Source organism: Xenopus laevis, chromosome 1S (assembly GCF_017654675.1).
Source record: "Xenopus laevis strain J_2021 chromosome 1S, Xenopus_laevis_v10.1, whole genome shotgun sequence".
Lineage (NCBI taxonomy): Eukaryota > Metazoa > Chordata > Amphibia > Anura > Pipidae > Xenopus > Xenopus laevis.
The window spans coordinates 157,952,770-158,096,948 of NC_054372.1; the positions used below are offsets into that span (position 1 = coordinate 157,952,770).

Here is a 144,179-nt window from a genome sequence, read left to right on the forward strand (position 1 = left end):
ATGTTGTGCTTATGACGTTATGTCTCTAAATATCAGATTATTAAATGTTCTGTATCTCACCATAACATTTAATATGTAAAATCAAGTATTCTGTAATATTTGCAACAGTTAGAGAACCTTTATGAGACTGAAAGTCTATATTCAGCCTTGGTCTGTAATAGAAAGTGCAGGGAACACAGCTGCTTTGCCATGTGTTTATCAGTGGTCTCACTGGTCACATGAAACTGCTGCAGTAACTCCGCAGTCAGTAAAGAAGTTGGAATCTTTACAGTCATCAAGGGTCTGTCCAGATTTGCATGAGAAGCAAAGCCAATCTGTTTGTTATCACTATTAACACCAAGAGACAGTAACACATGAAAGCTGCCCCACTTGTTTTAATTCTGATTCAGGATGCAAACCAAATGTGCCTTTTTCTCTTTTTATTGCCTCTACTTCTGACTAGCTTTCATCTTTTCCTCTCCTTTTTCAGGTAGTATTTCAGCATGGTAGATTCCTTTCACATGTTCAGAATGTTCTCTACATATAGGGAAATCCTGCTACATTGATGGTACATGGGATTATGTAGAAAAGAATAGAAAATAAATTTGATTAGCGAAGCCCACGGAGAACCCCAAAATCAGTGAAACACTACAGGATCTTTTGAGCAGTTTGGATGGGGGTCCTCTAGCATAAAATAAGATATAGTTCTATATGTGTCTATAGTCATATTTGTTCTCTGCAAAATATATTGGTGCACCAGGTAGGCTGCTGGCTGCTACAAACAAAGTAAGTGCAAGACAATACAATGACTATTTCTAGATTAAAAGGAACATGAATTGGATTAGAAATGAGGTGGGACACTATTTGTGGGTCGGAGATTATGAAAGAGGCAACTATAATGTAGGGGTAATACTACAACTTTGGAAAATGTTGGTGTGTAAGAATTTTGGTTCACAGTGTTAGGAATCTAAAACCTTTAAGTTTCATGTTTATTACAGTTGCTGGACAGCCTCTACGCCTTGTCTCAGTCTGAGGCCAGTGCATGGCATAGCTTGAATTAAAGGCTCCAGTCTCTTTTCACAAAATCTCAGAGACCCTAAGGGTTGTCCAGAGAGAGAGAGAGAATATTTAGACAGACGTTGCAGATGAGAGTTCAGAACAGATCAAGTCCATCTGCGTATTGCCTATTATTCCCATGAACATTCAAGGTCCTTTTAATCCTCAAGAATCTAGAAATGTAACAGATTTATGCTATAACACAATCAGAATGTGACTGGTCAAGATCCAATCTTATATAGAAGATGAGGAGTAGCCCTTCTAGTTTGCACTGCTACGGATGGAGATGGTGAGAACTGAGTAGTTATCATGCTGCTGTTTTTGTTTTTTGCCTAGTCGATTGTGTCAGTAGCCAATCATGAACTACAGCCACCACCTCCCAATTCTACTTTAGAGCTTGCTCCATCAGTATATTGCTGGATTAATAGGACTGCCCCGTAATATGTCTTCAACGCATAAACAATACCCCTTAGTGTTGGGAGAGTTTGTTATTGCAATTTGCGTGTTGACTCTTTTGATGCCTTTTTGATTCTCTATTTGCCTCAACCTGAGACATAATTAATATGAAGTTCTCCTTGCAAATGCACACTTCTTGCAGGTCAGGCACAATATATTAAGGATGTTACATAAATGTTTATATTTTATGCATTTCGAAGAGAATTTCGAAAGCTTGCATTGTTTACTTAAATTTGGCAGTTCATAAACAGCTGTGCATTACTAGAAAACAACTTATTTTTCTGAGCATTGCTTAACATCATATAGCTCTCAACCACTTGTAATAAAATGGAGTTGGTATTTGTATGCCTCCTTATTTTTGTGCCCTCTGTTCTCTTTTAGGGGGGCAGGCTTCAACATACATACTGTACATAATATATACTGTAAGTTTAGCTTTTGAACTAGGCTAGTTTGTAATGTATTTCTAATTATATGACAAGAAGTTGGAATGACAGACCCAACTGCATTGATGAGCTTGAAAAAATGATAATTTGTAAATGAGAATATAGTCCTTAATCTTCTGAGAAGCTTTATACCTAATACTGGGCCCCCAGTCCGATCCTGTATAAATATATGTATATACTGACTGAATGCTGATGCACACCAAGATTTTTTTTAAAAAAATAGCTTACTTTATTCGATCGACGTTTCGGTCCACATCTGGGACCTTTATCAAGATACAACTGATTACAAATGGGTAATGTTTTATAGACTCACCCACCAGTGACCCATCACCAAACCACACCCTTCTTTCAATTGGGTGTGTTAACCCACGTTTGCCCACAGTTTCAGTTGTCATGATACAATCAATTTAGGGAAATAACCTGTGAAGCAAAGATACAAAAAATTAACATCCTACTACTGAAACAATTGTAGCCAATGCAGTGAGTTAATGTAACAATATAAATGTAACAACATAAATAGTGGCCTATAGATATATAAATATTTAAAAGTCAATGGACACCAAAATGATACAAATCAAATACAATTTCAGAGACAGCATAGCCATTTATTACAACGATACACTAGAGGTTACCATAGTTTAACTATACATCCAAAAAAAGGTATAAAGGAACAATACTCGTTCAAACCTCTGGGTGCTACAGGATCAAGTGTTCTGATCCAGGATACCTCTCTTTGTAATAGCAAATAATCAATCACAGTCTCCTCCCCTGTTTGGTTCTGGTATTAAATCAATGCCAAATCTTAGTGGGAAGCCTATGTCCTTCTTTTAAAAAATGCTGTGGCAGAGTTAGATCAGATTTACCAGTTTCAAAAGCCTTTTTAATGGAAGATCTATGATTGGCCATTCTTTCTCGTAACGTATTTTTGGGTCTTACCCACATATGTTAACCCACATGAGCATGTTATAATATAAATTACATGCTTAGATGTACAAGATATACAATGTTTAATATTGATTATTTTAACTGAATGAGGATGTTTAAATGTATCACCAGACATCATAGATCTATAAGTAGTGCATCCAGCACACTTGTAGCAGCCTTTCCTTAATTTACTAAGAATACCACCTTTAGGTTCACAACACTGAACAGGATCAGTTTTCATTAGCAAATCTCTTAGACTGGGACTCCGTTTCTAACCCCACATCGGTTTTTGTACCAGAGATTTTGATAACTTCTTATCACTCTGTAAAGTTGGCCAGTCACTGTCTACAATGGCTTTATCTTTAGATGATCCTGTAGTATACCGTGATGTAACAATAAAGCGACTTTGTCCTTTCGAAGAGGACCAGCACAAATTTGTTTAATACATCACAGTGCCTCCAACGTTTTGGCCTGCATTGGGGCCCGGGGTATTATTGGGTTACAACATCACCCAGCAGTGCATTCTACAGCCTCATTGCCCTCACCATGAACAACTATTTGCACTTCTTCAACTGAAAGTTCTGTTCCTCGAATCTAAGAGGGGTGGAGTCTTGTTTTTTTTTGGGGCCCTTAGGCACTGCCTAAAGTTACACAGTATGTTATTCTCAAAACTCCCCAAATCCTTCTCAATTTAGGAAAACCCAAACAAACTACAGGTAAGGGACCTGTTATCCAGAATGATCGGGACCTGAGGCTTTCTGGATAGCAGATTTTTCTGTAGTTTGAATCTTCATACCATAAGTCTACTAAAAAATCATGAAAACATTAAATAAACCCAATAAGATGGGTTTGCTTCCAATAAGGATGAATTATATCTTAATTTTGATCAAGTACAAGGTACAAAATTGGATTATTTGATTATAATGGAGTCTATGGGAGACAGTCTTTGCGTAATTCTGGATTTCTAGATAATGGGTTGCCAGATATCTGTACCATTTAATGGTTACATAATTTATGCATAACCTTGCATTTATCAACACTGAACCTCATTTGCCAATCTGCTACCTAGTTTTCCAGTTTCTGCAAAGTGGTAGCATCCTGCATGGAATTATATAGTTTTGCTATTAAGTGTTTCAGATAAATACAGGACATTGTCTGTAATTAAACTAATAAAGAGTGAAATAATTGCTTATTTGTATTATGGTATTACTTCAGTAGGCATTACTTGGTATAAGTTGTTCTGCTGTCCCCAACATGCTTGTGTTTACACTAGAATATTTCAACTGAGCCCAATTTCAGTACAATGTATTACACTGTAACACTTACATTCGTAAAACTATTCTGACATGAGCAACTGTGGGACATGAGATTCCAGGGCAGCAATATAGAGAATGCTGGCTGTTGCTGTTCTGGATTGATTAATAACAGCAGGTACATGCAAAATCACAATTTTTCTGACTTTTTTTTGTTCTTACTGGACAACCCTGGTACCATCTGCCATATTGATCTTCAAGCACACCGGGATGGCAGAAGGCTTCATTTATTTGCTTAAAACATATTCATTTCACCTCTATTTTGTGTGTGTTCAGTGATTTAAGGAACATTTATTGGGAGGCAGCTTTGATATCCTTTAAGCAAATCACTTTTAATTCCATAAATTTTTTCTAGAGCTATCAATTACGCCCTATTTCAGTGAATACAGATAACAACGGTCTACTCCTTTCTCTGAACAGCTTAATTTCAACAATCTTTATTTACTTTTCATGGTCAGACTTGAGTTGTTTTGTCTACTTAATCCTTTCATTTAATAGTTTTACAGAAGAGCCAGCTGCACTGGGAACAGTATGTGCTATCACTCTCACAGCTGCCCAACTGCTTAACTAAGATCATTTAGTTCCATTAAAATATTCTCTTTGTGAGATCAATGACTTATATTTTTAAAAACATTTCTGCTTTACTAAATTTAGAAGCGTACCATTGATATTAACATGCCATGACCTTGGTCTTTCAGCGAACCTGCCATGTCACCAGCACCAGCATAACATGAACCTATCTAATCTGTGTTACAATAAGCAGCTTTAATGAGATAAATGATTGGTAGTGCCAAAGTGTTGGGTGTTATAAACAGTGCTACTAAAAATGTGGGTGCTACATGTCCCATTGCCCAAACCAAATATGACTTAAGGAAATCATCACCCCTTGTGGGAAGGATATTATTTATTGCCCCTGCCATAGCCCTTTTACATTGGTTAGTCTGCCTTAAAGCACTTCTTTCTATAATTACTCCTTAATCTCTTTCATCTCTGTGTCAAGTGATCCTCTGGCATTTATATTTTCACACGGTGCTGTCAAATGATTATATATCACTTTGGCATTCCACAAGGCGACAGGGGAATTTAAAGGCACTTTCACTGGTACATTCTTCTGTCTAGTTATCAAGGGTAGATAGTCCAGGCTCTGTGGTAAGTGGGTCCCAGTGAACGCATTACACAAGTCCAGCAGTTTAGGCTCACTAGCTTGAATTTGTGTTACAGGACAAAAAATATAGTAGGACAACTGAACATATAAGTTTTATTTAAAAATAATTCATTTTGAGGGGTTTTTAAATTGTATGTATTGAATGATTATTGCTGGTCAACATTTTGCACTGTTAGACTGGAATCCCTAGAAAGGGCTATTATCTTCAGTACATTAGATAAAGAGTGTCTCACTAAATGGATGGAACAATTTTTACTAACACCAGTTACTTAAGTACGGCTGTTATGGTAAATTCCCATAATATGATAAAAAGTAATTACAATCATGTGAAAAAGTCTGGGAACCCCTCTCAGCCTGCATAATAATTTACTCCAATTTTTAACAAAAAAGATAACAGTGGTATGTCTTTGATTTCCCAGGAACATCTGAATACTGGGGTGTTTTCTGAACAAAGATTTTTAGTGAAGCAGTATTCAGTTGTATGAAATTAAATCAAATGTGAAAAACTGGCTGTGCAAATTTTGCCAATTTGAATGCATGTAACTGCTCAATACTAATTACTGGCTACACCAAATTGGTTGGATTAGCTTGTTAAGCCTTGAACTTCATAGGCAGGTGTGTCCAATCATGAGAAAAGGTATTTAAGGTGGCCAATTGCAAGTTGTACTTCTGTTTGACTCTCCTCTGAAGAGTGACAGCATGGGATCCTCAAAGCAACTCTCAGAAGATCTGAAAACAAAGATTGATCAGTATCATGGTTTAGGAGAAGGCTACAAAAAGCTATCTCAGAGGTTTAAACTGTCAGTTTCAACTGTAAGGAATGTAATCAGGAAATGGAAGGCCACAGGCACAGTTGCTTTGAAACCCAGGTCTGGTAGGCCAAGAAAAATACAGGAGCGGAAAATGCGGAGGATGTGAGAATGGTTACAGACAACCCAAAGATCACCTCCAAAGACCTGCAAGAACATCTTGCTGCAGATGGTGTATCTGTACATCATTCTACAATTCAGCGCAATCTGCACAAAGAACATCTGTATGGCAGGGTGATGAAAAAAAAGCCTATTCTGCGCTCACGCCACAAACAGAGTCGCTTGTCGTATGCAAAAGCTCATTTAGACAAGCCACAGTCATTTTGGAACAAAGTGCTTTGGACTGGTGAGACAAAAATTTTGTTAATTGGTCATAACAAAAAGCACTTTGCATGGCAGAAGAAGAACACCACATTCCAAGAAAAACACCTGCTACCTACTGCTACCTACAGGCCCGTAAAGGCGGCAGGGCTGTTATGTAAATGGGTAAGACAGGCAGAGATTTAGTGAGTAGAGGGGTTAGATAGGCTTGGGGGGGTGGAGGTTGAGTGGGGACAGAGGATTAGGGTGGATCACAGGCAGGGGGAGGAACAATTAAGGAATTACACATTTATTAGCAAGGACATTACTGTTAAATTTTTAATGCTGGCCCTGGCCTTAGATGTCATTTTACTGGCTAGACCAGTGAAATACCAGCCATGTGCCCACCCTATTCTTGTATAGTATGGACGGAAATACCGCCATCCAGAATCCAGACACTCATCAAAGGCTATAGGAGGTGTCTAGAGGCTGTTACATTTGCAAAAGGAGGCTCAACTAAGTATTGATGTAATTTCTCTGTTGGGGTGCCCAAATTTATGCACCTGTCTGATTTTGTTATGATGCATTTTTTCTTTTAATCCAATAAACTTTATGTCTCTGCTGAAATACTAGAGGGCACAAGTGCAAGAACACATAAGGGGCAGCAAATACAAATGGTTTTGCATATAACACTCATGCTTGAGTTCGTCTATGAGACTACATGCAAGAAATAAGCAAATATGAGCCATGTGAACACCCCACCCCAAATAACAGAAATAATGTTTGTATTCATTTCTAAAAATTGCTAGACGGTAAATGCAGCATTTATACTTTAACATACTCCAGACTCTCTCTACAAACTGGCAAACAGGGAATTCCTTTTTTTTAATAACAGGAATAGGAGATAAAATGGAAAACTTGTATAGGAGACTCATATTCATGCATCATGCAGAAGATATAAACATGCATACCTTCTACTATGAGAAACACATTGAACACTTTAAAAACCAATACAAAAATTGTTTACTGTAATGGAGACTGAGATGGAAGTTCCATTATCCGCCCTGCTGAGTCAAACAAGACTGTCAGCACCTTGCTCTCCCCTCCCAGCTCTTCTGTCTACCCCTGTGAGTGCCCCGCACATGTGGAACACATACTTGTTTAAGGGCACATGGACAGCCAAGCACATGTTAGATACATGCAGGGGATGGCAGGATGGAAATCAGTTTAAAGGAACAGTTCAGTGTAAAAATAAAACTGGGTAAATAGATAGGCTGTACAAAATAAAAAATGTTTCTAAAATAGTTAGTTAGCCAAAAATGTAATGTAAAAAGGCTGGAGTGACTGGATGTCTAACATAACAGAACAGAAACCAACTTCCAGCTTTCAGCTCTCTAACTCTGAGTTAGTCAGTGGGGGTCATTTATCAACACTGGGCAAATTTGCCCATGGGCAGTAACCCATGGCGACCAATCAGATTGCTGCATTCATTGTTCTACTTGCAGCTGGCTTTTAAAAAGCTAATCACTGATTGGTTGCTACAGGTAACTGCCCATGGGGCAAATTTGCCCAGTGTTGATAAATGAGCCCCACTGACTTGAAGGGGGGCCACATGGGACATAATTGTTCAGTGAGTTTGCAATTGATCCTCAGCATTCAGCTCAGATTCAAAAGCAACAGTTATTACCCATGTGCCCCCCCTCAAGTCACTGATTGGTTACTGCCTGGTTACCAAAGCAGGAAGTAGTGTTCTGTTCTGTTATGTTAGACATCCAGTCACTCCAGCCTTTATACATTACATTTTTGCCTAACTAACTATATTAGAATTTTTTTTTATTTTGTACAGCCTGTTTTTATTTTTACACTGAATTCCTTTAACCTTTCCACTTCAAGTGGGTTTAAGTTTTACCCTTCCTCTCCAGCCATATAACCATCAGGGGCGGGGCAGAGAGGAGGCGGAGTTGGGATGTAACTGGGATTGATCAGTCCCATAAAGGTGACAGGGCTGTGATGTAAGTGGGTGAGGCAGGCAGAGATTTAGTGAGTAGAGGGGGTTACATAGACTTGGGGGAATGAAGGTTGAGTGGGGACAGAGGATTAGGGCGGATCACAGGCAGGGGGAGGAACAATTAAGGAATTACACATTTATTGGCAAGGACATTACTGTTACATTTTTAATGCTGGCCCTGGCCTTGGATATCATTTTACTGGCTAGACCAGTGAAATACCAGCCATGTGCCCACCCTATTCTTGTATAGTATATAGTTATACAGATAATATAGCCCTCGTCTCTGCCCTTTTGTTAGAGGCATTTGTGCTTAGATTTTGAATACTTTTTTGCTGTCTTAGATATCACTGAAACTAAATCCATCCATTGAAGAACGTTATCCCCTTTTCATCCCAGAAACATAAGGACCACTGCTTTATGTGTTATACAAGTGTATGTTGCCTTTAAAGAGATTTGTATATATATGTATATTTTTATTTATATAGCTCTCCCTCAGGGCAAAGCACTGTACAGCAAAACAATAAATTTGTAGTAACAAACAAGGGGTCACTGCAATAATAAGTAACAATAAGTACATTATTACAAATACAATTTACATAAATATAAAATATAATTATAATACCGGTTAAGTGCTCAGTGTCAAGGAGACAAAAAGAAGGAGGTCCCTGTCCCATAGGGCTTACAGTCTAAATGGGAGGGTAACTTACAGACACAATTTGGAGTGCCATACAATACAATAGCACAAAACAAAGCTCTAAAGTTTATAAACTGCTTGTTGTTAAGGTCAAAACAATGGGGCTTATTTATCAACACTGGGCAAATTTCCCCATGGGCAGTTACCTATAGCAACCAATCAGTGATTAGCTTTTTAAAGCCAGCTGCAAGTAGAACAATGAATGCAGCAATTTGATTAGTTGCCATGGGTTACTGCCCATGGGCAAATCTGCCCAGTGTTGATAAATGACCCCCAAGCTGTGTGTCCCTAGTCTAAATTACCTGTAGTCCTTCATGTAGTGCTTTATTACAAGTCATATGTACAGAGTTACTTATATGTTATTTTATTCTTTAGATTGAGGGTATTTTTATTAAAAAGCTCTGCGGATCTCATTAACTTTGCAGGAATCCTTAAATGGCTGCCATTTTCTTATTCCCACCGCCATCCCTCTGTTCACCCATATTTCTCAGTGTCTACATGTACAAATACTTCTTGTAGTTCTTTGGTGACCGGTATTATTAACTCTGGTGCACCCTCAATTCCCAGAGCCTGGTTGAAAACATCAGCAAGCCCTCTAGCTGGGCCCCTTCATAGTCGTCATGGCATCCAAAAAAGTTAAAAGAAGCAATTGAAATATTTAGCTGTTGTGTTGTTATGTACTATACTGTACTGTGCAATTGTTATGGCGAGGCTAGCAAGCATGTTTCTTGGCTGCCCTCTACTGGACAGAAATGATTAGTTCCATTTCTTGCTGAAACTGTGAGAGGGACGTTTTTTTTTTACTAGTATGTGACATTGGGTAATCATAAACAGAAAATTGTCATTTTAATAAATAAGGGCCCTCCCCTGGGATCTATGATTCACTGTGCACACAAACAAATCATACATGTTAGATCACGTGAGCCAATTAACAGACAATGTTCGGTCTTCTGCTCCCACACTCCTTTCTGTTACAGTTAGCGTTGCAGTATTTCTGGTCAGGTGATCTCCGAGGCAGCACAGAGAATATCATAAAACGGGGGCTCAAGGAAAAAGGTGTAAAAGGGCAATTTGTTAAAAAACTGTTTATATTCCAGTTTGGTAAAATTCTTGAATATATCACTTAATATGATGTAAACTATCTGTTGCTTAAGTGTTTATTTTGAGGGTATAATTTTCCTTTAATATATTACTGATTGACTGACCTACAATATGCTCCAAACAAGACCTCAAATGAGTAAAAGTGATGACCACATAAGGAGGGGAAATGTAAATGGGGATATTATTGAAAAGAGAGGTAATAAATGGAAATGAGCTGTGCATTAATGGAGCATATGGAATGGGAGAGCACTGGGAATAGATATAAAATAAACAAACCTATCATAAGAAGGAAATTAGAATAAAGGACATGTAAAAAAAGACGTATAAAATCATACATAGAAAATACATACCAGACAGCAGAGCTTACCATCTAAAATGGAGAGGGATGTTGGATACTATGAGAAAAGGAATATATGGTGTTTTTCTACAAACTTCTGTTGATGGTGATTTTTAACAATGATGGAAAAACAGATAAAAATTATAGGGTATTCTTAAAGAAGAGTTGGTTCACTTAAAGGAGAACTAAACCCTAAAATAAACGTGGCTAAAATGCCATATTTTATATACTGAACTTACTGCCCCAGCCTAAAGTTTCAGCTTGTCAATAGCAGCAATGATCCAGGACTTCACACTTGCTACAGGGGGGTCACCATCTTGGAAAGTATCTGTGACACTCACATGCTCAGTGGGCTCTGAGCAGCTGTTGAGAAGCTAAGCTTAGGGGTTGTCACAAATTATCAAGCGGAAAATGAGGTTGGCCTGTAATATAAGATGATGCTACAGGGCTGAGTATTAAATTCTGATGCTAATTGCACTGGTTTATGTGCTGCCATGTAGTAATTATCTGTATTAATTACTAATCAGCCTTATATTGTGACATTTATATTCAATGTGTACTGTATATTGTGAGCGGGACACTAAGCTCAGTAAGTGACAGCAGCACAGAGCATGTGCAGGGAATCAGCAGAAAAGAAGTTGGGAAGCTACAGGGGCATCTTTGGAGACACAGGTCTTTACTGCTAAAGGGCTGTGGTTGCCTTGGACTGATACAGAAACCCGCAACATAATGTACAACATTTCTAGCTACTTTTTTAGTTAAGCTTAAGTTCTCCTTTAAAGGCAGATAAATTGTGTGAGCCTATAACTAATTAGGTAAGAGGCCTATGGATCTTTGAGTGAGGAGAATAAAAGTGTGTGAGTTCAGAGGCGGTCCTTAAAGGGATTCTGTCATGATTTTTATGGTGTAGTTTTTTTTCTACACTGTTTACACTGCAAATAATTCACTCTACCATAAAAAATTCCTAACCCAACCAGTATATTTGTTGTAATATTGGTGTGTTTTCAGCCATCTCAGGTCATTTTGCCTGGTCATGTGCTTTCAGAAAGAGCCAGCACTTCAGGATGGAACTGCTTTGAGGCAGGTTATTGTTTCTCCAACTTAATGTAACTGAAGGAGTCGCAGTGGGACATGGATTTTTAATACTGAGTGCTGTTCTTATTTCTATCAGGGTGTCGTTTTTTTTCCGCCAGGCATGGATTTGTGGCGAAATTCCGCATTTCGTCATTTGCAAATTTTTTCTCGAAACTGTCGCCAAAACAAAAAAGCTGCCATAAGAGAAACTCCCATTGGCTTCAATATATTTGAACAAAAAAGTTGCAGAGACAAAAAATTTGCAGAGACTAAATTGTCACTGAGACAAAATAGTCTCCACAAGAAAACGCCCATTGACTTTAATGCATTTGGAGTGAGAAAAAATGGTTGCATGAATATTTCACCATTTTGGGAATTTTTTTTGCAGTTTCTCAAATTTTTCGGCAAAACGGGACAGAGTTGCTCATCACTACCAGGGAGCTGTTATCTTGTTACTTTGCCATTGTTCTGTTGTTATTCTGCTAGGGGTGTGTAATTTATGTGAAACGTTTCTTAAATGTGTATCATAGATAAAATAATCCCTGTGTAAATATTACATTTTATTCTTCCTTTATTTATATGAAATTACATCTCTGCAGCCTGAAGACTCACCCTGGATAAAGAGCTCAAAATATGTTGTGAGCAGCAATAAATGTAAGTGGGATATTACTGCGATTTAGAGGCCTGTTTCTCAGAATTCGAATTTGTGTAATTTTAGAGGTTTTTATGGAGCTTTTATCTATTTTGAATAAACTCACATTTTTTAAAAAAAACCTCAAATGTATATATATCAAAAAAATACAAAAATAAAAAAGCTTGATTGAATGAAATTGTTGAAAAAAACTTGAATACCTTGAATTCACCAAATGAATTGAAGTCTATGGGCAACATTTTTTTCAACCATTGGAGTCTATGGGCGTCTTTATTGCGGTGAAACCTGGCAAAAAATGCTTTTTTTCCTTTTTATGTGTAATAACGATACAGTACATTTTATTTGATTCTGACTAAGCTGCATACATCAAAATCAGACTTAAGATATGACCCAAATGATGGAAAGATCTGTTATCCAGAAATCCCCAGCCTATTTTTTTTAATATAACGTTGAATGGTTTCTAGTGATGGGTGAATTTCTCCCATTTCGATTAGCTGAAAAATTAGCAAAATTCACGAAACGCGAATTTTGATGCCCATGTCAATTTTTTTTGACGCCAGTGAGTTTTCGCAGGAGTTTCACAAATTTATTATTCATCAGCGAAACGCGGAAACGCTAATGGTTTCCAGCCAGAAATTAATATTAAACAGATAGAGGTGATGGTCGAATTTGTTCCGTTTTGGCGAAAAATTTGCAAATCTCCCGCAAAATTTTCGAAACGGCGACAAACTTGCGAAAAATCGTGAAATAGGAAAGTTCCCGAAAAAAAACGTGAAACCCAAACGTTTTCACAAAAAAAACGTAAAATTTGGACGTTTTCACTCAAAAAACTTGAAATTCGAAGGGTTTCACCAAAAAATCGTGAAAATCTGTCATTTTCACGAAAAAAATAGTGAAAATCGGAAATTGACGCCGGTGAACTTTCACCGGCGAATTTTCACAAGAGATTTGCGAATTTATTCGCTGGCAGCGAAACGCTGGAATTCGCCGCAAATTCGTGCTAAGCGAATTTATTCGCCCATCACTAGTGATAGTGTTACTTGGAGATGAAGTGTATGTTTCCAGCTGTCCTCATGGAGACCCATATAAATATACATTTAAAATAGTTGTCCTGTGTATTCTAAGTCTTTATTCAAAGGTCATCTTTGTCTCTGCCTTGCCCAATTAAGGCTGAAGGAGATCTGTTCTGAATTTTCTCAAGATTTCTGTTTGTTCGTATTTTTGCGTTTATACAACAACATCATTCTCTTATTTGTCAGCTCAGTGTTTGCATACATGTAAAACTGGCAGACACCAAAGATTTCCAATTGCTGATTCAATACACAAACATCATCATTATTTATTGACCCATTAGAGTCTGTTTACAATTGCATTCCGTGTTGCTAAAAACAAAATGTTTTCCAGATACAAAACTGTGTTGTTAAAATCAGTGTTAACCTTTGACATTTGATTTTGGATAGGGAGCTATAATTTAAAGGGTATAATAATGAAATCAGTTTAGTAGAAATGATATGGCACTGGAATTTTTATTATTATTATTAGTGCCAATGTATTCTGCAGCATAGCACAGTAAAATGGTTTATACACAGAACATCCTAAAAACATACAACGGTTGACTAATGCAGGAAGTGAAGAGGGCCTGACTCATTAGAGCTTACAATCTAAACGTTTCAAAGAAAGGGTAAAATATGCAACAAAAACAACTAAGAGGGGAAAGGTTGAAGGTATAAAAAGGGTCAAAAGTGTCCATAATACTCTTTCTTCCTCTGTATTTGTATCCAGTTTATGGACAGTGTGCAATGTTTCTAGATCCAGTTGTAATCCATTGGTATCCACATGCCTACCACTTATTAGCATGCCATTCAACATGTGCTAGAATGAGCCAATGTGTACCCAAAATGTACAGGGCTCGCACTGCATCAGTACTAGGCACAAATGAAATGTACAGAATATGGAGTGCTCATGGGTACAAATTTGTGTCAATTACTATACCTGCACTTGGACATACCCCTTAAAGGAGAAGGAAAGGACAGTTTATTGCCAATAGATTAGCCCCAATAGTGCAAGCTAGAACGCTATATTTTTAGGTATTCTGTAGAGAATGAGAAAACAGCTCTAGAAAATCTCTCTGTTAGTTTAGAATAGCAGCTGACATATTAGGTTGGTGTGACATCACTTCCTGCCCTCTCATAGCTCTAGGCTCAGATTACAGCAGGAAGGGGAGGAGGGAGGAAGGAGAAGGGAGAGGGTGAGAGGAGCAAACTGAGCATGCCCAAGCCCTGGAGGTTTAAGCTAAAAGAAGGAAGTCTGATACAGAAGCCCATGTGTACACAATAAAAGGAAAGAAATGCAGTGTTTCTTTTGACAGAGGACTCATTACTTTGAGGGTTTACTGGTGTATTTCAATAGACCTTTCTGATATAGATACTCAGTTTTAACCTTTCTTCTCCTTTAATGCAGTAAATAAGTCCTTGTTATTTTATTATCAAAATGCAAATGGACATATCAAAAAAGTAACATATAAAGGAGGATAAAGTGACACACAAGCAATTAGCCTTGAAATATCACATTAAGCTACTTCAGAATCAAAATAGCAAAGCACTTGTTATAGCCATTGTGAGCTCGGGTAGCGAAACCCTAGGCCCCGGCACAGATTTCAGCACATAAATGGAGACTGACCACCTTAAAGAGTTTGCTGGATTTTATTTGCACAAAACACAAAATCTTCAGCCCACTGGCTTAACATGGGGAATCACATATGCTTCACATCATACTTCATACTTAAAAGCAATTTAAACACTAATTAAACCAAATAAGAATGTTTTGCCTCCACTAAAATGAATTATATTTTAGTTGGGTTGAAGTACAATGTACTGTTGTATTATAATAAAAGGAAACATGTTTTAAAAATTTGGATTATTTGATTAAAATGGAGTCTATGACTAGAGGGCAGCAAATTCGCAAATTGGAATCCAAACTATATAGCTTGGAGTCTGCAGTACACCATAGCCCCAACCCAGCTCTGACGCAAGAAATTTGCGCTTTACGCGCCTCTTTGAAACAACTGGCCATGTCTGATGCGGAAAAAACACTGCTTTGGTCTAAGCGGAAATATTATCAAATGGGTAACAAAGCCCACACTTTGCTAGCTAACCAGTTAAAACGGCGAGCCAAGCAATCCCAAATATTAACGATCTGTTCCGGAAATGGGGTGGCTACTCATAGCCCCACTCAAATTTCGCAAGCCTTCCATTCCTATTACTCTACACTATATAATTTATTTCCGTCATCCTCCCAAGCCACTGATCCCAAATCGCAATATCTCGATCAGTTTTTGGAGGGATGTCGTCTACCCACGCTGACCGATGACGATCTAGAGCAATTAAACAAGGAGATTACAGGGGATGAGGTTCTTGATGTTCTCAAAGCTCTCCCTCTTCACAAATCTCCTGGGCCTGATGGCTTCACTAATACTTATTACAAGGCCTTTCGAGACACTCTTGCTCCTATTCTAGCTGAACTCTTCAACACTTTTCTGCAGGGTAAAGAACCCATTCCTACTTCTATGCTTTCCTCATACATAACGGTGCTCCCCAAGGAGGGCAAGGATCTAACACAGTGCGGCAGCTATAGGCCCATAGCGCTTTTAAACTGTGACTTAAAAATATTTACTAAAATACTGGCGCAGCGCCTAGCCCCACTCTTGCCCAGACTGATAGATTCCGATCAAGTGGGTTTCGTGATGGGACGGCAAGCAGGCGATAACACTCGCAGGGCTATTGATCTTATTGATGTTATCCAATCACGGGGCACTCCGTCTGTTATTCTGAGCCTGGATGCGGAGAAAGCCTTTGACAGGCTGGATTGGATGTATATGACTAGGCTACTTCAACATATGGGCTTTGGTGGACCTTTCCTCCAGGCTATCAGGTCATTGTATACGACTCCCTCTGCCTATTTGAAATTAAATGGCGATGCCGGCATGCCTATCCATATCAGAAATGGTACACGGCAGGGTTGCCCGCTTTCTCCCCTGCTATATGCCCTCAGCATAGAGCCGTTAGCTGCCAGAATTCGGGATCATCCAGACATTGCGGGAATCTCAGTGGGGTCTGACACATATAAGATATCGCTTTTTGCTGATGATGTCCTGCTCACCCTCAGTAATCCTCCTGTCTCCCTACCTAATCTCCACCGCACGTTGCAGGAATATAGTTTAGTAGCAGGATACAAAATCAACTGGGCTAAATCAGAGGCTCTCCTGTTTCATGTTGGTGAACAGGCTAAAAGGGCGCTTCAGGAGACTTTCCATTATAAGTGGCAGACATCACATATAAACTACTTAGGAGTTAAGTTGACACCCCATTATCGCCAGTTATATAGAGCAAATTTCGTGCCCCTGGTAGATCGGATTCGGACAGATATGCTGGATTGGGGGTCTCATAGTATATCTTGGTTTGGGCGCATAGCCGCTGTCAAAATGACAGTGCTCCCTAAACTTCTATACTTGTTTGAAACTTTACCAGTCCACCTCCCTGTTACTAAGTTGGGCCATATTCAGAAATTGTTACTTAAATTCATATGGGGAACAACGAAACCCAGATTGCCGCGTTCAGTGCTCTTAGCGGGGCGGCATCAGGGGGGCCTTGCGGTGCCTGACGTAAGCAAATACTATGAGGCCTCACATCTGCGCCAAACTCTGGCCTGGTTACAACCTCAAGCGCCTACCAAGTGGGCTCGATTGGAAGCCACGTGGACCCTCCCCTACCATATCAGTAACCTGATTTTAACAAACCACCCTAGAGTCCAGTTATCTGCATTGGCCCCGAAGCCTATTGCTTTCACCCTCTCGGTCTGGAACCGTTGCTTAAAGAAATATCGAATTAGCAAACGCCCCTCTGCCCTGCTGTTGCTTTCTGCTAACCCGGACTTCCAACCTGGCCAAGGGCCATCCTATCAGTTAGATTGGGCAGCCCATGCGTTTAATAGGATACATGACTTTGTTAACCCGCTGAAGAAGCAATTGTATACTTATGACGAATTGTTTAGAAAATGTAATTGGAACACAGGGAAAATGCTGGAATATCTCCAGATCAAACATTATATTGCATCTTTGTTTGGGCATCGCCCCCGGATAGAGCTGACTCCATTTGAGCGAATATTGAGTGGCGGCTTCCCTTGCAAGGGGCTGATTTCTCAATTATATAGTCTGCTTAATACCATTCCAGGAGAGCCATTCCCTAAACACACTTATATGCAATACTGGGAAAAAGTATGGGGGAAGGAATGGTCTCCCTCCCAATGGGGGATGATGTGGGAGAATGCACGGAAAATGACGGTGTGCACCCAGCAAAAAGAGAGTATCTATAAAACTATGATGAAGTGGTATTTTACCCCGGACCGCCTCTCTAAAATGTTCGCTCAATGTAGTCCTTTATGCTGGAGGGGCTGCCTACACAAGGGCACTCTATTTCATGTTTTATGGGATTGTCCGAAACTAGCACTTTTCTGGAGGGATATTGTTCAGCTGATACTGAAGGTTTTTAAAAAACCTCTGGTTATTGAGATGCCACACTTGTTATTGGCCCTACCTGTCACTGGGGTCGGCAACGCTGGTCAAAGGTGGGTTAATCAGGTGGCGACGGTGGCACGGTTGGCGATCACCTCCAAATGGAAGTCCTCTACCCTTCCTACTATTCGGGAGGTCATCTCGCGGTTGGATAGTAATAAGAAATTTGAGGAAATGACCTCCCGAATAAGTAACACCTTACATTTATATGATAAAGTCTGGGGTAATTGGAACTACTTCCTCACGACTGCAGATGCTCACTCGTACAAAGTCTGATGATTTCTTGTATCCTTTTTTTTTTTGTGTGTGCAAGGGACTGGATCCCTGGGCTGATTTCGCCTTATACGCTTGAAGGTATCGATTAGGGTTGGCTCTTCTTTTTTGTTAACCCCTCCCCTCCCTTGTTTGCTATTTATGATTTCTCTTTTCACGGATGTGTATTTCATGTACCTGACTTTTGCTAATAATATGCCGTTGTTATTTACCATGACTGTTGGGCATTTCTGGAAATGTATGTACTTTCTGTTTTTTGTTTTCTTTGGAAAATCAATAAAGTGCAAGTTACAAAAAAAAATGGAGTCTATGGGAGATTACCTTCCCATAGTAACAGTTTTCTGAATAATGGGCTTCTGGATAATGGATCTCATACCTGTATAGTGTTTCTTTAACTTGGGTGTGTTTGTGGAAGTCAAATGGACATCAAGTAATACTTGGACAACGTTTCATACTTTGCTACAATGTTCCAAGTTGCACTAATCTCTATTTATTTAACTAAGTAGTATTTATAAATGATTGTGTAAAAGCTTTTCAGAGCATGACATGGAACTGCTGGCCATGGAGGAGAAGCTCTTTGCATATGTTACTGCCTGCACTAAATTCCTGAGCAAAGAGGAAAACTATCAAATCAGATCTAAATATTTATTTCTAACATATACTTTATATTATGCCATATAGCCTTAGCTGTGTTTGTAAACGTTGTGTTTTATGTTCCACATGGATAACTGGAACGGATTACAGAAACATTTTAGCCTCAGTGATCTGAATTGCTTTATCCCTTTGAAATAATAAAATGCATAAAATGAATGCAGTGTAAAGGAGTGCAACAAGATCATCGAGGTTACTTTGCTCCCAGTCATCCCAATGCTTGTGAATACAAGAAAAGCAACCTGAAACTGTTTAGAATTCTTCTTTGATCTGACAAGATGTGCTAGGATTGAGGTAGCCCATCTAGCTCAAGCATTGCCCACACAATGGGGTGGTAGTTTGTTGGTACATTCTGCTTCACAATTATGGTTGCCACCTGTTCCGTTTTCACTCACTCAGTTTAGTTTTTCTTAGGGCTCTTACACACGGGCCTTTGCTTCTGCGCTTTTCAAATGCGCGCTGAGCACAAAAAACGCATATATTGAATTTTGCTGCAGCTAAGCACATTTTTTTCTGTTCCAAATGCAACCGTCTTTTCTATTGATAGCTGAACGTGCATAAAGCACAAGAAAATGCAGCATGCTGCGTCTAAACAAACGCACGCAAACAAAATAAAACGCAATTAAAACTGCATTTTATTGCGTGTCAAACGCATAAAAAACCCACAAAAAAATACCTGTGTGTCTCAAGCGGAATAATAACCTGGCCAATAAATGAAAAACAGTTAAATATGAACATAATCACCATGATTAGTTGGTTTAGTTATCATCAAGTACATTATTATTACAGAAAGAAAAAGAAAAATAGTCAAAATTGCCTTTTAAATTAGCTTTGGTATTTCAGAGCTTTCAGCACAACGGATTTCTGTAGAATAGATCCCATATCTTTAATTAAAGGGTAGTATTTACTCCTCAGGCACATTCTAGATAGAGATCAGGTGGCCACCCAAGTGGTTTTGAACAGGACATCCCAATTTTTCAAAGGATGTCGGATTCAAACCGTTATTATACCTCCCAACATTTGAAAAATAGAAAGAGGGATGAATGTTTTGACTATGCCAATTGTATGGCCACACCCCCTAATTACCATGTCCATTTTTGGGAGTTTTAGGGTCATGTTTTATATGTTATAAAGATTTTGCTAATAAAGGTGAAATTGTCCTTTAAGAGGTGTGGGCTGATAGAGCCTGCCCTCTGTTTGGGGGTAACAGTAGTTTTTTTTTAAAAAAAACAGCGCTAGGACACTCGCACGAGAGGGAGCTTCCAGTGCGAGCGGCCATGTCAGTCAGAGTACATGGGCAAACACGCATGGGATTAATAAACAAGTCGTGGCACTCGCTCATTATGAGAATGCATGTGCCCCAACATGGCTGCTCATACCGGGAGCTCCCTCCTGGTACAGGTGGCCTAGCGCTGGGGGTAATTAAAAAAAAAACTGCTGTTACCCCCTACTGGAGTGTGGGATCTAACAGTCTGCACCTTTGATCGGGGATAATATTTCTGCCCAACAGGTACCCTTTAAGCTGTGAGTCTCAATTTCCCCAAGAGACCTGTTTATCTTAAATAGTGACAATTGTATCTTAGCTTTGTTAAACTTAAATTGTTACAAAGGTATCAGTGTGCAGCTGCTGAGAATCTTGGGCTCTCTGCCAAAAAACTATTTTTTTAATTAATTTCAGAAACTTTGTATATTTTCTGGTGTCACTGCAAGAGATCAAATAGAAGCTCAAAACTTTTAGACTGCGGGCTGAGCTGTCAAAACCGGGGGTGACCTAGTTGGAATGTATGGTTATGCCCGGTTTAAAACATTACAAGAACCAGACTAAAATCCAGTCAATAGCATCTAAGTTATATGAAATAACCCTGACCCCATAACCCCTGCCAGCATCACTTCCCCACCAGCAATGCCAGGTCTGGACTGGGAATCAAAATAGGCCCTGGCTTTCCAAGTCACAGAGGCCCAAATAGTCCTCCACCAGCCCACTAGATGGTGACTGTCTATGGGACCTTACAGCAGCCCCTCTTGCATTTGCCAGAACTCACAGATTGCCAGTCCGGGCCTGCCCAATGCCATCTGCCCCACCCCTTTGTCCAGGTTTAGCCACCGACAAAAAATGGAGGGGTGTGCAGTGTACACTCCATACAGTACCCCACACTTAGGGCTTTTCTGCATATATGCAAAGTGTGTTTAACTTATAAAAGAACGGACAATGAGTTCTTGTTCTCAGCTCTGTATAAAAAAACAAAGCGAGTCCTAAGACATATTCTAGGTTAAGTCTCAGACAAAGTATTTTGGAGGAAAGTAATAAACGTCACATACTGTTCATCATTAGAAATTTACTATATTGCATATTTGAACTGGGCATTTTTTTGCGACTGACCAGAAGGTGGTGTGCATTGGAGTCTAGCGGGGCAATGTGATAAGGGTCACTAACAGAAAAAAATATGTAAAACCTTTCTCCTTTCACTAGCCATTTTCCTGTTGCACCTTGCCCACCTGCAAAGAAATGCATTCTAAAAGTTTGTACCGGTATGTAATGAACCATCTCAGTGAAAAAACTAAGGGGAAGATTCACTAAAGGGCAGTGTGCCTAACACTAGCGACATTTCTCCAGAAATCGCATTCCGCAGGGACATCGCCAATTTACACAGGTGTAGGCGACAATCCGCTAATGAACAAGACTGTCGCTATGCATTCATTCTCACTCTGTCACCAGGTGACTTTCCAGAGTTTCCTTCACCACCTCAGACCAGGCGAACTGATAAAATGAAACTACATCCTCCTCAATCTTATGTCAGTGACATCATATCCTGTCTGCCGGAAATGCATTAAAGTTGTAAAAACGCTGGCTACTTGTCCTTTTTTAAGCGGGATTGCCTGCAAAAGTCCATTTGAGGGGCATGCCACATTTGTTTTAGGGTGGGCTCATGTGTAGGGGCATCTCTTTTGTCTTTATTCAGGTTCCTTGGACATTTGTAATAATACGTGGCTACTGCAAGCATTTGCATCAACATCTCTAATAAAGACGTCCATATGACTTTAATGTACCCGCCCTATTCAAATTGACCTAAGAGTAATAACGAAGTTTTACTAGGCAGAAGCGTTTCACTTTGAAACACTCGCACTGCCGAAGTAATGCAATTGAAAGTGGCGAGTGTTCGGCGCCCAGGACGCAACTTTGCATTTTAGTGAATTAGAATAGTGGTAACCAATTTTCAACTGGCGTTCACTGCTGACAATTCGCCCTTTAGTGAATCTGCCCTTATGTTTGCAACAATAAATACATTGCAGTCATGCCTTGTACCGCGTGCAATGAAAATGTACAGCAAGCTAATAAGCCTTGTAAAATATTTGTTCTTACTGATACAAATTATTTTTACGTCTCCCATTTTTATGCTGTTCCCTTTTTATTTCAGGAGTATTTTATGGCAAATAATAGAATTTCCGGAGCTGTCTGCATACCTGCTGGCAAAAAAGTCAAATTAAGAGGAAGTATATCCACAGACATACAGAGCGGTATACAAATGAACTTGTTTATTAATATTCTAATTATTTAGCCATGAAGCCTGACATACACATGCATTTGCATTAGGAAATTGTTCCATCAGTGCAATCCAAATCTAATGCATTATCCCAAAGGCACACCTAGTGCACAGAGAATTTACAGCCCCTGTGAGGCCATTTCAGCACAGTGTAGCACGACTCAGACTTGGCTACCTGTTTTTTTCGGCTTACAGGATCTCTGGTGGACAAGGAGCCTGTCTGGCAGGAAGGTACGTCCACAAATATCGCATGCAACCAACTGACTCTGGGCACTCTGCCAGGCTGCCTCATTTGAAGAAACAAGATCATAGGAACCCTTTGCTGGGGAGGAAAAAGAAAAAGAAAGGGCATTAGTTTTCATTTTGGTCAAAGTTGGAAAATATTTTCAGGAAATACCTGTTGAGTGCTTGTATTTAACGAATCATTCTGCTGGTACTAGATGTTCTGCTTACTGTCTCAAGAGTGCAATGAGCAAAGTGTTATTCAAGGAATACATTATTATTCTGGGACAGAGCTGATACCATAGTTAGATAAGGAGCCTTTCAGCTGGTAACATATATTTTTTTTTTTTTAATTGTAAATTTAGGGGGTTATTTACTAAAGTCTGGCCGGCTTTTAGGTGCAAAACTTGGGATTTATTAAAGTCCAATGCTGCAAAAAGTTAGAATCTGAAAATCCGCCATCTCAGACCTCCCGAGGTTGTATATAAGTCAATGGGAGAGGTCCCTATCCTATTTGGAAATTACTGTGGTCTGCGGCGGAATAAGCCTAAAAAATCAACTATTTCAGGTAAAAATCTGAAAATTTTTGGCTTTTTGGGAAAAAGCCCGAAAAAAATTGTACTATTAGGGAAAAAAACATATGATTTAGGTTTTCACTCGATTTTAACTAGTTTCCCCCATGATCCGATTATGCTTTTTTACTAATAAATAAGGTCCAATCATGGATTCTAGTTTTAAATAATCAGAAAAATTCTGATTTAATAAATAACCCTACTAAATGACACATAGGGGCACATTTACTTGGCTCGAGTGAAGGATTAGAAGGAAAAAACTTCGAATTTCGAATGTTTTTTTTGGCTACTTCGACCATCGAATTGGCTACTTCAAGCTTCGACTACGACTTTGACTTCGAATCGAACGATTTGAACTAAAAATCGTTCGACTATTCTACCATTCGATAGTCGAAGTACTGTCTCTTTAAAAAAAAGTTCGACCACCTACTTCGCCACCTAAAACCTACCGAGGTACAATGTTAGCCTATGGGGAAGGTCCCCATAGGCTTTCCTAGCTTTTTTTGATTGAAGGAAAATCATTCAATCGATGGATTAAAATCCTTTGAATCGTTCAATTCGAATGATTTTTCCTGCGATCGTTTGAACGAATGAATTGCGGTAAATCCTTTGACTTCAATATCCGAGTCGAAGGATTTTACTTCGATGGTCGAATATCGAGGGTTAATTATCCCTTGATATTCGACCCATAGTAAATGTGCCCCCTCATGTAATCCATTTTCAACATACAGTACCTGCCTTATAATGTTCTTTGTTATTAGGACACTTTATTCTTGTAGTAAAGACCACAATCTATTCTACACAACTTTCCAAATACTCTCATAAAAAATGTCAAGTTCTTTTAAATTATTAGTAAATGTAATTGCATTAAAACACAGTAACTAGTCCCTGCACTGCTGGCCCTGGCTCCTGTTACTTTGCTTCAAGCGTCAGAGCCAGATATTTACAAATTTACAAATAACTTTAAAACCAATAAACACATTTAAATTATGTATACTTGAAAGTTGTTTAACATGACATTTCCTTCATACTACAGAAACTGTTTTTAGGTGGACATGTTATTTTAAGTTAGGCCTTGGACTGAATTTTTAACATCCTTGTAATGTGCATTTTGCATTTTACTTGCTCTTGCAGCTTCAGTTTCATTGTCTCAAAAGTCAGAGACAGCAGAGAAGAGAATCACTAGGTGCAGATACTGATTTCAGTTGCAGTTACATTTTACTAATAACTTGAATTATGTATTATAACTTTAATTTATAATGAGTGAATATTGGAAAGATGCTTGGAATGACATTTTCTTTCATTAGGCCAAATGTTATTTTTGTTAATCCAATTTTCTTCTCCGTGACTGCCAGTCTACCACTAGAGGGTGATGTAATAAAGAATGAAGTCCCTATCAGTTCTTGCCTTGTGGTCTTTTCTCTTGGGAGACTTGGGAATGGAATTCCTTGCAAAGAGAGAAGGGCTGGATGCCGTTCTAATAGAAATGCATAAATAGTTATGATTGTTAAACAATAAGTGGTAATTGATCCAGGGAATGTAGAAATGACGTACACAGGTTTGAGAAATATTTACTGAGATGATCTAATTCAGCCAAACTGAATGGCAGCCACTGTTGGCCTTACTGGTGGGCATGGCTGTTGGCACCAGCTGTGGAACTAGGAGTTACAAGGCCTAACAACAACTGCTCAGAATCTTGACCCTAATATGTATTTATTCAGCTTAATTTGCCTTAATTTAACCAGATTTTATGCTGTTCTTTACAGAGATTGTTAATCATTTACACCATACCCCGTCTCAGGGGTTCTTAGTTCTAAGTACCCTATCATGTTTGCACACCGTAGGGTCAATTTCATATGAGCCAATCAGATTGCCTGCTTGTTTTTGTGGAAAGAAAGCATCATCACAGAATCAGGTAGAACAAATAAGGCTCGATTTACTGACAGTGTGGAGAGGTTGCAAAGTGCAAAAAAAAAGAACCATGTTTTTGCACTTTGCACCCTGCCCTTCCATCAGCACCTGTGTGTGCAGCCTGTTTTTTTATAAGGGCTTTTCCATGGCCAAACTGCTTGCCCCATTATTCCACCCCCTGATGTTACATGACCACTGAACATCACCGCACCATCCCCTGCCGTCACCCATCTGCCCCAATTTCACCCACCTCTGCCCAGAGTTCCCTGAGAGTTGGCAACCCTACCCCTATCCATCCCCAACCTTACCTTCAGCAGGGGTCCAAAGAAAATGACATTTATGTAAAGGATATAATATATAATAGAATAAAAGACTGGCATATTAAAGCCAAAAAAAATATGTTCTATAGAAAGTCAAGAGACTTTGTGCATCCTTGATGGTAGTGCCACATTCACCTACACTGGCCCCGCCAGTTCATTGTTGAGCAGCGATGTAGTCACATTTATGTAAACATGTAGTTGATATATTTACAGTATATATGATATTCAATATTCCCTAAGCCTAAGGAGGGCTAATTGTGTTTTCCTATTTACTATTGCAATTTCATATATCTGTTGTAAAAAAATAAGCACTAAGAAAGAGACATTAAATAGATAGCTTGCCCTAAGTTAAAGTCCCTTGCAACCCTTCAAGTAGTTCTTTGCAGTCTTTGTATTAGATTTCTAGTTGTACTTTTCTAGTTTACCAAACTGAGGTGTACCCTTGGGTCCAATTAGACAGAGGCATTACCTAACAATATATCTATATACCTATATATTTATATCCCAGTCTTTCCCATGATAGCATATAAGCACCACTGTGAGTGTCACCTAAGGATAAAAAATAAAAACTACTGTGGGGTCACTACATTGTTACATATGCTTTCCTACAGCATCATATAAACATAAAGAGCAAACATACATACAACACATTTTACCTAAAATATCTATATATACAGTAGCATCTCTGTGGGGTTTTTTGTATATATTACAAGCAAATAAACAGCTGTTGAAATTTCTGGCCATGTAGGATTTTGATTTTGGATATTCAGGTTTTGTTAAATCAATACATTACAGAATTTGGGTTTTATTTTTTTATCTTACCTCCAATTGGTCTAACTTCAGGCTTTTTAGGTTCAGGCCTTCTCATGTTTTTCGGTAGCTTTTCATTCTCCAGATGCCATTTTTGTAAGCACTGTGGTTCATGGATACTGATTGATTTAGTGCCAAATTCCCGTCCACATATGTAGCACACGATTGTTGGTGGTTGCTTTAAAACTTGTGGCTGCATTTAAAAATTTGTTTTTACAAAATGTTTTTTAACAAAAGAAATAATAGACCCTGCTCAACAGACAACTGGTTCTACATATTTCTAGCTGGCCAGCCTTCCTGGTGCCTGGACCACAGCACTATAATATGGCCCAAATTCTTAAACTATGGTTCCTCATAATATATATGAACTGTAAGAAAAGGAATGTTGAGTATACACAACAAGCTGCTTGAAAATGAATGAAAAAAAAATCACGGACTCAGTGTTAAGTGTATTATTCGTTTACTTCTTTTACAATCCTTTGGTTAGAGGAAAGGAGGTTCCATTTTAAAGAAGGAAAAGTCCAATCGATGGGGAGAGCCAACTGTTAGGGTAACCCCATGGATTGTAATCACTTACCTGATACCCCGAGTCCGTTCTCCTGTTGGCAGAAAACTGCAACAGCTCAGCATACTTGTGAGCCAGCGAGCCCTCTTAGAAAATTAACAGAGGTGAAGTGATTGGATTAGGTAGGATAAAGTATACAGGTGCCCCCGTACTGACAGGCAGAGCAGGAAGCAATAAAGCAGAGTCCTGAAGGGAACCAAGACTAGAGAATACTGTATTTTTCTCAGAATTAGTTTCACATTAAATACTGAAATTATGGGTTGAAGGAGTGTATGATTGTGGCCTTGTTTCTGTTTGGGCTGTTAGACTTTATGATCTGTTTGGTAAATGATTTTTATTCATTTAATAAGTAATGCATAAAAATTGCATGGGCTAAAGATTGTATAATATTTCAGAACAAAAAACTAGACTCATACTAACTGCAGTCATAATAAAGTTGAAAAGAACATTTATCAACATCAACCCAAACTCGTCAGGGGCAGAATTAGTGGTAGGCAGAAGAGGCACATTCCTAGAGTGCAATCGTGGGGGAACGCCAGGCTCTTTTTGTCACCTACTCCTAGGCCAGGCTCTTGTGTTCCCCCTACTGGCTACTCTTAGTAGCCAGTAGTTTTACTAATTGTCACAAGTATCAAATGCACCTACCTGCAGGCACACATTTGAACAAAGTGCCCTCCCTCAAAGTTTTATTTCAAAGCCCCTCTTCATTGTCTTTTTAATACCATGTTTTGCCTAGTACATATAAGGCAACTTGCAGACAGTAAAAATAGACAAGTATAGCAGTAGATAACATTTTATTATCTGAAGATTATCTGAACAGAACAAATAGAAAATCAAGTTTTTTAAATTAAACTGGAAACCTCAGAAAAAAATGAGAACATAGAAAACGAGAAAATTAGAACACAGAATATAGAAAATACAAAGGTTCATGGAAACAGGTAATATTTGTTATCAAATACCTCTTACTGCATGAGGATTGGTGCTAAAATATTTTTGAACTTTTATAAATAACACTAACACAGCTACCCTGATGGCAGACAGAGGAGATAAGATAAGATTGATAAATAGGATATGATATTTAGTAATGAGCGAATTTAGTCGCCAGGCATGGATTTGTGGTGAAGTTCCACATTTTGCCATCTGTGAATTTCATCACGAAACTGTGTCAAAAATTTGCCAAGACAAAATTGTTGCTGAGACAAAAAAGTTTCCATAAACCCTTTTGACTTTCATTTGGAGTGAGAAAAAACTTGAGAAAAATGCCCATTGACTTATGACTAATGCATTTAGAGTGTGGAAAAAAATTTGCATTCGTAAAAAATTGTTGCGTGTAAAAAAAATTGTTACCTATTGACTTCAGTGCTCACAAATTTTTCGTAATTTCACAAATTTTTTAACAGTTTTGAGAATTTTTCAGCAAAGTGAAATGTGACAGATTCGCTCATCACTAATGATAGTGGCAAAAACCTTGAAGAACTAGAACACAAAACAATATGAATTAGTTTGGAATACGATAACAATATCTTATCTAAAACATCTACGGCTTTCTCTAATTCCTTCCTAACTTCTGCCCTTTCTCTAACTACTTTCTCTAACTACTTAAATCATATTATTCATATTAAATGTTAAGAAGCTACTTCGCTCCTACTGACACATTTTCTCTCTGCCTACTTTCCAGTTCAACTATTTCCTTCATTCCTACTGGTGAATAATGATTATACACAGCCACACATGCACACTATGTTCTAGCCTATTGTGCTGCCTGCATTAAAGAAACAGTAACATCAAAAAAATCAAAGTGTTTAATAGAATGAACAGATAATGTAGTGTTGCCCTGCAGTGGTAAAACTGTATATAAACTATAGTTTATATAAACAAGTTGCTGTGTAGCCATCGGGACAGCCATTCAAGCACAGGACACATGGTAGATTACCGATAAGCTTTGTAGAATCTCATTGTACACTACAAGGTTATCTGTTGTGTAACCTGTGCCCCACAGCTACCCAACACCTTGGTTATATAAACCATAGTAGGGTTTCTGAATCAAACGCACCAGTTTTACCAGTGTAGAGCAACAGTACATGATCTTTTTTAATTACTTTAAAACACTTTAATTTGTTGGTGTTACTGTTCCTTTAAGCAGTGCTCTATCAAGTAGGGGTGGAGAGGAGACACATAGGAGCCCCCTCTACTGCCCCCTTCCCATCCCCTAAATTGAAAGTGATTCAGACACTTGAATTAGGAAGCAGCATGAGGCTCAGGGTGCAATGGGGCCTGTCCTTACCTCCTGCTCTATGAATATCTCTTGCCTGTGCCTCCTCAGGGTGCAAGTTCTTCTTGAGTCAGCACTAAGCGGTGCGCCCTTTTATTTTACTTGTATCAGTTCTGCAGAGGGATAAAAATCCCCTGAACAGTTTATTTTCTTAGACACCTAAAAAAACTTAAATGTCTTTATATAAATATTATTACTATTACCATATACTGTAAGCAGCATGCCATTAACAGAGATGAACAAATAGCTTTGCACTAAAAAGCCTTCAGACCTGCATAAATATGTATTTCTGTTTTGGTACCAGTATTCAGAAAAATACAAGACATTTCTTCTCTGTAGAAAAACAGAATTATTTGGAATGTCATGAGTTCTTTACCTTGGCATTTTGTTCGATGGTTCCATTATTTTGCTGTTGTGCACTATCCCTCTTGGTTGTATCCTTTCGGTCTGGGATTACTTTGCAGCCCTTCTGATGGACTGGAAGTCGATCACTTGCAAAAGATCGACCGCAATTTGAACATTTCAGCAACTGATCCTTAAAGCTTTGCCAGGCTGCCTCATTTTGTTCTTCCCGGTTGGTTGCTTTAGATAGGTCAAGCTGAGGTTTCTGAGGAACAGGTCTGCGCTGTGCTTTCGGTAACCTATCGTTTTCTATTTTCCATTTTTCAAGACATTTTGGCTCATGGATAGGAAGAGATTTAGTTCCAAACTCTCTTCCACATATGTAGCAAATTAAGGTTTTGGGCTTTGTTGGGCTAGCTAAATCCTTGGTATTAGAAAACTCACTTTCTGTTTTTATAGTTGTGCTGGATTTTTTGTCATCTGTGGTTTTTAAGGTACCTAGGGTTTTTCCATCTGTTTTGCAACTTCTTTGGTGCACAATAAGTCGGTCGGGAAGAAATGTGCGTCCGCAGTTCGCACATGGTAAAAGCTGAGCTTGGGAACTTTTCCATGCTGCCTCATTTTCAGTGATGGCTGAACCATTGTCAGTAACCTGAGGTTTCACTGGGGCTGCTCTTCTGAGATGCTTTGGTAGACTGTCATTTTCTATTTGCCACTTCTCTAGGCATTTTGGTTCATGTATAGCAATTGATTTTGACCCAAATTCCCTCCCACAAATATAGCACACTTTAAATCCCGGTCTTCTTGCTGGAATTACAGGTCTGTTAAACTTATTCTGTGACATTTGATCAGAGGCTACTCTTTTTGACAATATGGCTGTTTCGGGTCTAATTTTTTTCTTGTTTCTTGCTAATGTGGAATCACTCTTGTCATCAGTTGCTTTAGTGGCCCTGAGTGTTTCTTTGCTATTAAACATTGAGTCACTTGCAGCCTGATTTTAGTTCATATAGAGTTGTTCAGTGGATGAATTTATTGCTTGGAAAGAGTAAAGAGCAGGATTTTCTTGAGTCTTTCTTTTCATTGTCAGCTTTGCCTCATCCCTTTGTCCAGTGCCTGAAATATACAATATTCACAATAAAACAGCTTTTTGCTGATGAAATGCCTTTTTTATTGCTATAAAAGCTGACAGTACAGCTAATGTCATGGACAGAAAGGCAATAACTTTAACACAGAGCTTACGGGCTTATCACAGAAATTTTGCCAAATAACTGTCTGGAATAAAAAAAAAATCCCTACACCTGACCAAGTCCTTCATGTGCTAGATATTTCAAAAGCTCTAAATCTAGAAAACTTGAAAATATAAATACACAGCAGATAAAATGTGAGATGTTTCTTTTATGTGTCAAAATTACTTGCCTAAATTAAATATTGTAACTTGTTTTAACTGAAATATTTCAGTTATGATCTTATATTTATTAAGTTATCATTTCCTGAGGGCTAAATTACACAAGAGTTTTTGTAGGAGCATGTTGTCATCTGATCATCCTACAAGTCAGATGTACAGTAGTCGCATGGGTCGAAAAAAAAAAATCTGACCAACAAAATCTGATGAAAATCTCCCATGTAGTTTAGCCTTAACTTTTGCTTAGACTTTTTAAAGGGCACCTGTTCGGTAAAAATGCTAACCCCAACCAAAGGTGCGGGCTAACAGAGCCTGCATTCTGGTTGGGAATAAGAGTAGTTTTTTTTTAAAAAAATGCCTCCCACCAGCGCTACGCTACCTGCACCAGGAGGGAGCTCCCAGTGCTTACAGCCATGTCCGCTCACTTGCATGCGTATAATGCTCATATGACATAATTCGCATGCACATAACGAGCAATTCGGGGGACCTTTTCAGTATGCATATGCGAGTGACCGGAAGCTCCCTCCTGGTGCGGGTAGCGTATCGCTTGTGGGGGGGCATTTAAAAAAAAAACTACTGTTATCCCCAACCGTAATGTGGGCTCTATTAGCCCGCACCTTTGGTTTGGGATAACATTTTTACCCAACAGGTGCCCTTTAAGTACATGAGCCAGGGGAAGTTTAAATACTAAACAAACATAAAAAGAATATCATCGCCAACATGTTTCATTTTAACTGTCAGTAGTTTTTAACAACATGGCAAGATCCATGATCCTGCATCAAAAAAACTCAGAGTGAAGAAAGTTCAAGGTATGGACATGCAATTTCCTGCATGATGTAGGTCACTTCCGCAGTTGTATCTCCTTGCACCGGGTGACATAAAAATGCACAGAAGACAAAGTCAAAGCTTCAGTACTGATGTAATATCCAGGCACATTGTCACTGTCTGCTTACTAAATATGTATTAAAAACCCTTATGCAGCTCCCTGATTTGTGCTGAATTTGTAAAATATGCAACAAGACTCAGCTCAGTAGACCACAATGGGCCACTCCTGGGTAAAATAAAAATCTATCGTTGCACCATTTAAAGTCGTTTTGCAGTGTGTAGATCCTAAGCAAATGATCACAGAAATTCTGAAGGTAACAGGGTAGGTCAAAATGTAATTTTAATCTTTGTTATACATTTCCATAAAAGGAAAGGGAGATTATGTGACAAGAATATCACCCAAGGAAGGTGCAGTTTCCATTACATGCACTTGTTCCTATGACATTATTTAGAAGAGGCAGGATACAAGTTGAGGCCTCCGTTTGCTTATAATTGGGTAACATTAGAGGGAAGATAGAAAAGCATTTGCAAATTCTCGTTTTGGATTCTTTTTTATTCCGTGTGCAATTTCTGTTTACCAGCTGTAGTAATATTGGCAGTTTGTAAACATATTTTCAAACTGTTCCATAGATGTCAGAATCCAAGACTTTCATACAGTACGTGCAGGATGGAGCTCATGTTTGTGTCTGGCATGACCCGTGAAAGGCTGTGTTCTCTGAGACTTTATGCCAATATACTAATAAACTGCAGCTGGCCTCCTTTGTCAGCCAAGATTTCCAGTTCTTCACTATACAAGCTCCCTCTCTGTCACAGATCTGCTATTTATTAGGGCTCATTTATGAAAGCAGTCGCAATAGTGCTCACATAAAAATGGATGCAAATGTAAGCAATTCATTAATGGTACTTGTGTTCAAAGACACACTGTGCACTACCCTATAGTTGCGCTTGGCACCAGTGCATCAATCCACCTCCTCTTCTGGATGACACACAACTGCACCTAATGCTGTGTGTGGGGGGGCACGTGGAGCTACTTCCACCTTCAAGCTGGCCCTGATTTCAGTGTTCCCTCCGCGGGTGCCATCAGCTGACTTGCACCCAGTGAATCACCTGCAAGTGTCATTATAAAGCGGAAAGTGTCGGAAATTACGCCATCCCTACTTAAAATGTGCACATGTAATTGCATTCTTCTTAAAACATTGAGCACAATTCAGTCCTGAAAAAATGCTGCATTTTGGTTAAAAAAACATGGTAAATTTTGTCCAAAATTGCATTTTGCGCAATGCACGCGGTCATAAATGAGCACTGTTGTATTATATTAAGAAACAGGTTAAGGAAATACTATTATATACTTACTATTGTATACAGTTTATGTTGTGGTTTACACTTTTGTTAAAGTTTTTGGTGTCAGCCTGTCTTTCTGCAGAGTGCACTGATGCTGCCAAAGATTAGTGATGGGCGAATAAAACCGCAGGCGGGAATTCGCAGAGAATTTCTGCATTAAGTTGCTGGCGAATAAATTTGCAAAAATGCGGGGAAAATTCACGGACAAAAAATCCGAAAAATCTAGAATATTTAGAATTTTGCGTGTCAATTGTCGCAGGAGCCGAAATTGACGTGCGTCAAAATAATTTTGATGCCCATTGACTTCAATGCGTTTTGGGAAATTTTGCGGGAAATTCACAAATTTTTAGGCAAAGTGAAATTCGCCAATCAGTACCAAAGATGTACCTGCTTTGGATTTTGAGGGTAAACTACCAAACCTGAAGCTAACTTGGACAAATCTTTAGTAAGAATATTTAATACATGTATGCGATACGTTATCTGGTAGCCCATTATCCAGAAAGTTCAGAATTAAGGGACATCCATCTCACATAGGGGCAAATTCACTAAGATGCGAAGTTGCGGCAGGCGCAACTTCACCGCACTTCACCAGGCGTAGTTTCGCCAGCGCTCCGCAAATTCACTAAAATCCGAAGTTGCGCTCAGGGGTAGCGTACGGTTACGAAGTTGCGCTAGCGTTGATTCGCTATGTAAAGCGAAGTTACGCTAGCGAAGGCTAATTTGCATACGGCGCCAAATTCAAATTTCAATGGAGGAATACGTATCAGCACTACAAATGCCAAGAAAACCTTCAAATCATCAAATAAAAGTTTTCTTTTGCCCTACACATGTGCCCACTGTCTAGGTAAGTTGCCATGAGTCAGGAAATGTAGGGGGGAAGGAGGGGAGCCCCAAAAAAAATTTCGATCTTTTTCAGCCTATCACCCATAATGTAGAAAACACGCCAGCGTTTTTTGGGACTTAGAAAAAATTTAGACTTTTTTTGAAACAATCCCTATCTACTCTATTGCACTTCGCCAGGTCTGAGGTGGCGAAGGAAGTCTAGCGTAAAAGGTAGCGTTCAGTTCACTGCGCAAGTTAGTGAATTTGCGTAGTTACGTCGTTAGCGAAAATTCGTCTGGCGTAAGGGTGCGAAGTAACACTAGCGAAACTACGCCAGCGTTCGTTAGTGAATTTGCGCAGTAACGAAAATGCCAAACGCTAGCGAATTAACGCTAGCGAATTAACGCTAGCGAATTAACGCTAGCGTTCGGCGCTTCGGCGCTTAGTGAATTTGCCCCATAGTCTCTGTTTGAAACATATAATTCTGATTTTTAAAAGTGTTTTCTTTTTCTCTGTAATTATAATAAAACTGTACTTTGTACTTGATTCCAACTGAGGTATAAAGAACTTTTATTGAAGGCAAAACAATACTATTCGGTTTATATAAAGTTTAAATGTTTTTTAGTAGCGAAACTATGGAGATTCAAATTACAAAAAGGTCTGGAGAACCCCAGGTCTCGAGCATTCTGGATAAAGGGCCCCATACCTGTATCTGCAAGAGGACTCCCTATTTACCAGTTACTATTGTTATATTTTGGTAGCCGAGGATGAGTAGAGTATAACAGTACTTTAGTAGCATGACAGGAGTAAATCATAGGTTTGTGTAAAGGTAGACACCAGTGTGTAAGCAATAAGATACACACGGCAGTGCTGTACATGTGTATGTGCTTTGTCATGTTCACAGTCAGGGTCGGACTAAGCCAGTGGGACACCAGTTAAAAACCCGGTGGGCTCTTCCAGCCCAGATTCGCTCCCACCTGCCTGGCGCTCCCTGATCTCTCCATACCCTGACCTATGGAGGAGGGTTGTGGGCAGCTGCTGAGGGAGACCCTGATGATGACCGTCCGTGCCCTGAAGTTGGCATCGGACCCCCCCTCCCAGTCTGACACTGGGTATGGATAACAAACATATCATTAATATACATGTGCGTTAATTCCTGACAAAGAAAGCAAATCTAAATACAGTTTATACACATAAAATAAAAGAACATTTACCTATGTTACCTACCGTGCCATTAGAGGATATGTGCCAGCCGGTGGGAAGGAGGTTGCAGTATCAGGTATAGGTGGTATAGCTCGACGTTTAATAGCAGAGGAATGCTAGAGTTACCAGGTTGCTACAGTTACTATAATGCAGCTGCTATCTCTTTGTCACTTAGCAACACACCAACAAACCTGATGAAATGCGCTCTTTGCTATTCAGCAAACACAAGTCACATTGACTGAAACTATTTACAGAAAAGTCTGGGTGTGGTGAGAGAGAGAGAGAGAGAGAGGACAGTTATTGTCCCTACATGATTCAGTGTCTGGACTCTGCAGTGCATTTATTTAAGCTGTTTCCTGTAACATTGCTAAAGCTTCCAGCAGCACTTTCCCTTATTAAGAGCAAACAAACAAAACAATGTATAGCTTTATATCTTCAAACCATTTGGAAGTGACAACAAGGGGACGTTCCCTTTTTGTTTTAGTGCCTGTCCTGCAGTAAATGGGGCTCATTTACATTAATAGGGAAAAAGTGCTATAAACTAGCTTTCTCAAACTTGGTCTCTCTAGAATGCCACCATTACTGTGCTTAAAAACTAAATTAACAACAAGTTTTGTGCGGGATTGTAAATGGTGTGTAAATTGCACCTGTGACAAAATGTTACATAGGTAGAGTATGGCTGTGTACCAACCCATCAACTTCCCAAAGACATGTGAAAAGGTAGTCTGGTTCATGCCAGGTGTTAGTCTCCTTTGCACTGAGAGGCTCATTATTATCATTGTTATTATTATCAGCGTTGTTCACCTTTGAAATAACTTTTAGTATGATGTATCACTTTTAGTGATATTCTAATTTTGCAATTGGTTTTCATTTTTTATTATTGAAGGTTTTTGAGTTATTTAGCTCTTTATTCAGCAGCTCTTCAATTTGCATCACAAGCAATCTGGTAACTAGTCCAAAAAAAACTAGTCTGGTCCAAATTACCCTAGCAACCATGCATTGATTTGAATAAGAGATTGGAATATGAATAGGAGAGGCCTGATTAAAAGGATCAGTAACAAAAAGTAACAATAACAATACATTTGAAGCCTTACAGAACATTTGTTGTTTTTTTTTTAGAAGGGAGTCAGCTACGCCCATTTGAAAGCTGCAAAGAGTCAGATGAAAAGGCAAATAACTATAAAACTATAAAAAATAAATAATGAAAACCAATTACAATTTTGCTTAGCATTGGCCATTCTATAATATAATAAAAGTTACCTTAAAGGTGAACCACCCCTTTAATAATGTACAAAAAAATCAGCTTCATTACAGGGAAGGACAGGTGCTAATTTTATAGCTTTCATTTTACAGTAGTCTATTTTCCACCATTCCCCCTGTTTTTCTAGATCAGAGGTCTACAACCTTCTTTTACCCGTGAGCCACAATCCAATGTATAAAAAAGTTGGAGAACAACATAAGTATTCAAAATGTTCCTGTGGATGCCAAGTATGGGCTGTAATTGGTTGTTGGTAGCCCCTATATGGGCTGGTAGCCTATAAGTGTCTCTGTTTGACAGTACATGCAATTTAAACTTGCCTCCAAGCCTAGAATTCAAAAATAGGCATTGGCTTTTGGGAACAACAGGCAAGGGGTTGATGAGCAACATGTTGCTTGGGAGCCACTGGTGGGGGGTTTATTGTTCTAGAATCTAGATCATGGCTTTGGAATTGAAAGACTGGAGGACACAGAATTATACTGGCCCAACTATTCTATGGCCTCTATAGACTTTTTTGGCATCAAGATTTTAAGTCATAGAATATATTGGACAAATTGGCCAATATGTGAGAAAAGTTGGACAACATTTTAAATTATCTACCTTCATAATTTAAATCCTTCATTCCTTTTACCAGTTTAGTTGCACTCTCTCCAGCTCATTAACATCCCTCATAAGCACCGGAGCCCAAAACTGTTCTGCATACTCAAGATCAGGCCTTACCAGGGACCTATAAATGATGGTTTTATCACTTGAATTAATGCCCTTTTTTATGGTTCATGGCAGGTGCACCTTAAGCACTTAACATTAATAGAAGCAACTTGCTCACTGACAGTAGGTGCAAAATGATCTGCTTTATTACAGGGAAGAGCGGGTGCTAATTTTATAGCTTTCATATTATAGTAGTTTCTTTTATATCATTCCCTCTATCATTGTAAGTCATGACTGTAGAACTGGAAGACTGGAGGCCAAGGGATTATATTGCGGAAACTATTCTATAGCTTCTATAGACTCCTTTATGGCATCAAGATTTGAAGTTATAGAATATACAGTATGGGACAATTTGGCCTTTACTTGAGAAAAGTTGGACAGCACTTCTTTAGATATCTACTCCTCTGACAATGCCAAACTAGTTTCCAGCAAAAGTAGGAAGCACTGTGATCTTAGATCTAACGGAAAAATTGTGGAATGTACCAGATGGAAGTCAAATGTTAAATTCTGTAATTGTTTACATTTAAAACGACACAATTAAAAATGGGATTTCTAACAGTATTGTTAAGAAGCGGTTAATGCTTAACACAAATGATTTCCATTCCTTACTTACATAGTCATCCGTACAACGTATTCTTTTTCCATGACACAGTTATCCAAACATCTGATCTCTATTATCTCAGGTATAACTTTTCTGAGACGCTGTATAAATTTATATTCCATGTCTGTCTGAAATATTACCATTTTCCTTAAGAAATTCTGGAGAAATATATTACAGAAATAGAACTGTTCTCTTAGAGGGAAGACTTGTCACAACCAGATCTGGTCTATTTCTAACTTTAAAGAAATGCCTTGGGAATAATGTAACTGATTTAAAGGATATTTAAAAATCAAGGCATATTTATGTTAAACTATTTTATGGATCATAAAATTTTACATGTTATGTTCTATTTTTTTTTATCAATGCGTTTAGCAGATGTCATGGCATAAATTATATATATGTTAAACAGAAGCCAATAGCTCACAAGTTTAAATGAGGTTAATGGCAAGCAGCAAACCCCTGTACATCTTCAGAGACCCAGCACATTTTAAATCTTTTGCTACAGATAATAAAACATAAGGTTCTATTTTCAGTATAGTGGCAGATCTGTAAAATCCAGATTTTAGAAATTTTCTTTTTTATACATACCTATAACTTATTACATTATGTATTATGTTATTTATACTGTATGCAGAAAATCTATTGATTATATATTGTATATATATTTAAGGTACAAATACATAAAAAAGTGGCAATTAAATAGATTGCACCCACATCATGTGACTGTGACATCATATCAAATATAGTGAATAAAGTACCCCCTCTTGTAAATTATAAGGATATTATAAGTTACCGAGGAGTTACGTGTCCATATAAAAACAGGTCACGGAACTTCAAGGTAACTTCTAATATCCTCATATTTTCCAACAAGGGGTACTTTATTTATTATAATACACAACTTTCAGTGAGTCATGTGACACTTACCGTTTATAACTGATGACATCAGAACTCACCGTTTATAAGGATATAATTTACAAGATATTTATGGCTTTTGTGTAATATATAGATATATATATATATATATATATATATATATATATATATATATATATATATATATATATATATATATATATATATATAATACACAAAAGCCATGAATAGCCTGTAAATTATATCCTTAGAAACAGCTCTTAGTGATGTCATCAGTTATAAACAGAGCTTAGTTATGTCATTTTTGTCACATGACTCACTAAATTTGTGTATTAGAATAAATAAAGTACCCCTTGTTGGAAAATATGAGGATATTAGATGTAACCTTGTTCCATGACCATGCAGTAGTTAAGTCATCTTCTGGAAGTAGGAATGAGCCTAGGTAGTGTGAGGCCTAGTGGTGTAATAGTATGCTCTAGGGAGTGTAAGTGAGAGAGGTAACTAGCATGGGCAGCTATGGCCCCAACTAGGAGTTAGTGGGCATAGGGTTCCCAGTGGGAATACCGCCAGCCAGGGCTTAAGTGGAGAGGCCGATCTAGAGAATGAGCTGGCCAGGGCCCAAGAGGGGTGCCTGTGAGTGTGTGTCCCCTGGCAGTGTGCTGTTATGGGAAGTGTCATATGAAAAGCTGGGAGATTGAGCCCTGTAAATGTGCTGCTGCTTAATTGAAAACCGAACTACAACTCTTTGCATTGTGTTTCACTGAAGGTTTCCCCCACACATAAGGTTGGTGGTACATCAAGGGTTAACAACAGGTACAGCACAGGAGATGTTTGTGCCTCCGTTAATCTCCTATGTCTCAGACACCAGACTTAAAGGGCATGTATAGTCTAAAATAGAATAAGGCTAGAAATGCTGTATTTTGTATACTAAATATAAACATGAACTTACTGCACCACAAGCCTAATCAAACAAATAATTTATGCTTTCAAAGTTGGCTACAGGGGGTCACCATCTTATAACTTTGTTAAACATCTTTGCAAGACTAAGACTAAGTGCACATGCTCAGTGTGGTCTGGGCTGCTTAGGGATCGTCATAAACAAAGCTGCTTGAGTTCTGCATGGCTGGTAAGTAAGGCGGGGGCTCCCCCTGCTGTTCATAAGTATGATTGTTTCCCTGCTCAGCAGTTAGGGACCGTCTGACAATTCCTATCCACAGCAGTAAATGAAGGGAGAATTTCACTGCATACAGTCAGGTTACTGTCATGGGAAAACATGTTTTTTTTCAAAATGCATAAGTTATTAGTGTTGCTCCAGCAGACTTCTGCACTGAAATCTGACATGGGGCTAGACATATTGTCAGTTTCCCAGCTGCCCCAAGTCATGTGACTTGTGCTCTGATAAACTTTAGTCACTCTTTACTGCTGTACTGCAAGTTGGAGTGATATCATCCCCCTCCCATCCCCCTCCCATCCTAGCCCCCCCCCCAGACAATTCCTATCCACAGTAGTAAATGAAGGGAGAATTTCACTGCATACAGTCAGGTTTCTTATAAAAACGATACACATTTTTTAATTAAAGTATATTGGAGATAGGTTTATTTTTCATTAAAGAAAGTAAAAATGGGATTTTATTTTTTTGGCTTTACACGCCCTTTAAAGGCTGTGATGAGCGAAATTGACCAGTTTTCTTTTGCTGAAAAATGTATGAGATGCATTAGAGTCAACAAAAAGGCAAGCTTACAAGTAGTTAAGGCATTTCTCAAGGCTGGCCACATGGTGTGCCAGGTTTCGCATAGGCTTTCTGCTCCCTTTGATCGACATTTTTTCAGATAATGACAGGCTTTTTTTGGGCAAAACATGGCAAAATTCTACCACAGATTTTTTTTTTTAAAAAAAACACTACTGGCGAAACCTTGATTTCACCACAAAACTGTACTGGATGAAAAAGTTTGTTCATCCCTACTCATTTAACATGAGGCAACATGCAAAGTGCAAAAAAGGAGTGCAAAGTTCTTTGTTTTTTCCACTATATCTCATGGGTTGCACCCTGGAGTGCAGTACTTTCTACTTCTAGAATAGTGAACAAAGAGCTGAACCTTGCCTGACAGCACTGCACTCTGTACCAGATTCTTAATCTGACACCAGATCCAATGTGCAACCTGAACAGTCCATTTCCCAAGGTGCAACTACGTTGATTGCAATATTGTGCCCCCCCTCTTTTAATAGGTTTTTATTTTTCATTTTACTAAAACAAACAAGCTATTTCCCTGTTCATGTGCTGAATATGCGCAATCAATGGCTGAAGATGTAAGTTCTATTTCACTGCAGCTGGAGGTTTGTGTATTTGACTTCCTTACAAAACAACATGATGATTTCAAGCAAACAGATCCAATTGTTTTGTTTTCACTTAACTTGTAAAGCATTTACTACGGAGGAGATTGACATATAAACATATAAAAGGGTGCTTGTATCAAATAAAATCACGTACATTAAGGCAAAAGTACTAAAGAATTATTCTTTACTGTCATAATTTGTATTATTCAGTATTATGACTGGGAATCTAGAAGTTTCAAAAAAACTTCCCCAAAAACATAACGGAATGATTAAAAACAAGTGTACCTGTGCTATGCATAAAATAATAGTACAGGTATGGGACCTATTATCCTATTATCTTTCATAATTTGGATCTCTATGGGGCCTATTTAGTAACATTTGAATTTCTTTTTTTTTTTTCACGAATCTCTAAAAATTTGTGCTTTTCCTATATTTCTTAAGAAATTTAGATTTATTAAGTTAAAAAATCTTGAAAACCTCTGATACAAAGATTCACCAGGTAAAAGTTGCCAATGTCCTATAGAAGTCAGTGCTGTGATGATCCTATTGGACATTTTTTAATTTGGGCTTTTAGGGTCAGGGCACACGCTCAGATTCGGGGAGATTAATCGCCTGGTGACAAATCTCTTCTTCTTCAGGGTGACTAATCCCTGAACTGCCTCCCGCTGTCTAGAATGTAAATTGCCGGCGGGGTGGCACTCGACAACTTCGGGCGACTTCGGAAAATGAAGCGCTCCGAATGCCACCCCGCCGGCGATTTACATTCTAGCCGGCGGGAGGCAGTTCGGGTAGATTAGTCGCCCCGAAGAAGAGGAGATTTTTTGCCTGGCAATTTATCTGCCTGAATTTGAGCGTGTGCCCTGACCCTAAGAGGTTTTCTGATTTTTAATTTTGGCTAGGAATGTACTAAAATATAATTTAAACATGAAATAAACCCAATAAGAATGCTTTGCCTCCAATAAGGATTAATTTTATAAAAATGTATTTTAATTGTAGAAAGTTCTGAGCATGTATGCCCTAGAACCCAGTGATTTCTTATTAATATTCTTACAGTTGTTTGTATTTAAAAACAGTTTATTTTGTGTTTCTCTTTGCTACTTTCTCCACCTAATATATATTTTTCATTATGATAAAGAATGCATTGGTTTATTCCCATGTGCTGCCACACATTTACTATTCTGAGCTTTTAGAATGAAGATTGGTAAGACTGACCTGAAAATGTAAGTTAGCACAACATACAGTAGAGGGAGCCATTGCTTTTATAAAGCAGAGCATCATCTTAGCCTCATGTTGAAAAAAAATGGATATGTTATAGACATTATTTGAAGAACATGATATTATAGTGCCAGATATACAAAGAATATGTTCAATTTTTGGTGATGGATGTGAGGGTGGGCTGTTCATATCATCTGTAGTGCTTACTAGAATTAACTCAACAGAATAATTATATTTTCTAAATAAAGCAATGAATAGACTTAACAGATGATGCTTGAATGTGGTGGAGGCATCAGTATTTAAAGCACTGTCAACTCTGGTTGAACCAAAAAAAAATGACTGACTGAACCTCACCTAAAGTAGACATTTATTAGCCATTTTTTCCCTATCTTCTTTACTCTGCCTTTTTACAAGGAAGCCAGACGTAAACAGGAATAAAGTGTTTGCCCTGGGCCCACAAACATAGAATTGTAGTTCTTCCTAAACAGGGAACTCCCTTCTGCAAACAGAGTGAGGGCACATAGGCAACGGAGTGAAGAAACAACTTGTTTTAGTGGAAAGAGCATTATTGTTCATTATACATAACTATGCTTCCGCGAGATGATTCCCACTGCCACCTGCCTGGGAGAGAAAAAAAAGGTTCTTAAATGGAATCTAAACAAACCACGAGACAGGAATTTGTATGTTGATTTTCTGGGATGCTGGGAGAAAGTGTTTCTTATTTTAGCATCTTGATGTTGCTTTAACATTTATATTTGTTAGTATGACACTGCTAAACTCCCAGTACATAAACTCAAGTGTTTACAGGTAACTGGTGACAATCACTGAAAGATGCTTACTTGATCACCTGGTTATTTTATTTATAGAGTTCCAAAACTTTGGAGCTGGTCTCTCTTAGGAGCCCTAAAACAGTGCCAGGAGGGCCCAGCAACAAGGCAGTATAGGGTGAGATTCCGGGACACAACTGAAAATAAGATGAGATTGCCAATTTAGGGGTCTATTTATCATGCTGTGTAAAAAGTGGAGAAAAACATTACCAGTGATGTTGCTCATAGCAGTCAATCAGATCTTTGCTTTTGTTTGCTAACTATTGAAATAGATTTACTGATTGGTTGCTATGATCAACATCACTGGTAATGTTTTTTTTACACAGCATGATAAATAGATCCCTTATGATAGTAATAGGTGGTTCAAACTTATGTATGTGTTTTAGAGATATTAAAGTAGTATGGCTTATACAATAATTTCATATATATAGATTTTTGATAATAAATAATTTAAAAAAAAAATCCTGTGTGCGCTGCTAACAACCAAGGACATGTGAATATTCGATACTACAGCAGCACCCTGTTAAGAACGGGTTAAAGGTGTGTGAGAGACCCTTTTGGTTCTGTATATATATATATATATATATATATATATATATATATATATATATATATATATATATATATATATATATATATATATATATACAGTATATATATATATATATATATATATATATATATATATATATATATATATATATATATGAATGGGTAAGGGCTAAAAGTCATCTGCACAATCGTAATTTCTGCTATTAGATATCAGTGCTCTGTGATTATAAAAAGCACTGATTTCTGAAATTCTATTATATTTTAATTAGGGTTTTTAGTGAAGATTTGATGATAAATGTTAGTATTTATAATACACAGGATCTAATCTACACTCTACACTTGTGTTGCAGCTTTTATAAACATACTTGGCCTGCAGCCATGAGCTATTTTTTTATAGGCTTAAAGGACATGTAAACCCCTGACACAAAAATTGAATCAGCGAACACCCTCTTTGAAATCTTTAGATAACTGCCACTCTGGTTGTTAAAAGGTTAATAGTAAGTCACTTAGAATTCCTTCTCCTCCACTTTGCCCCCACCCTCAGAAATTTACTTTGGCTGTTGGCTCATGAGCATGCTCAGTTCTTCTCAGTTCAAATTACAAAACTCACCCTCCAGTCTAACAGCCAATGTAGACATTGCATTTCTGGTTCCCATAGAAACTAGCTGTCTGATACTTTTTTTCTCCTAACCATCTCTCCTGAGCTCAGCTTAACCATTACAGTGCTCAACCCAGCAGAACTTTTTGTCAAAGTATTTTGTGCCTGTGTAAACCTGCATTCTGCATTGCATGAACTTTACAGCATAGATGTCCTGTTTGCAGATGTCAGTCTTACCGATGATGTATCAGAGTGAAAATGGCGGACGGGTAAAAGCTGCAATTTGTTTTAGGAAAATGTGATGGCGCTGTTAGAGGTGAAATATGCAGTACAAATGATGGCTTGTGTGGGGAAGATATGCCCAACTTATATATACAGTACATGGTAAGAAAATGTAGGATGTATATGTCCTTTAATGCAGGTGGTATGTAAAGGGCTTTGTTATGGCCTGTGACAGTGAAGAGGTGAAACAGAGCATCTTGCTTGGGCAGATGTCAATTTTCAGAAATAAGAAACAGTAGTATTCTGACATCTTTAGGGAACACCTCACTTTCTATTACTTAAGTATGAGTATCAGAGGGCTTCCAGTAGAGTATTTTGAAAATACATACTGTAGAAAGTAAAACCATAATCGGCCAGGTACTGTATGTGTGGGAATATAGTGAGTAAGCATGTGGCAATGTTATCTTTTATAGTTGAGTATTGCAGTCCATGTATTTAAAGGTAAAGCACACTCTGTTGAAGACAAATGTGCATATTCACTTTAAAATGACCCAAATTACATGTACTGATGCAGAATTCACATATTTGTAAAAGTTAGTGATATATGGTGTACATAGAGATTTCCCCTTGAAGCCTGGCAACCTGCAAACTTTCTAGGAAACCTGTCAATAAGGGTTAGAATGTGTAGGACAGAACATAAGAACCAGATGAATATAACATTCCCCTGCCAACATTCCATTCCCTCACTTAGACACAATCCTTTATTAACATTCCCACAGCATCTTGTTATAAATAACAAACAACACAGCTCATTAGGGACACACATATATCCTATATACTGTAGCTCTCTCTCGCGCGCTCTCTCTCTCTCTCTCTCACTTTCTCTCTCTATATGATTTATACTATTATAGTATGGAATGGCACGTCACAATGGACAGGCCAATTAATTTAAGACCACCAGATGGTGGATTGAAGGTTATCACCTTTTAAAACCCCTTGGTTCATTTTTGTCCTTTACCACAATGGGCTGCTGAGTAGTTCTCCAATAGTATGGAATGATCTCCTCTTATTGGTCAGATGGGCAAGCCTGTTATTTTGGGGTCCGCAGATTGCAGCTACACATTTTGGCTGCTAAGTAGAATGAAATAGGACATAGCACATTCGTATTGTTTAGATGGGAAGGCCTGCTATTAATGGGTAACAGATGCCAGATTGAAACTCACAACCTTAAAAAAAACCCACATTGTTTCCGTATTTAAAATAACAGTATACGACTGTGTGTGGTTACACAGAGTGGAGCAGAGATTGGCCTGAAAAATTGCATTTTGAAGCTGATCTCCACTTCACTTGGCTCTGTGTAGCCTCACACAAGCGGTAGCCGTTCTTTTAAATGTGGTGTTGATTTTAGTGCATCCCCTTCTCGTCACCTTATTAATATTCATTAGGCAGAGAGAAGCTGAGGGAACACCAGGCACGGATTTGTGGAAAGGCCACCAAGGCCCGGGCCTAGGGCAGCAGGATTATAGGGAGCGGCATAATGCTCAACCACGCCCACATTGGTTCGGAAGCTCTGGGGCTGATCATGAGATACAATAGTTTTTTTTAAATTTCCCATGCTCCGATCAACAGTGCTTCCAACCTGATGATGAAAATTTGTGCTTGTGCACAAATGAAGGGGAGGGGACAGGCAGCAGCCCTGGTGGACCCCTCAGTCCGAGGCTGAACAAAACTAGTCCTTATAGATGGTCCATAAAAGGTTTTTGTGCATTTGTTGCTCATATAATTAATATGTTATATCAGCATACATCATATCATGTTTTTTTGGCCACTGCAGGTAAAATGGAGGCTTATGCACATGAGTACCTTGCACCCCATGCGTGGAACAGGCCACTACCTATTTTTGCTTTCCATCCTGTGAAGCACAAGTGCTATTACCAGTAAGAATAGGTCTGGAACATTTAATGACAATCATAGCCTTACGTGTTTCATGTACGTGATTGTATAAGCGTGTAAATAATGTGTAGTAGCTTACAAAACATGTCAGGTTAAATAAGTTTGCAATTTAATGTTCCTGCAATGTTGGTGTGCTTGTTCTTATTTCATACACCAGTAAATGAAACCCACTGGAGCTCATTTATAAACTTTGCACAGGGCAGATTGGTTCACACAATATATTTGCCCTGTACATGGTTACATTTATAAAGCTGAATGTCTATAAGAGCTTTTTAAATATGAAAAAAATTACGAACATTATGTGCACACTCTGCGCGTGAATTACGCCACAACTTTGGTGGCGGAGAAAATATTCGCAAGGAAATTGAGAATTTAAGTTACTGTCAACACTATTTTTGTGCATAAAAACCTCGCACAGTGCGCACTCACGCAAACACCAGTCTCATTTGCAAGCCATTTTTGAAAATGTATTCTCAATGCGAATTCGCAAAAAACAGAAAGACGGGTAAAGCAGTGCAATATTTTAGCATTCAGGAAAAAACATGGGCAATAAAACCATTTGCAAATAAATATGCACTGCGAGAACTTTAGGAAAGACCCCCACTGTGTTATAATAGTGTTCCCTCAACTGAGCAATTTTTTGTATTTTTCTCCTTATAAAAAAGACAATTTCTCTTTTATTGAAGAGCTAAGGATTACGCTTGTAAATCCCCCCAATCACAGCCAAACAATATGATTCTTGGCTTCAGTTGTGTACTTGCTTTGTACACAGACAACTCTGAAACTCAATATTTGTTGTTGTAAACTCTGACCGGAGGGCCTTGCGATGGTACAAAATTTCAATGGTTTAATTATGTTCCAGGAGATTATTGACAGGGAAATCTGACTCATCCTCTGGGAAGGCTCAAATGAAAAAAAAAATATGTTTTGTACGAATTTATTTCTCTAAGACGTCACTGTAACAAAGATTCATTAAGGATTGTATTGCTAAACTGTAGTTCACCCTCACTTGTTGATCTACCGATGACTTGGCACCAACAGTTGGAACTGCCTTTAGCATAGTAATGAAGTCAAACTGTTATTGTGCTTGAGAAAAGCACACACAGGCCCATACTATGCACTTTTCAATTGTACTAAGAACACTAAGGTACACTTCAATGTACTTTATAAAACACCTCATAGAAGGATAAGTCTTCAGAGTGCAAACTTGCATTTATTTTACTTACTGCTTATGACTCCTGCTACTTTCCAAGAACACCAGCAGGTTACCCCCTATTTTAACCCGGTCTGGCAAGTTGCTACTATGGATGGGTGAATTTTTTCGCCTTGTTTCACCGTGGAAATGACGCCCATAGACTTTAATTTTTGACAAAACGGGTGTCAAATTCACCCAAGCCTAGTTGCTACTCTCTGCTACTCCTTGTTGTAGTAATAGTACACACAGACTTGTCACTCAATTCACAAATAGGTTATTAACATCAAGTTTATCTCAACAGATGTTCACAGTACATTGTTTCATAGATTCACTTGTTTATGACATGTGCATAGGCTGGGTGTTGCACATGGTGGTAGTAATCACTACACCAGACCCAGAATGCCAGGCCCCCACAGTGGTGCTCCTTTTAAGTTCTCCCTATTTCTGAACATAAGCGCAGTCTCTACACTGAGGAGTGTCTCCTGAGGACATCATTCCTTTCTGCTTTCTTTGGTGGAGACTATGGTTCCTCTACATATACTGTACATTTACAATAAAACCTTGATTTTAAGTTTTCTTGCATTTTAAATTTTTTATTTGTGGTCCTTTTAGGGTAAGGGCACACGAGCAGATTCGTGGAGATTTAGACGCCAAGCGACTAATCACCTCTTCTTCAGGGTGACAATCTCCCCGATCTGCCTTCCCCTACCTTCGCCAACTATAATGAGAAATCGCCAGCGGGATGGCGCTCGCAGTGATTAGTTTTCTGAAGTCGCCCGAAGCTCCTTCAGGGGCAGATACATTTCTAACGAATGAAGCAACAAAAATGGACAAATTTCGAAATACATGAAAGAAACTCCCTCTCAGACATTTAAATTCATAGTCATAGTACAAAACATGAAATGCAGAGGAGTCAACCTCCTGGGATCTAACTAAGGGTGATTACTGGTTATGTCCAAGTCACGCCCCCGCCACACCCTGGCAATGCCACCAGGGGTATAAATACTGGTGACCAGCGTTGGGCTGGTGTGTCCAGAGCCCACCGAGGCTGCCACCTCAGGGGCCCCAGACCAAAAGAGTGAGCTCCTGCCCCCAGACCCCCATGCCAGCTCTTCATCCTGCCCCATGCCAGCTCCTCGTTGAGAACCCCATGCCCCAATTCCACATCTCTCCCCTTTTACTTTTGGGTCAGTGGGGCCAATGAGGGCAGAGGTCCACTGGATTCTTTCCCAGTGTTCTGCTGGCCCAATTGATCCTGTTGGTGATCCTTAAAAAATTTGGGAAAGTTGAAAGTTCAAGATTTTCACAAAACCAAAATGTATTTTAATATACTTTAATCTGGGAGTATCTGACACTGCAGACCTCAAATTCACAAATTCAGGGCTCTCTATATAAAGTGGCAAAGAAGTATTTTTACTTTTAGAGGCACTTTTATCAAAGGTCGATTTTCAAATTCATGTGAGTTTTTAAAAACTTTCATAAACTCCCAAAAAATTTTACCAATGGAAATTTATTTTAAAAAAATCGAATTTGTTATACTTAGGTGAATAGGATCGACCCCTGAAATATTGAATCGAATTCTATTCGAGTTTTAGCACAAAACAAAAACTGTGGTACCGTGTTAGCCAGTAGCAAAAATAACAAATTAAAAAACAAACAAATACAGAAAGTATTGTAGAAGTGATACCTATATTGGCTAACAATAAAAATACATTGCAAGCTTTCGGAGCCCGACAAAGGGGCCTTGGTGCTCCGAATGCTTGCAATGTATTTTTATTGTTAGCCAATATAGGTATCACTTCTACAATACTTTTTGTATTTGTTTGTTTTTATATTTGTTATTATTCGAGTTCTAAAAAGACTGCAAACAACTCCAAATTGATCCCAGGATTTCTCCCATTGATTAAAACAGCAATTTGGCGGGTTTTAGGTGCCAAATTGTTGAATTTGAGGGCCAGAGTATGATAAATCTCGAAAATCGAATTTTTGAAAAACTCAAATCGAATTTGAACAATTCCCTACTTGAATTTGACAGTTTTGGTCATAAAAAAACCTTGAAAATTCAAATTTCGAATTTTCAATTCAACCCTTTATAAATCTGCCCTTTTGTGTTCCCATCTATGTTTTTTGCATGTGTGTGTGTGTGTAAAGATCAGTGGTTCAATGACCCATACAAATGGATATGTTACCAATGTAAGAAAATATTGCTAAAATCTTATTTACTGTAAATGTTTTCTCAATGACTTCAGCCACATTATCACTGCTTGTTTATACACTGACCAATGTGTTTGCCAAAAAGAGGTATTTCATCCTCCCACAGGAAATAATAGGACTGTGCTGGAGAAGTAATTACAGTGCTATTTTGATTAAGGTGGATTATAAATATGGCTGTCACAATGTTACAGGAACAGAGATGTGCTGGCAAGTGAGAGCTTGCATTGCCCGTAGTTCCATACTAAACTGACCAATGATTGCAGTATATTGCTGCCTTGTGTGCTCCTCCTGTACACCTGAGTAAGGGTTTGGGTAACATGATCTAGAGGAGGGTTTGCAAGTACAGAACATCCAGAACATCAAGGTTACAAAAATAACAGGATTTAACATATTGCATTGAGTGAATTCCACTTATATGGGACACATACGGATCACCAGCACCCCCTTTGACACAGGAGAGATGTAATTTCCTGCTCTCCTTGCACATCTATACCCCAATGATAGCAGAAAAGATTCAGCCAAATATCTAACCAAATGTAGTCCCTAATTTGCATGGTAACTTTTAAATGCCTGTCAAATCCTGAACCATATCCTATATCCTGTGTTGGATTTCACATTTATGCTTCCTTGCATTAATAGTATATTATACACAGAGCTGACACTTGGTCATGTTTTTTTAGGGTATTATGGATACATGGTTTTGGCACAGTATATTTATTGTGTAGCATTACACATACAACTAGCACTATATTTATCCTGCAAGGTCCACTGTATTTATCATGCCATATTTTCTGGGGTATTAAATGTGTAATTGACATGGGGGTGGGTGAAGAGTTGGCATGGGGGTCTGGTTGAGGAACTGCCATGGGTGGCCACATGAGGAGCTGACATGAGAGTCTAGATGAGGAGCTGGCATAAGAATCTAGATGAGGAGCTGGCATGAGAGGCTATATGAGGAGCTGGCATAAGAATCTAGATGAGGAGCTGGCATGAGTGTCTATATGAGGAGCTAACATGAGAGTCTAGATGAGGAGCTGGCATAAGAATCTAGATGAGGAGCTGGCATACGAGTCTAGATGAGGAGCTGGCATGAGAGTCTAAATGAGGAGCTGGCATGAGAGTCTAGATGAGGAGCTGGCATAAGAATCTAGATGAGGAGCTGGCATAAGAGTCTAGATGAGGAGCTGGCACGAGAGTCTAGATGAGGAGCTGGCATGAGAGTCTAGATGTGGAGCTGGCATGAGAGTCTAGATGAGGAGCTGGCATGAGAGTCTATATGAGGAGCTGGCATGAGAGTCTAGATGAGGAGCTGGCATGAGAGTCTAGATGAGGAGCTGGAATGGGAGTCTGGATGAGGAGCTGGAATGAGAGTCTGGATGAGGGGCTGGCATGGGGGTCTAGATGAACCGGTGTGAGAGTCTGGATGAGGGGCTGGCATGGGGGTCTGTGTGAGGAGCTGGAATGGAGCAGAATAAGGAACTTGCACGGGGGTTTGGGTGATGAACTGGCATAAGGGTCTGGGTAAGGGGTTGGCATGGGGGTCTGTGTGAGGAGCTGCAATGAAATGGTTGATGAAATGTCATAGTTGGCTGTGTGAGGGGCTGGCATGGGGCAGAATGAGGAGCTGGCATGGAGCTGGGTGAGGGGCTGGCATTAGGGTTGCCACCATTTCTGAAAAAATATCTGCTTTCCTATAGTTTTTTCTACTCAGTTATCAGTAATAACATTGGCATGATTTATAGCAGGCAGGCGGCAAGTGTGAGTGACATGGGGCAGGAGAGAACAGGAGAGTTTGGGTGATTAGTGGAATGGGATGTGGGTGAGGAGTCGGACATCACTTTGAACAAATTCTTCCTTTTCTTGCGCATCGTTAGGGGATTATATCGCTTTCTCTCACACACGGTTGGGGTCAGTGAGTGAGTGCGGGTGCAGTTCCCTGGCTGTGAGTGTGTTCGGCCCCGGAGTGACCCCGCTGCAGTAAAGGGGTCGGCCCATTATTCCATGGCTCCCCGTGCAACACAGGCGCAACTCAATAGACTCTCAGTACAGACACATTGGGAAGATATGTGGAGCTGCACGTTCTCAATCACATTACGTGAACAAATAACAGTGGGGGCAGCCCGCCAGCAAACTTTGTATAACGTTTTTAAAAACGTGCCAGAAACTTTAAAAACTCCCCCCCCCCTCCTCCCTCCCCCCTAATCACTCCCAGAGTCCCAGCCCAGGCGCAGAGAGATGAGAGTGTCGGGCACCTGAGTGCAGCCCAGTCTGTATCGTGTCACACATAAGCAGCAGCCCCTCAGTCCACATCAGCCGACACTGAGGAAGAAGAAGGAGATGGGCCGCGCGCTGGGGAACGTGTTTGTGTTGCAGCTGGTCCTGTACTTGCAGTGTATTCACTGTCAGCAGCAGAGGAGCCCCCCTGGGCCGAGCTCCATGTGGAGACAGAGACTGCAGTGGCACAATAACGGCAGGGTGTACAGTCTGCTCAGCCACGGCTCCGAGTACCAGCCGGCCAGGCGCAGGGAGCAGGAGGGCAGCGCGCCCCACAGTCCGGTTCTCCTGCTCAGCAGCCGCCACAACAGCAGCGTTTCCCAGGGCAACGGCGCACACCGACCCCAACCTCCCAGACCCGTAACCCCAAGTGCGGAGGCGCAGCAGCAGACTGCGAGCATCAACCCGGCAGCGCGGGAAGCCGTCACCTCTCGCTTGTGGTTCCAGCCGACAAGGCAAAGAAACCCGGGAGATGCCGCCGGGAGACACAGGAACTCAGGTGCCGCGCCAGAGAGGCGTCAGGGCGGACAGCAGTCTCACAGGAGAGTCAACGGCACGGGGCGAGTGGAGGGAATGCAGGGGGACGACCCCTATAACCCCCTCAAGTACTCTGATGATAACCCCTACTACAACTACTATGACACCTATGAGAGGCCCAGAACAAATGAGAGGCAGAGGCCGGGCTATGGCACCAGGTACTTTCAGAATGGTAAGCCCCCCAGCATTCTTTCTGCCCCACAGCATCCCTACTGCCTACAGCATTCCTTCTGCCCCTCAGCATCCTTCTGCCCCACAGCATCCCTTCTGCGCCACATCATTCCTACTGCCCCACAGCATCCCTTCTGTGTCACAGGATTCCTACCACAGCATTCCTTCTATGCCACAGCATTCCTTTTGTGTCACAGCATCCCTGCACCACAGCATCCTACTGCACCACAGCATTCCTACTGCACCACAGCATCCCTACTGCGCCACTGCATTCATTCTGCACCACAGCATCCCTACTGCCCACAGCATTCCTTCTGCCCCTCAGCATCCTTCTGCCCCACAGCATCCCTTCTGCGCCACATCATTCCTACTGCCCCACAGCATCCCTTCTGTGTCACAGGATTCCTACCACAGCATTCCTTCTATGCCACAGCATTCCTTTTGTGTCACAGCATCCCTGCACCACAGCATCCTACTGCACCACAGCATTCCTACTGCACCACAGCATCCCTACTGCGCCACTGCATTCATTCTGCACCACAGCATCCCTACTGCCCACAGCATTCCTTCTGCCCCTCAGCATCCTTCTGCCCCACAGCATCCCTACTGCGCCACAGCATCCCTACTGCGCCACAGCATCCCTACTGCGCCACAGCATTCCTTCTGCACCACAGCATTCCTTTTGCGCCACAGCATTCCTTCTGCGCCACAGCATTCCTACTGTGCCACAGCATTCCTTCTGCCCCACCGCATTCCTTCTGCAGCTCCGCCACTCACTTGTTGCCTCACATAATTGCTCCTTCATTATCCACGCTTATCATTATTATTTATTATTATTAACATTTATTTATATAGCGCCAGCATATTTCGCAGCGCTGCAAAGTAAATGTGTTTATACAACTGAATCACATAAATTACATACTGTCCTTAGAACATATGGAGTTACATACATCACAACCAATACCGGTACAAAAGGTGAGGAAGGCCCTGTGCAAAGGAGCTTACAATCTAAAGGGAATAAGACACAAGGTGTGTGAGTGGGCAAGATCAGAATTGAGTGGGTGAGAGATGTAGTACTGTATGTGGTATTGCATTGGTAGTTAAAGAGATCGAAAGTAGACTTCTCTGAATAAGTGTGTTTTAAAGGAGAAGGAAAGGTTAAAACTAAGTAAGCCTTATCAGAAAGGTCCATCTAAATATACCAGTAAACCCCCAAAGTAGTGTTGCTCTGAGTCCCCTGTCAAAATAAATACTGCATTTCTTTCCTTCTATTGTGTACTCATGGGCTTCTGTATCAGACTTCCTGCCTTCAGCTTAAACCTCATTGCCCTGGGCAAGAGCATGCTCAGTTTGCTCCTCTCCCCCCACCCCTCCCTTCTCTACTGTAATCTGAGCCCAGAGCAGGGAGAGACTCAGGCAGGAAGTGATGTCACACCACATTTATACTGCAGCTCCTATCCTAAACAAACAGAGAGTTTCTAGAGCCTTTTACTCAGGTATGGTAAAACATTCTGCAGAATAAATATAGCATTCTAGCTTGCACTATTGCAGCTAATCTATTGGCAATAAAATGCCTCCGTAGCTTTCCTTCTCCTTTAAGAGATCTTTTGAAAGCAGAAAGGTTGGGAGAAAGTCGGACAGACTGTGGGAGAGAGTTCCAGAGGAGGGGAGTAGCCCTTGCAAAGTCTTGAATGTGAGTGTGTGAGGAGGTAATGAGAGAAGAGTTGAGTAGCAGGTCAGTAGAGGAGCGTAGCAAGTGGTTGGGTGAGTATATAGAGATGAGATCAGAGATGTAGGGTGGGGCAGAGTTATGGAGTGCTTTGAATGTCAGGGTCATTAATTTGAATTATATTTTGAAAGGTAGCGGAAGCCAGTGTAGGGATCGGCACAGTGGCATGGCAGAGGAGGAGCGGTTGTTGAGGTGTATAAGCCTGGTGGTAGTCTCTGGAGGGGAAGGCCAATTAAAAGAGAGTTACAGTAGTCTAGACATGATATGAAGAGAGAGTCATTGGGGCTAAGCTGATACATTGGTGGAATTGTAATAAAATCCACAAAAGAGGAAAACTTTGTGAATAAAAATTTGCCTGTCGTAATATAATCTTCATTAGGCTTTTATGGCATTGTGAATCTTAATTGTGCATTTTGAACCTTTAACGTATGCTATTTTGTTAAATGTATTTGCAAAAGCCATTTGGTAGCAAACTTTGCTTGTAAAGTCTTTAATCAGTCAAAAATGGAGCAAACATTCGCAAAGGTGTTTACAAAACATATTACATTCCCCTATAAAGGTGGTCACACATGGGCAAATCTAAAGGAGAAAGAAACCCCAATCAATAGGGACTGCCAAAGAATTGTAATCACTTACTTGATACCCCAGGCCGGTGTTCCTGTTATCAGAGAAATGCACTGGCCCAGGGTACTTGTCAGCCAGCAATCCACTTCCTGTCAGTGAGCGATCCACTTCCTACCAGTGAGCAATCCACTTCCTGCCAGTGAGAGATCACTTATGTCTTCAGAATCCAGTGGCCAATGCAAATGCAGCAGAGCGAAGCCAGCTTTTTTGTTCAAGCCAGGCTCTAATGCACATGATCGCCCATGCGAAGGAAAAGCATCACTTGCTTGCTAGTGCCCCTGGGGTATTGGGTAAGTCATTACAATCCTTATGGGGTTGGATTAAGTTTGGTAAGAAACAATATTCCTCTTGAAGATCCAGTTAAAATGAATTAGAAATTAATTTTATGATACATTTTTCTCATCGAAATGATTCTGGTCTTTTTTTGTCCCGCTTCAGTGCCTTCCATTCTCATAGAAATATGGTACTTTTTGGGATATTTACTCTGCTGCCCATGGTATGGCCACTGTTCTCCCCAACTGGAATTCAAACAAATGCCCTAAGCTGCTTCAGGGGGACCAGCTGCAGTTTGAGAAGCACTGCCCTACAGAATTAAAGAGTATATACATACTTATAATCAGAAATGTCATCCTGACAGACTATATAATATTGAGCTGACAAAGGTTAAAGATAGGATGTTTTTAGTTTTATGTCTTTGTAAGCTTATGCCTTTTAATCACCTTGACTACTGCCATTTCAAATTTCTTCATCATTCAAGTACAACATTTTCAGTCCAGAAATAAAGTAGTTGTGACTTTTTGGATGGATTGACCATGGCAACCTAAGTGTCATATGATTCCCCTTTGATCGGTGGTTAAAAGAGTTTGACATTGTCTGGAGATACTTAACTATAGCTCTTTTATTTTCTGCAAAGGCTTTCGTGGGCCTAAGTGCTGGATTTTATCTGATTGTCAGTCTGAAAATTGTGATTTTATGGATGTAATTTATGCATAACTAGCTATAGAGTAAAGCAGAAACCTATCATCTGTGTTATAAGAAAGAAGAGGTATTGCTTCATAGTCTTGTTTATTGTTGCAGTCTGTCCATTAGTTTGAAGGCAGTTAGCAGTTGACTTAGGTATTAAATATGGCCGGCTTTAAAGAATTGCTAAGTAGACAGAAAACCTGTCATTGTGGAATGCCTTGGAAGAATAGAGTCTGTCTTCAACTTATATCTCTAAAGTATAATGTAAAACCACAAGCAAACATTTAAACCATAGCGATGCCTGATGTCCTTTTGATCTATTTGGCACCTTGCCATATTTGGAACATGGTCTGTATTTTAAATGGTAATTAAAATAATCCAAGTCATGACTTGTCCCATTGGCAAATGCCACAGTACCCATATGAAAATTGTTAATAGCTCTGTGTTAGTGATGTCATACTTTCTTTAAGTCTTGCAAATTTTGTAAACTAGAAAACTTGGGAGTAAATAGTCCTTGATGGTTAAAGGCTGCAATATATGTGATTGCACCATCGATCTGGATTACATTACAGCTCTGTAGTGAATCTCTACTTGGAACTCCAAAAATCTTTGTTTCTTGAGTTTAGCATAAAATGTATTATGTTGGGAGATAGATGAACATACATAAGTAAGCACTCAGGTCTGTTGTCAAATGCTAATCAACAGGGAATGTTTTCGAATTTCAAACAAACTGATACAGGGTCACATGCAATATATTCTTTCCTAGAAGAGATGAAAAGTTGATGGGCCTGGGCAAAGTGCCAGTCTATGAGTGGATTTCTATTTCTCATTCGTTGGTAAAGCTTATCAAATTGTAACTCTGATGTGGCTTAAATTTAGAAAACATTATGGCTTCTGGAAAAAAGTAGTAAACTTACCTTCAAAATCAAAATCTAAATGCCTTAGAAGCAGAGTCCATGGCTCCAAGTAAGACAACAACATGCTATATGGCAGTGCTCCTATGTACCAATACATTGATGGTGTTTTATAGAACAAAAATAGCTTACTTCATTCATATGAACAATCATTATTGGTTAAATGAATACACCTCCCAATAAAACTGCGCTCTTATTGGGCCTGGCCCTATATGACAAATACTTGGAAATGTTTACCTTTTGCATACTATTTTGGACTGTGTGTTAGACTTGATGGTGTCTACACAACAGAGATATGTCAAAACATTTTAAAATTAGACCAAACCCATAGGATGCACAGCTTATTCAGCAGTATAAAATCTTAACCCTTTTAGCTCTTAGAGCTCCCTGTGCTTATGACTGAAGCCACTAAAATGAGTGAGATTCATGATTAGTTTCAGCTAATAGACTTATTAGGGCTAAGAGAAACTGTTCATCGTCTGATCTACAGTAGTATGACTAAGACCCATAGCTTTCCAAAGAAAAACAGTAAAACAATTACAGGTATGTAACATAGTAACATAGTAACATAGTAACATAGTAAGTAAGGTTGAAAAAAGACACATGTCCATCGAGTTCAACCTTTTTTTTTTTTTTGTTTATTAACTACCTATCTGCCAGTTGATCCAGAGGAAGGCAAAAAACCCATCTGAAGCCTCTCCAATTTGCCTTAGAGGGGGAAAAATTCCTTCCTGACTCCAAAATGGCAATCGGACTAGTCCCTGGATCAACTTGGACTATGAGCTATTTCCCATAACCCTGTATTCCCTTACTTGCTAAAAAGCCATCCAACCCCTTCTTAAAGCTATCTAATGTATCAGCCTGTACAACTGATTCAGGGAGAGAATTCCACATCTTCACAGCTCTCACTGTAAAAAACCCCTTCCGAATATTTAGGCGGAACCTCTTTTCTTCTAATCGGAATGGGTGACCTCGCGTCAGCTGGAAAGACCTACTGGTAAATAAAGCATTAGAGAGATTGTTATATGATCCCCTTATATATTTATACATAGTCATCATATCACCCCTTAAGCGCCTCTTCTCCAGCGTGAACATCCCCAATTTGGCCAGTCTTTCCTCATAGCTAAGATTTTCAATACCTTTTACCAGCTTAGTTGCCCTTCTCTGTACCCTCTCTAATACAATAATGTCCTGTTTGAGTGATGGAGACCAAAACTGTACGGCATATTCTAGATGGGGCCTTACAAGTGCTCTATACAGTGGAAGAATGACCCCCTCCTCCCGTGACTCTATGCCCCTTTTAATACAGCTCAAGACCTTATTTGCCCTTGATGCTGCTGACTGGCATTGCTTGCTACAGCCAAGTTTAACATCTACAAGGACTCCAAGGTCCTTTTCCATAATGGATTTGCCTAGTGCAGTCCCATTAAGGGTATAAGTGGCTTGGATATTTTTACATCCCAGGTGCATGACTTTACATTTATCAACATTGAATCTCATTTGCCACTTAGCTGCCCAGATTGCCAGTTTGTCAAGATCATGTTGCAAGGATGCCACATCCTGGATGGAATTAATTGGGCTGGATAATTTTGTGTCATCTGCAAACACTGATACATTACTTACAACACCCTCCCCTAGATCTGGGAGATCTGTGATCTGTTACCAGCAAACCTGCTATCCAGAAAGATCTGAATTATGGAAAGGCCCTGTCCCATAGACTCCATTTTATCAAAATAATCCATATTTTTAAAATGATTTGCTTTTCTCTGTAATAATAATAATCCTTATTGGAAACAAAACCAGCCTTTTGGGTTTATTTCATGTTAAAATGATTTCCTAGTAGACTTATGGTATGAAGATCCAAATTACGGAAAAATCCATTATCCGGAAGACTCCAGGTCTCAAGCATTTTGGATAACAGGTCTCATGCCTGTACTGCATTACTCTTAATCTTTTCTGAAAGGAGAAATCAACCTGTTCAGAAAAAAACCCATACCCCCCACCCCAGGTAGACCCCCCTCCCTCCTCCCCCCAGGCTAACTACCCCCCCCCGGGGAAATGCCCCATACTCCATACTTACCCCTCGGCGCAGATTCTTACAGCGGAGTTGCACACATCCATCTTCCGCGATCTCTGTAAGCTGACTGAGAGATCAGTATTTCTGTGCATGTGCAGTTGGAGCAGTTTGCCAGTTTGCGACAACTGCGCATGCGTGAAATTACACAGAAATTGCTGATCTCTCAGTCAGCTTACAGAGATTGCAGAAGATGGATGCGTGCAACTCCGCTGGAAGAATCTGCGCCGAAGGGTAAGTATGGAGTATGGGGAATCTCCCCGGGTGGGGGTGGGGTAGTTAGCCTGGGGGGAGGGGGGTCTACATGGGGTGGGGGGTACGGGTTTTTTCCGAACAGGTTGAATTCTCCTTTAACTGACCTTGTCTGCCTTGTATTGAGGCATTGAACTAAATGCAATATTCTCAACCATAACAGTACATACTCCTCCTTCCTTAAGGTTCCCATACACGGGCCGGCAGCTTCTTGTCCCGTGTGTGTGGGGTCCTCCGACAGGCTTCCCCGATCGATATCTGGCTGAAAGTTGGCCGGATGAAGATTGGGAAGGGTTCAAAATCAGCAGTCTGTTTGTTGATGCGGTCCCGCAATCCGTATAGCTTCCATTATGATGCAATCGTTGTACCCTAGGGCCCACGATCTGATGAGCCTGATATTGCCCACCTTTATGTGGGCATATGGGGGAAAGATCCGCTCGTTTGGCAGTATCGCTAAACGAGCAGATCTCTACGTGTATGGCCACTTTTAGAGAACAGTTAAACTAATCCTAGCATCTTGAAACTGACTGATCCTTGAAAACCACCATTGGACCGAATGCCTTTCTCAAGAAATGTCTTACAGGGTCTGGTCTCTCAGAAAGTTGCTCAGTCAGTTCATGGACTCACATACCCAATCAGTCAGACTAAGTAGAATGAAAGATGAATTTCATAGATGTTGGTTTTAGTCCATCTCACCCTACCCAGTTTGTTTTCTTTGCTTCACTACTGTCGAAGTCCTACCCACTCAGAATATCTTGCACTGATGAGATCTAACAGGATTGAAACCGGCTGTCTGCATTATATGGCTCTGAACTATTAGGCTGTGTCTGTGCTATAAAACCAGTGGTTCTGGATGCATAGTTGGTCACAGGGATATAAAGGCATGATTTGGATGTCTCTGCCCATAATGCCTTTTATGAAAAAAATGAGAAATCGAATTTTGGGTATTAAGGCAGTGCTGTGTGTGTAGCAAGAGGCATGTAAATACCTTCTGTTTTCAGAAGGATTTACAATGCATTTCTTGCATTATGAAGGGCTTTCCCTCAGGTCTCACCCTAACCAGGTTGGTTTCTCTGCAATGATGTTGGTGAAATCATAAGCAATTGAAAGGATCCCAATGGTTCCAGTTTGTGATGCTTGTAGAGTTCCCAGTCACCAGACTGTTGACTGTCCTTCACTTGAGAACTAAGTATAGACATGCTTTATTAATGCTGGATACAGCATGGAACTACATCATTCTGCAGGTCATGAGCTCTGCAGGAATGGTAAAAGTTAAAACTGGTTGCCATAAGTCTTCCAAAGAGAATTTCATGGAGAGGTACATTTATGCCTTGGTGTTGGAGTGAATCTCCTTGAAAATGGGCCCAAAATTATAATCTCTAACAAAATGGAACATATTTTTTACTATCTCACTTTCCTTTTTCTCATAAGCTTGATAATTGTGGTCTATATGGGGCAGTTATTCCTGAATTTTAAAGTTCATGGCGTTATTGTATGAAATGATGTTTAAAATGAGTTCCCCTGGATGAACTTTGGGGAACATCTAAATCAGCAATTTTTCAATGATGATCTGGGTTATGATTACTGCATCTGTTTTAAGAAGCATACATCTTTGGACAATCTAAACAAGGACAGAATATTGCTGCATTGAATTCTAAACTAAGGATACAGGCTCCAACAATATTCTAGGCTGAAACTGGGTGCACATTAAAACTGCCCCACATAAATATATATGCAGTTGAAGTCAAAACACATTATTTATACAAATAATGATACAGAATTTAGATTATTCCCAAATATATCATTTTAATTAAGTTGGTAAAGGTACCAACTTTCTTATTCAGAAAGCTCCAAATTACAGAAAGGTGCCTTATCTGGAAAAGCCCAGGTCCTGAGCATTCTAGATAACAGGTTCCATACCTGTTACATAAATTAAGACTGTGCCAAAAATATATGGTTTCTAAAACATCTAAAAGGCATATGAATTTTCTTGGCTAGCACTTCAGCTCCTCCAGACAAAACACACTCCCTGCCTTTTGGGTAGTAAATACACATTCTGATAGATTTATGCTTTTTCTCCAAATATTAACCAAACATTCACTCAAAATAAAATTTCCACAAAGCATCTCTCATCGTTCATCTTATCTACCACATGTTCTTGGATACAAAGACAGAATTATCAAAAATATGAATGTTATGACTATTCTGAATAGATTCATATCCAGTATGAGTAAGATTGCCCAGCTGTGTGGCATGTGTGCACTTCATGCAGAACATCAGTAAGTGAACCTAGAAATGCATATATTTTTGGAAACTACACTTTCTAAAGAATTCAGAATGTGTGTATTTCTATTCCAAACTAACTGCAAAGTTTTGCCAATTTAGCTTTTTTAAAATGAACTTAAAGTTATACTTTACAGCTTCTTATGTACCTAGCTGGTAGAGACCCCAGAATGTATTTGTGGGTATGAATTTTTACAGTATGCTGACACATCAGCCCCTGCAACACAATACATTCTTTTTATTGTAAAACCCCAAACAGTGAGGAAACTCTTGTATTTCACAAACCTATAATAAAATGCAGAGACGGCCAAGCTGGTTAGGCTCCCATGATAAAATTTCTGCGAAATAAACTAAATATTAGCAATATACAGCATTTTATCTACCAAATTCTGTATGACAGAGAGACAAAATTGACATGTGGTTTCTGTATTATCTCATAACATGTGAGTGTTTAATTGACAGTAGTCAAATGACTGATCCTCTATGGTAATTCCTGTCCCAAGAGTCACATGTTTGAGCTGTCCACACTTTGGTCCAGATTCAGTTCAGTGAGAAAAGGTTATCTCACACTTTATCACATGAAAAGTCAGGGACAATATTCAATTTGAGGAGCAAAAACTTTTCTCCAAATTCATTTCCAGTTTTTCCCCCATAGACTTCAATTGAGTTTTCACAAGATGAACCATGAGATAAGCTTTTCTAAATTGACTTGCATCTCAAATTGAATCTTGTCCATGACTTTTCACGTGATACATTTTTTTCCTCACTGAATTGAATCTGGCCCTTTGGTACAAAAGTGTCAGCAATCCGTTATACAGTGAATATGAGGGAGTAGGTTTGTTTTAACTTGAAAGTATATTCCGTTATAGCGCTCACATGAGAGCTTGACTTGAGTAGGCTCCATTTGACTTGAGTTGCTTTAGGCATGTGCTAGCTTCTGTGTTGAAGAATAATCCCCCCTTAATGATTTTATAAAAGTTATATAGTTACATAGTTAAATCGGGTTGTAAAAAGACAAAGTCCATCAAGTTCAACCCCTCCAAAATAAACAATAGCCTTTGATATTATGTCTGTTCAAGAAATCATCCAAGCCATTCTTAAAGGCATTAACTGAATCAGCCATCACAACATCACCCGGCAGTGCATTCCACAACCTCACTGTCCTGACTGTGAAGAACCCCCTACGTTGCTTCAAATGAAAGTTCTTTTCCTCTAGTCTGAAGGGGTGGCCTCTGGTACGGTGATCATCTTTATGGAGTAAAAAGGTCCCCTGCTATTTGTCTATAATGTCCTCTAATGTATTTGTAAAGTGTAATTATGTCCCCTCGCAAGCGCCTTTTTTTCCAGAGAAAACAACCCCAACCTTGACAGTCTACCCTCATAATTTAAGTCTTCCATCCCTCTAACCGATTTAGTTGCACGTCTCTGCACTCTCTCCAGCTCATTTATATACCTCTTAAGGACTATTGCCCAAAACTGTGCACCCTACCTCTGCAAAAAGTCTCTTTTCCCTCACAGTTTTTTTCTATCCATTGTTTTCTAATAAGATAAATCACATTTGCATCTTATAAAAGTAATGCCACAGTGCAGGAACTTTGAGAAAGTATAGAAACATGGCAACCATGGTTAGACTGCAACTTTTATAGTTATATAGCCATATAGCTAGCACCTGAACCTAGGAAGCAGAATAGCACTCTGGCATTGTTGTCTACCATGTTTGGCCACTCCTGGACTGAGAAAGTGGTAGCACAATGTGTGACTGACATGTCTGGCTAGATCACGTCTTTTGTCTTGGCTCCATAGTGTTGATCACCAACCAGGAGCATGTGGACTACAAACCAGGACCCTGTTGGCTTTTAGTGTGCATGTTTTCTGGGAGATCAACACCTGGGAGACTTCACACTCCATATGACTTGGCCAGACATGGTAGCCACCAACCTCACAGCACTGCTTTGCTTTCTCAGCTCAGGTACTAGCTGTAAGGCTGTGAAACTATTACACTTGCCAAGTTTCTTTATTTTTCCCAAGTTTTTCTACTGAGGTGTCATTGCTATTCTAGATTGCAGACATGGTTTCTCTTTATTATCAAATAATAAAAAAGAACATTTTTCTCCACTTAATCTGCACATCCTAGCTGCACACATGTTTCTTATTGCATTGTGCTGCCCATTGTATTGCTTAAGCAGCTTACACTAGCCACTTTGTCATTAGATACCTACTCAAGTTATTTCCAGTGAAATCTCTCTCATAAGGACGCACACACACAGGTCTTTGTGTTTTATTCAGTGATTTGCTTATACCATATGGCACAACGTAACGGTGATATGTTATTGAGGGGAGCTTGATTTGCTCATGTACTGGCACCTCCAAGTGTGTATGTGCCTTCCTTGGGACTTATAAGCTATTTGACTTCAAGCCCTCTCATTTAGAATTTGCGATACGATTTACCAATTATATTTGATCAGATTTTGAAGTGGTTAAAGGAACAGTTCAGTGTAAAAATAAAAACTGGGTAAATAGATAGGCTGTGCAAATCTTGCACAGCCCATCTATTTATCCACTTTTTAGTTTTATACTGAACAATTCCTTTAAAGCTTGACACTGCTTGTAAGTAGTATAATTGTTATGATATATATTTTACCATGTTTTTCTTAATTAAAGGTCTTCCAGACTTGGTTCCAGATCCTTACTACATTCAGGCTTCAATTTATGTGCAGAAAATGTCCATGTATAATCTGCGGTGTGCTGCTGAAGAAAACTGCTTGTCAAGGTGAGTCTTCCTGTAACAGGCATTGCACTAAAATAAGAATGTATTTTATCTGAAAATCTTGTTCCCATTCAACTTAGGGCACAAAATACCTAGAACCATGAAACAGCATCCACACTCTATTTGCTTTGACATACATGGTACAAATAAATCTATTCAGCCTTGTTTGCTGTGAAGCAGGGATGAAAGGAATTGTAGTAGTTATTCTTTAATAATCACAAATATTGTATTTGTACATAATCCCTAGAGTGGGGGTCCCCAACCTTTTTTTTTACCTGTGAGCCACATTTAAATGTAAAAAGAGTTGGGGAGCAACACAAGCATGAGAAAAGTCCCTGGGGGTGCCAAATTGGGGCTGTGATTGGCTGTTTGGTAGCCCCTGTGTGGACTGGCAGCCTACAGGAAGCTCTGTTTGGCAATTAAAACTTGCTTTCAATCCTGGAATTAAAAAATAAGCTCATGCTTTAAGGACACTGAGAGCAACATCCAAGGGGTTGGTGAGCAAAATGTTGCATGTGAGCCACTGGTTGGGGATCACTGCTGTAGGGGATACACAGCTGTTCATATGTTTTTTGATAGATAAAATATAATAAAACACCAGGAATCAGCATAAAGCAAACATGCTACACAGATTCCTAAACAGCCTGACAAGTTAATATTTTAAAATTTATATTCCAACCAAGCTACAATGTGTCCTCTTCAGCCAAAAACACAAGGCAAAATCTCATGGATTTACTTGCACCCAAAATAACTATAAATGATATAACTACAAGTTGATCTTGTCTCCTAATATGTTACTAACTGCTTTGATTAAATTAAACATTTTACTGTAGTATACAAAGTATTTGTACTTTATAAAATTGTATTCCTGAACCAACAAGTGTATATTTTCTAGCTGTATTATTGGTGTGTAGGCAGCCATCTCAGGTCATTTGTGCTTTCAGAATGAGCCAGAGCTGCACAATAGAACTGCTTTCAGATAAATTATTGTTTCTCCTGCTCAAAGTAAGTGGAGATGTTGCAGTGAGACTTGGATTTTTACTGTTGAGTACTGTTATCCGGTTTCCTTCTCATTGTTCTGTTGAAGGAACAGTAACATAAAGAAATGAAAGTGTTTTAAAGGAATGGCAATATAATATACTGTTGTTTTGCACTGGTACAACTTGTATCTTTGCTACAGGAAAACTATGATAGTTTATATAAACAAGCTGCTGTGTAGCCACGTGGGCAGCCATTCAAGCACAGGATACACAGTAGACAACATATAAGTGCTAGTATATAAGAATTCCTTTTTCAGCTTTGAATAGCTGCCCCCATAGCTACAGTTTAAATAAACCATAGAAGAGTTTATGAAGCAAGCACACCAGTTTTACCACCATAGAGAAACAGTATATTATATTTTCATTACTTTACTGTTCCTTTAAAAGGCTGTGAGGGGGGGGGATGAAAGGGGTTATATCACTCCAACTTGCAGTGCAGCAGTAAAGAGTGATTGAAGTTTATCAGAGCACAAGTCACATGACTGGGAACATCTGGGAACCTGACAACACGCCTAGCCTTATGTCAGATTTCTAAATTAAATTTAAAAAAAGCTCTTTTGAAAAGCTCTTTTGAAAAACAGATTTCAGTACAGAATTCTGCTGGAGTAGAACTATTAACCAATGTTTTTTTGTAAAAAAAAAAAAAAAAAGATCAGTGAAGCCATATTGAGTGTGCAATCATGGTAGACACTGAATATCTCCCATGGGCCACATTTCCTAAGTGTAAGAAATGCAGACAAATCAAGCTAATAAAAAAAACTAGAACTGATGCTGTGATGTCTTCTTCTTATTATTTGTTTGTTATATTATTTTTCAAGTCACGTCTACAGAATAGAAAAAAATGGAAAAAGAGGTGGAGGAGGAAAGTGTGGAAAGATGTGTGTATTGTATTGGTATGAGTGGCATTGTTCCTCTTTCTGATCCAGTTCTGGATAATTGGAAAATGGTTAGCTGTTTGTTCCTTGTGCATATTGTGCTTATCTGAATTTCTCCCCAAGTAGAATATTCTGCAGTTATTTACCTGTCATTCCCATTTTCTCACCTCTATGTGCCTATGGCCCTCTCCATTCATTTTCTGTGGCATCCTGGTAGAGAGTCTTTTGCAGTGGGAGGAGACATTCTCTATCAAATGTAGTTGATGGTCACCCTACTTCTTATTGAGCTACAGAGGACATTGTTTTCTATATGTTGCCACTATTTTACACACTAAAGTACATCTGTGTAGCCAGACTCCTGTTAAATGTGTAGTTAGTCTCACAGGTGGTTTTGTCATAAAAAAGTGCCAGGTTCAGTAAAGGTCTAATCACCTATATCAGCCAATTAGCATGTAACATTGACTGGTCAACTGATTAAAAGCAAAAATCGTATTGATTGCTATGGGTTAAGCTGGCCATAGACACAAAGATCCGATCGTACAAATCCTCGATTCGTACGATTTTCAGACCATGTGGAGGGTCCAAACCGGTCGTTTGGTAGATCGGACAGGTTAAAAGATTTCTGTCGGGTGCCGATAATATCTCTGCATGTATTGCCGATCGTACGATTTACAGTGGAAGACTGTCAACAGATTTGTCGGACATAACTTTTGTACGATTGCTGTCAGGGGCAGAACACTGGCTGATCTGTTCTTTTACTACTTTATTTGATCTGAATGGTTAGGGAGATGGCGAAGTCCGATCGCTCGAGGATTCGAATTATCAGATCTTTGCTACTATGGCCAGCTTAAGTGCCCCACTTTTATAACATATGGGTTAGAGCTTATCATTAGAGTGCTGCTGTGTCCACCACAAAATCCCTTATCTCTTAAAACATTTGCAAGAAAGTAGAGTAGTTAGTATGACGTAAATAGTTTGGGTGCAGGTCACACAATAGTAATGGAAGTGCTTATCACTCTGCTGGGGTCATTTATTAAAAATAGGTTTAAATCATTTTTCATCTCCTATGATTATCTTTACATTGTCCATCATAAATGTAGGTTGTGTTGCACGGGCAGATTCAGGGCAGGGTAGAACCAGTCCCAGTGTATTAGTCTCCATTGTATTAGACTAACTGGAGGGCATCTACATTACCTGATTCACTAGCATATAATGTGCCCATATCCTCCGATTATTTAAGTCTCAGCGTGAATACACCCCCTCCCTATACTATATATATACTATATACTATGATAGCAACCAGTGGGTCTGGGCAAGCTCCATTATTTCTTCCATTTTCGACTCCAGTATGTCTGAAAGGTCATTGCATAACGATATTTCTCTTGGCAATTCTGTTTTTAGAAAGAATGTGCATGAACTGAGAAACACTCTTAGTTCTTACTGTTAATCATCATCACATCACTAAATACGAATGAGCAAATAGTTTCCTAGAAATAAAGTAAAAATGTAAAGCTTGGGAGCTTAATGCTTATCTAATTGATTAATTTACTCATTTTGTTTAATTTAGTCAGAAACTATTTCTCACTAGTTCTGTTTGTATTGAAACAGGGAGTTTCTATTGCCATGATAAAGTCATTTGCAACTCCCTGTAGTCGCTACCCCCTGAGCAACATGCTGGCCGGACTCAAGTGGAAACGTGACATTCCACCCTTGATTTTTTTCTACAGATTGTTGGCTATGGTCTTCTGGACAAGCAGCAGGAAAAGAAAGAGCTGAAACGGGGAGGCACATTTCACAAGGGTCGAATTTCGAATTCATGTGAGTTTTTTTTAAACTCCAATAAATTCGAAATTCGACTAGCTGAAATGTATTAATAAAATAGAATTTTTTTAAACTCGGACGAATTTAAGCAACCTGAAAATTCGAATCAAGTTAGTTTCAAATTCCATACAACTCCAAAAAAACTCAGAAACATCTCCAAATTGATCCTAGGACCTCTCCCATTGACTTAAACAGTACGGTAATTTGACAGGTTTTAGGAGCTGAATAGTCAAATTTGAATTCTTAAAGGGCCCAAGTATGCTAAATCTCGAAGATTGAATTCAAATTTTTTTTAAAAAAAATGGATTTTGAATAACTCCCTAGTCGAATTTGACAGTTTTGACCATAAAAAAATTAGAAAATTTGAATTTTCAATTTGACCCTTGATAAATCTGGCCATAAAATGCAGGAAATAATGGATGAATAGAAATCCACAGAACATACCTCTACTGGCATGGCAGCACCTAGTTAGCAGTAAATGCCTAGTTCCTGTGTGTGTTTTTGGGTTCCAAATCTCAGCTGGGCTTTCAGTAGTTAGAGGGTAGAGGCAGTGATGCTATTTGGGGGAGATTAGTCTCCCAGTGACAAATCGCCTCTTCTTCGTGCGACTCCCCACAATGCCTTTCTGTCGGCTAGAATCGAAATCGCTGGCGGGATGGCACTCGGAGCGCTTCGTTTTCTTAAGTCGCATAAGTTTCCTCGTGAGGTAATAGGGAAATACTTACCTGATGTTATACTGCTGTAAGACTGACCCAGAGGACACGTCATTCCTTTGCTGATTTTTCTGTTCTGGCATCTTGTATCTTACAGATTTTATTTGCTGCTGCCTTACAAATTGAAGAAAGTATTAAGTTTTTCTGGCATCAGTTTTGTCTGTTGGTATTTGCTCTGAACCCCTTCCCTACCCTCAAACCAGAGCACACACAGGGCTTCACCAACAAGAGAGTGGGGGATTTGTGGAACTGAGTTTACATGACAGTGGGAAAAAAGTAGTGCAGCGACTGGCAGGGTACAAGGACATATCTCTCTTGCTGTTAATTATATTGTTTTTTTATTTGAAAACGTTTACAAAAGGTGCTCCTGTGTATCTGTTTTCTCCCACAGCTCAGCATACCGCTCAGATATCAGAGACTATGACCAACGAGTGCTTCTCAGGTTCCCACAAAGAGTCAAAAACCAGGGAACCGCTGACTTCTTGCCAAGCAGACCACGATACACATGGGAATGGCACAGCTGTCACCAGTAAGTCACATTACTCACCCTACTTTCAGTGTTCAGTGAAAACATAGGAACATAGGGGTAGATTTATTAAGGGTCAAGGTGAATTTTGGAATAAAAAAAAAAATGGAATGTTGAGATATTTTTTGTGTACTTCGACTAGGGAATAGTCCAAATTCAATTTGAATTTGAAAAAAATTCAAAAATTTGAATATCGATATTTACCATGTATTGTCTCTTTAAAAATTCGACTTCGACCATTCAACATCTAAAACCAGCCAAATTGCTGTTTTAGCCTATGGGGGACCTCCTAGAACCTATTTGGAGTCAATTCGTGGACTTTGAAAAATCAATGTTTTTTTTGGGAAAAGCTTCAAATCAAATTCGATCGAATGCGCTATTCCTTCGATTCGTATGATTCAAATTCGTCCGAATACAGACCTATTTGATCGAAAACGGACCTATTCGACCCAAACAAAACCATCGACTTAATTTCGGTTGGTCTTTTTGAATTCGAATTTCGAAGTTTTTTCCACAGGCATGGAAACCGATTCTATGCATATATCTTATATAATGTTTACATTCGTTTTATAACATTTAAGGCACATTTATCAAAGGTCGAATTTCAGATTCATGTGAGTTTTTAAAAACTCCCCTAAACTCCCATAAATTTGAAAAAAAATATCTAATTTTTTAAACTTGGAGGAATGTAATTGACATGAAAACTCAAATCGAATTTGAATCGAAATCGATTCAAATTTTAAAAACTGATTCAAATTTTTTCTTTGAAAAAAACCTCAAATGTCAGGAAGGCTGCAAACAACTCCAAATTGATCCCTGGACCTCTCCCATGGACTTAAACAGCAATTCGTCAGGTTTTAGGTGGTGAATAGTTGAATTTGCGTTCTTAAAGGGCCAGAGTATGATAAATGTTGATAATCGAATTCGATTTTTTTTTAAAAAAACTCGAATTGAATTTGAATAACTCTCTAGTCAAATTTGACAGTTTTGAAGTTTGACCAGAAAAAAATTCGAAAATTTGCATTTTCAATTCGACCCTTGATAGATCTGCCCGTTAGATTTCCTTGAATCATGTGAAACTTGTGACACAACCAATTAATATTTATATACTTTATAGGTTATTTTTGTTGTTCATTATATTGTAATAACAGGACAGGAATATGCTGTAAAATATATGCATACAAATGCTGCTTAAAATTGAAAGAATTGTATAATGTATGTATAACTTTATTTGTAAAGCTCTGTTAAGGAGCCGCAGTGCTGACAGTGCATAAAAGTACAATATATTTAAAAGTATACACAGGGAAGACAAATCACACACTAAATATACACAGAATCATATCAGAGCAAAAAATTTTAAGTGCTATGTGGTAAGAGACACAGTGGGAAGGAGGTCCCTGCCCCTTAGAGCTTATAGTCTAAGTATACCGGGTTAAGATCCATTTATTATCCCAAATCCGGAATTGAAGAAGTGAAAACAATCAACAACACGTCCAGTTGTGTCTTTTTTAAAACAGTTCTTTGTGAGATTACATTTTTTTTAAATCACCTTGCTTTTATGTTTCTAGGGTTTAAATATGATTAGTAGCATTAAAGGACAAGAAAAGTTAAACCAAAGACATAGGCTAGAAATGTTGTACATTATGTTTTGCGCTTCTGTACCAGCAGAAGGCAACCACAGCCCTTTAGTAGGGAAGATCTGTGCCCCCAAAGATGCCCCAGTAGCTCCCCATCTTCTTTTCTGCTGATTTACTGCACATGCTCTGTGCTGCTGTCACTTTCTGAGCTTAGGGACCAACTCACAATATACAGTACACATAGAATAGAAATGTCACAATATAAGGCTATTAATTAGTAATTAATATGAATAATGACTACATGACAGCACAGAAACCAGTGCAATTAGCATCAGAATTGAATATTCAGCCCTGTAGCATCAGCTTATATTACAGGCCAACCTCATTTTCTGCTTGATTATTTGCAATGACCCCTAAGCTTAGCTTCTCAACAGCTGCTCAGAGTCCACTGAGTATGTGAGTGTCACAGACACTTTCCAAGATGGTGACCCCCTGTGACAAGTTTGAAGTGCTGGATCATTGTTGCTAGTGACAAGCTGAAATTTAAGGCTGGTGCAATAAATTCAGTATATAAAACATGGCATTTTTAGCCCTATTCATTTTTAGGTTTAGTTCTCCTTTAAAAGGGAAACTAAAGTCTAAAATAGAATAAGGCTAGAAATTCTGTATTTTGTATACTTAACATAAACATGAACTTACTGCACCAGAAGCCTAATAAAACAAATGATTTATGCCAGTGCTGGCCAATTTATATGGATACAGAGGGCCGCAATTTTTCTAATCTACATGGTGGAGGGCCGATAATGGAAGTCAATGTTAGCCACTCCCTGTTTTTAGACCACACCCACTTTAAACCAAACCCATGTTACCGCAAGACCATGTCCACATTAATAGCACACCAAAAAAACAGATGGTTGGTGCTCACTGCAGGGATCAGGGCCGGAACTAGGGGTAGGCAGAGTAGGCGGCTGTCTAGGACGCCATAATTGAGGGGCGCACTTTTAATGGGGTTTTTTTTTTTTTTTCTTTTTTTTCAAGCGTTTATTTAATAATTTGTTTCAGTAATCATGGTCACTCAGTCGGGTGGAATCCCCCTCCTTCACCTTCTCCCTCTTGCCAGCAAGTAATAGCTCCTTCTGTGCGGTGCGGCAGTGCATCGTGACGTGCGTATACGCGTCAATGATGTCACTGATGTGTTGGGTGGCAGAGACAGGCAGAGAGCTGGGGGGCTGCTTGGTGTGGCTCTCGCTGCTCTCAGCCTTGCACAGTTGCACTGAACTGAATACATTCTTTATATTACTGTGAAAGTGTGAAGCTTCCTGCTGGCACAGCCAGGTACAGATTTGGGGGCCATATGTTTGCTGTTGCTGCTGGGCTGGGCACTGGCACAGGTACATAAATACTTGGGGGCAATATGATGTGATCAGATTTATTTTTGGCTGCTGCTGGCACAGGTAAAGATTGGGGGCAATGTTATGGCTGCTGGAGGGCTGTATAATGGATGTCTGCTGAGCTTGCTGGTACAGGTATGGGGGGCAGTATGATGGATGGCTGCTGGTACGGGGGGGCTGTATTATGGATGGCTGTTGGCAAGGATGCCACTCATATGTGAAAAAGTTGTCATATTAAGACATACCCTTAAATCCATATGCCTCCTCTTCCCCTGTGTATAATACAGTACCCCAGCATGTGATTAAACACCTTAGGGGCCCCTAATAATAATTTCCAAATGCTAACAAACCCCCAGAACAAATACCAGGCTTATGTTCCATTGGGATCATAGGTCAGGCAGAGTATGGCAAACACAGGGTGCAAAAAGCAGGCAAAGTATGACACACACAGGGAGCATAGGGAAGGCAGAACAGAGCAGGAGACAAGAAAATCAGGACCAGTCTAATATGTACTACATACAGTGACACAGTTCTGGTGCCTCATTAGCATATAGAATAAGGTATGAACAGGCGAGCACCAGATACCTGGATCTCAAAAGGTAGAGGCTCGGCCACCTCACAAGAACGGTTTAATAGAAAAAATTCAATGGCACACAGAGTTAGTGCAAGCAAGACTGTCTTGAGTGTTTAATGCGAAATGACGCATTAAACACGTAAGGCAGTCTTGCTTGCATTATTTCTATTAAGCTTAGGGATCATCATACATTATCAAAACAGCACAAGTCAAATAATTTTTGCCATAGAAGCCGATACAGCAAGACTGATTAATAATCAGAATATACAGACTGCACTGGGTCTGCAGATACAAATCTCTACACAGTCATCGGCTGCTTTATAGGGAAACAAACAAAGCTGCTCAAGTTCTGGGAAGTAAGGTGAGGGGGCTCCCCCCTGCTGTTTGAAAGTGTGATCCTTTCCCTGCAGAGTAGTTAGGAACCGAATGAAATTTCCTATCTGCAGCAGTCAGAGCAAGTAAAACGATCGGGGAATTTCGCTGCATACTGTCAGGTTTCTTATAGAAATGGTAGACATTTTTTAATTAAAGTATATTGATGATATTCTTTTTCATTAAAGAAAGTAAAAAAAAAATGGGATTTCACCTTTACATCTCCCTTTAATGTAAGGTACTACTAATGTATCAGTTATTATGAAATGGTAATGAAGAATGTCTATTTTAGTTGAAAAACCTGACAGAGGAGAATGGCAGGTACATCTGTGTGCAGAAAACAGTACCACACTTGTTTGGAATCTCCAGTTGGAGTGAAAAGAGGTTTCATCAAACCTTTGTCACTGAACCCTGAAAATAGAAATGCTGTATTACAAACTGCTCTTCTTACAACAGTTTTAGCACAGGAAATTATATAAATGCATCAGAACATCTGGTTTTATTCAGTAATGTGAAAATGTGGTCACTACACAGTGCAGTCCTCTCCCCTTGAGCTACGTGCAGTGTGTGAGGATTCCGAGAGGAATGTTATGGACATGCCTTTCAATTAAATTAATTTCCCTTTGGCTTCTGCAGATATGTGTGACTTGATCTACAGATTACAAAATCCAATGTAAAAATATGAAAACAACAAACACTTTTTGGATACTGTTGCTCTAGGGCTTTTTAGACTGCAAGCTCTTCTGTGATCTCTCTTGTACACACATATATATATAACGAGGTAATACAGATCTACATTTACAATAAGTCAGATACCTAGCTTTGTATTCAGAATGTGAATACATGTAGAGGCACATTTATCAAGGTGGAATTTCAAATTCATGTGAGTTTTTAAAAACTTCCCTAAACTTCCATAAATTCAAAACTAGACCAATCTAAATGTATTAATAAAATTGAATTTTTTAAACTCAGATGTATTAAATCTTTGTAAACTCAGATGTATTAAATCGATCTTAAAATTTGAATTGGATTCGAATTTTAAAAACTCGATTCAAGTTTTTGCTCTGAAAAAAAATCGAATGTCAGGAAGGCTGCAAACAACTCCAAATTGATCGCTGGACCTCTCGCATTGACTTAAACAGCAATCGGCAGGTTTTAGGTGGCAAATAGTCGAATTCAAGTTCTATGATAACAATCTCAAAAATCAAATTCGATTTTTTTTTAAAAAAATTCGAATTTGACAGTTTTGACCATTAAAAAAATTTGAATTTCAAATTCAAATTTTCAATGCAAACCTTGATTAATCTGGTGGTTCACATTTACATTAACTTTTAGCATATAACTTTTATTTATGGAATGGCTATTTCTAAGCAATGTTACAGTTGCTGTTCATTATTTATATTCTATAGTTTTTGAATTATTTGCTGCCTTTGTCTTTTTACAGCTTTCAAATGGGGGAGGGGTCACTGACCCCTTCTACAAACAAAAGCCCTGTAAGGCTACAAATGTATATTTTTATTACTCATTTTTTTTATTCAGGCCCTATCCTATTCATATTCTGGTCTTTATACAAATCAGTGAATGGCTGCTAGGGTGATTTGGACCTTAGCAACTGATGAAATTGCTGAAAACGCTGAAATTGCAAACTGGAGAGCTGCTACAGAAAAAGTTCAATAACTCAAAAACCACAAATAATAAAAAATGAAATCCATTTGCATATTGTCTCTCTACATCATACTAAAAGTTAACTCAAAGGTGATCAACCCCTTTAAAATGAAATCAGTTTCTCCAGTGGATAAAAGGCAATGAGAACAATGACTGTGTTTTTTTGTTCTTGTTACTTCTCTGGGAAAATGTGACTGCCAACTGCTTCCCAGTAGGAAAGGCTGTAATAAATGGGATATATGGCAAATACAGCCTGCAGACAATATAAGCTTGCTATGATTATTGGGAAGTCTCACAGCCCCTTGTGAAATCAGCACATTTATATGTTGTCACAATGACTATAACGTTTGCCTGACAGTTCTTTTCCACTGAGTTAAAGAGGCAGAAAGAAGAAGAGTGTGACCAAGCTTGAATGGAAAGTAGATGTTGACACAAAGCAAAGGCATTCCATTCATGGCTAAACCCCAAGCAGCATGGCTAGAAGGGCAGAAATTCCACATGTTGCTAATAGATTTTTTTTTGTAGGAGCAGAAATGTACATAGGATACGGCATAGCCTGAATGGGGAGAAACAGACAACATATTGTTTTAATCGAATGGCAGGTTATATACAAGTGAAATGAGTTCCCGTACAATATCTCCCAAATGATAGAAATGGTCTAGATCCTGCTGGACATATATTATCATTTCATAATGGAGAATACCAACAGAACACTTCATTCTGCTTTATTTTACAACCTTATATTCCCCATAACTGAGCGTTTGCTTTATTGAAATACCCAACAGACATTATCACAGCATGGATGAGTTCAGCCATTATGATTTGCTAGACGCAAGCAGTCACAGAAGAGTTGCTGAGGGCCACAAAGCCAGCTTCTGCCTAGAAGATACCTCCTGTGATTATGGCTATTACAGACGGTTTGCATGCACAGCTCATACACAGGTATGCCTTTACCAGCCTTTACCAGCTAGTTATCTATAAGCAGCCAATTATAAGAGTTGGCCCTGAAAACAGTTCTTCTCATTTCACGACATATCTCACTCTATAAAGGGATACTGTTATGGGAAAACATGTTTTTTTCAAAACGCATCAGTTAATAGTGCTGCTCCTGCAGAATTCTGCACTGAAATCTGTTTCTCAAAAGATTTGTTTATATTTCATTTTGAAATCTGACATGGGGCTAGATATATTGTCAGTTTCCCAGCTGCCCCCAGTCATGTGACTTGTGATCTGATAAACTTCAGTCACTCTTTACTGCTGCACTGCAAGTTGGAGTGATATCACCCCCTCCCTCCCCCCCAGCAGCCTAACTTAGGATCAGTAACATAAATTTTTGTTATTAAAAAATTCAATAGTGTAGAACAAAAAAAAACACAAAGACATATTAAACTTTTAAATCGCTAAGTCTTTATTAGGAAATAACTTACTGAAACTCGCTCCTCTTCAGAAAAAGCGACATGGCGACAATCCATCATGCGGCGCTCGATTTCTCCTCCCTGGCTATCTCCTATAAGGAAAGCAGAGAGGAGAAATCAAGCGCCGCACGATGGATCGCCAGATCACCTTTTCTGAAGATGAGTGCAAGCAGAATTATTTCTTAATAAAGACTTAGCAATTTAAAAGTTAAATATGTCTTTGTGGGGTTTTTTTTTCATTCTACACTAACACATTTTTTAATAAAAAATTGATGTTACTGGTCCTTTAAGAACAATGGGAAGGTAACCAGATAACAGCTCCCTGGTAGATCTAAGAACAGCACTCATTAGTAAAAGCCATTGAGTACATTGAGTAGGAGAAACAACAGCCTGCCAGAAAGCAGTTCCATCCTAAAGTGCTGGCTCTTTCTGAAAGCACATGACCATGCAAAATGACCTGAGATGGCTGCCTACACACCAATATTATAAATTAATAAAAATAATAAATAAAAAAATACACTTACTGGTTCAGGAATGAAATTTTACATGGTAGAGTGAATTATATGCAGTGTAATTTAGAAATAAAAACTACACTATAAAAATCATGACAGAATCCCTTTAAACTGCCCCATTACAGTTATGGGTTCTCCCTTATTGATGGTTCACAGTCGCAATCCAGAAGGGATGGATTCCAAGTCAAAATTCATTTGTGTTCTACTTTGTTTCTTTCCTTTCAGGGATTGAGTCCTGGTTGTTATGATACGTATAACGCAGACATTGATTGCCAGTGGATTGATATCACAGATGTAAAACCTGGCAACTATATCTTAAAGGTAAGTTTTTTTTTAATACATTTGCTCAAATCAAGCATCATGCACAGCGTCAGGGTTCATTAAACTATATGTGGTTTAACAGGTCAGCGTGAATCCCAGCTATCTGGTACCAGAATCTGATTACTCCAACAATATTGTGCGTTGTGATCTACGATACACTGGTCAGTACGTGTACACTTCCAGCTGCACAATTTCCACGTAAGTATTAGTTATTTTAAACTATAAGCATAATGCCGTGAGTGTGGGTTCGTGGTAGGAATTATACCAAGCCAGATGTTGGGGTGGGTTGTACAAAAAGGGTTGGCATAACCCGAGTAACGTGCTGACAGGAATGGTACAGAAACTCATTATTCATATGAACTCAACAGTAAAATATTCTTTTAATTCCTGATGGAACTGATCCAGTCTAATATTCTGAAATAGGTTAATTATTACACCTATAGTTATAACTAATTGTATTATAAAATGCCACTTAGGTATTCTGAAGCACTTATAATATTTAAAGGGCATGTAAAGCCAAAAAAAATAAAATCCCATTTTTACTTTCTATAATGAAAAAGAAACCTATCTCCAATATACTTTAATTAAAAAATGTGTACTGTTTTTATAAGAAACCTGATTGTATGCAGTGAAATTCTCCCTTCATTTACTGCTGTGGATAGGAATTGTCAGACAGTCCCTAACTGCTGAGCAGGGAAACAATCATACTTATGAACAGCAGGGGGAGCCCCCGCCTTACTTACCAGCCATGCAGAACTCAAGCAGCTTTGTTTATGACGATCCCAAAGCAGCCCAGACCACACCGAGCATGTGCACTTAGTCTTAGTCTTGCAAAGATGTTTAACAAAGTTATAAGATGGTGACCCCCTGTAGCCAACTTTGAAAGCATAAATTATTTGTTTGATTAGGCTTGTGGTGCAGTAAGTTCATGTTTATATTTAGTATACAAAATACAGCATTTCTAGCCTTATTCTATTTTAGACTTTACATGCCCTTTAAGCTAAAATTCTTTTTCTTTAAAAATAATAGTTGATTTATTTAAAGGGGAACTATCACGAAAATGAAAAGTTTATATAAACTTTAGCATACTGAAATAAGAACCTTTGTAAATATAAGCAATTAAATATTCTGTATCATTTCTGAAATAATTAAGTTTATGTTCACTATTCCTCTTTCAGCATCTGTTTCTCTTCATTCTGTCTTCATTCAGCAGTTGGGTGTCAGATCCAATATATCTTATAGGGGGGGGCTCCTTTTGTCTAGCAGATGTATTAGCGCTCACTCTATTAAAATTACCAGAAATCCTGTCTCTCTACATGCAGAATTTGTGCAAAAGGCAGTTATTTTGTTTCTACTGGAATCAGTTATTTGAATGAGCTCTAATACATCTGCTAGGAAAGAAAGCTCTTCTATAAGATACATTGGATCTAACTGTCAATGAATATCTGACAACTGCAGGAAGAGACAATGAAGAGAAACAGATGCTGAGAGAGTGATAGTGATAATAAACTTGATTATTTCAGAAACAATGCAGAATATTTAATTCATTGTATTTAGAAAGTTTCTTATTTCAGTATTATGAAGCTATATTACACTTTCATTATAGTTACCCTTTAATTTAAAGCCCAATCCCATATATCAATGGAGCTCCAAGCTAGAAGTACTAGAGTTCCTAATAAAGAAGATCAGGGAGTCTGACTGCCTATCTAGTATGTAAAACATCTTGCAACATTATTGTAAATTCCCTTTAAAAGCAGCCACCACCAAGCCAGCGTCTCTGTAAAATCCATGTTCAATGGTTTCTGCCAAGAAGCAATTCTCTTATGAATGTTCCTTCCATTTAGATAAATCAAGTATATTTTGATCAGTGAAACTGTCATTTGCCAACTACTGTACTTTCCATACCCAGAAAAAGTTATTTTACAGCATTTAGACAAAAAGACTATATTAATTTTCCTAGGGTATGTATTTTTTGCAAATTTCTGAAAAATGTTGACTCATCTTTTTTTTTTTCTTTTGCAGTTATTAAATGCAAAGCAAGGATTTCTACTCAAGTGAAAGATCACTGGGATGTAAACACTTTTAGGTGAAAGCATATGGACTTCCATGAAAATGCAACTGGATTTGAAGCTTGTTTCATAAAGTTAGTGCTATTCTGGGAGGAGGAGGAACATTTGGATGATCAGTCATCAAATAGTTGTAGATTTTTTTTGTTCTGGTCTCCATGCGCAGACACTTCAAAACTGAAATGCCACCTACACGTAGAAGTGACCATTAAGAAAACTGTTTATTTACCAGCCAATAATAATTACATTTATTTTTGTTTCTCAATTCCTTGAAAGAATGAATATTAGATTGTATATCCTCTATGGAGTCTAAAAGTACATGAATCAATCTGACATGACCCATAGATGAGGCCACTATACACAGAACACACAAATATAAACATCCGTGTGACAAATGCTATACACATAGCACAGTTACCATGTAAGGTTAAGTCGGTGGATAAAGGGCCCATTCAGAACTTTTGAATCCAACTAAATTCATAGGGTTATACCAAGGAAAACCAACATGAATAGTTATTACAATGCGATTACATACCATTGTCACTTATGCTATTCTGATTATAGATCCTTGGACTAGGCAAATTTCAGGTTCTTCCACTTGTGCCTTTTAGACTGAATTACATCTCTGAGTATCCCCTTATTGAATATTACTCAAGATGATTGAACCAAACATGGAGCCATTGATGACCATGCAAGGATTCCTCAAATGCTTTATATGGGCTGTTGGGTTGTCACCAAGAGAGGCATTCATAACGGAGTTGCTCTGACTAAAGCACATATCGAAATAAATATAGGGGATTAGCACTCTAAGCAATCTTGATAGGCCCTGCTTAAATGAAGCTATCTTGTGATTCTAATGACTGAATCAAAGAATATATATTACCATAACATCTAGAGATTCTGCTTGAATTTATACTTGAACATCTGTGTGTGACAATGTACCAAAGCAAAAACTGAAAGTGTCATTCAAGAGGGCACTACCTATACAAGCATTATTACTGTACACAAAATATAGATTCATCTCTGTAAGATCAGGGAATGATTTTCCAAATCTAAGTTCCTAAATACACAAAGCTGAGGTTCTTTGAGAACCATATTAATGAGCCTTATAAATACGTTTAGGACGGACTGCTATCCAGTTTTACAGGTACATTTTACATTATTTTTAATGGCAGCAATGAAACAATGCACTTTTTTTGGGCTGCAGAAAGCGGCAATATTACAAGCAATACAATAAAGCTGTTGTGTGCCTTCTGCCAATCAAAGAATTAGCCTTACTTTTATTATACTTGCCACATGGGACAGTGTCAAAACGGTGCTGAACTGTAACTTGAAAAGAATCCATACAAGCCTATGCTATTAAAGAGAAAGCTTTTTTTGTGTATTTGCGCTAGAATCGGCTTTCCCTTCGTTTGTACTTTGCTTACATTTCATGCCTTTGCTACTCAGAAAAAAAGCATTTATTTATACCCTGTTTCTTTATGCACCTTTCTGTTTTACTTGCCTCTAGTAGATTTGCAAACTCATCGGAAAATTACTTGAATAAAGTATTTCAAGTGTTTCGTGTCTAATTTCTGCCAATTACACGTCTTTCTCAACAGATTTCACAATGTTTTTCTAAAGCTGTGACACTGTATCTGCTCAGTCTTCTCTCCCCATCACTGCTGCATATGCTTCATATGTTGCTCCATGAGGGTTTTAGGATATTGATAGGTTAGGCTGTTTTAAGGTTTCCAGGGTTGTTAGTCTCAGCAAAAAGCTGAAAATCTGACTCAGTTTAATGATGGGATTTATTAAAATAATAATGATTTCTCAAAACTGCCTTTTCTGCTTGTAGAAAGTCGATAATATCAGATACAGCCTTGTTAAAGGAACAGGACTAGACTAGCAGCAGACCACTATACAGGTGCACAAGACAATGGTGCATTAGTTATAGTGATGAACAACGTCTTGGATTGAAAGGAAAATTGATCTAACGACAGATATTTTTAGATTGATAGAAAAGGGGATCTTACCTATGTCCGTACAGTCAGGTTTGTATAAAAAGAGAAAAAGAAGAAAGTATCCCCCCTCAATCAAAATAAACACTAAGGGCCAATCCTCAGACTTAAATTACTTCTGTATTCCTTGTTCTCATCAAATAATCACTTTTATAAAGTGCCAGTGCAATAAATAATTCAATTAATTGACTATCCTCTCTTGAGGCTTGTGGATAATTTAATTGTAATAAATAAAGTGATTCAGTGCTGAATTAATTTGCCAATAAATGAATAGAATTGATTATTCAATTAATTGGTATATACATTCACTAGTAATTCATTCCCAGTACTTAAGGTAGTTGTGCCCAATAAGAAATTAATTAATGAACTTGTATTCCAATTATAGAGTGCTACAATGCCATACAGGTTAATTCAGTTTTCCAATTCATCAATTTTTGTAACAAAATCCAAAACTTAGTTACAAAAATTGAGGAATTGGAAAACTGAATTAACCTTTTATGGCATTGTAGCACTCTATAATTGGAATACAAGTCTATTAATTAATAGTAAATAATATTGTTTGATAAACGGGGGCTATTGAACAAGGCAATCACACTGGGATTCAATCCATGATTTTCTAAAATAATATAGAAAGCAAATTAAATGGATGGTCACATATATATTTGTAATTTGTCTTTTCCGGTTTTAATTATTATTTTCTGTATACAATGTAAAGGTTAAAGGGGTTGTTCACCTTCCAAACTGCTTTTTCAGTTCAGTTGTTTTCAGATTGTTCCCCAGAAATAAAGCCCTTTTTTAATTACTTACTATTATTTATTTTTCACTGTTTTTCCAAAACCCAAGTTTAAAGTTTAATGTTCGTGTCTATGGGGTTTCAGTCTGGCTGCTCAGTGATCCAGGAGCAGATTCTGAACTGTTAAAATTTGTTACATTTAGTTGATACGTTTCTCAGCAGTATATGAGGAATATCAGCGACTATTGTATCAATTCTAACAGCTGCCTTTAATGAAACTTAGGGATTCTGTTCAGCAGGGACAAAGATAACAAATGTATCCACTAAATGCGACCCCCCCTCAGAGCTGCTTTAGAAGGTGAAAAATAATACTTTACACTTTAATATTAGGAAACGGACACATAGAAAGTAAAAGGAAAACGTCTTTATTTCTGGTGATCTGTCTGAAAACAACTAGTTGTTTGAAGGTGAACAACCCCTTTAATTGAAAATAAAAATAAGATTAATAAAGGATTCTATAGTGGATGAGTCCTTCATGTTTGGACTGGTATAGTGCACAAAGAAAACAAGAGAAGGAAAAGGAGCAAGAACAGGGTGATGAAGGTCTGGCAGGATAGGAGCAGATGGAGCAGATGAGGAACCGGTGAATGAATTGGGTGAATGAATGGAGCAGGAGGGAGCAAAGAGACAGTGCAAGACTAGAGTAGGAGTGAGAACAAGGGCAGGAGCAGAGAGCTAGGGATGTGTCACAGTGTTCAAGGACACAGGCCAAAATCAGGCACATAATGTGATGAGGACTGGCTGACCCTATCCAACCAATAAGGCTGCTGGAATGATACAAGTACCTTATTGTCTCAAGCAAGGTATAACAACGATTCAATAGCTAATTACTGGCCTGCGCTGCTGGAAGTGTCCACATGCACTCTCAATTACAGTATATGCAAAATATGGGACCTAACCTCCAAGTGCTGGCTAAGCCATATTTTGTATATACTGCTGGAATGATGTCATGCAGCTCCAAATAGGTGGAAGGGAGAAAAGCACCTACTGACTGCTCTCCTGGCCCAGTAGTTTGGCATTGCAGCTGACAAGCAGGGTGTCCAGGGTTTGAGCCCCACCAAAGCCTTATAGGAATTAAAGAGCCAGATTTATTTAACGCTAAATTTGTAATCCTATTGGTTGCTCGAATTTAATGGCTCATTAAATTTGGTAGATGCAATATCTCAGACCCTCAGAAGAATGACTCGTTATATCCCATAGAAAGCTGCAGCCAATCTTAATTCTTTATTCTAGTTTACTCATTCAATATTTAGATTGATTGATCTTGAATTAATGAAAGTGTGGCTTCACTTTCCTAACTGGCTGCTGTGAATCAGATTAATGTTATTCATTCTGAACCAGCCTCACTTTTAATGAAATTCATTTGCTATAAAAATTGTTGGCATTGTTGGATTGGTTGAAAACAATCTAGTGAATCTAGACCGAACTTTGAGTGACCTTACATTACACAATACAATTTTAGTTGGCATTTTATGCAAAGGGATGCTGTATTGTTCCCCATTTATAGCATCCCACCCTGATCTTCCTTGGTGCCTGCCACCCATTCAGGCACCCAAATGGGCATGTTCTTTGCATATGGAGGAGGTCAAATAAGCAGTGTCCCATGCTTAAGCACAGGGGCAATGGCAATTTGGATGATGACACAAAGTATGGGTGGGGTGTGGAAGAAGCCAAAGGAACATTTGGCCAGTAATGAGACTAAATCATTTTCCATTTTTTTAAGGCCTACAGCATTTATAGGGCAACATTTATAAAATCCAGTAGTTGTGTTGAATTATCCTGCATACTCCTAACTAATATCCATTATGCAACTCAATATACTAACTACAAATGTCCTCCAATCAGACTGCATTTAATAAACATCTCATTTGGGCTACTCATAATTGAACTTAAAGGGGTGATTCACCTTTAAGGTAACTTTTATTATGTTACCGAACTGACTATTTTAAGCAACATTTCAATTGGTTTTCATTCTTTTTTATGGTTTTATAGTTATCTGGCTCTTTCTTCTGACTCTTTGCGGCTTTCAAATGGGCGTAGCTGACTCCCTTCTAAAAAACAAATGCTCTGTAACACTATAAATGTATTGTTATTGTTACTTTTTATTACTGGTCCTTCTATTCAGACCTCTCCTATTCAAAATTCAGTCTCTTATTCAAATCAATGCATGGTTGCTAGGGTAATTTGGACCCTAGTTACCAAATTGCTTAAGATGCAAATTGAAGAGCTGCTGAATAAAAAGCTTAATAACTCCAATTCAATAAAACTTAATAAAAACCAATTGCAAATTGTCTCAGAATATCATTCTCAAATGTTATCTTTTAAGTAAAGAGATTGTGCGCAAATCGAAATCTTAAAATTAGAATATCCAATTGCCATTGGTTTCTGTATTATCGCAGTAGCGGAGACGGTCGGATGAATATGAGTGTGTTAAAAGCCCTAACTAGGGCCAAAACACTGGAAACACAAGCAGGAATAAAGATTGAATATTTTCACCGAATTGGAGTGCGGGTCCTTTGAATTGTTATACATACTGGTTTGACCATGCACCCGAGGTAACCCAAAAGACTGGCTTAGAGTGCAAGCGTTTGGAAGTGTGTATAAATATGTTTATTATAAAATGCAAAAAATGGTGAATAAAATATTAAAGGATAACTAAACCCTAAAAATGTATATGGCTAGAAATGCCATATTTTATATACTGAACTTATTGCACCAGCCTAAAGTTTCAGCATTTCTATAGTAGTAATGATTCAGGCATTCAAGGTTGTCACAGGAGTTTCCCATCTTGGAATTTGTTAGGAGTGTCAGTGACACGCACATGCTCAGTGGGCTTTGAGCAGCTGTTGAGAAGCTAAGCTTAGGGGTCGTCACAACTTTACAAGCAGAAAATGTGGTTAGTCAGTAATACAAGTTGATGCTACAGAGGTGATTATTATATTCTGATGCTAATTGTGTTGGTTTCTGAGCTGCCATGTACCAATAATGTACAAATATGCTATACATTGTGACATGTATATTATATAGATTCAGTATCATGTGTGTCGATCCCTAAGCTCAGTAAGTGACAGCAGCACAGAGCATGTTCAGTGAATCAGCAGAAAAGAAGATGGGGAGCTACTGGGGCATCTTTGGAGAGACAGATCTTTTCTGCTAAAGGGCTGTGGTTGCCTTGAGCTGGTACAGAAGCTCAAAACATAATGCAGAACATTTCTAGCTACTTCTTTAGTTAGGCTTTAGTTCTCCTTTAATATATAGTGGTTGATAACAATGCTTGACATATTTCACGGAGTGCTATTGAGGTTTATGGCTCATAGGGTTTTCAGTATTAATGGGAACTGTGTTCTTCCCCCTACTACATTCTAAAAAAGACTTTTAGTTAGGGATGCACTAAATCCAGGATTCGGCCTTTTTGAGCAGGATTCGGCAGAATCCTTCTGCCAGGCCGAACCGAATCCTAATTTGCATACGCAAATTGGGGGTGTGGAGGGAAATCAAGTGACTTTTTGTGACAAAAGAAGGAAGTAAAAAAATGTTTCATATGTTACATATGCAAATTAGGATTCGGTTCAGTATTCAGCCAAATCTTTCACGAAGGATTTGGGGATTCGGCCGAATCCAAAATAGTGGATTCAGTGCATCCCTGCTTTCAGTTGAGAAGTGTGTTTTTATCAGGTGTAAGAAGGGAGTATAGGCAGTGATCTCACAATTCCAGAGCAGTCCTGCAAAACACTACAAAGTACTACATTTTTAGAAACATTGGAAGTCCTGTTAAAATATTATTTGTATTTACTACATCATTAATAAAGAACAAAGACAACATTATGCAGTACCTGTTTAACACAGGAATTTGCAGTTGGCATAACGTAACCATGTATGTATAAAATAATTCTTTTAAAAATGAATCTAATCATCAAACACTATCTTTTCCCCTTGGAATGTTGTAATCTGAGCCCGCTGTTCCTCGCGTTTCCTGCTGGCTTCCCAAGAGGGGTGTAGCGGCTGCGGCTCTGGTTTCTTGCCCTGTTGCTTCACAGATGTGACTTTTGCTGTGTAATGGCTCCTTTGCCAGTGTGCTCGTCTGAGGAACAACTGCAGAGAAAACAATGGGGGCATTAAAACACACAATTTTGTGTAATTGAGATGATCTAAAACCATTTGTTGCATACCTGCCAGTCACAATATAAGAAAAGAAGAAGAACTATGTTTTATCTGCGTTGTCAGATAATGGAATAAGGCAGCTAGTGTCAAAGGGGGCTGACGTACACAGTGAGATTTCAGCTCCTAAGCCGGCAGCAGCCTCCTCTTCTCTGATATTATTACACTTGATTTTGGTGCAAAAATGTGAAGTCTCTCATTTCTACGTAAGTGTGTTTGTGCTGGAGCTGACACAATGGTTCTGTATGTGAAAAGAAGAGGGGGCTCATTTATTAAAGCAGCGCAGCAAAAGATTGTCTGCGCCATCACGAGCGTGATCGCTAATATATTTGCGTGATATTGCGCATAACACAGAGCTTTTGCGATGGTTTTGTTTATGCGCATTGCGCAAAAGATTGGGCATTTATGTCGCAAACGATGCCGTGGTTGTCAGGGGCGTGGCTGTGGGCGTGGCTACAATGCGCTTGCACTGCGGCCGTCGCAGATTTGCGTCTGTATATGTGCAAAACTGCACCCGGGCAACAGCACCACAATATTTACGACTGCCTCTTCGTGGCGTAATAGTAACGCTCTTTAAAATGCGCATTCCTGCCCAGCTGCGCTAGTATATTCACATTTTTGCTTTCATGTTGCTTAAAAGAGAATTTTATATATGTGTGCAGAGCCACACTGCTAAACTGGGTTTTGGCAAATACAATGGTGCTGCTGTTGGTGGGGATGTTTGTTAACTCAAAGTTAACTCAAAGATGAACAACCCCTGTAAAGTGCATATTAACCACGCCTTCCACCCAACATGTTTATATTGACCAAGGTTCCTTTAAGGGTATCAGGTAGGCTAAACACCTTTGCAACCAAACAAATATTAGCACAGAAACAAATGCAGATGCGTCTAAGTGAACGCAATATGCGCAATATGTGACGCAACTAATTAAAGCAGCGCATTCATACATGAGCACAACTAATCCTTACCTTTGCGGTATCTTCCTGTGCGCACAATTTATTATAAGCACTGCGACAGCTGATACGCAGTTTCACACGTCGCACCTGTCTGTGTCTACATTAGCGCACAAATCGCACTGTTAAGGTATCGTGCGCTACATTATTAAATACTCGCATGCGCTGGGCAAATGTCAGGCCACTGCGCTCTTTTTAGCGCTGCGTTAATAAATGAGCCCCGAGGAGTCTACTGTCTATTTGGGGCCTGATATCGGTCTGTGTATTTTCACAGGCTGATTTCACCCCCCATGTGGCACTAGCCTAAGAAATATCATGACCCTCACAGGTATGGGATCCATTATCCAGAAGCCCGTTAACCAGAAAGCTCTGAATTACGGAATGGCTGTCTCCCATAGACTACATTAGAGACTGTATTATAATCAAATAATCTAGTTTTTTTTAAATGATTTCCTTTTTCTCTGTAATAATGAAACAGTAACTTGTACTTGATCCCAACTAATATATAATTAAAGGAAAACTATACCCCCCAAACAATGTAGGTCTCTATAAAAAGATAATGCATAAAACAGCTCATATGTAAAACCCTGCTTCATGTAAATAAACCATTTTCATAATAATATACTTTTCTAGTAGTATGTGCCATTGGGTAATCATAAATAGAAAATTGTCATTTTAAAAAAATAAGGACAGCCCCCTGGGATCGTATGATTCACTGTGCACACAAACAAATCAAACAAACTATACTTCTTAGGTCACATGAGCCAATTAACAGACAGAGTTCTGTCTTTTGCTTCCACACTTCTTCCTGTTACAGTTAGAGCTGAGGTATTTCTGGTCAGGTGATCTCTGAGACAGCACACAGACCATCATGAAATGGTGGTTCAAGGCAAGAGATGTAAAAGGGCAATATTTACTTAAATATATATTTATATATTCCAGTTTGATAAGATTCTTTAATATGCCACTTAATATGGTATGTTGCTTATGTATTAATTTTGGGGGTATAGTTTTCCTTTAATCCTTATTCAAAGCAAAACCAGCCTATTGGGTTTATTTAATGTTTATATAATTTTCTAGTAGACTCAAGGCATGAAGATCCAAATTACGGAAAGATCCTTTATACGGAAATCCCCAGGTCCCGAGCATTCTGGATAACAGGTCCCATACCTGAATTTACCTTTTCCAAACAAGCAAGTTTTTGCCTGATTGGCCCCCAGGTAGTGGCTACATTGGGTTTATTCTCGAGGAGATCCCTGCATATCCATTGGTAAGTACCACACCAATGGGAAAATTCCTTGCAGATATTTCTGGCTTCCCAATCAATACAGGAGCAAGTTCTTGGGTATTGGTTGGGGAGGCTGATATTTTGGCCCCATACAAAGGATAATAATATGCTAACTTGATCAGAAGTGACTAAACAGGGGCATTTTAGGGTCTGAAGCTGTCTGAGGCACCAGGTCCAGTATTGGTTCCTTGCAAACGTTAAGATCAATGTTACCAGGGGTGGGTTTCTGCAGCCCCCCAGTAAAGCACCATCTGAAGCAGGGTACTGGACACTCATATATCCCACTGAATAATCATTCCTCATTCATGTTAGAATTTCAGCAAATCTAGGAGCAATGCTCACACATTTAAACTTAGATTACATTTAAAAAAATAGGGGCGGCATGCCGCCCAGCCGCACTATGGGGACGCGTGCACCCCCATTCAATTACAGCAGCTGCGCCGGCGTTTTTTCGCCGGCGCGCTGGGAAGGGGAGGTGAGGTGGGCGCTAGGACCGCGCGGCCGCCTGGTCGGACCGCGCAGCCTAGGGGCGCCCCACAATGAAATCCGGCGCTGTGTGTGACCCTACAGCAGTCTCTCTACCAATGTCCTCAACCAGACTGAGGTGAAGTTATACAAATATATAACCAGTATATGCTTGTTTAAATACGTTGAGTGAGCTTACCGCTAAATACGGTGGGCCCGGGTGCACACGCCCCAGACCTTCAGCAAGGGGAGCAAATACCAGAAAACTTCAAAAGAAGCTGGCACAAGCCTGGACCCACGAAGTAGTAAAGCCGGAGTCAGATGGTAAAAGGTTAAAAAAGCTTACATTTAATTTTCCATCAATTAAGAACTAAGGCCTGACGCGTTTCGTGTCTACCAGGGACACTTAGGCATAAGCATAAGCAGCCTATGACTTAAGGTGGCCATACACGGTCAGATTAAAGCTGCCGATATCAGTCCTTTAGACCAATTCAGCAGCTTATCTGCCCATGTGTGGGGGCCCCCCGACGGGTCTTCCCGATCGTTGAATAAAACATTTTCACTTTTTTGATAAAGTCCTGTTTGCTGCGGTTATTTATGGTTGGAAATATGATTGTTTATTTAAAGAATGAGAGAAAATGATTAGCATTACTTCCAAAAAGTTATCAATGGTGTAAGTATGGTGATATTATTTGTTCAACTTATTAAAGGAGAACTAAACCCTAAAAATGAATACGGGTAAAAATGCCATATTTTATATACTGAACTTATTGCACCAGCCTAAAGTTTCAGCTTCTCAATAGCAGCAATGATCCAGGACTTCAAACTTGTCACAGGGGGTCACCATCTTGGAAAGTGTCTGTGACACTCACAGGCTCAGTGGACTCTGAACAGCTGTTGAGAAGCTAAGCTTAGGGGTCGTCACAAGTTATCCAGTAGAAAATGAGGTTGGTCTGTAAAATAAGCTGATGCTAAAGGGCTGATTATTAAATTCTGATGTTAGTTGCACTGGTTTCTGTGCTGCAATGTAGTAATTATCTGTATTAATTACTCATCAGACTTATATTGTGACATTTCTATTCTATGTGTACTGTATATTGTGAGTGGGTCCCTAAGCTCAGTAAGTGACAGCAGTACAAAGAATGTGCAGTCAATCGGCAGAAAAGGTGAGGAGCTACTGGGGCATCTTTGGAGACATATCTTTACTGCTAAAGGGCTGTGGTTGCCTTGGGCTTGTACAAAAGCACAAAACATCATGTACAAAATTGCTACCTACTTCTTTAGTTAGGCTTTAGTTCTCCTTTAACATGCAGGTGCAGAGAGAGGAAAAGTAGCTGGCATTTGTCACATAAATGAAGCCTGACAAAGTGTCAGGTATAGTGGTAAAGCTTGTGGGCCCACCCATACTTCTGCACACTAAACAGACCATCCATACTCAGGGTCCACATCAGACTCTTTTACGAGTGGCGCCACATTTCTCTGATTGATACAGTTGAGCACAACAGCGATGTGGAAAACAGGCATCATGTGCCATGTTAAAAGTAATGTCAGTGTATGCAATAAGCAGGCAGTTCAGGCTCCATTCACCACGTCTATCAATGACTGAAAAGGGCTTTTTTTTTCTTGTCAGTACATCGTAAAAAGCCTGTAAATACCTCAATGACTAAATCATAATGCAATGTGTCCATGGCATGAGTGGACTGTAACGAGCAACACTGATAGATATATACGGCTTAAGGTAATACAGTCAACTTCGAAGATAAAGGGGCTCAGCTATTACTGTGTGCAATGCCTCTGTATGTCCCTGCTCGCTCTAAAACAGGGGTGCCCAAAAGGCAGATCGGGATCTACTAGTAGATCTTTACTAGTGATCAGTAGATCTCAAGATACTGTCAACAAACAGCTTGTCTAAATCACCCTCCTGTTTCATTCTTTTCATTCAGATATTTATTATATTAAGGTTACATAAGAAATAATAAAAAATGAAAACCAATCGCAAATTGTCTCAGAATATCACTCTCTACTTCATACTAAAAGTTAATTTAAAGGTGAAAATAAAAGTATGGAGTATTCCTATATCACAGGTGCACCTTGGTAAACAGGGGAAGTATAATGGGGATGGGGGGTTGTTAAGTGCAACAGCATTTGGTCAGATTGTAGCCTAAAATGACTGCTTTCACAAGACATTTGCTGAGAAAAAGTTTGCGATGTTGCTACAATCTGGCCAATGTGTTTCCATCCTCCATTTTCTGTACGATCATGCTGGAGTTGCTGCATATTAAAATGTAAAAATGCCAGCGCATACAATAAAATCAGCTTGATTTTCCTTTCACTACATTCTACTTACATTGGAATCAGTTTGGGAGACTATGCGTGCCCGTGTGTATATTGAAGTCACATATTGGACAAATGCAAAGAAGTACTAAATAATGACAGTGTGAAGAGGAAAATAAGGATCTAAGACTACAAGGTTTGAGCAGTAACATGCAAAGTCAATACATCTGGGAGAAGAAGAATAGCTGAAATATATTCACAGAGAAAAAGAGCAAAAGAGAAGCAGGCTGACAGACTATAAATCAGAACAACGTGAGAGAACCAAGTAAAGAACATTCCAAAGAGGGCAGAAAGAGGCCACTGGAAAATGCTAAGAAAGGTGTGACTTCCATGTAAAGAATCATCACACAGGAAGCAAATGAGAAGAAAAGGCAAACTGTTTATGAAGTGGATCTCCTGCTGCCCTTCTACTTTACAACACAGCTACTGTAAATATATTTGCAACTGGTGAAATAACAAACACAGGTTGACGTTGGCTTTTGGGCCTTACCTTTTATAGCTGCAATTTTCTGCTTCAGCAAAGGGTGTGTGGCCAGTCGAGCTATTGCCCGATCCTCGGCAGTGTTGTTTGGCTGGGAGGAAAGGGGAAAGTAGTTTAACATATGAAAAAGTATAAGGTATGATAAGCACTCAAATACCTTGGATCCTGCACCTTCATTTTTTTATTCTTTATAAATGTTATTATAACATATTTGGGATTTATGTTACTCTTATAAGTAATGCCCTGTTGATTTTTCAATTTTTGATTTCTTTACTAGACCATGTTCCTGTCAAAAGCTGGAACATGTCAGTGTCACTTGAATAAAGAAGTTCTCAAAATGCTAGGCTGAAACACTAGCAAAATAAATTATTTTCTGCTTATTTTTTTTTTATTACTATAAAGTACTAATGCATTATTGTTTTGTTTTTATTCTTACTGCCTCTCCCCCATGTAATCATTTGTTTAAAGGAGAGTATATTAAAATTAACTTCTAATACTTCTTCCCCATGCCTTCAGTAATGATACTTTGCTGATTAATACAATCACTAAAGGGTACCAAGATGTGAGTCTTTCTGCGCATGGCCGAACCAAAGCCATATGCAACCATACATGCTCAAAGCTAACGGCTTAGGGGTATATTTATCAAGAATCTAATTTGTGAGTTGTGTGAGGGTTTTTCAACCTCGAATTTCGAATGTTTGGGTATTTATGAAAAAATCCAAATGTTAAAAATTTGAATGAAAAACAACAGCAAAAAAAACTTATTCCATGTAGGTTGGATTTTGCTGAGATTTGTATTCGCTGTCGATAGACTTGAGCTAGTGCGTTATTTGGGTATAGGTGTATTGATCTATTGGTTTGAGGGTATATTCCTCTGCACAGGTTGCAAAAGTCTTTAGAGACCATACAGAGTATAAGTCTCCTAGGTATGTAAGGCCTTTGGTGGGCCATCTCAATATGGATATATGAGAGCGGCAATAGCAGTGATGGAAATTTTCCAAAATCCTGTTTGCTCGCTTCTTTATGACAAATCTGTATTATAATCTTGGTAGTAGGTAGCATATCAACTGTCATGGGTCTGTTGTGTTTAAGGAGCCAGAAATATTGTGTCAGTGGTTCCGGAACGTAAGTTTGACTTCATGGTCAACCCACTTTTTGTTGGGTGCATGTTTATGAATGGCAGTTTCTAGGATGGTAGCTATGTAGTATAACTTAATATTTGGGATGCCTAGGACTCCTTGTGTCTTTGGATAATGAGCCACTGGGAACCTCATTCTAGTAGGTTTGATGCACCAAATAAAGCTGTTAATATTCCGCTGGAGTGCAGAAAAGGATCGATGTGGCAATGTAATTTGTAGAGTAGATACAGTATACGGGGCAGCACATTAATTTAAACAAAAACTATACGTCCGAACCATGAAATGGTTTCTTTCTGCCATCTATTACAATCTTGTGTTATTGTTTTGGCTAGAGGTTGGTAGTGATGCCACTGTATATTATTTCTGGGTGTCTGGGGAGCTTGATATCTAAAGAATTTATGTAAGGATCCCTCCATTCAAACTGAAATGATTGGTACAAAGGCTCTTTTACTGGTTATGGAACATTAATTGGTCGTGCTTGAGTTTTAGAGATGTTGATTTTGTACCATGATTTTTTTTGAAACTGTAATATTTCATGCAAAAGGTTAGGTATAAATATTGTAGGGTTAGTAAGTGGCAGGAGAATGTCATCTGCAAACAGACATTTTCTGAGTGCCTGCCTTGGTTTGGATTCCTTGGATATGCCCATTTAATCTTATCGCTTGTGCCAAAGGTTCCACCATTAGTGCAAATATCAACAGAGACAGTGGGCAGCCATGGTGTGTTCCATTTGTATTGATAGGGTCCCAGACGCATTAACTATTGCTGAGGGAAGTGAATTTAAAGCTATTCCTTTTAAAAACTCATCACACAATGCAAATTGTTTTAAAGTTTCTTATATGTATATCCAGTTAACTCTATCAAACACCTTTTCTGCATCTAATGATAATAAGACTGCTGAAGTTCTTGAAGTTTGTATAGAGTAGATTATTAATGTGTCTAGTATTATCTGGGCCTTGCCTACCTAAAATGAATCCAACCTTGTCATTATTAATTAGTGTTGGAAGCAGAAGGCTAATTCTTGTTGCAAGTATTTTGAAGTAGCTCTTTAGATCCGTGTTCAACAAAGCTATTGGATGATAATTTTGGAATAAATCCAGTGATTTACCAGGTTTTGGGAGTGTTACAATTTGTAGGAACGCTGAATTAATAACTCCATTATCCTTAATATAGTTGAATAGTTTGTGTTCATGTGGTAGTAGAATTCAACCACAATGTTAATAGTTGTTGTTTGTGAACCCATGAGGATATGGAGACTTGGCTACTTTGCGTTCTTTTATAGTTTGTTTAATCTCTCCTTGGGAGATCTCCCGGTTCAAGGATTCAGTTTGTTGAGTGCTTGGGTGTGGAAGTGTGATTCTACTTAGGTATTGACATATGTAGCATTTGAATCTTGTTTCCTTCACTCTGGGAATTCATAATTATAGCAAGCTGGCAGCAGCCATTTTGTGGACACTGTTATTAAGCAAAGTCTTGCATCATCTCAGAATCTTGTTTGTGCACCAGTATGGGGGACCCAATGTCCATCCCCTTGGCTACACAATTAAATGGTATATAGAACGGGGGAATGTGTGACATCTAGGAAGTGCTGATTAGAAAGTGAAAGTAATTGTCTGCCCCGCCTCTATGTCTAACGCATAGAGGAGGGGCAGACAGTATTTGATTGACAGCTGAGATTTTTAAATGAGCTTGAATGATTTAATAAAAAATAGAAATTGGATTTCATGTTTAAGGAGTTTTATTATACAACTTTTTGTGTCTGGATGACAGGTCCACTTTAATGGGGAGGCTAAAAGCTTGGCTGCTTTATTGCAGTTGGAATAATAGAGTTGTTAAGAGCCGCCGATATTGTGTTCTAGCAAAAGAGATTTTATTAAGTTGTAGTCTGGTATCATTTATCTCTTGTAAAATCTGAGGAGATGGTAAAGTACTAAAAACATGTTCAAGGTCCTTCAATTTGTGTTGTAATTGTAGGCTGTAGGCTTCTCTTTGCCTATTAGCTTGTTTTGCCATATATATTAATTCGCCTCTAGCCAGCCAGGTAATTTGTGGGTCTGTCAAAGAATTTTCAGTAAAGTATTGCTTACGTTTTGTGTATTATTTATTTTGTATCTGGTTTGTATATAAGTACATCATTAAGTCTCCATGTACCTGACATTTAAGAGTATCAGTATGCTGATGATTTATTCTAAGTGCTAAATATATATTAGATAAAATATTGTCTGTTTCCCCAAAGGAGTGCTTTTTTTTTGCTGCCCAAGAGATTCCAATAATTTTGTACGTCCTATGCTGCCCATCAAGTTTCAATTCTGAATGGAAAACACTGTTGCTATTGTATGGTCAGAAAATGTATGCCTGGTACAGAAGCTTTAACTTTTCATGTGGTTGCTTGAAATGGAAGTAACTTATGGTGTATGAAAACCACAGCTTCCTGAGAAGGTTTTATGTTTACCAAGAAAGACGGAGTTTAAGCAAGGATACAGATCACTTCCAGCAGATCATACAAACCGCAACGATGAAATATAACAAGCAAAATTATACATAGTAACAGAGTAAGTTAGGTTGAAAAAAAAGACACATGTCCATCAAGTTCAACCTTTTAAGTCTATATACTGTATAACCTGCCTAACTGCTAGCTATTCCAGAGGAAAGCAAAAAAAATACAGAGCCCTGAGGGACCCCACTAAGAACCTTACACCAAGTAGAGAATGTACCATTAATGACTACCCCCTGTACCTGATCCTGTAGCCAGTTTCCTATCCATTTGCAGCCCTTAGTTTAGAAATCAGTAGTTTGTGGGACACTGTATCAAAGGCTTTGGCAAAATGCAAATAAACCACATCTACTGCTCCCCCGCTTTCCAGCATCTTACTTACCTCATCATAAAAAGCAATCAAATTTGTCTGGCATGACCTATCCTTCATAAAATCATACTGATTGCTGCTCATAATGCCATTCATCAGGACAAAATTATGAATGTGATCCCTTAAAGGAGAAGGAAAGGTTAAAACTAAGTAAGCCTTATCAGAAAGGTCCATCTAAATATACCAGTAAATCCCCAAAGTAATGTTGCTCTGAGTCCCCTGTCAAAAGAAACACAGTATTTCTTTCCTTCTATTGTGTACACATGGGCTTCTGTATCAGACTTCCTGCCTTCAGCTTAAACCTCATTGCCCTGGGCAAGAGCATGCTCAGTTTGCTCTTCTTCCCTCCCCCTCCCTTCTCTACTGTAATCTGAGCCCAGAGCAGAGAGAGACTCAGGCAGGAAGTGATGTCACACCACATTAATACTGCAGCTCCTATACTAAACAAACAGAGAGTTTCTAGAGCTTTTTACTCAGGTATGGTAAAACATTCTACAGAATAAATATAGCATTCTAGCTTGCACTATTGCAGCTAATCTATTGGCAATAAAATGCCTCCGTAGCTTTCCTTCTCCTTTAACAAGCCTTCAAATAATTTGCCCAGCACGGATGTCAAATTAACTGGCCCATTATTGACTGGCTGAGATCATAATCCCTTTTTAAAAAGAAGAAATACATCAGCTTTCTTCCAATCCATAGGTACCAAACCAGATGAAAGAGAGAAAATCAGAAATAGAGGCCGGTCTAAAACCGAACTAAGTACTGAGGGTGTATTCATTCTGTCCCTGGCACCTTGTACACATTATTTTTTAGTAAAGCATTATGAACCATATCCCAAGACAACCACTGACTAGTTTCAGGTCAGCCAACCAGGCAGCTATGAGGTGGGTCTTGGAACTCCTGTACTTTATATACTGAAGAAAATAACTGATTTCGGAGCATTCTGGATAACGGGTTTCCGGATAATGGATCCCATACCTGTATAGTGAAATTCCAAACATATGGAGAAGTGCCTTACAGAGAACCAATTCTGACACTTAAAAGAACAGTGTCATAATGATATTATACACAAGAGCCATGAATATCCTGTAAAATATATAGTTTTACCTTAACATGATGTAAAAAGTTATTTAAAAAAATAGATAGTATTTAAAGTATAATAGGAATGGAAAGGCGGCACTATGGTTAGATAAAAAAGGTCGGTTTTTTCAACAGGACACATTTTGGGAGTAACTCCCTTAATCATAGGCTATGATTATAGCTATGCCCTGTAGCCTATGATTAAGGGAGTTACTCTCGAAACGCGTCAGTGACCTGTTGAAAATAAACCACCTTTTTTATCTAACCGGAGTGCCGCCTTTCCATTCCTTGAGCAATTACTATTTCAGTGGGGACACTGATGGCAGAGCACCCAGACTACAACAACTAAAAAATGGAGCTACAATAAGAAGAACACACAGGGGGTGAGTTTGGAGTGGCCTAAATCTTTTTTGTACTGTGTATTTAAAGTATAAACAGCCAACTAAGCAAAACTGTGTCATCCGTTATGTTATTCATATCGTCAACATGCCTTTGTTACATAAAAACGTGGCGGCTTGTTATAACCTGCATCAAGCACAAGTGCTTTTCAGATATGATATTTCCCTGACTTGAGGAATGTAACCATGTATATTACACCACAAATACAGCTCTCCCTGAAGAAGACATTTAGAAAATATTTCTAGAAACCCACTTCTGTCTTCAGAAAAATGCTGTGCCAGTAATTCTAGAAATGTTCCCTAAGTAGTTGTTTTTTTCTGTCTAAAGTAAATTGCAATATGATTGTTACTTTAATAAAACACTTTTCTTTCTATGGGAACATTTTCCCATAGTCCTCTCTGTAGCATGCTTATAGTTCAGAAATGTTCTTTGGTCAGCTCCCATGCACTGTTTGTTGCAAGGCTATGCACAGATATTCAATACTATCCAAGTATGGGAACTGCAAAGGCCATTCTAAAACCTTAATCTATGGTTTCTTAAAGAGTAACACCAAAAAATGAAAGTGTATTAAAGTAATGAAAATACAATGTACTGTTGTTCTGCACTGGTACAACTTGGATGTTTGCTTCAGAAACTCTACTATAGTTTATATAAACAAGTTGCTGTGTAGCCATGGGGGCAGCCGTTCAAATCTGAAAATGGAGAAAAGCCATAGGATACACAATAGATGAACTCTGTAGTTTAAAATGGGATTCTTTAGAACTTATCTGTGATCTATTGCGTATCCTGTGCTTGAATGGATGCCCGACAGCTTGTTTATATAAACTATATTAGTGTTTCTTAAGCAAGCACATCTGTTTTACTAGTGCAGGGCAACACTACATTATATTATCATTCTTTTAAAACACTTTAATTTTTTGGCATTACTGTTCCTTTGACATTTTTCTCTGAGGCCCCATATTAAGTCAGGTATGATTCAAAAAAAAAGTTTAGATCAAGTTAAACATTCTTGTTTTAATTACTATTTTCTATAGTAGAAAGAAAAATCATACTGTTAATGGGGTTGTGACCCATCCTAAATTGGGTTTTGGATCCCAACCAATACCTTAATAATCACTGCCTTGATATTTTGTTTCTTGAAGTTATGTTATGGTAGGATATCTTATGTGGGGAGAAACATGGTTTCCAAACATAGATTCCACTTTTAAATTTTTTGATCAATTAAAGGAATAGTTCAGTGTGAAAATAAAAACTGGGTAAACGGATAGGCTGTGCAAAATAAAAAATGTTTCTAATATAGTTAGTTAGCCAAAAATGTAATGTATAAAGGCTGGAGTGAACAGATGTCTAATAAAACAGCCAGAATCCAACTTCCTGCTTTTCAGCTCTTTAACTCTGAGTTAGTCAGCGACTTGAAGGGGGGCCACATGGTACATTTCTGTTCAGTGAGTTTGCAATTGATCCTCAGCATTCAGCTCAGATTCAAAAGCAACAGATAAGACCCATGTGGCCTCCCCTCAAGTCTCTGATTGGTTACTGCCTGGTAGCCAGGGTAACCAGTCAGTGTAAACCAGGAAGTAGTGTTCAGACTGACATGTTATACGTCAAATCACTTCAGCCTTTATACGTTACATTTTTGGCTAACTAACTATATTAGAAACATTTTTTATTTTACCCAGATTTTATTTTTACACTGAACAATTCCTTTAAGAGATATTGGTCAATATTTAGTAAATTGTATGTGTAGTGAACAAAATATTTTGTAAATTGTATAATCAAATATATTAAAATGCTAAATTTATTGCAGCAGTAAACATCTCTGCTTTCAAAATGCCCAGAGCAGCTCCCCATATACTTTTCTGCTGATTCACAGCACATGTCCTAGAATACTTAGGGACAAACATATAATATAAATGATATAAACAATTCAAATCAAATGGTACCATTTGCAGAGCATTATGCATAATAATTAGTTGATAACTGACCCAGTGGCATCAGCTTCTATCTAAGATGTAAACTCACTTTCTGATAATATTTTGTTGATTTTCACCAAACACTACACCTTCAACAGCCCAAAGCATGCTCAACATGTGAAATGAGTGCCACTGGCATTTAAAAGTTGGTCTAACCAGATCCCGGATGGGGTACTCCTGCAAATATATTTGAAGGCATAGACAGCAAATTCAGCATGTAAAATAAGATTTTTAGCAATTATTGTTTTAATGTTAAACTTCTCCTTTAAATAATAAGAATCCAGTAATTTCCCAATATAAGCCCAAAGCAGTAAGAGAAAAGAAGAAGAGATTTTCTGCAAGGCATATTTTAGAATTTAATATGGTTGTATGAGTTCACAGATAGGAGGGTTCTAAATGCAGCTCATTAAAAACTAACATAATATTGTGCTAGTGATCCAAAAGGTGACAAATATTTTTAAGGTGGTGTGCAAAAGCCATGGGCTAAAAGCTGGCCATACAAATAGGTATCCACGTGTTTGGATAGGTTGCTAAACAACTTTTCCTCATTTGACCTACTGTGTGATGGTGACCTGAATTTCCTGCCTCCTTTTAGTAATAATGGAATCTGGTGGTGGAATATTGGATGCAAACTGCTTCTTTCAGTGAAAGCAACCCAACGTCTATGATTACTATTGTTTATATAAAAATCTGTTTATCCTACGGTAATAAGGGTTCATTAAGTGCTTAAACATTGCCATAATTATGTCAAATGACCAATATAACTTCATCTTATTATGCAAGATGCAATAAAGAATGTTTTGCGGCAGAGACTGCGTTTGATGTGCTCCATCCATACCCTTGTCTATTGGAACTTCATCTTATTATGACTTTGCATTTGTTAAAAGGAAACACAGTGATATACTATAAAACTATGGCAACATAAGTATTAACCTGAAATAAGAGAGAACTTGAAGATAGGTTGCTATCCTATGATGGAAGAAAGTTAAGCTTGAAGGTCAGTAATAAGGCTGTGTAAACCTAAATGGTATAGTATCGGAGCATGCACTAACATTTAATGGTTACTTTAGAAAGGGAGGATAAGATCTTGGATATATTATGTAGAAAACCATAATAGGCTTAGATTATACTGACAAATCCAAGGTAACGTACTGAGGTTAATAAAATTGTCTTCAGATGAGGTGGGAACATGGCCTATTTTAGGGTAACAGCATTTGGGAAATTTGTAAACAGCATAAAATTGGCCAATAGGGGGCAAAACCCTTGAAAATAACTTGTGTTGGCTTCTAGCACAATGAAAAATAACTGGCAGCTATGTGAGTACGTATATATACTTATATATACTTATATATATTTTTTAGCTTTGCAGTGCTCCCACAACCCCCCTTTTTTGTGGCAGCTGTGTGTGTGGGAGGTGTTCTGTCTGGCTTCCTCTGAATCGGTTTGTACTATAAAAAGTTGAACTTGATGGATTAGGGCTATGGAATTCTTTTAAGCTTGCTATTTAATAATTAATGATTGGGCTTTTCCTTAAAATGATTACATACATTTGAAGAATAAAAAAAAAAAAACTTACCTTTTTGCATACTTTTTCAAAACTGATCTCTTTCCTTAAAGCAGTTTTAGTAACATCATCTGGTTTGAGCACCTGTTAGTGAAAAATATATTTTTCTTAATATGCTTTTATGATTTGCACAAAGATTAAATAAAATAGCCTAGTATCAATGTCTAAAATGCAAAAACAAAAAATATGCAAAAACTTTTTTATAAAAAAGGATCGCTACTAATCTTACACTGATATAAACACTAAAATAAACACTAAAATATATAAAAAAAAGTTTTGTTCCATAGTTTGTACACAGCACTACGGGGCCGATTCACAAAGGGTCGAATATCGAGGGTTAATTAACCCTCGATATTCGACTGGGAATTAAAATCCTTCGACTTTGAATATCGAAGTCGAAGGATTTAGCGCAAATAGCGCGATCGAAGGATTATTCCTTCGATCGAACGATAAAATCCTTCGAATCGAACGATTCAAAGGATTTTAATCCAACGATCGAAGGAATATCCTTTGATCAAAAAAACTTAGGAAAGCCTATGGGGACCTTCCCCATAGGCTAACATTGAGTTCGGTAGCTTATAGATGGCGAACTAGGGGGTCGAAGTTTTTTCTTAAAGAGACAGTACTTCGACTATCGAATGGTCGAAAGATTCTTAGTTCAAATAGTCCGATTCGAAGTCGTAGTCGAAGGTCGTAGTAGCCCATTCGATGGTCGAAGTAGCCCAAAAAACACTTTGAAATTCGAAGTTTTTTTACTTCGAATCCTTCACTCGAAGTTAGTGAATCGGCCCCTAAATGTCTACATGAATTGCAGCCCTTCCATGAAAGACAGGGCTGGCCCCAAATCGGTCGAGCATGTGCTCACATAGAGGAACGAGGATGGGTTCATTAATGGCCAGAGGTACAGCAGCCATATGAAAAGGAGACACAGTGGGGAGCAACTTGAACTTAAGGGAAAGGGTCTATTGAATGTATTTTTATAAAAAAGGCAAACATGTTCATACAGCTTTAAAGACGTTTGGGATGGAAAACCAAAGAAAAGACAAAAGATACTGGTAAGTGGTGGTCTTTGAGAACAAACTTATGGGATGAATACAGAAGTCAGTTGTGGAGAATTGAGCAATGGGAAAAGGAAGCATTAGCAATGATTAAGTAGTGTGAACACATGGGGTAAAAAGAAACCCCTAAACTGGGTAAGACTAGAATAACAGCACTTGTTTTCCCATTTATTGCTGGTATTACGGTAAAAGATACTGCTATGCCCATGGTATTTAAGCCAACACAGAAAAATATAATTCCAACAGCAGAAAAACTGGAAACTCTGAAATATCTTTTACTGTTTTTAACAGTGACTAATAGTGACCAATCAAAAAGGTGTACTCAAAAATATGACTCACTATTTTTAGCCACAGAAAGGATTGCAGCTTCCAATAAACGTCAGTTTCCAGGTTAACAGCAAATGGCACAAGGACAGAACATCCGCCCAATAACAGACTCTTATTAATACAACATATGCCACCAGTCAGCCTTCAAATAATATACAATATGTTTGTTTATGCACCTATACATGCATTGACTCTTACATACTACAAATACAGAGGCACCAAGGAAGTAGGGATGCACTGAATCCCAAATTCGGTTCTGGATTTGGCGAAATATAAAGAGAGATTTTTTATATAAAAAAGTTTCAATGCACCTCAAATAAAAAAAAAAGTTTTTGAAATGTTGCAATTTTATTTCATTTTAACAGATTGATTTAGAAATGGATTTACAAGCATTATTGCCTGATATGTCATAAACGTTAGTAGTAGTTAGCACTGCTACTAGCACTAGGTTTGATTCCAGCCAAGAAGTTTGGTTGGATTCCTCCAACAAAATCATATATAAAGGTTAACTGACTCTGATATTATTGTCCATAGTTTGTGTGAATGTTATAGGGATTTGGACTGGACTCTACTGAGGCAGGGACTGATGTGAAAGCTCTGTAGGACACTCAGAAGTGATCTAAACCCAAATTTAGCTCTTAGGTATGTTGGAATCAGAGCTACTCCTAAATAATGGGGGTTATTAAAGGGGTTGTTCAATTTTAAATTAACTTTTAGTAGATGTAGAGAGCACTATTCTGTAACAATTTGCCATTGGTTTTATTTATTTTTTATTTCTTGTTTTTTTTGTTATTGAGCTTTTTATCCAGCAGCTCCCTAGTTTGCAAATTCAGCAAATTAGTTGCTAGACTACAAATTATCCTAGCAACCATGCACTGATTTGAATAAGTGACTGGAATATGAATAGGAGAGGGCCTGAATGCAAAGAAGAGAAAAAAAGGTAGCAATAACCCTAAATTTGTAGCCGTAGAAGGCATTTATTTTAGATGGGGTCAGTGACCCCCATTTAAAAAACTGGAAAGAATCTGAAGAAGGCAAATCATTCAAAACTATAAAAAAAAATAAAGACCAACTGAAAAGTTTCTTTGAAATGACCATTCTATAAGATACTAAAAGTGAACTTAAAAGTTAAAGTAAAATAAAATTACATAACGAAACACAAAGAGATTTGTATTACAGGAATGCAAACATATACATATTTCTGTTATTTTTCCAGGATAAAAAGTAGAAAGCATCTCCAGCAATATGAAGCATTTGCAGGGCTTGATGTTTCGAATTCCACAGTGTGTCCAGCCTCACTTCCACTAGGATCAGCTTTGATGTTTTCAATAGATTGCACCAATCCAAACAACTACGTTTTAGTTTGCCCTTACAACCCCTTATTTGTTACATTTCACAGATTTTAAAACAACTGTTAGATTAAAGGGGTTGTTCAGCTTCCAAACACTTTTTTCAGTTAAGTTGTTTTCAGATGGTAGAAATCACAGTTAATAAATATACACATTTACAACGATTTTTGGTTGCCGGGGTCACTGACCTCCATTTGAAGTTGGAAAAACAAAGAAGAAAAAGGTAAATAATTCAGCAATTATAAAAAAAAAAATATGAAATGAAGAGCAACTGAAAAGTTGTTAAGAACAGGAATCTATACCATACCAAGAGTTAACTTAAAGATGGACGTCTTCTTTACGAGTGAAAGGAAAATATCTGGGCAAGCCAAAAAGCTAAATGTTTTGATCATTTGTTAATATGATTAGAGAAGTAAAGGGAAAATATAGCTATTACCCCAGGCAGTGTGCAGAATCAACAAAGTTAATGAGCACGCAATCAGTAGTAATCAGAAAACAGGGAGTAGGGATAGGTTTGGTTGAGGCGTTCATTATTGCTTGTCGGGTTCAGTTTGAGATGTCGTAAGTAAAGTTGGAGGCTGAAGTGGGTAATATTACAAGCTTTGCATCTATTCCTCAAATGATAAAAAAAAATGTAGGCAGCTGCCAAATGCTAAAAACAAACTAGAATATTACATGTGTATATTCTCTACCCTAGGCTTTACCTGCTTAACTTATTTCCCTACTCAATCATTCAAATTCTAGGAAATGAAAATGAAGCCACAAATGAAAGTCAACATTTCTTGTAATATACATTTTCTTAACCTATTTCCATGGATGACATAAAAAACTGAATTACAAACAAGCCACATGAATAAGTAGTACCTTTACGTTTGAATTTCTCTTTTCCAGAAGATAGAATCCCTTTCGCCCATCTGTTATTAAAAACCACAAGACTAGCATGACAAAATAAAAATAGAACTGCTGCCTGTAATTATCTATTCTCTGGCAGTTAAAGCTTTAGGATGGCCGAGGGAGAGCAGGCTGATCATCTGCTTTTACTATATTTAAGGTCAAAGTAAAATGCACAGATTTCTGTATGTATGGACTAACCCTGCCATGCTGCCTCTTGTTCTATAATATCTATACATATCTATGTACAAAATGATACATTGTATTACTCATCCTTCTAGATCTCTCTGCAGCCTTTGACACAGTTGACCACACACTCCTCCTAGACATTTTATACTTTAAACTTTAGTTTGTAAACTCTAATTTGTAGGGCTCTCTAATCCTATTGTACTCTGTAACCCTTGTTTGTTATCCACCATTTATTCCCTGTTTGTTATAACTAAGGTCGGCGTATCTTGTCGGCGCTATATAAATACATTATGATGATTGTTTTATCTTTAAAAATAATGCTAATGTGCACATGACTATTTTACTTAGAAGGTAGAGTCCTGCGCAGAACCAACCCTGACCCAAACCTACAACACGCATATTTACCCACTTTGATGCGCTACCCGACCCGGACCCACAACTGCCTTATCTGCAACCCGCCCCGCAACCCACCGACCACTATCAAACAGGAAGTGATGTTGCTGCAAACCGGAGGTGACATCATCAAGTTTTTAACATTTTACAAGGAGTAAAATATAGACAATATAACATAAGATAGGAAATTTAGATGAGACTATTGTGATACTAAGCTCTATAGTTAGTATAGGTATTGGTATATAGAATTTAATTAAAAGTAGGGAGTGGTGTGTGTATGGATGCTGGGTTTTCATTTGGAGGGGTTGAACTTGATGGACTTTGTCTTTCTTCAACCCAATTTAACTATGTAACTATGTAACTATGTATGAGACCCGCAACCCGACCCACAGACCCACATCTATAAAAATCCTACACTCAATCCACAGGGTATCCGCATTTGCGGGTAATCTGCGGGTACCAAAACCCGCTGCAGGACTCTATTAGAAGGCATTGAATGAAGTCATTTTTATAGCCTGGTACAGTTTCTGTTATTTTAAGACCAATTATTTGGTGCAACCAGTGAATTTGCATGCTCGAGTAAGACCGGTCATATAAATTTACCATATCAATATTATTCAAAACAAGAAATTTGTGGAGCAGGCACTCAAAAAGGCAACCTTCGATCAGGCAGTAAAATAGGTAAAATAATTATTATGTCAGATCAGCATAGTCTTATGCGTTTCGCGTTACACATATTTAGTCATAGGCTAACTACAAACTGTTCAAAGCATACTGTAGTATTTAACACACATACACCAGATAACACTTCTAATTAATCAATTAACAAATCAGAAATCAATATTATATCTAATTACATATACCTTAATAAAAATAAACTCAATTTGGCACCCGTAAAAAAAAAGCAGTACAGCCTACTTAGACATGCAGATTCAGTAGAAATATCCAAGGTCATACTTTAAAAGTGTGCCCTGCAGAAAAATGGAAGCAATCCCTTGCAGCAGTACCTAGCTATGAGAAGAGGTGTCTCTCACTGAATCTATTGTAAGAAGTTACACTGTTCAGATTTAAACTCTGTAAGAAGTCACAGGTCACAAAATGATTAGATATTTACTCCATTTAGACACCCACATAGTAGGGTCAAATCAGGAAGATCCAATGATCTTTTTACCTGCACCAGAGATGGGGAAACACATCAAAACTGTCAACACATACAGCTTAGAAGAATGAAGGGATAGAGGCAGTGGGATCAAAACATTTAAACCAAGTACCAGCACTGCACACAATGCACAGTTACTGAGCTGGAGTAGCTACATACTATCAAACCTCTGCTGCAGGCATCAGTCATACGTTCAATTACAAATAATACACAGTACAGTCATATAACAAATATCAAACAAGCACATTAAAGTCCAGAACAACTGTTGGATAAAAAGCAAATTAAATTTGCCAAGACAAGATCAACTTTGTTTCACCAGGCTCCCAACAATAGAAAGAGGGAGTGAGGATTGATACTCCATGAAAATACTCTGAGAAGAAAGGACCACTTTGACAATACTTTTTTTTTTTCTTCATGCACATATATGGGTAAATAAGCAAAGTATACAGAGTACAGTTACTAATTATGTACAGACTCAATAACCCTGAGAGTCAGTCGGACAGAGCAATAAAGTATAAACATGTCATGTGTTTAGCTGGAGTAGACTGTTCCAAGCAAATATAAAATCATCTGCCAGACACAGCTGCCAGCTATTGTAAACTGAAAAAGATAAAGCTATTGTGCATTATTGAGAGCTGGAAAGAATACAATCCCCTATCACCAAGTGCCAGCAACACATTCATACACATTTGGGGTGGTTGGCCAGGTTGCCTACAGCACTGATATTACTTCTTGATGAATGTGGTCCCTGGTTCCTTACCGAGGACCTGAACAACATGAAACATGGCAGTATAGCACTGCAATTACTACAGCTTGGATAAGTGAAATCATCTAAGAGGAGGGGGTGTCTAACACATTGGAAGTTCTCCAGTAATTCACACTTTCCTTGTCATTAACGAGCTACAGTAGTTGAACATTATGACGTCTCTAAAGCTGTGATCAGTCAAACATTAAAGAGGATGCTGACCTTTAAATATATGTTTAGTATGGTGTAGAAGGTGATATTCTGAGACAATTTTCAATTGGTCTGCTTTTGATATCATTCAGCTTTTTGGTAAGCAGCTCTTCAGTCAGGAATTTCAGCATCTGGTTGTTAGGATCGAATTTATCCTAGCAACTGGGCAGTGGTTTGAACAGGGGACTGGAAGATAAATAGAAGTGTGCCTGAAAGCTTGTACAAAAGAACCTGTACAACAATAGGGCTCCTCATTTACTGCACTGGGTAGGAATATATGAATCAGTTCTTCAGTGGTGACACGACAAATTTGTGTGCAAAGAAACTATATAATCAAGATAATCTGCATTTGTGAAATAACTGTAAATTTAGTTTATTTAAAGCATGTTAAACACCATGTGTATTTATTGCATTATGCATGCTTGCTCTTGCACAGAGTAATCTGATGAGTAGACAACCATGTTACATAAGGAGCTGCCTTTGAGCAAAAACCAAGTACACAAAGATAGACAGCTAAAACTTGGACACAATCTCCCAAAAGCAGCAAACAGTCCATAATGAAGAATAGACTAAACACATTTAAAAAGCATTTTCTTTGAAGCAGAAATTCTAATATTTACTGCAGCGAATTTATCTTTTATTTTGTCTAAAATCTTTTACTGTTCAACAGAGAGTCAGAAAATAGATATTCTCAACTACCAAAAGACCTTAAACAAAAGCTACAGGTATTTTCAAACACCAAACTAATGCTTTTTGTTTTTATCGAAGTACTGTCTCTTTAAAAAAAACTTCGACCCCCTACTTCGCCTACTAAAAGGTACCCATAGGCTTTCTAACAATTTTTAGGTCGAAGAAAAATTGTTCGATCGATGGATTAAAGTCCTTCGAATCGAACGATTCTAAGGATTTAGTCGTTCGATCAAACGATTTTTCGTTCGATTGTTCGATCAAACTATTTGCGGTAAATCCTTTGACTTCGATATTCGAAGTCGAAGGATTTACATTCGGTAGTCGAATATCGAGGGTTAATTAACCCTCGATATTCGACCATATGTAAATCTGCCCCTAAATATAGAAATTCTTTAAATCTTGTTTTTTTTTTTTTTAGTCTTGAAATTCATGATCACAGCAAGCAGACAGGTGCCATTTTGTTGACACTGATATTAGGGCAAGCTTTGCATCATGCCAAAATCTTGATTATGTTCCAGAATGGGGGACCTGATACCCCTGTCCATGTACTGGCTACACAATTAGATGGTCAAAAGGGAGGGGAAATGTGAGGAGGGCAGTGAAATCTAGGAAGTGCAGAATGGAAAGTGAATGCCTGTCCTGCCCCTATTACGAAGGCATAGAGGAGGGACAAGCAATGTATGGATATGGATATTTCAAGAACAAAAATAATTTGTGTTTCATATTTAATTTGAAAATGACTTTTATTATACAGTTTTTTATGTCTGGGTGACAGGTCCCCTTTAAAGTGTATTAATTATCCCACACCAAACAGTGATACATAAGCCCTGTAGTGTAAATTATATGGTCATTTTTTTTTAAATTTATTTTCAGATTATGTTAGTTCTTTAAATGGCAGTCTGGCAGGGTTTTAAAGGAACAGTAACATCAATAAAATAAAATGTTTTCATGGAATGAAAATGTAATGTACTGTTTCCCTGAACAGGTACAACTGGTGTGTTTGCTTTATGAACTTAACTATAGTTTATATAAAGAAGCTGCTGTGTAGACATGGGGACAGCCATTTAAAGATAGAAAAGGCACAGGAGATAACAGATAAGGCACAGCAGATAATCTGATAATCTCAGTAGTATAGAACGGGAGTCTACAGTGCTTATCTGTTATCTACTGTGTATCCTGTGCTTGAATGGCTGCCCCCATGGCTACACAGCAGAAAATTTAAATCAACTATAGCTGTGTTTCTGAAGCAAACTCTCCCGTTTTACCAGTGCAGGGGAACAATACATATTGGCATTCCTTTAAAACACTTATGTTTTATGTTACTGTTCCTTTAAGTCCCCTTTAATGGTATGTGGCTGGTATTTTACATTTTTATGCAAAGATGAAAGATTAGCGTCACTATAATCAGTATACACACAGTGTTCTTATTTGGAACAAACAAATTCTGTTTCTTTCGATGAGCATGTGTGGCTTGTACATTGTGACTTCTACTAAAAATGCTGTGAAATGGCCAGCCCAGCCCTAAAGAAACCATGTGTGGTACATGCATTATCAACTGGCCTTGCCTTTTATATGTAAAGGGGAAGCTGATTGTAGGAATCCTACTTGGACACCAATATAACAAATCTGGTGGCTCCCTATTACATATGTCACTAATTGCCACAGATAAATAATCAATTAATCAAAAGCACAACTAGTTTGTTTCATTACTTTTGAAACATCCAAGTTTAACATTTGCATAAAAGTTAGCAGAACATTCCCAGCTATAAGTCATAAACAGAAAACATTTACAAATAGTTCTGTTGTGTGACAGCAACGCCACATCATCCCTAGGTTGTTATGTTATATTAGCAAAGTAGCACTCAGTACATGAAATTCTGCAGAGATTCCTGTTTGCTGTTGGGCCGTTTAAGAAAGCAGCTCTCACAAAGTACCTGTGACTAAAACATATGACAAACCACTTTCATTTTATTGCATGTGTGCCAGACAATGACTAAGTATAAAGGTAAAATTTGTTTTCTGGAATAGTGTAGCTTGGCTTGTTCCGAGCACATACTGCATGTACTGTAGAAAAAGTCAGGCAAGTCATATACTCTTACTTGGACAGAAGCCTTTGCAAACGGCAAACTGCACTAATGCATCTCCTGATGTTTTTATATTTACATTTTAGGAATACTAATGAAAATTGTATATCAAAACATGCCCAAGTTACTCATTACTCTACAGATTACATCAGAGGGCTTCCAAATGGTTTCTTTCAGCAGCCAAACAAAGAAGCAATGGTTGAAGCCAAACACATTATTTTTGTAATACAGAATTTCAGGCAGAGCCCTTCCAGCCACAACATATAAGAAATATAGTTCCAAACTTTGAAACATACGCAAAAACCTCAATGAGGGAACACGCCTGTACCTAAACTTTGCTATAATAGACATATTCATACAATTTTTTAGCTGTATGAATTAACTTATTATGAATTAATGTTTGTATGCACATAGTGAGAACTACACTATTCCTTCCAGATCTAAGAAGTATGGCATCACTCACACTGCATTGTCGTTTAAGCAGAGGCCATATTTCCTTGATCTGGTAGGAATATCATGTTTATATGAAAATGAGAAGCCCTATAATTCCTCTTTTGGGCCATAAGTAATGTCTAAACAAAAAAGCAGGCACCTCCAAGGGTTGAATTACACATTTAACAACAAATAAATGGTATAGTGAGCTAATAACAGCAAAGTAAATCTAACTACTGACTTATGTGGAGGCTTATTTATTAGAGGCCGAGTTTTAGCCATTTGGAAACCACAAATGACATGAAAGTTATTAAAAGATCTGAATATAAAAAGTACAAATGAAAAAAAGCACTGAACGATGTCAAAAATCAACAAACCTCTAAAATTAGAGTTCTTCAGACAATTCCTTGTGAAGCAAAAATCCAAAAACCTCCAAATTGATTTAAAGGAATTGTTCAGTGTAAAAATAAAAACTAGTTAAATAGTCTGTGCAAAATAAAACATGTTTCTAATATAGTTAGTTAGCCAAATATGTAATTTATAAAGGCTGCAGTGACTGGATGTCTAACATAATAGCCAGAACATTACTTCCTGCTTTTCAGCTCTCTTGGTTTCCACTGATTGGTTACCAGGCAGTAACCAATCAGTGACTTGAGGGGGGGGGGGCATGGGTCATAACTGTTTGCTTTTAAATCTGAGCTGCATGCTAAGGATCAATTGCAAACTCACTGAACAGTTATGTCACATGTGGCTCCCCTTAAAGTCACTGACCAAGAGAGCTGAAAAGCAGAAAGTAGAGTTCTGTTATGTTAGACATCCACTCACTCCAGCCTTTATACTGTGCTCTGGGTTTCATTTGGAGGCGTTGAACTTGATGGGCTGTGGTCTATTTTCAACCTAACTTATGACTATGACTATAAACTGTGACTTACTGAATTATAATCACCAGAATAATAGATGGAAGATAGAAAAACAGACACAACCGATAAATTATTTCTAAAGCAATGTATTAGTTTACCAAAGGAAAACTATACCCCCAAAATGAATATTTGATCAACAGATGGTTTATATCATATTAAGTGACATATTAAAGAATTTTACCAAACTGGTATCTATATTTAAGTAAATATTTCCCTTTAACATCTCTTGCCTTGAACCACCGTTTTGTGATGGTTTCTGTGCTGCCTCAGAGATCACCTGACCAGAAATACTGGCTTATTTACATGAAGCAGGGTTTTATGCAATATATTTTTATAGAGACCTACATTGTTCAGGGGGTATAGTTTTCCTTTAAGTGATTATCATTAAGAGGAGATTCATATTAAACTGGAAATCTGGAATTGTTACTGAAGTATTTGCTTACAACCTGGAATGCATTGACTGCCTGCAGCTACTGTAAAATTATAAAAAGTGTTTTAACATTTGATGACTGATATATTGAAATTCTCATTTGTTTGCAAGGCCAATCAAATACAGTAAAATATGATTCAGAAGCCACCAAGTCTGTCAAACCAACATTGTGCATATATTCCATGGATATCTTTTCTGTAAATAAAATGTTCTTCTGGACAGAAACCAGTGGTCAAAAAGAGAGAGATCCAAGATAATAAAGCAGCACCAAGTTTTTAATGGTACAATTATTACTCTGCACATTTAAGAAGACAGGGAAGCATTAATATCTCTAAAAATGAAAAGTTTAAAAAATGGAATGCAGAATATATTTATTGAAGCTCAAATAATGGGTTTTGAGAGCCATGAGGGAGATTAACAAAATGGTTTGTACCTTTACTAAAGCCACACACACTAGGGGGATGCCTAATTGTCACCCTTCGGTGTTTTACATTTTTTGTTTCCCCTCAAAATTATTTTCTATTGTGTTTTTAAAGCAAAATAAACTTAATTTACACAATATAAATTGAATCTTTGATGCCTTCAGTATTGAAATTCACAATCATAGCAAGTAGGCAGCTGCCATTTTGTGGACACTGTTTTTAAGGCAAGCTTTGTTTCACCTCAAAATTAATGTTTATGCACCAGAATGGGGGACCTGATGTCCTTGCCTATGCACTTGCTACACAATTAGATATGGTGAGAAGGGAGCGGGAATGAGAGAAGTGCAGTGACATCTAGGAAATGCAGAATAGAAAGTGAAAGCAATGCCTGAGGCATAAAGTCATGGTTGTTTTAAGAAAAAATGTTGGGTGTCATGTCTAATATGAAAAGAATTTTTACTATACATCTCACTTCATATACAGCGGTTAAAATAAGTATTGAACATGTCAATGTTTTTTTCAGTAAATATATTTCTGCAACAATACGGTTGCGAAGGTCTTGAGAGACCTCTTTGCTTTTACCCATCATGAGATGCTTCTTGTGTGATACCTTGGTAATGAGAAACCTTTTTATAGGCCATCAATTAGGACTAAACCAGCTGATATTTATTTGGGGTTTGATTTTTAGCTGCTGGCAAGACACATGGGGGCAAATTTACTAAAGGGCGAAGTGGCTAACACTATCGAAAATTCGCCAGCGTGATGGCATTTTGCTACTTCGAAGATTTACTAAAGGGTGCTGGCGTAAATTCGCTAGTGAAGTAGAACTACTCTAGCGATACTTCGCACCCTTAAGCCAGGGCGAAGTTGCGTTCTGCCGTATGGACGTAACTACGTTAAATCACTAACTTGCAGATTTTACTGAACGTTACCTCTTGCGCCGGACTTTACTTTGCCAGCTCAGACCAGGCGAAGTGCAATAGAGTAGATAGGAAGAGTTGAAAATTTCCCAAAAAAGACTGGCGTTTTTTACTTTTTACAGGCTAAAGAAAGATCGTAAATTTTTTTTGGGTACCCTCCTTCCCCCTTACATTTGGCACCTAAACTATACAGTGGACACATATGTGTAGGGCAATATAAGACCTATATTACATTTTATTAAGTTTCCCTGGCCTTGTGTAGTGTAATGTAGTTGCTGCAGCATATACGTCTATTGTATTTTAACTGCACGCCGTATGCTAATTAGGCATCACTAGCAGAACTTCGAACTGCTTATCGTATTATCGCTAGTGCAACTTCTCAACTGTTCGGTAACCTGTGCGCAACTTCGGATCTCCATGAATTTGTGCAGCCCTGACGAAACTACACCTGGCCAAGTATGGCGAAGCCGTTGCTAGCACATTTTCGACGCATAGTGAATTTGCCCCATGAAGTGCAGGTGAAATAAGTTGTCTATAGAATGAACAGCAGATTTATAAAAGGCAAGTATAGCACGAAAGCATGCAAATTGCTGCATGCTCTTATGCTACTGTATGTTACCTCTAAGCTGTGAGCTTGCCCCCTGCACACAATAGTTATGACCCTAGCACACAAATGATGTGTTTGTGACAAAATAAAATCAGTGGGTATGAAACATGTGAAAAATAGCTCTCATGTATGGTCATCTACCACTGCATTAACAAACAAGAAGTGAAGAAGTTAAAACATCCAACATACACCCTGGAGGGTTTATGGAGTAAGAACATTGGGAAAGTGATCTATCATAGAGCAATTAAAGGACTTAAAATGTCTATTTAAAAACAGTCTTAAATTGATGAAAGTGCAACTTCATTTTTTTTTCTTCTAGGCTCCAGGTTTAGTTAAAGGGAAGCTCAAGATCATCTTCTCAATTTTTTCAAGCAATTATTCTAAATCCTTTAAGAATACCCCAGGTAGTTATGCTGGACCTATAGAAAAATAGTGCACTGCAATGGAAGTGATAAAGTGGGTGCCATTTTCTTACCATCCAGTGACTGTAATCTAAATATGAAGAGACTGCACATGGGACTCCTAAAGCAAAACTTAGGCAGCACTGCTCTGCAGGAAAGTACCTTGGGTTTTTTAAAAAAGGATAAGCTCTGGTATGGGGAGGGGGGTAAGTAATTACAGTCATTGAGGGTGCTTAACTTATCACAAACCACCAGCGATGTTACTATTCCTTCTTTTTTAAAAATATTGCTTTTGGATTCTGCAACCAGCCCATCTACAGTTTTAGTTAACTTATGACTGTAGGAATCTCTTCTAGACATGGTATCACTTTAACAATTTAACCACAAAAAAAAAAAACGTTATGATAACTCTAATTGTATCTAAAATGTTATCCTATTACTGAAGAAAACAGAATATTATTGTCAAAACAGAATATTAACAAATGTTTAAAGCTATAAGGAAAAAAACATTTTTTGGGCAATAACAGAGAATACTTTAAAACCTGTTGATGTTCCAGTAAAACAACTGCAGTTTCAGTGTATCCACACAAAAATAAGGAGGGAGCTGGAAAAAGTGTGTTCATCTACAGACTGGAATGTTAAATTGTTTCCAATGTACTTGATGCACTTTGATTTAAAAAGCTCCAATCTTTCCTGAGCCGAGGATAGAAAGCATGGTAATGACATCACCCGTTAAAAATGTATTAAGGACTGGCGATAGACAGGGTATGATGTCAGCATACAATTTGCCATCTACCAGTCTAATAACAGGAACATTCCTCCTTTTCCTGAGGAGTTACAGAAAATGATCCAGACCTAAATAGTACATGCATTCTCAAACAAATGTAGATTTAGCTTGGCAAGCAAGCAGCAAGCAAATAAACTCAGAACACTGAAGAAAATAAAAAAGGGAAAATCTTGGATTAAAATAGCTCAAATGTTCCAAATCATTTTTAGTTATGGCCAGACAAGCATCATACTTAGTTAGAGACTGGAGGTAGAACCCCAGCATTTACTGTAATTGTAGGCTTAGCTAAAAGGTCTCTAACAGAAACGTACAACTAAGACTGGCAAGACATCACCTTAACTGTGCCATGAGAAATGAGCAAAGAAAAATGACAGCAATGTTTGAGCAAACTGACTGTGCCATTTAGTTACTCACTAGCACTATATATGAACCACAGTTTTGCCCACTGATAACTAAAGCCTATATTGGCTAATGACATGGAACAACTTGTATAATGTCCAACTTGCAGCCCTCCAGCTGTTTTTTTTTATTTTTATTTATTGTGTTTTTCCAACATATACATACATTTTATCTTCATATACTGCCCAGAGGAGTAAAATCTAAAATAAACTATAAGTCTAAAAAAAAAAAAAAAAAAACCACAAAAAAAAAAATCACAGTAAAGATTTTATACCTCCCGGTCTAAGACAATATAGGCTTTATGTTTTGGTCTTAGATAGCCAAATTTTATATGCTTCCTGTATTATTCTTTTCTCTCTCAGACCTCTTGGCACAGCTTTGTCAGCGCCATCGGCCGGGACGGCCGCCACGCGATCAGCGGGGACGCCCGCCACCCCGCTCCTCTTCTGCCGCCATCTTGGTTTTTTAGGGCGCGCACGCCCGCGTCTCTTTGTTTATATTGACGCGGATGAGCTGGCGTAATGACGCAGGCGTGCAAAGGCACGCAATGGCGCAAAAATCGAACACTATAAAAGACCCATTTGGGCTTTCAGACCTTGCACGTTATAGGTTTTACCTGTGGTGTTCTGAGCTTATTCTGATCCTGTTCCTGATTCTGATTCCCTGTTGTGACCCTACCTGGCTTTTGACGATCCTACCTTCTGTATCCTGACCCTTGCCTGATAACCGACTTTGGTTCTGCTTAACCCTTCTTACTTCCTGGTTTGACCCTTGCCTGCCTGACTATGTTTATTCTCTGTCTGCCCCAACCCTGCCTGATCTGACTACTCTATAGTCTAACGCCTTGTTCCACGACCTTCTGCCCAAAGACTTTGCCTACTGTTGTGCCCCTCTGCCAGTCTAGAACCTCTCGCCTTGCACCTCTCGTTATAAGACCTGGCGGCATCTGAGTAGCTGAGGGCTCCTCCCGAGGCCAAAGGCGGCTGCTACAGGCAGAAGCACGAGCCGAGAACAGGGTGCTTGGCATTGGTTCTAGATTTAGGGTGCCAAGCTTTTTTATATTCTAAGTTATTAGTTACTTCTTGTTGTATTTGGTGGATATTTGGAATCTCTTTTTTCCCCAGTTCCTAGCTATCAGGAGTTTACAGGTATTTAATACTTGGAAGGTCAGCATTTCTAGGCTCTTATTTGGAAGATTGTCATGTAGGTTTAACAGCATTGCTTCAGGAGATAATGGAATATCTTGCCGAGTGACCTTTGTAATCAATGATCTTGCAGCTAGCCAGAAACTTTGTATAGAATCACAATTTCACCAGATATGTAGCATATCTCCTATATCTTTGTTGCATCTCCAGCATATATTTGAAGCTTCTGGATACATTTTTGCTATTCTTGAAGGTGTTAGATACCAATTATATAGGATTTTGTAATACTTCTCCTGAGTGACACATTTAGTAAACAATTGTGGTTTGATAATAGCCTTTTGCCATTCCTTTATTGTGAAAGTTTTCTTTAGTCTTTGTTCCCATTTAATCATGTGAGATATTTTTAACGTTTCTTTTGGTTCCTTTAGTAGGTTGTATATCTTTGTTAAACCTTTTTTTATGCTTGTATCATATTGAAAATAGATTTCAAAATAAGACAGCGGTCCAAGTCTCCCTTGTGTCAATGTAGTTCCGTATTATCAGTTTTGTCCAAGTTTATTTCTTTCTTTAGACAGGTGAAAATCTTGAGCTGATCTAGACTAATTCAATTAGTTTTAATGGGGTCTTTATTTTCCATGTTGATAGCTTGATATTTAATAACTTTTCCAATACAGAACCTCCAGCTGTTTTTAAAATCATCTTTCAAGCACTGTCCACCATATAGCCACTGCACCCACTAAATGCATGGTACCGAACTGCATGTGAAACCGTGTTTGATGGGCCTACAGCAGTTTCTGAAGATTTTTAAGCAAAAATCCAACAACTGGTACCTTTAGCAACAAACAATAAAGACCATTCACAATATCCACGGGCAGAAGTGCAAAAGCATTAAAGGGCATGCAGAACATGCACCTGAACATAGAGCTGAGGAATGCAGGCAGTGCACACTACCTAGGAGGTTGTAAATGTCTGAAGAACTCAGCAGCTCCACAAATGACTTCTGCAACTGAAATGCTGTGCCTTGTTCAAACTTTATAACCATTTGGAAAACATTGGCATATTTGTAACTGTGTGCATGTAGCATGTATTTGTTTGACTTGGACTTGATGATGAGTTCACAAAGAGAAGAAAATGTTAGTCCAGCTCTTGATCCTAGTACAAAGAATATAGAAAGTTAATTTAGTCAATGGGGTAAAGACTGCGCTCTGTCCAGAACGGTGGGGAAGAGAGCTGCACCAAAGTTCAATCTATGGATCCACTTGTCCACATACAATTCAAAAGAAAATAGGGAATGGAAGGTGCGCTGGGGGTACCTGTAGAGAAAGGGAGACAAGCCTATCTAGTGTAGTATCCTTTGTACACTTTAGCGGATATTAAATAATCAGATCTACTCACATTCGTGAAATAATCATATCGCAAAAATGGGATCTGGTCGCATATGTCTTCAGTGTGAGGTTGGTTTGTAGTTGGCGTGTCTGATCGATTCTTTCGCCTGTTAATTGAGGATGCCGGATAGTGTAGTACAGCTAGCAGAGAGGTGGTTTTAAGCCGATAATGCGCTTACCTTAAGTGTATGTATAAACGGCTTAATCGAACGCTGTCTGGATCGTGTTCAGATCGACCTCCGCAAGGGTTGGATGGACGGCACTTGCTGGGGTTTTCATCCGATCGCGTCCCGATGTCTAAATTCTGGCGATGGTGTGTTCTCCTCCAGTAGACGCTGCTCTGATGTTTCCCGCAGTTGCACAAGTCGGCGTTCTGCTCCACGCGGTCTTCAGTCTCACCTGGGGATACTGTCGGCGCTGCTTTCCACTTCTCTACTGGATATTTTAGCTCAAAGGGGTTTGTTGAAAAATAAGTTTACGGCAATGTCTTTTGCCTTTAAAGAATTTATTATAGTCAAGTGTTTATAACAGTACAATGCCCAACGCGTTTCGTATACAATTATACTTCCTCAGGGGCTGATTTCCCATATTGCTTCACAGAGGTATTTTTATCCCTTCCGTGGGCGGTTTTCTCAATTAAAAATGCAAATCACATTTATTTAATCGTGCCATATAAAATAGAATATATAATACTAATAAAATGGAATATATAGTAAAACGGATTATAAAAAGTTAGTCTTTTAAAAAGCATTTAATATCAATGTCAATGTTTAAACCTTTGGGGGTTAAAGTCTTTAATTTATGAATCCAGTAAGTCTCTTCCTGTGATATTACTTTAGTCATGTCACTCCCACGCCAATGGTTCTTTTTAAGTGATATTCCCATGAAAGTTAACTGTGTGGGATCTGAATTGTGGTATGTTTTAAAGTGCGCAGGCACACTGTGAGTAGTCATTCCTTTTTGTATGTTATTGACATGTTCACGTATTCTGATTTTCAGACTTCTGGTAGTTCTCCCCACATATTGTAACATACATGGACATTGTAATAAATATATCACATTTTTGTTGTTGCAAGTGATTGTATCTTTTATGTCGAATGTTTCTTTTGTTACATTTGAATTAAAATTAAACAATTTTCTTGTATTGTTTTTGCATGTTTTGCAAGCTTTGCAGCTCCCACATGAATAAAATCCCTTTTTTCCACTGCTAAGAAATGTATCGTTTTTTGCTTCATTAAGAGGTAGACAGCTTGGTACTAACATTTGTCTTATGGTTTGGGGTCTTTTATAGATTACCTTCGGTTTTTCCGTTAGGAAGCCAGACAAATCTCTATCATTTTTTAAAATATGCCAATGTTTGTTTATTATTTGTTCCAAATTTTTATTCGAATTATTAAATGTAGTGATAAACGAAATGGCGTTTTCTTGTGGGATTTTTTGTTTCTGATGATTATGTTTTAACATTTCCTTTCGATCTTTCACATCGCAGATCTTCTTGGCTTTATCCACAGTTTCTTTTTTATATCCTTTTTCTTTAAATTGTTTGTATAATATTTTACATTCTTTTTCGTAATCACTCACTTTACTGCAATTTCTTTTTACTCTATTAAATTGACCAAGAGGAATATTATCTAACCATTTTTTATGGTGGCAGCTGGAGTTCAGGATGAAACCATTGCAGTCAGTTGGTTTGCGATATAGGCTGGTCACAAACTTGTTATTGTCAATCGATATTGTCAAATCTAGAAAATGTACAGTATGGCTACTGAATTCACTAGTGAAAGTCAGATTAAAATCATTTTGATTTATAGTACTTAGAAAGTTTTTTAAGGATTGTTCAGGACCTTTCCAAATAAATAGACAATCATCTATGTAGCGTTTCCAAGCTATAAGTCCGATGTTCGAATCAAGGAGGGGAGTGATATTAGTTAATTCCCAATAACCCATGAATAAATTTGCATAGCTAGGGGCGAATCGAGTTCCCATAGCTGTCCCATTGGTTTGTAAATAATAATTCCCTTCAAACCAAAAATAATTTTTCTCTAGGATAAAATTAATTCCTTTAAGTATAAATTCTTTTTGTTCGCCAGCAATTGTTGCATCCTCATCTAGGAAATATCGTATAGCTTGTAATCCCTGATTATGATTTATAACCGTATATAAAGAGGTAACATCGCAGGTCCCTATGATATAACCGTCAGAGCAAGGTGTATTGTTAATAAAATCAATTGTTTGAACAGTGTCTCTAAGATAAGACGGAAGTTTTATCACATATTTCTGTAGAAAGATATCTATATATTCTGATAAATTTGAGGTTAGGGAATCGCACCCTGATATTATTGGACGTCCTGGTGGATTGGTCTGATTCTTGTGTATTTTTGGTAAAGTGTATATCACCGGAATTTTCGGATGTAGAACATTGAGATAATTAAATTCGTTTTTAGATAGAATGCCGGTGGATCTAGCAGTTTCTAGCAATCTTAATAATTCAAGTTGATATTCGTTGGTGGGGTTATTTTTTAATTTTTTGTAGGTGGTACTGTCTGATAATTGTCTATTGATTTCTCCTATGTAGTTGTCTCTGGTCATGATTACTATTCCTCCTCCTTTGTCGGCAGGCTTAATTACTATGGTTTTGTCACTCTTTAATTCTTTGAGTGCTATACGTTCTGCCCATGTTAAATTCTGTCTTTTAGGCTTTTTCACATTTAAATTATACAAGTCTTTAAGTACAAGTTCTCTAAATGTATTGATATAATGACTATTGGCAAATGTTGGATTGAAATCTGATTTAGGTTTCAATATTGTGTGTGTATAATTAGAACTAGTGGGTTCTGTGACTGTTGAGTTTTTATATATAAAGAATATAGAGTAGCTCTGCACCTTGTGCAGCAAAAAAAAACACTTTCTTTGAATGAGCACTAAGGAGCAAGGCCATATTTACCATGTAGGCACTCGAGGGCCGGTGCTTACTTAGGCAGCATATTATGTAATTTCCACACTGTGCATGTGTCAATGGGGTGCACGAAGGCTTGATGCCTAGAGTGGCACCAGACCAAAACACAGCAGTGCTAAGGGGTACAATTTTATGATCCTTAGTTTTCGAATACTTGGTCCAGGGTCCTCTCAAATGACCCCTAATACGTTTTTTCATAAGCTCCTCCCTCTCTGTGCACTGCCTATGCTTTTAAACATGGTAAATATATAAAATCAACATTTCGTCACATATTAAGACTTTTATCTTGATATGTGACCGAAACGTTGATTTTGCACAATGAATGCATAATATGCATAATATTCAGACTGTTATCTTGATAGGTCTGAATATTGATTTAAAATCAAGCAAAAGGTCTGATCGAAACATTGATTTTGCCAAAAAAAGGATTTTTTAATGTTTAAGCAAGCCCTGAGTTATTGTTTTGATGAATAAATATATATGAGATATTATATTTAACATCTGCTCAGAGAGTGACACAATGGCAACAAAGTTTATTTAATTTGAGTCTATATGTAACAACTAAGTACGTTTTATATTGCTATCTTGGGTCATTTTTAACTTTGTATGTGACGAAGAACTGTTTGTATTTTTAAAGGAATCTTATATGTATGTATGTATAGTGTTATTTAAAACGGTGGTTTCACAACATGATGATGGTTACACGTCATTGCCTATATTGCTGTTTCCTGCCAAAAAAGTATATATAAGGCAAGTTCACTGTTTTGTTAGCACTTTGAGAAAGGCTTTGGATGGGGCTGAAATGTCAGCCTGTAGCTTTGTAATAAATTTGTTCGTTATTTTTAAGTACTGTGAGTGCCAATTTTGTTGGAGCCATATATATATATATCAAGAAAAAAACAGCACCAAGGGTCTTGGTGCTGTTTTTTTCTTGATTGGACTATACACTAATTATGTTCGTGCACAGGGGCAGCCACAGCATGGCTTGTCTGGTATAAAGTGCTGTCTGATACTCAAGCTTATATATATATATATATATATATATATATATATATATATATATATATATATATATATACAATTTGATTTGAACCAGCACTCTGGCTACTATCGCAGCTCAAATGAGTGACTTCTCTGCTGCACACTCATGCTTCCTCCCGACAGGCTAGCCCCACATGTTACAGTATTGGTGCAGTGGTAAGCATCTGTGTGGAACTGGGATATCTCTTTGCAGACACTCTTTGCTGCATCCAGCTGCTTGCATACTACGCAGTGCTATTGATGGTCCTGTTGGATTGTACCCATTCACAGTGGCTCACTCATACTGTGACTCCTGAGGCTGGATCGTGGCAACGACTTCGTTGATCTTCTGACGAGTACTAAATTCCCCCTGAGGTTTTCCCTTCAAAATGATCGTCCCAGCTCAAGTACCATTGCCCGTACAGTCCCTCTACTGGTATCCGGCGATCCACACAGCGGATTTAATGCTCGCTCAGTGCCTTTTTATCATATTGGCTCCACACCTGGTACACCGGATTACTGGTAATGTGCACTTTCTTAGACTAGGGGCAAGATACGGTCTGGGGATAACCTTAGATTCCGCTATACCCCTCAGGAGCCATTTCTATTGTGGCTGTTGCCGCTCTGCTGGATGAGGTACCCAGCCGTCTGTAAGTTTCAGTTCTTTCGGTATAGTTGGCATGGTTTTTTTTTTTTTTTAACCTTGGCCTAGTATCTACCTCCTTTATTACCTGTTTTTTTTTTTTTCAAGCATACTACTTGCTGTGTTCTGGCCGGGACTCATACGCTAGTTATACATTGACCCCCTTTCCAGTGACTGTCTACATTATAGACTAAGCACTCATGGGAGAGGATCTGCATTTTTTCTTTTTCTCTCTTGACGACGTTTCCTACAATTTGGAATAGTTCGGGGTACAAGGCCCACCCAGGTTGGGGGGATGGGCAGGGTGGGGGTTTTTGGGATACTGTAAATATTTATGTGATGTTCTGGTTGTGCACCGAGTATCTGCTTACCCATGTATGTAATTTTGAATATGAATCAATGCTTCTAATATGCCTTTACTGTTGGATTCCTATGTATGATATATTATCCTGTCCTTGTGATACCGTCTGGTCCAATGGCTAATATCAAATTGCTGACCTGGAATGTTCGAGGGTTAAACTCGAAATTCAAGCGGGCGCTCATCTTAGACTATATCCATAAATACAGGCCTGACCTTACGCTATTACAAGAGACACATCTCACGGGGCAGAAGCTCCTGGCTTTGAAAAGATACTGGGTAGGGCACGCGTATCATGCTCCTTTCTCTACACATTCCAGAGGTGTTACCATCCTCGTTAGGAGGAATACGGCGTTTGAGTTTTTGTCTATTCAAACTGATTTTTACAGAAGTTATATAATTCTCCATTGTAAAGTGAATAACCGCCCTATAATAGTAATTAACATTTATGTCCCTCCCCCCTTCAATATTGAATTACTGAACTTAGTCTCACAGAAACTGGTTGGGCTCCCCCCGGACCCTGTGTGTATACTCGGGGACTTTAATGCAACGACCAATCCGGTTTTAGATCGGTCTAGTGGCTCAGATGCAGCCACACCACACTTGGTTCAATGGATGGAGGGAATGGCCCTGTCAGACGTGTGGAGGGGTAAATACCCCACTGCTACCCAGTTTTCTTGTCATTCGGCGAGTCATGCCTCCTTGTCACGAATTGACTTAGCACTAGCGACTGCTGATTTTGTTAAACTGGTAGTCGACTTACAGTACTTACCTAGGTCACACTCAGACCACTCTCCCCTGCTAGTTGAGGTACGGATTGGGCCTAACTCGAAACATAGAATTTGGCGGCTATCTCCCCTATGGCTGACAGATGACATAGTCGCTGCCCATTGTATTCAGAAATACAAGGAATTCTGGGATCTAAATGTGGGATCCGCGAACCCTATTATAACCTGGGAAGCATCTAAGGCAGTTGCTAGGGGGGAAGTTATATCAGCCATTAATATGTCCAGAAAAGATAAGAAAGTTCAGGTTGAACTAGCTGAAAAAGCTGTTAAAGAGGCCATCAAGGTGTTAGCGCAGGACAAGAGTGCCAAAACTGAGGAAGCTCTGCAAACCGCACAAAGAAACTTAGCTATTTTGTATACCGCTCTAACTCGAAAAAGGCTGCTTTATAATGCACAGAAATCTTTTGATTTAGGGGATAAAAATGGCAAAACTTTGGCCCATTTGGCTAAGATTACTGCCCCTTCCTCTCCGGTACTGCATCTCGTGACGGCCCAAGGTACTCAAATTACTGATCCCGAAGACATAGCAGCTGAGTTTGCCACCAATTTCAAAGCCCTATACTCTGAAGGCCAGACCACCTCTAAGGCAGTGATAGACCTTTACTTAGAGGACCTACCCTTTCCTAGTTTGGACCATGATCAAAGAGCATTTTTGGATGACCCGTTGACTGAATCTGAAATTAGGGACACAATTCTCAGCTTACCTCCCCAGAAGACCCCAGGGCCAGATGGCCTGCCGGCTGCCTGGTATAAGCTACATTTAGAGACGGCTGTTCCCAAACTAAAATATACCTATGCTGCTGCCTGGGAGGCTGGCACTCTCCCCGACTCATTTTATTCGGCGCTGATCACATTAATCCCGAAAGAAGGGAAAGACATGTCACATTGGGACTCTTACCGTCCTATTTCATTGATTAATACTGACATCAAAATCTTAGCCAAACTACTAGCGACTCGGCTCAACAAAGTTATTACCTCTCTCATCCACAGTGATCAGACAGGGTTTATGCCCAACAAAACGACGGCAGTTAATATTCGTAGGCTCCATACTCATATCCAATTGGCCACCCAAAGGGGGTATGGTGGAGTAATAGCCTCTTTGGACATATCAAAAGCATTCGACTCTGTCGACTGGGATTATTTATGGCGAGTTTTGGAATGATTTGGAGTGGGTCCCAACTTTATTAATTGGGTACGTCTCATGTATAAACAGCCAATGGCCCAGATACGGGTCAATGAGATACTATCCCCCCAATTTATCCTTGAAAGAGGTACGAGGCAGGGCTGCCCCCTATCGCCACTGCTTTTTGCTCTGGCAATAGAGCCGTTAGCTCTCAAGATACGTGGGGCACAGGAGATTAAAGGCTTACCAATAGGCAGACTCGAGGATAAAATCGCCCTCTACGCGGATGATGTTATTTTGTTTCTAGCGGATAAAGTTAGGTCTTTGGAAGTGACTCTGACGGTTCTGACTGAATTTGGAGACATTAGTGGGTTAAACGTCAACAAATCTAAATCCTTGCTTTTTTCTCTGGGTGGGGACACCCCGATTGGGCAAGTAAGTGGGTTGAGTTGGGTGTCTCAATTTAAATACCTGGGTGTTGTTATCACGCAGGACCATTCCCAATATATTGCAAACAACCTAGAACCGAATGTGCAAAAGTTTAACCGGGCTGCCACCCAATGGCTCAAGTTACCTTTGACTATTTGGGGTCACTCCAACTTATTTAAGATGATTTTCTTGCCCAAGCTGGTATACCCTCTATTACACTCCCCAATCTCAATCCCTGATTCCTTTTTTAGGAAACTAAATTCGAGTATTACATCATTTATCTGGGACAATAAGGTGCCACGTATGTCACTGAAATTACTGACAGCGCCAACTGAAAAAGGTGGTTTAGCCCTCCCGAATATTAAAAACTATTATCTGGCTGGCCAAATCTCATACCTGCACTCTTGGTTTCATTCAGACCTGGATAATCCCGCTACTCTACTACAGGCATCCATCATAGGTTCACTAGAAGCTCTTCGTAATGCCCCATACAGGCGCCTCAAAGACTCCCCTCACCTACCAGAGGTTATGGCACTCCCCATATGCTTATGGGGGAAACGATATAAACCTGCAGATCTGCCCCCTTCACATATTTCTCCTAAACTTCCTCTGTGGAAGAACACTAATCTCCCTCATTTCAACAGTTTGCCGGATTTCCAGTATTGGCCTAACTTGGGCGTCAGACATATCGGTGACCTAATCAATGGAGAGTTGTTCATGTCCTTAGAACAGCTAAGTGGGAAGTTACTCAATCCTACCATTCAACTTTATCGCTATCTGCAATTGCGACATGCCTTTAAGGCTCAATTTGGTTCCTTAACTGTCACTTGGGTCAGCTCGAAACTTGAATCTAGACTATGGGATCCACAAACCAAGAAACTGCTCTCTGATATATATAGGCTACTCCTGGACCCAAATGTAGACCCATTTACTAAGTCCTATCCTAAATGGTCTCAATATATCCCAGAACTTGATCATGAGAAATGGGAGGAGGCTACTGGGAGTATATATGGGTCCTTGATATCCACTCGGGACAAAATGATACAATTTAAGGCTATACACCAGCTATATATTACTCCTCTTAGATTGAAACAAATGGGTAGGTCGGTGGATGGAAAATGTCATAGATGTCAAACCCTCAATGCAGGATTCTTTCACATGGTGTGGGAATGTGAGGTAGTTTCTCGCTTTTGGTCAGCGGTTGTTCAATATTTAAGCCAAAATCTTGATCTCCCGGGAGTGAAATCCCCGTTGGTGTGTCTCTTAGGGGTGGTAGAGGAGTTGGTGCCTCTGAACAAAACCAGGAATCTTTTACGGGCTACACTCTTTTATGCCAAAAAGCTGGTGGTGATGAGGTGGATGAGTCCATACCCTCCCAATATCAAACAGTGGCGGGAATTAATAAATAAGACGCTACAACTTATTAAATTGACCTACATTGCCAGAGGTTCCCCCACAAAGTTTGATAATATTTGGATTTCCTGGGTTGATGCCAATCCCGGACTTTCACTCCCAGACTCACCACAATAGTGGATAAGATTCACTATGCCTGATCTACATATGCTATGATACTGACTTGTACCTGTATTAATGTCTCGGTGCACAGCCTTGTATGTGTCTGTTTTTGTTGTGTGTTTTAAAAACCAGAAATAAACATCTTTAAAAAAAAAAAAGAACCAGCACTCCCATATATATTAAAGGTATGTAAAGAAAGACCAGCAACACCGGGATTTTTCATGATCAAATTATTATTATATGTGTAACCGACGTGACGTTTCGGTCTCCTTTACAATATTATTTTTTAATTTTTTTTATTTTTTTGCATTAAAGGGCATGTAAAGTCTAAAATAGAATGAGGCTACAAATGCTGTATTTTATATACTAAATATAAACATGAACTTACTGCACCACAAGCCTAATTAAACAAATAATTTATGCTTTAAAAGTTGGCTACAGGGGGTCACCATCTTATAACTTTGTTAAACATCTTTGCAAGACTAAGACTAAGTGCACATGCTCAGTGTGGTCTGGGCTGCTTAGGGATCGTCATAAACAAAGCTGCTTGAGTTCTGCATGGCTGGTAAGTAAGGCGGGGGCTCCCCCTGCTGTTCATAAGTATGATTGTTTCCCTGCTCAGCAGTTAGGGACCGTCTGACAATTCCTATCCACAGCAGTAAATGAAGGGAGAATTTCACTGCATACAGTCAGGTTTCTTATAAAAATGATACACATTTTTTAATTAAAGTAAATTGGAAATAGGTTTCTTTTTCATTAAAAAAAGTAAAAATGGGATTTTATTTTTTTGGCTTTACATGCCCTTTAACAAGTCATACTGAGCTTATAATGAGCAGAACTTCAAGCTAAAATATAAACCATACACTTGTTTGGCAGGCCGATGACATGTTTCTCTAATAACATTCCAGTCAGAATGGTTACCCTATACAGTATGTGCATTTCTATTCTATGTAAATATAACACAACAGATGTGGGTGGAAGGCAGATTGTTTCCCAATGCTGCAAAATATAACTTTTGAACTATGTTACGTTACAGAGACATGCCATGTATATACATGTCAGCATTTTGTTGTTAGCATCTTTCTCTCTTTAAAGGACCAGTAACACTAAAATATTAAGGGGCCGATTCACTAACTTCGAGCGAAGGATTCGAAGTAAAAAAACTTCGAATTTCGAAGTGTTTTTGGGCTGCTTCGAACATCGAATGGGCTACTATGACCTTCGACTACGACTACGACTTTGAATCGAACTATTCGAACTAAAAATCGTTCGACCATTCGACCATTCGATAGTCGAAGTACTGTCTCTTTAAGAAAAAACTTCGACCCCCTAGTTCGCCATCTAAAAGCTACCGAACTCAATGTTAGCCTATGGGGAAGGTCCCCATAGACTTTCCTAAGTTTTTTTGATCGAAGGAATAATCCTTCGATCGTTCGATCGCAGTATTTGCGCTAAAATCCTTTGACTTCGATATTCGAAGTCGAAGGATTTTAATTCCCAGTCGAATATCGAGGGTTAATTAACCCTCGATATTCGACCCTTTGTGAATCAGCCCCTAAAAGTGTTTTAAACGCATTTAAGTATGATGTGCTGTTAGCCTGCACTGTTTGAGCTTGCTTTAGAACAACTGCTATAATTTATTTAAATAAGCTACTCTGAAGCCATGGAGGCTAAAAGGGTAAAAAAAGACTTAGGTTTCATAGCAGATAAGACATAAGCAGTAATACAATGGGTTTAGTTATTATACAGAAAGAACAACAGCGGTCTCATGCCATTAATGGCTCTCTACAGTAGGGAGATAAAAGTCTACAAAAAGTTGACCAGCACCCAACCCTAGCCCACTTCAGCCAACCTGACCTGGCAAGGCACCTCTATTTATAGATCCACTCCATCTCTGATGTCATAAGGAGGGAAGGCAGACACAAGCCTATAAATAACGGCTGCTGGAGACGGAAGTCTGGCAGATAAAAGTTGCAGGTGGGAGGCCGAAAGGGAGAGCTCAGCCTGAACCTGGAAATCCTGTATGAATGTCAGCTACAACCCACCCAACCTGCAGGTCTGGACCAGCCTACACATCACTATTCTACAGCACTACAAGACTGAAAAGCTTTTTCATATAGAATACTAAGACTACATTTGTAGCCAAGTTTATCTGTAGGTGCTGGGATAGTGATGAGCAAACTTTTTGCTAGGTTTCGTCACGATACACACCCATTGACTCCAATGGCTGCTAGAAAAAAAAGTCACGTGGTAAAAAACAAAAATGTTGTGCAGTAGCCATGAAAAAAGTGCCCATTGCCCTTTATGCATTTCACAACTTTTTGTGATTTCTTTTTGCGAAGCAAAATATGAAAGATTCTGGATGAAAAGATGCAAAGTTCAAATGCAAATAAAGTATTTTAACTTGTTATTGGTACTTTAAACCTTGGACAGTACACGTTTCCTTAACAGAATGGATTTCTTCAAGCAATCTCTGGGCTCTCCTCTGATTCTTAAGGATTAGTTCTTCTGTCCCCCTAGAAATGTTATTAACATTGAATGGAAAACAAAGCATTAGAAAAGTACAAGATGCATTTTATCATGCCATCTTAAAATAGCTCATCAAAGCAATGCAACATCAAAACCAAAATAGCGACATATATTAAGGATAAATCAGGCCTTTTACAGTAATGTACTCTTCAATACTCCTTATGCAGAGGAAATGTTAGAGGAAAAGGCATATACTGACATCTAAGACTAAAATATGGCTCATAAAAGTATATACATAATAGTTCCACAATGAGGTTGTCCAATGTCAGCTGCATCCAATTTACTGTAAATACTTATAGAAAGTACATTTGTCTGACTGGTTGTAAATACATGCAGTTACCGACTATTAACCACTGAATTAACGCTTAAAGGATTAAATAGGCACATTTAACACTTAAATTTTTCGGGCCCTTATTTGGTTGCTTTACAAAGTCTTTACAGCTCCCCCTCTACTTACCTTAAACTCCCAGGGCAATCTCGCAGACCCATCCCGATCCATAATGGCACCAGACAGGGCTGTCCCCTTTCTCCCTTGCTTTATGCCCTAAGCATAGAACCTTTAGCTGCAGCTATCCGTACTCATCCAGACATATGGGGAGTTTCAGTGGGCCCGACACAATACAAAATTGCCCTTTTTGCAGACGATGTTCTGCTCACATTGACCAATCCCCTTGTCTCCCTCCCGAACCTCCATCGGGTCCTTGACAGTTACAGTACCATTTCAGGTTATAAACTAAATATTACCAAGACGGAGGCTTTACCCCTTAACATGACTGAGGGGGTTTTGGAAGCTCTGAAACCTAAGTTTAGCTACAGGTGGAGGGTGGAATCCCTATCCTATTTGGGGACCCAAATTGCAGCCTCTCATAACCAACTTTTCAATCTTAATTTTAAGCCGCTCATACAACAGATGAAGACCTCCTTCCTGAAATGGACTAAATCTACTATTTCTTGGCTTGGGAGGATAGCGGTTATTAAAATGTCCATTCTACCAAAATATCTCTATTTGTTTGAGACTCTGCCTATTCATATTTCTCCCACGGTTCTTAAGGGCATTCAGACCTTATTTCACAACTTTGTGTGGTCCTACCGAGGTCACAGAGTCGCGAAATCGGTAATGATGACTGCACAATCGAGGGGTGGCCTAGGGGTCCCGAATCTTCTGAAATATTACGAAGCTGCACAGCTGCGACAAATTCTAGTATGGTCAAAACACCTTCCATCTACTTCTTGGGGCTGTATTGAAAGCTTCGAGGCGGGCGAGTACCACCTCAATGCTCTTATATGGGATCCTGCCTCTCCTACTCGGATCTCCCCATCAGCCTTGTCAGCAACGAGATTGACTTATTCAGTATGGCTCAGGACTAGATACAAACACAAGTTGATTTCGACTAGATCTCTGATGGTTACCTATTTGAATAATCCGGCATTTCGGCCGGGGACTGATCCTTCGTTTTGTGCTGATTGATCGCCACTCTGTCTCTTCACGATTAGAGAACTTCTCGACCCACAAACCCGTCTGATTCTGCCTTTCCAAACACTCAGAGATAGGCAGCCCCAGACTGACATAAAGTGGTTTGAGTACTTCCAGCTCCGCCACTTTCTCATGCCATACATTTCATATGCCAAGGCCAACTCACCCACGCCTTTTGAATTGCTTGCAGCTAATGGTCTACTCCAGAGAGGCCTCATCTCCAAAATTTACAATTTGCTGGTAATCTCCCCAGATGGTTCACAACCCAGACATAATTATATGGCTAAGTGGGACCAAGCTCTTCCACAACCGATACCTGCTGATGATTGGCCTCTGATATGGGACAATGCGAAACGGGTGGTTGTCTGTGCTCGCCAAAAGGAACAGATATATAAAGTATTGACATGCTGGTATTATACGCCTGTACGATTGCACAAGTTGTTTCAACAATCCTCACCTCTTTGTTGGAGGAATTGTGGTTCCCCTGGGACCATGCTGCATACTTTTTGGGATTGCCCATTAATTCAACCGCTTTGGGCTGAGGTAGCGAATCTGTTAGGCCAGTTGCTGAAGCGACCCATTGCAATGGACCCAGTCACCTTGCTTTTAGGCAAACCTTTGCCCAGGTTACGTAGATGTGGGCAGGCTTTAGTCAATCAGATCTTGACGGCCACCCGTCTGGCGATTTCGTCTAAATGGAAGAGCACCACTCCACCGGGTCTCACTGAGGTGCTTAACAGGGTGAACGCAAATCGTACTTTTGAATTGGGTATAGCCCACATCAATGATACAATGGATCGGTTCACGAAGACTTGGGACATATGGATATTGAGTGGCTTGGCCAATTCCACCCCACAGGGTCCCCACCCTCCACCTGCCCCTCAGTCAGGAGAAGCTTAGGGTTACACATGTTACCTTTGTCTTTTTTGCTATATGACCATAAAGATGTGTCTGTCTTTGTATGTGTTATTCCTCTACTATTGATTGACTGGAAGTGTTACAAATGTTATATGTTGTATCACCTGTGTGAAGCAAATAAAAACTAAGTTACTAAAAAAAAATAGGCACATTTAATCTTTCAATATCACGCCATAATTCAATGCTAAAACACACAGCATGCCTGATGATAATATGGTTAAATATAAACAACTAATGGTTTAAAAATATGGATGTGACATAGCTTGCAATCATTAAAAAGCAAGTTTGGGACTGTGAGAAAGGCAGGCACCTTAAAACTGGTTCTTGTAAAAACAAAAACTCCTAGAAACTTTCTGATGTCTTTTTGGTGTCTGTTGGGACTTGCTAGTAGTTCTAGTTCACAGACAGATGCAAGGATGAAGTATAAAAATCCCTGATGTAAATGTTACTGAAATGAGCACTAGATAGCAACTTTAGTTGACAGTTCTCTATACATCACGGCTGGTATCGGTGCCCAATATTTCTGCAGGGTTTTATGCCCTTAAAGAATAAGTAAAACTTTTTTTCTATCTCTAAAATGACTCTAAATAGCCACCAGAATAATATACCTTTTTCCCTGCATCAGATTTATTTAGTTTCTCTTTTACATGCAGTTCAAGGTAGCCATACACGATCAGGGAGACCTGTCGGAAGCCCCCATACACTGGTAGATAAGCTGCTGAATCAGTCTAAAGGACCAATATCGCTAGATTTAATCTGCCCGTGTACTTTAGTTAGTTCCTTGTCTAGCATGAAGCTCTGCCCCTTTTGCTTTCTGAGCACTCCTTCTCTCTCAGCCTATGAAGGCCTCAAAGAGGTGTCTCCTAGGCATGCTCACTGCCTCTGCGCCAATGGAAATCAATCACGTGTGAGCAGTAGGCACTTCTTTGAGGTCTTCATAATCGGAAAGAGAGCAAAAAAAGGGTTGCCGTTCAACTGCTGGTGATACAGAAACAAAAAGACTAAATGGAGGGAGAAAGTTGTTATTTTAGGGGCTATTCAGAGTAATCCGAGGAGGTTTTAAAATAAAAGACTTACTTATCCTTATAGGGTGAAGACACACAGTACGAGTAGCAGCTACTTGTCATGGCTACAAAATAAACAATAGTGATAATTGGCTTTGCTAAGACACTTTGTTTTAGCAGAGGCAATTCTCAGTATTGTATATGGCAGGGTATTTATTTTTCCATTTTGTAGCCACAACAAGCAGTTGCTAGTAGCTCCGGGTGTCTTCACCCTTAAGCGAATGACTAAGGGTGGGGGTAGAACCTGAAAAATATTACGTATTTTAATCTGTGAATTGTTTAGGGAGAACTAAAACACACAAAACAGAACATAGCTAGAAATGCAGTTTTAATATAATTAACTTACTGTTATAGCCCAGAGGTTCAGCAGCACTCTAACAGCGTTTTTTTTTTCTTCTTCATGAATTTGCATTGTGAATTTTATAATCCGGTTTCAGCTCAAGTAACTGACTACAGAGTTACTTAAAAAAAGATAAAACACGTTTAGAATCCAGTCAAAATAGTGAGATTAAATATAGACTGTCAGATAAAATTAAATGAAAGAATGACGCATACTAGACTGACATAATATGTATTGAGTCCTATGAACAAAACCTGTAAAAGTAAATACGGCTATGTGTGAATAATCCAGAACAGGAAAATGAGAAATATGTTGCAACAAATAGAAATAGAGAAAGGAACAGAGGATCAGTTTAGGAATGTATATGTTATAAGAAATCTACAAATGCAAGGGGTAATAGTCAATAGCAATCGCTTTGGTTTTGAAGAATTGTAACGTAATATTGGGTCTCATGATACATGTTATCAATTCAGGGCATTCCTGGTACTTTTTTTTTCTTTAGTATCAGATATATACAAGCATGAACTAACTTTTTAGATTTCAGCTTTGCAATATGTTGAGTAAGTTTGCGTATTATCAGAACTTCTTCACATCTTTCCTCATATTCACAACCTGTTAAAAAAAAAAAAAAAAAAAAAAGAAAATGTATTAGGATTGTGGAATTCTTCAACAGAATGTCCTTAGGCATATCACTAAATAGGTCAAGCAATATTTAAAAAGCACCATAAAAGTAACATCTCAAAAAATAAACAAAGACTGGTATAGGAAGCCAAGTACTTTCAACCTTGATGTTGCTTAATGCATACAAGTATATGCATGCTTGCACCGGATTACACATTTAGGAATGGAGAGTCAATTTAACTGCATCTTGCCTTGGGGGTTTATAGGATAAGTCACATATCACAAACAGTCTACAGCAGCATATCCAATGGGAATTCAAGTTGACAACATTACTGAATGTATAGATTTGTCTATTAAAACTTGAAAATAAATAAATAATCTCACTCTACTGCAGCCCTTAATCGTTAGGTGTCATTACAAACATTCCATCAATGCAAGTCCTTGAAAAATGCCGGTCCGTTTAGGGCTGGGTTGTATTGTAATGTCTCATGGCTAATTATTTGTTATACATATTATATACATACTGTACATATTACCAAAGATTGTTTAATTCCATTTTTACCTTTAGCTAGGCACTAACTATGATCTTCAATGTCTCCAGCCATTTCATCTGGAATGGAAGTGATGTTGTCAGAGTCTGATGCAACTAATTTATCCTTGTTGTGATTGGCTATGTTGCTGTAATGGAGTCTGTCAGATATGGGCAGACATGCTGAGTAGTGCTGGCACTATCGTCATGTGAAAGGCAAAGCTTTGTATGTACAGAACTTGTATAAATAGCTTACGACAGACTAAATAAAGCACCTCGAAAGCAGTTTGTGATTAATTTTAAAGCATATGAAGACTATGAATTACAAAACTGACATTTCTTTACTGGCAGATCTTCAAATTCCCACAACTGAACAAACAGGAAACCTCTTCCTTTAAGTTCCAAAGTTTAGGAGAAAAAAAGACTTGGCAAGCAGTTAAAATGTCTTTCTCCATATTAATTATAGACAAGTATTCCCTTTACTGGCACTCTGCACTCTTACAAACGTAATATATACATAAGCATAACCAATGGCTTCAATATCTTAAGATGCCCATAGATATGCAGATTTTAAACATTACACCACGAATTAGCAGTTGTTTCAGTCTGCCCACTCTACTACCAACCATTCAGATTAAATAAGTAGGAAAAATAACAAATAACACGATGCTGGGGCCATTAATTGTCAGACAGCAATTTTACAAAAGTTATGTCCGACAAATAGTAGTGACACCCATTGATATTGTTAGATAAACAATACATACAGAGAACTTATCAGCAGGCAACATAAATCTTTTTACATGTTTGATCAACTAAACAACCCATTGCTATGGCATGAAAAATGTTGGAATGCGTATAGAAAACGGATCCGCACACACACTGGTTAATGCAGTCGGGGAGTATCCCCTTTTATTCAGCCACCAAACATTCAACGTTTTGGGGGGGAACACCCACCCTTCATCAGGAGGGGTGAAGGGTGGGTGTTGGGTGTTAAGGGACTAGGCCGGGTCAACGGAAGAAACTCACCACCAGTTGCAGGATTGGTGAACTACAGGTGTGTGGTAGGAGAAATTACATTGTAATGAAAAACGTTGGGACACACACAAAAACTGTACAAACATTTGTTTTGCACAACTGCATCTTGGCATCCATGGCCTGCTTTACCCTTATAACAACTCAAGAGGACTGCACATTGTATGTTATTTTGGAACAGTCCAGGCAACTAAGAAATCAGCCAGTTTTAATTGACATTGGCAGTGGGAATTTTCATACTGTACATTTCTCCATAATATCCATGTAGGCCATAGACAGGGTTGCAGCTAAGAATAAGGGGTGCATGCAGCCTCAAGAACACCTTTTTGGCATCAAAGTGTCCTAGAAACCAAATTGATGATGACAGTTTTGGGAGAAAACCCTTATAATTCATATTCTCAAATAAGGCATGTAGACAAACAAAGCCTATTCCACCTGGTAGCCTGTGCCACGTTACAGTCCTCTATGACCTGACAATGTTTGCTAATAAGGTTGGTTACACAATGACTGTTGAGCAACAGGGCCAAGAATTGTTTGCAATTTAGCCTTACAAATGGATGTCAGAAGCCATGGAAGTTCCAAAGATGGTAAGAAACTGTCCATTTACAATTCCTGGTAGTCCAATGTTTCCCAAACTCTAGAGCTAGTGAGATTTTGGTAAGAACGCCTTTGCTCTCCTCAAAGTTTAGTACTAAGTGGAATTTTAGATGAAAGCTTATTTTTCACCTTCTCAAGCAGCTCTAAGAGGAGATGTCGCTGACTTTTTAACTGTTCTTAAACAGATACATTTAGTTATACATTTTTTATCTTTAGCCAAGCTGAGCAGAATCATTTGTTATAATTAATATTATAGTTGTTAAATTTTCTGCAGATACTGCTGAGAAACGTATCAACTAATTGTATCAACTAAATGTAGCAAATTGTAACAGTTCAGATGTTCCTGGATCACAGAGCTGCCAGACTAAGACATTTAAATTTAACTTCAATTTTGGTAAAACTGAAAAAAAAAATAAAAGTTATGTTTAACTTTGACACTTGTGCAAAGATTCCTGCATGTTCATAGCCAACAAAGGTCTACCATAGTCATGTTTTTAGGGATAAACATTCGAAATCATTCTTCCATCTGCAACGCATAAGAAAAAGCTGGAAGACTGCAGAATGTAAAATGTAATCCGAGACACAGAACAAACAGTACAATCAAACAATCAAACAACCAAAAACACTCCCCAACTGCAGTTCACAGACAAGACGTCATTATGTGAAGTTACATTAGAATAATAAAACAATGCACATAATGCACCACAACTAGGCCTGGGCTGTAAAAATGATGGTTGAACCCAATGTTATTGATCGGGAAAAAAGATAAATATATAGGAAGGCTGTAATTTTTATCCAGAAAAGGTGGCAACCCTAACCACAACTTTATTTGTTGTTACAAAATTGTTTGATAAAAAAATTCAAAGCCAACTGTAATACATCTGTCTTGATAGATACAAAAATGGACTTTACTGTAAATTACCAAACAAAAGGGAAATCTTGTTTTTTGCATCTCTGGTTTTTTTTTTTTAAGAGGACACTTTAAACTGAAAATAACTCTTTGTATATGTGCATTAACACTGCTTAAAAACAGTCGATTAGTTTGGGGCTTTTACAGTATATTACATACTGTACATTTTGTCTTATTGATTTTTGTATATGGAAAAGCAATCAAATGGTTATAGCTGAGTAAGGGCAACCAAGGAACATGTGTTTGTATTATTTCAGGTATTTATAAAGTTATATCAAATTTTGCCAGGCATAGTTTCTGTTTGGGACAGCAGTTACCTGTGCAGGGATTGGATTTACTTGAACCTCCTGTCACTTGACAAGTTCCCACTTGGTTCCCTCCTTAAAGTGTGGAGATTAAACATTCGGCAAAAGTAAAAGCCAAGTCAAAGAGTATCCATAAAAAGCAAGAGAGGAGCAAAGACAATATTAGGCAGAGTGCAAGAGCATGAATGGAACATGAATGAAAAGGGTGTACTCGATCAAAATGTGAGGCAGTTTATAATAGATCTCAGAAATGATCTGCAGTTAGACAGGAGGTTGACACTTGAGCATCTGTTTTACAAGGGAGAGGTAAAATAAAGAACAATAAAGATAGGTACCAAACTATGTGATCATGATATGTTTTGCTTATCATTTATATAAGCATAAGTGGAGACCTGATGCCTGCATGTGGCTTTCTGCATGTCTAAGTGATCCACAGACTTCGTTTTATGGCCTAATGTTATTAAAATTTGCCAACTGAACATTAAAAAACAAACAGTGCCAACAAGGAGCAAAGTGCCATGACGTCTCTTTCCTGTACTTCTGCAATAAGGATAGTGGTTTATTAGTAATATTGATAAATTATGGACAAAACACCAGGACAGTTGTCGGACTCTCTTTGGAGTCACTGGCCACAGTTTGGGCACACTGGTGACACTTTGAGGATGAACCAAGTGACAATGTATAAGTAAAGTGAGACTTAAAACACATTGGGGCAAATATTGCTGAAGCCCAGTGGGCTTTTTAAAAACATTACACTGTTACACATATACGCTGAAACTGCATAGTGCAGTGGTGATCAATCACATTGTTTTTGTTCTTCCTGCAGACGACTGAACAAAGCTAAGCCTTGCTAAATTTACTACAGGTTATTGCCCAGCTAGAAATGTGCACAGTGTTTGTAAAGAAATCTGCCTGTGGCTGTAAGTGCATACTTAGTCTGTAGTTGCCTATTTGATTCTGAGCACACTGACCACTATGTGACACTCAATGGGTGTGAAAATGTCTGGCTGCACTGTAACAGGCTATCACTCTCTAGATGTACTGAGGAGTGTGTACACCTGAACAAATACACATAATGAAACATGTACTGTATGTTATACAGACATAAACAAATACAGACAAAACAATGACAAACACAATTTCAGCCTCACAGAAATAATGAGACATATTGTACATTCACAAATACAGTGTGAAGGAACACACCTTTTGTAAGACAGGTTATTAGAATAAAATATTGACATATAGCTACATAAGTATAATATATACACAGTTATTGACAGAGAGCTGTATTAGGTATTACTGCAAATATTGATCTATCTTGCTATTTCATAGAAATTTTTATAATAGACAAAAAGTATGTCGGCACAAGCACTCACGTAGACAAAGAGGTATAATGCCACTTTAATGTGGTTACTACTGGGCTCATAAGTCACAATTATGTCCTCTAGAAACTGAGCAGCACAGAAAAAAAAATTGGCAGCCTGTTGGCCTGTGTACTGACCCAAAATGTGCAGAACATGGCCAGTATCTGATCAGGGCTCCTTCAGATCTGATCAGAAAAGCATAAAAATTCTATCTTCCAAGGCTCACATGAGGCAATGGGTGTGGTCCCCAGTTGATGGGTCTGTATAATCCCCCTCACCAACCCACATTTGTTGGCCTGAAACAGCACAGAACAAGCTTATATTTCTGTATGTGGCCAGTTTTACTCTATTCTATAAACCTTTCACTTTCAGGATGCCCACATGGGTATTGCCATTGAATTAACACCCCTACTGTGATTTGCCTTTGGCTAATTGTACATAAGAGTTCGAAAAGGCCAGCATGTTTATTGTCCAGAACTGGGGATCCCAGCTTCTCTCTCGCTGCTGTATCACAGTTCAGATGATGATGTGGCAGCTTCAGCAACAGCTGCTGGAAAGACACAGCACTCAAGCTGTGTGGTATGGTTTAAGAATCCTTTATTTTTAAAGAAGGAATTTCCTGGGATATTTAAGTTCAAACCTAAAGCATTCTCTGATGCTTAGTAATGCCGTAGCTAAATAATGAGAATAAACTTCAATAAAAAGCTTTTACTGTTTTATCATATTCATTCATAAACAGCACCTATAATTTCAGATGACGCCACTCATATAACTTTTAATTACTATGTCATCAAGCTTACAGTATTATTTGGCGATTTTTCCCCAAAATTGATTTCCAAGTGCTATAAAAGCATTGAGTCTAATCTCTTCCACATGGATCATCTCTTTCCCCTTAGTACCGATTAGCAGATCAGCAAAATTCACACCACACTGACAAACTGACAGGAACACACAAGGAATAGCAAAGCCAATTTAACAGGTCAACATATTTACCCTTTATATACGTATATCAGAATCCTGAGTTGCACGCAAACAAGTAGAACACTTTACAATTTCTTTTACAAATTTACAAGTAACACAGAGAGTGATTAGGAATCAACAAAGCACGGAAATCATGATACACAGTGACAGTAAACATATGCCAGCCATAGGACAGAAAAAACAGCAATATCACACAATGAGACATGAATGAACTGAGCCAGCAGACTAATGCTTCAGTACAAAGCAAGCTCATGACAAACGAATACTGTAAAAGAGATGCTACAGTTGTTGCTGCTTTCTAAATGGCTTGGGCACTAAGCTGCCTGCAGGAAGAACACAGCTAAAACTTAGGTGATATAAGATCAAGGATAACCAACTTGGAGCAAAGCAGCCAAAGTGCCAAAAATTGGTCGGCCAGGATTAGATGACCAAATCCAATTTTGGTTATTTTTTCCTAAGTGTTAACGATTTCTGAATTAATTAATATTAAAAACACAAGGGTAATATTGGTAGAGAACATGAAGCTGCAGCCTTTTAAATCCGAAGTGCATCTTTTAAGCAACTATCTACTTTAACAGCAGAAGGGACTATAGCCAAGCATCAGGGTGGGTACCAACAAAAAAATGCCAAAGCAGAATTTTTTGGGATGAAATAAAATGACAAATGACACCATTAACACAGTAACATCTTAGATGAGTTCAAACAAATAGATGTCAATCAAGTTCAAACTATTTGCCTGTGAAAGTGAAACCTGTTAACTGCTAGTTGATTCAGAGGAAGGAAAAAACACTTCATTCCTGACTCCTGAGAGGACAATTGGACTAATTCCTGGATCACCTCTGTACTAGAATTAATATCAGAAGCTTGGCATTTTCTCACTTTCTAATAACCCTTTTTTGAAAATATCTAATGTCTCTGCCAGAACAGCAGACTCGGGGAGAGAATTTCCCAACTTCACAGTCCTCATTGTAAAAAATCTTTCAGCATTTTAAGATGGAACCTAATCTGGATGTGCACCCTTGTTTGCTAGAAAGGCCTACTGGTGAATACGATTTATTGTATGGTCCCCAAACTCCCCAAAGTAATCATATCCCTCCATCAAGCACCTCTTCTGCAACCCCAACTTAGTCAAACATTACTCATAACTGAGACCTTAGATACCCTTTATCAACTTAGTAGCTCTTATTTGGACTCTCTCCATTACATTACTATCCTACTTAAGGATTGGAGTCCAAAACTGTACTGCATATTCTAGATGGGCCAATGCTATGTAAATAGGGAATATGACCCTCTCCTCTGGTGACTCTTTACCCCTTTTAATATACTGTAGAACAAAACATTGCTGGCCTTTTCCAGTGCTGACTGACATAGCTTACTACAGCTAAATGCAATTGCTCCAGGTCCTTCTTCATAAAGAATGTGTCTAACTTAATTCCATATATGGTAAACGTGGCCTGCATAGTTTTACATCCCAAATGCATGACCTTACATTTATTAACACCAAATCTCATCAAGCCACCCAGTCTACCAGTTTGTCCAGATCTCCTTGCAACAATATCATATAATGGATACAATTAATTGGTCTGCATTGTCTTGTGTAATGAGCAAACACAGATACGTTGCTTACAATGTCCTCACCAAATCATTAATGAACAGATTATATTACAGTATTCTACAGTGTTATAGTGAAATCAAGTATCTGTTGGCCATTGGGCAGCGAGTTGGGTTGTAGACATAGAACCTTTATTTATTTAGTAAAAATATTCAACAGTTCTTTATAAAGATTATACATAATTCACATTAATCCTGCACCAGTTGAATTTACAATCTAAGTGCTCTATTAAATATACACACCCTATTTACACACCCTATTTCTGCAAAATTTGCAAAATAGCGAAAAATTCATGAAACAGCGCCGGCGTAAAAAAAACCAGATGGCGGCAAATCATGGGAATTTGGTGTGAATTCGTGCCTGGCGAATAAATTCGCCCATCACTAATGATCTCTAATACATGTATACAGAGTAGACCCAGTTAAAAGTCCTAAAAGAATCTCAACAGGATGGACCTGTAGTTCCATACTTTTGGGGGCAAATTTATAGAATCTTTAAGGAAACACTGCACGAGTTTACTAATCACATGGGGTTTCCTGCTGAAAAAGAAAAACTTTAGCACCTAAAAAATGTGTTTACTTTTTGTGTAAACTGTGTTTACTTTGTCTAAATTTATTAGAGATTATTTAGCCTATCTGAAAATAATAATGAATAGTAACACTTTGAGCGAAGCATTTATATACCTTGTGCTTTATGTTTTTGAAGACACCCTCAAACTGAGACATTTCTCCTTTGTACCAAATTACTAACAACAAGATACAGTTGTATACTCCAGATTCTACCACTCCTTTAATGGTACACAAATGTTTTATATTAAGGATTTTAAATAGCACTTGAATGAATTAAAATGCATGCATGTTGTGTTATATACATAAAATACTAAATATTAAAGGATTAAATTCAGAATCTATATTAAATGTTACATCTTGAAGCACATTATGTACATTTAGCAAATAAAGGAATAGAGAATATCTGTAAACCCATCCAAAGCTAGAGCTCCACTGCCAAATCCAACAAAATTTTCCTGGAGCTCTCTAACTAACCCTGTCCTGAAAATGATCGTATTTGGTCTCAGTATCATGGAGCCAAATTGTATCTTGCATTTTTTTCATGCTAGAGACCCGAAGCTAACCAATTAAAGGCATACAGTGTGGTCCTCCAAATTTGGTTGTACTGCAAATTTCAGTGAGCCCTTGAGAGCATAAGCATTCTAGTTTTAGCAATTGTTAGAACTATGGGGTGAAGATTACTGCATTATACAACAAGAAATCATGGAGTATGGTCTATGGCAAAGGAAAGGCAGCAAATGTCATAACATAGAACTAAAGTAACTGGTGGTACACACCTCAATACAGTATATCAATGCAAACCTTGGTGCTCTATGCAGGGGCTCCTTGTAAGATCCCCAAGTGTTATACAGATAAAGAAAGAGCAGGAAATTTAAATATGTAATGAATCAAAAGTTATTTATTTACATAATACCCATGTATCAGGTATTATGTAAATAAAATAACTTTTGGTGTATTTCATATTTGAGTGCCCTGTACTTCCTTTATCTGTATAACATAGAGCTAAATCTAGAAGTCATGGAAGGAGATCTAATGTTTTCCTCTTAGACCTGGGCATGAGTCCCCTGCTGCTTTCTCTGGAATTGTCAGTTTGATGAATTGGGCAATGCACTCAGCATTATGTCATGTGGTCATTGCAACATATTATTTCTCAAAAAAAATAGGCAAGCAGTTTTAACTTGAAAACAACATGTACATTTCATGTGGTAGTGAGCAAGGTCTGGGAAAAAGGAGTTAATATAACAAACAGACCGATTAGTCACAGCAACAGGGATCTCCTCATTTTAATGCAGGAAACCCTGGTATGTCTCCTCAATCCTACACAGTAGTGTACAGATAAAATGTACTTTATACATGAGTCTAGACCTTTTTAGTCCTGGAAAATTTTCAGAATGGGACAGATTTGTCATTAAAGAGAAAAGGAAATATATAAGACACTAGACATTAATCTAGACAGATACCCAGTCATATATCTTGCAGTTATTATCAGATAGCTATGTACAGATTGTCTGCTGCCATCTACTGTACAGAAAGCATAATGTTAACAAAATAGTTTCTATTCATGCTTTTATTGGAAGTTTTATGCTGATACTATATATATTTTACATATAGGGGGCCGATTCATCAAGCTTGAGTGAAGGATTCGAATTCGAATTTCGAAGTGTTTTTTGGGCTACTTCGACCATCGAATGGGCTACTTCGACCTTCGACTACGACTACGACTTCGAATCGAAGGATTCGAACTAAAAATCGTTCGACTATTCGACCATTCGATAGTCGAAGTACTGTCTCTTTAAAAAAAACTTCGACCCCCTAGTTCGGCAGCTAAAAGCTACCGAAGTCAATGTTAGCCTATGGGGAAGGTCCCCATAGGCTTGCCTAAGTTTTTTTGATCGAAGGATATTCCTTCGATCGTTGGATTTAAATCCTTCGAATCGTTCGATTCGAAGGATTTAATCGTTCGATCGAAGGAATTATCCTTCGATCGTACGATCGAATTAATTATCCTTCGATCGTACGATCGAATTTTCTGCGCTAAATCCTTCGACTTCGATATTCGAAGTCGAAGGATTTCAATTCCTAGTCGAATATCGAGAGTTAATTAACCCTCGATATTCGACCCTTGATGAATCGGCCCCATAGTGTTGCACACAAGCACAACAAGCATTTGTACCTAAACGTAACAATCTGTTCCATTGTATTGTATCTTTAGCAATTTATATTAATTGAAAGTAAAAATATGTTTTGAATGTTATTGTTTTGAAGAAAACAAAGATTTGTTTTGAAGAAAAAGACTGTTTTGAAGAGTAGCATTATAATTAGTATGTTTTTATGAAGGAAAAATCATGACTACAAACACATTTTGTTGGTTTTTTATAATGAACGTAGAAGTTAGATAATTGGTTGCAGTACTTCAGTTTTACCAAGGGGTTTTTTATACACTGCTAAGAAAGATAGCTTTCTAAACTAAGGTATCATGGATTTGATAATGCCTAATGTACAAGTACAGGTGGTGTCTTATGGCGAGGAAGGTTTTCTACAACAAAGGCTGTGAGTTGTGGTGTTATATCCAGTCATACAAACAAATAAACTGGGTGGTTTCACACAAAAGTTGGATGTCTCTTTAGTAAATGAGAAAAAATTGCTCTGTTGTTAAAGGGTTTGATTACCTTAAAACACTTATTTTTAGTTCTGTTGGTTTTTAGATAGATCACCAGAAGTAAAGACTTTTCCAATTAGTTCATATTTTCCATTTGTGACTGTTTTTCTAATACTGAAGTTTCACCTTCTAAAGCAACTCGGGGGGGGGGACTCTTTAAGGTTCTAAAATGATACATTTAGTTAATAAATTTGTTATCTTTGTCCCTGCTGAGCAGAATCTCTGAGCTTCATTAAAAGCAGCTGTTTGATACTAAGGGGCAGACTTATAAAGGGTTGAATTTCGAAGTTAAAAATACTTCAAAATTCGCCCATCGAATTGAAATACTTCGACTTTGAATATTGAAGTCGAAGTTTTTTTCAGCAAATTTGGGTATCCTGCGGTCGAAGTAAATTAGTTCAATCGAATCGAAGGATTCGAAGGATTTCAGAGATCGATCGATTTTACTT

At 38.5% G+C, this 144,179-nt stretch overlaps 2 protein-coding genes across 5 annotated transcripts; one reads left to right on the top strand and one right to left on the bottom strand.

Moving 5' to 3' along the window:
* Positions 1–22,323: 22,323 nt before the first annotated feature.
* znf474.S (zinc finger protein 474 S homeolog) lies at positions 22,324–35,157 on the bottom strand. 3 transcript variants are annotated; one of them, XM_018244294.2, is made up of 4 exons: positions 34,978–35,150; positions 29,395–30,473; positions 26,194–26,374; positions 22,324–22,668 (listed from the first exon to the last, which is right to left on the bottom strand). In XM_018244294.2, the coding sequence occupies exons 2-4, from the start codon at positions 30,334–30,336 to the stop codon at positions 22,508–22,510; spliced, it is 1,284 nt and encodes a 427-aa protein (XP_018099783.1). In that variant the 5' UTR covers positions 30,337–30,473; positions 34,978–35,150; the 3' UTR covers positions 22,324–22,507. The 3 variants fall into 3 exon arrangements, with proteins under 3 accessions (XP_018099783.1, XP_018099782.1, XP_018099781.1); XM_018244293.2 differs by lacking the exon at positions 22,324–22,668 and adding an exon at positions 23,813–24,617 and having other exon boundaries at positions 34,965–35,157; XM_018244292.2 differs by lacking the exon at positions 22,324–22,668 and adding an exon at positions 23,813–24,617 and having other exon boundaries at positions 34,978–35,156.
* A 16,554-nt stretch (positions 35,158–51,711) lies between these two features.
* lox.S (lysyl oxidase S homeolog) lies at positions 51,712–80,518 on the top strand. 2 transcript variants are annotated; one of them, XM_018244295.2, is made up of 7 exons: positions 51,712–52,486; positions 63,986–64,094; positions 68,932–69,069; positions 75,431–75,587; positions 76,798–76,893; positions 76,976–77,091; positions 78,916–80,518. In XM_018244295.2, exons 1-7 carry the CDS (start codon positions 51,841–51,843, stop codon positions 78,920–78,922), a joined length of 1,269 nt encoding a protein of 422 aa, XP_018099784.1. In that variant the 5' UTR covers positions 51,712–51,840; the 3' UTR covers positions 78,923–80,518. The 2 variants fall into 2 exon arrangements, with proteins under 2 accessions (XP_018099784.1, XP_041436360.1); XM_041580426.1 differs by lacking the exon at positions 51,712–52,486 and adding an exon at positions 54,992–55,128.
* The last annotated feature ends 63,661 nt before the right edge of the window (positions 80,519–144,179 follow it).

What these genes read in the sequence shown, in the direction of transcription:
- lox.S (XM_018244295.2), top strand. Translation starts at nt 51,841, where the DNA reads ATGGGCCGCGCGCTGGGGAACGTGTTTGTGTTGCAGCTGGTCCTGTAC. An exon ending in CACCAGGTACTTTCAGAATG is followed by an intron (nt 52,487 to 63,985) that starts GTAAGCCCCCCA and finishes TCTTAATTAAAG; the next exon opens with GTCTTCCAGACTTGGTTCCA. An exon ending in CTGGCAACTATATCTTAAAG is followed by an intron (nt 76,894 to 76,975) that starts GTAAGTTTTTTT and finishes GTGGTTTAACAG; the next exon opens with GTCAGCGTGAATCCCAGCTA.
- znf474.S (XM_018244293.2), bottom strand. Translation starts at nt 30,336, where the DNA reads ATGTTTAATAGCAAAGAAACACTCAGGGCCACTAAAGCAACTGATGAC. An exon ending in CCATCGAACAAAATGCCAAG is followed by an intron (nt 26,375 to 29,394) that starts GTAAAGAACTCA and finishes TTTTAAATGCAG; the next exon opens with CCACAAGTTTTAAAGCAACC. An exon ending in TGAAGTTAGACCAATTGGAG is followed by an intron (nt 24,618 to 26,193) that starts GTAAGATAAAAA and finishes CATTTCTATTAG; the next exon opens with AACGGCATCCAGCCCTTCTC.